The sequence below is a fragment of the Salvia splendens genome, chromosome 21 (genome assembly GCF_004379255.2).
Source record: "Salvia splendens isolate huo1 chromosome 21, SspV2, whole genome shotgun sequence".
Lineage (NCBI taxonomy): Eukaryota > Viridiplantae > Streptophyta > Magnoliopsida > Lamiales > Lamiaceae > Salvia > Salvia splendens.
This window is the reverse complement of record NC_056052.1, coordinates 2,061,145-2,203,873: the sequence shown is the minus strand read 5'-3', so window position 1 is coordinate 2,203,873 and position 142,729 is coordinate 2,061,145. Positions and strand designations below refer to the sequence as shown.

Sequence of the window (142,729 nt, the reverse complement as noted above, 5' to 3'; positions counted from 1 at the left end):
CGCCACGATGGCAGACACTTCCCGGATGACGCCCGCCCAATATCAAGCCCATCATGCCGACATTGTGTATCTGGCGGGAAAACTTGGTATTCCGCCTCCATTCGGTGCACCGCCACCGCCTTCGGGGGATGATTCGCCGGCGGAGTAGTTTTTATAATTTCTATAAATTTGTATTTTAAATTATGTTTTTTTATTTATTTTGCCACGAATTTAATTACGAATTAAATTATGTATTTTTTGTAGGATTTTAAGTTGTAATTTTATTTTATTTAATGAAGTGTGTTTTTATTAATTGAATTTGTTGGAAATAAAAATAAAAAATAAAATTGAATGAATAGTTAATGGATGAGATGGTTAAGAGACGGATAAGAGATGGAGGGTTGCAGGTGTTGTCTCTTAGTTAAGAGATGAAGTGAAAAGTACAGTAGGACCCATAAATAGTCAAGAGATGAGACGGTTAAGAGACGGATAAGAGACAGCGTTGCGGATTACCTAATGAAATTATAAATCATACAAATGTTATTAAATTTGAATAGGAACTATAGATTCACAGTGAATTTCATGCATGATTTGTACAATTGTACTATTTGAAACTAAACTATAGATTTACAGTGTATTAAGGCTGACAATGACATATAATATCTGTACATGAAAAATAATAACATGATGGGTGTCATTATCATGTGTCCTTTGGAAAATTATTTATGCTTAGATTTATATTCTGAATAGGTCAGTACTATATTTGTTATTTGCCTTTAAAATATTGTTAAATACCTTCATTCTAATAGCTAGCATATTATTAAGTAGCAAGTTGATTTTTGTAAAGGACAACAAACGTATTACTATTAACTTGGCAGAGTGAAATGTAACGTATTATCCTAGAAATTAATTGTTTTAGATTGGTCCATGCTAAAGTGGTCCATCCTCAAATCTAAAATCACAACTTATATCTTCAGATGACAGAGAGGCCCACTTATATTTTTCAATAAAAATTATATTTCGAAATAATTCTAGGAAAATACTATATAATTATAATTATTCTGCAATTTGAGGTTTACATCTTCTAACTTATAAGTAGTTATGTCTCAGATTAGTTTGTATATTAGACAAAATAACATTGTTTAAGTCAAATAATTTATTGTACTTTTAAATTTACTATATAAATACAACAATAAGATAAAAGGTGCTAATGTAAACCGAAATAAAACCAAGAGCATTTTTTAAAATAGTACAAAGAACTCATAAATCAATAAAATCGATAATCAGCTTAAAGGGCTAATTTAACAAGCCCATAAATAATTCTATATAACAAAATGTTCAATCACAATTTTCTGTAAATGGGCTTATAGTCTAAAAAATCAAGGGCCCAAGCCCATAGCGTGTGGATTAGGACCTAATTCTCATCTTTTAATCCATCCTCCCACTCGAGTCTTGCGAACCTTCGATTTAACCGTCATCTTCTTCACTCACAATACATTCATACCGAAACCGATTGAAACTTTTATAAGGGTCAAAGGAACCATCTCCATGTCACAAAATCAATAAACCAAGTCCTAATATATTACACACCTCTCACAACAATAATTTAATTATCACACATATAAACACAAAAATAAATTTACTTAAATTAACTAACTCAACTCAAATTAATATTTCCAACCAAGCTCCAACATTGCAGTCTTACCCTCAATTTTCGATTCATGGCTATAATTTTGGGAACCTGATCGAAGACTTTGTGTCCAATCGAACTTGACTCTACGAGGTTGTTTAGGATTAGTGCAATAATTATGATTAATCCCACAATCTTCTTTCTTGCTTTCCTTAATCTCAATTGTGATTCCTCCCTCCATTTTTATGTTAATGTTCACCTCAGTCACTAATCCTTTTCTTAATTTCTTTGTTAATTTTTTATTTTGTTGATTGGATGATTGTTTCATTGTTTTGGTATGACTTCGGTGTAGGTGCAAATTGTGCAATTTCATGGCTAAGTCATGTATCCCCTCTTTAATTTCTCTCTCCAAATTATTTTCCACTTCTCTCTCTAGCTCAGCTCGAATCTTCCTCTCCTCCAACGACATTTTTGGCACGATTGAGAATTTCGTCACCCTAAAATAGAGAAAAAGTGATTATGATTAATGGACATGTTTTTAGCATTACAAGAATGAAATTCTAATGTTAGTTTGATGATTAATATGACCATAGATTTCCTCGTTAAGGTAGTTAAATTTATAATTATTATTTTGCATTTAGATGATTATGCTACCCCTTCATCCGTCAACACTTGAAATGCTGACATTTAAAGACATATTTAATTTTTTTTTTCATTTTTAGTAAATGAGCTTCATATTCCACTAACTCATAATACATCTTTTATAAAACTAATATATAAAAATGAGACTTACATTATACAAACATTTTTTACTGTTTTTTTATAAGTCAAGCAATTTCTTAAAATATGTGTCGAATCAAAATGTGTCTTTAAATAACGGAAGGAGTGAGTACTAAACTCGAGAGTTTGTTAAAGACTAGCATATGGCTTACTATACAATTATAGAGTTTATCATTTAGAATTTCTACAAGGAGAATATATACTAAACCCACATAATAATCCTATTAATAATTACCATATCCTACTTATGAAGTGTTTAACTAGAACTTAAGTATGGATTAACCAATCATAACTAAAAACTCATTAATTGGTACTCCCACCGTCCTTCATTAGGAGTTCATATTTTGACACGAACTTTAATAGAAAAGCGGGTTAAAAAGTTGGGTCTTACTTTTGTATAATTTAAAATTGAAATTGGAATGCATTTAAGTTACAAACACCCACAGAAACAAACAAGCGAACTAAAGAACATACAACAGATAAAAAATGGAGTAAACTCACAAGTGGTTGAGTCGAATCGAGTCGAATAGCTTTGGTAGAGACAACACAAGAGAATCACTCTCACTTTTGCTAGAAAGACACTAGAGTTTCACGTACAACTCTTTCAAGGTATGCCTTTTTCTTTCATGCGATCAACAAAGTTTTTATATAGATTCGAGCACGACGATGACAAGGATTGAAGGGATTATCGACCAATCACTTGTCTCCCTAGCTAGTTGTAATGACGCCGACGTTCAACATTATAAACTAACGACGGTTAATGTCGTTAATACAGTTAATTGATTGAGATTTAGTTGTCAAATGTCTCACCCCACAAATGACTATTATGTTCACAAATTATAGCCCTCTTTTTTTTAGGAAGAAAATAATTAATGTGCATTGTGTTTCATGTTTTGTCAGTGTGCTTTACTTCTAAGGAATTGATAATTGTTGGGGTTGTCTTAAAGCACAATCATAGCATTACAAGGGAATTCTTCATATGTTTGACGTTAAAAGGTGGAAATGGAGTTTTAAGCAATCAGATTTGATATCATGTTATTTATATGCTCCTTATCTGTTCTTTTTTACTTATATTGTAACAATAAGGTTATTAGCACATGTAATATCACAAATACTGGAGACGAAATATAAGGAATTGTTTACTCAGTTCAATACAATGTGTATTTGTGATTGTAGGTGTGTTGAGCAAGAGATTTTCACTAAGAAAAGTTACATATGTATTGGCAACAAATAATAAATCTAATCTTAGTCAAGATAGGAATCAAATTGGGCTTCAAATATGATTGTATGATAGCCAAAGATTTCACTGTTGTCGGAGATTAATCAACTTCCTTACAGGCTCCATACTCAAAGTTAAAAAATGTTACAGAGTGTTTGATTAAGCTTGCTCCCTAGACATGATTCTGTAAAGATGTATACTAGTAATATTTTGATAGATTTTGGATTGTCAAAGTATTTGGATAGTTGAGCTTATTAGTTAGAAAGAGAATTCCGAGGTAGAGAGACAAATCCTCATTAGGGAGAAATAAATAAGAGAAGATCAATTGACTCAATTGAGAATGCTTGAGATCAAAGGCCTCGAATTCAAATTTATTGTGGCGTGGTCTTTAAATTTATATTTATTTGTTCATAAAAAAATATTTTTGACTATAAACCTTTTTTAAATTATAAACTATCATGACTTCGACATAAAATAGTACACTAGTACTTACTATGTTACTTGGGTTGAATATTTTTATTTTCTAAAATTTAATATATGCATATTGAATCATGCAAATTGAATCAGCACAAGACTAGACAAAATAAGGAAACAACGGTAGGAATACAAAGAAAAGATGGAATATTTGTTAGTGTTATTTACATATTAGTTTTTATTTTTTTATAAAATTACTTACTATTTATTTGTCCTTATTATACAATGACATCCAGTGAGTCATGTCAATGGAGTCAAAAAATAGATAGTAAAAATTTTGATACAAAGTTGATAGTTTGAGATTTTATTAAATATGAAAATTTTTGGTTAAAGTAATTAAGATATGTAAATCGCTATTAACACTAGTTAATTTTTTATGACTTTCTTTGTCAACATATGTGCCACTTTGCTCTTCTTGTAGCATTAGATCTATATATATATTTTGTTAAAATATAAGACAAAACAATACAACTAAAAAAACTTATCGAAATGGGATCCGAGAGCTATAGAGCAACAAGAGGAGGACCATGAATATCTTATATTTTCAACATGAAAATCCAATAAAAAATATTGGAACTGCGACAAGTAGTCAAATAAATGCTGGCATATTTATTCAATTCAAGAATGACACCCCAATTTAATACCCATCTTCATGCTCAAAACTGCCATCCTCTTCACACACACACACACACTTGTGCACAATATATTACAGTGATTCCAAATATTAATATCATGGTCGCATGCGCAACAATAAAATTTAAAATTCAATTCCTTTTTTAGATTTTAATTTTGTAAAATAGAATTAAAGATTTTATGTTATTGATAAATTATTAAAATATAGCAAGAAAATAGGAGTTTAATTTTTGCCAAATATTTTGGTGGGAAGAATAAGGATTAAATAAATTAATTGTATAAGCTCTACACAGAATTGGTGTCAGATGGAAAGTACGTAAGTTATTTGAATGTAAAAATTAATTATTTATTTTGATTTATTTTAGTTTTATGAATATTTAAGAAAATAATTGTGTGTGGCAAACCATAACGTAGTTGCATAATTTTATTGAGTATGTATACTCCTATTATTTTCGTTCAAATCTACTGCAATAATAGAGACAGGGTTATTCAGAAATATTTTTTAACTTTTCCTTTTGAAACCATCTAATTAATCCACCTTGGTTTATACAATAATTCTAAATGGACTTAAGTTTTAATCCAAATATATCAGAAATCAACTAAACTAGTTATTTCCATAATAAAAGCAAGATATTTGAATTTGTTACTTTTTTATTCTTTCAATTTCTGACGTTGAATAGTGTTTTGTTCCATCAGAAATAAATGATGAAACAGATTGGCACTCTGAAAATTAATTGAATGGAGAGAGTTAGTTCTATTATTGGAAGACATTTTTTTCAGAATAGTTGTTAAAATGTATGCATGGATCCCATTATTTGGTCACTTATTAAATACTACCTCCGTCCCCCAAAATTCGTCCCGGTTTGACCGGGCACGGGTTTTAAGGAATGTAATGGAAAGTGGATTGAAAAAGTTAGTGGAATGTGGGCTTGATTTTTATATATTAGTTTTATAATAAAATGTGAGTAGGAATGAGTTAGTGGAATGTGGGGTCCACTACCAAAAATGGTAAAAGTGAAATGGGACAAATTTTGGGGGACGGACGAAAAAGGAAAGTTGGGACAAATTTTCAGGGACGGAGGGAGTATCAAATTTTTTCTGGAAAAGAAGAAAAAAATAATGAGAAAGATAAAAACAAAAGAACCTGAGAGACAGATTTATTTCTTCACCAACCAAACCAAACATTGCAGAGACAGTAAGTGATGTTGTGAGAGAGACAAATGAAGATTTCATGCACATATTAGCTGGTTTTCACTATGCATTTCAAAGTTCTTCAATCATTTATTTGAATTTTTACTGTTATTCTTGTGACCAATTTATTAAAGTTTGATTTAATCTATATTGTGTGGATCAAGATTATAACAAATTATATAGTAGTACATTCTATAACTGCTTTGCATCCACTATAATTCTCAACTAGGATTATTATTCCTAATTAGGGTATATTAATTGAGGGTTTAAATTTATTAATTGTAATTATGATTTAACAAAATGAATTCACCAAAATTTATGGACATCATATTTGAATTGTCTTAAATGTAACACCCCTTAATATACTTTTTTTTCTTTTAAAGAAAATCAATAAATCGCAACATACTCTATGTGCGCAAATAATTACATCTCTAAATTAGGAGGTATCACAATAATTTTAGCTAGATGTAACATTTATAATATCACAATATTATTAGAAAGATATATGGACCAAATTATGATATTGGGCTTTAATTAATTACTCCCTCCGTCCGCGAATAGGAGTCCCGTTTCTCCATTTTAGTCCGTCCGTGAATAGAAGTCCCGGTTAACTTTTACCATAAATGGTAATAGGGTTCCACCTTCCACTAACTCGTTACACTCACATTTCATTTAAAACTAATATATACAAGTGTACTCATATTCTACTAACTTTTTTACATCCACCTTTCTTAGTATTTCTTAAAACTCGTGTCGTAAAAAAATGAGACTTCCTAATAGCGGGCGGGGGGAGTAATAATTATTGCAGACAAAAGAATACAAGTTCATGGACTTATAGTGTATGGTGAAGTTAATGTATACTTATCTATTAAAAGGAGATCTTTTCAGTTTTCTTTCATTCAACTTTGTATCGAGAATCATTCCTACGTCAGATTGGCATACACGTGGATACATAAAGTAGTTGATTCACTTGGATTCGATCAACTGTGGAAACAAATACTAGCACAAAAGAAGTCAGTTTTCTATCGATTATTTTTAAATAATGTTCAATTCGTAATATCTTTTATGAATTCAGATTTATATTCATGTCTGTATTTTTCATTCCATATTATCAGATGGTGGTAGTAATTCCTTTTTGTTCCATATCATTAGATGGTGGCAGTAATTCCTAACATATTATATATACAAAGATTAAAGGATTAGTTGCCAATTGTCTAGTAGTATATCAATTTTGGAAAGGTTTTGAATCAGTGCAACAAGAATGTACAAGAACATTATAATTCTAGGCTTAATTGCTATGAAAAAATTATGAACTTATCCAGAGTCTATGTTCATTTAGGATATATAATAAAAATTGGTCTGTTAAATATATTTCTAAAACGTGGTTTTATCTTGGTAGTAATGTATATAATATAAATCAAAATTAAGTTATTGATGGAAGCAAATTATTATATCATGTTACATATAGGTAACTAGAATCATGTGATGACCATCAACCAAATTATAAATATGAGGAGACCTCATAGTTCATGCCTTCATGGGGTCATTTAATTCTATGGTGAAAGTAAATTATTTGTTTACAGTTTTCAAGAATCTTGTTTCTGATCCTCATTCTGTGTGTGTTGAGAGAGAGAGAAAAGCATGTTATTGGGATCCTTTTTATAGGCAGTTGGCTACAATGGCCAAAGTTTTTACTTAGTATATTTGTTTTGACCATATGCTTAGTTGTTACTGAGTTATTTCTATTCTATCAAGGCAAAAAAAGTAACACATTTTTTACTATTTACAAGTAAGTTTCTGTTGGTATTCAAACCGTGGAACTTTGCAGAGATGGTTAAGGACTTGGCCTTTAAAAATAGAGTGATGCTAAATGGTCATATTATGGCCGGTCATAAAGAGTTAATTTAGTTCATTTACATATATAAAAAAATTAGAATTACCGATATAACCTTATATGCGTGTGAATAAACTTGTGAGTTGGTACTCATCTTTGAATTCCATTATGTAAAACACATTAATATCACGAATTACTGTATACGTTGAGCAACAATCAAGAAATGACAGTAGTAATAAGTTGAGCAAAAACTACGATAGAGCAGCAGTAACATGTTGAGCAACAAATAATGAAAATGATATAAAAGTAAAATCAAGTACTATTAAACCGAAAATTTGAAAAATTCAATTTTTTTTTACTATTTAATCAATTTATGGGTGGCCATAATATGGCCACATAGCTTTATTCTTAAAAATATTATCACCATCCCTTCATCAATGTTTTTACATTAAAATTAGGAGTGAGCATTCAGTTTTTTTTTTAACTTTATTGTTTTTTTGTTTGGACCAAATTGAAAAAAAATTAAATTAAAATTGAATTAAACTGAATTATCTTAAAAGGTGACTCGAAAATCAAAATCCAAAAAACAAAAAATCGAAGCAAACTGAAAGTTCGAAATTGCACAAATATATTCAATACAACCGAAAAAAACAAAAAACCTAAAAGAATAATCTAGCAAATATATAGAACAACAAATATATAAATGCACCATACATTTTGATGGATTAATTAATTTTGAACTTGTTTTTATCATTTCTTTCAAGTTAAGACAAACAAAGCCAGAGAATCTAGCAATCAAAAAGTGTGTCGGAGAATAATCCAAGCCAATTTTTTATAAATCGAAAAAGGCTCGAGCGGGCAAACTGCGAGCAAAGGGTTAAGACAAGTGGCAAAAAGCCAAGCCGCAAAAAAGAATAATCCAAGCCATAAAATCCGTTATAAAGTTGTCTTCACAATGAATGTGGCTCACTTCAACAACATCAAAATTAACCAAAGTTCGGCGACGGGCATTAACCATCGACTTTTTCCGCATTCCGATTATTGTCTAATTATAGCGCAACCAGCAAAGATGAGACATCGCAAAACTCTCTTCTTTGCAAGCCCCCACATTGAGTTTTAATAATCTTATCAAATATTAAATCTGAGTTGGTTATATCTAGAAATATTAAATAAATCAGTCCCCACATTGCACTCTCTAGGCTTCTTGTGCTACAGAAAATAATTAATATATTTATTTCAGAAAGAAAATTAAAAAAGGACAAAATTAAGTGGTCATACCTGATTTTACACGAAACAGTCAAAACAAAAAGGCCTTGTGGGCCGGCCTGTGGCCCAGCCTCTACTACCCTACACCGTTTTCTCCTATTTCTAAACTAACTAAAATTGATTTTCTTCGATGGAAGTAAAAAATAAAACTATGAGTTTATGATTCCACTAATCGAATTAATAATATTGTAACATATATATGTATACATTATAGTAGTTGATTCACATGTGAACGAGTCGTTTTTTCTCCTTTTCTAGTGTCAAACCCTAGCAACGAATGCCTTGAGCATATATATGTATCCCGAAAAGAGATATGCGACATAAAATGCACTTATGACGAGACAACATAAAATTTCTACGTGCGTAAAATAACAAACAGCTCGATTCAAGGTGCGATACGGACAAGAATGACATCGGAATGAACGGCAACACACATACACCAATAATAGAGCAAAGAGCTCGATTCACGAATATCATGAAAGTACTAGGTGCGTTGGATATGACCTAAAGACATGAAGAGCCATTTGAATAGACCTTTGAGGGTTTCGAGAACTGTTTTCCGCTCGTCACTTGGTCGTATCCTGATTTCGTGATAGTTGCTATGAAGACCTAATTTATTGAAGAAACACGGGGTCAAGGACATTTGCTCGTTGAGCGAGGGTGCATGAAATTCATACATTTGTCGCCAAAGTCACGTCGGAGTTAAAACATCGGTCGAAAGAGTAGAGAACTACACACCGGAGCGAAATGATTCAAGAGAACCACCAATATAACAAGACAAGTTCCAATAAACTAAAAGAACATAAAATAAAGAGTAAACCTTTGGTTGAAAAAGAGGTTCATATTTTGTCCATGAAAGCTAAAGCATCCCCAAAGCCATCATCTTCACTCTCCCCCTCTCTCTTTTTATTGCTTTATATATAAAAATGTAGCTAAAACTTTACACTTCCACTCCAAAAATCCCATTCACCAGAAACCTAGTGTGGGTGTGTGTGGTTGTGAGAAAGTAAAAGAATTTCCCATTTGTTGGAGGATCAAGAAGAAGCACCATCTTAATCCAACTTCCTCCTTTTGCTAATTGGAGAAGACCTCTCATCATTTTTATAGCTCAAGCACGCAGCATCCAGCACCCCGTTCGGGCTATAGGGCAGTGATGGTGTTGAAGACGATGATGGTGAACATGAGGCCACGCTCATCGTAGCAAAACCAGTAAGGGCAGCAGCCCCGCTTATTGGCATCAAATCTTGAATCAGCTCGAGGCATTTCGCCACTCTCCCCTGCTACACCAAATCTCGATATCATCAAATCTTGAAAACGCGAAAAATCATCAAAGCAAGGAAGGTAGACAAGCACTTACTTCCTTCTCTTGTGTAGCATCCGCTTCCCCTGAGACGTACGATGCCACAGCTGCAGCTATCTCAGACGGCTTGAACTCCAAGAAGTCGATACCTGCATTCAGTTCTCAACCAAAAGATATCATTTTTATGATTCACAAATAAAATTTAACTACACAATGCTGCAAGATCAGTACCTTTGATCATGCTCAGGATGATCTGTGTTGACTTAGTTAGCAACGGCCCTTGTGGGGTCTGAGGTTTGCACGATTTCCCGAGGTAGAACTCTATGAAGTTGAATGGAGTGTAAGGCTTGACATTCCACTTCAAGTAGCTCAGCACCAACATCTCCATTCTCTGGATAGTTTTCGCCTCAAACAAGTACTTCGGGTCCCCTGCCTGCTCGATTAGCCCACATTGTCATCAAAATGAGATCACAACACATAACCAAAACAACGCAGAAATGTTGCATAAACTTAACCTGCAAGTCGACTAGAGAGGGCACGTTAACCTCTTCCAATTTGGCAGCCAACGACAAGCAAGACACGGCGATCAGCTGAATCACCCAATGCTTGCCCTTCTGTTGATGCCAATAGAAAAGAATCAATCACCATTACAAAACAAAAAGGCCAATCAGATCAATGAAAGTATGAATTTCTGTGTTACTCGTTTCGATCACATACAGGGAGGTTATACACTGACAGAAACCGATCCAAGTAACTCATAGCCAAATACAAGCAAAATTCTCCAAAGTTGTGATGACCACAAGCCTGCAAAGTAGTACAGAATAAGAAAGATTCAACTTATATAAGTTCATCAATCCAAAACATTGACTGAACAATGAAGAATGCCATAGATTGCTATTAAATTGCTCAACAAGCCATTAATGAATGAACATAAATGCAGAAATTCACTTAAAAATCCAATCTTTAACCATTTCCACATAAAGATTAGTCATTTAAAAGGGAAGGGGATGAACATCCCATTAAAAGTAAAATCTACAAACACAGAATTAGCAAATCAAGATTATCCAAAAGCAAGACATAACTCAATTCGATCCAGAAACATAAAAATCAATCAGATTAATCCCCAAAAAAGCAAAGAATTAACCTTAATCATCCAATCAAGAGCCTCCCTTCTCAAGCTCAAATCCAGCTCCCCACTCCTCAGCCTCATGAGATAATCATTTCTAGGCAAATGCTGTGTTTCCCTCTCCACCATCCAATCCACACACTCCTCAGTGAGCAACGGCAAAGGAGTGAATGGGTCTGAATCTGATCCGGTTTGATCATTGAGAGTTTCAACGAAATCTCCATCATCAAAGCAAAGGCTTTTGGTTCCCTCATCGCAGAGCAGAAGGTCTGATGCTGCCCCACAGTCAAAGCCTCTGTTTTCAGCCATTGGAAATAGAAATGTGAGTGCAAAGATATCAAAACCTCATAAAGATTGGATTTTTATGGGGTTTATTGGCTTCTATGTGCATGTAAAGATTGGCATTATGCCTCTGCCATTTGTGTGGGGAGAGAAGGGAGAGGGGATTGTGAGAGAGAGGGAGGTTTGTAGAGAGAGAGGGGTGTTGAATAGACTGTGGTGTGGAGGAGGAGCTTTGTGTAGAAATTAACATCTGTCTTTAGGGTAAAGGGAAGAGAAGACAGAGAATTCTTTTTGGACAGAAGAGGACAAAAATTAAATTGTGGAAATTTTGTAAAAATATTTTTTTTTTGTTTTTGCTTGATAATATATACTCTTATTACCAGTGGGATTATTACAATAAATTAGATTCAAATGGTTTTGGACAGTGAAAATCTATATAAACAAAAATCAGATACTGTAATTGTGAAATGAACAAGATTTCCTTTGAGATAATGGTGATTAATTGGAAAATAATTGATGGATTAGAACAATGAATCGTGGTGATTGGATTGCGAATATTGGAAGTAATTTTGCTTGTTTACTTGTAAATGGTAATTGTTTCATAACTATATTATTATTCTCTCATTTTTTTATATGAGTTTTAAAAAATGTGAGTTAGAAAATAATAAAGAACTGTGAGTTTTTCATTTTTATAGACATCATTAGTTTTAAAAAATATGAATAAAATGAGTTTGGTGATCTTAGATTATTATTATTACTAGACGACAAATGTATTTATTAGCGTGTATTAGAGCATCCGCAGCCGCGGACGTCCCGGCGGACGTTGGACCGGCGTGCCGGACGTCCGCCATTAGGCGAGCAACCTGCGCACCCAGACGTCGCTTGCGGACACCGGAGTTCCACGGATTTCCGACGACGTCCGTCGGGACGTCCCGATTTTTAATTTTTTTAAAATAATTATGTATGTTTTTTGTTTCAAATAAAGTGGTTGTATTTTCTCCGTATTCGTGTCGAAATTTAATTCCGTAAATTGTTTAATTTGTTGAATTTGTGAATTTTTATTATTGTAGATGTCTGTCGGAATGTCCGCCGAGATGTCTGTCATTGTGCAGTGAGATGTCCTTATGACGTGGCAGTGCAGTGAGATATCCTTATGCCGTGACAGGATGTGTTTTTGAGAAGTCCGTCGAGATATCCGCCGTGATATCCGTCCTACTGTGAATGCTCTTATTAAGAAACGTCACGGGCGTGTTTATAACAAACGCGTCCGTACAAGTTATGTATTATTCAATTAAATAGGATGCTCGAAGCGAAAGAGTACAAAGATTTGATGTGCTTTTATCAATTGAATTGATTAACATAAATGATGTTGGTAACATATAAGATTTTAATGTTTTGTAAGTTGAATTGCTGATACTTTTTCCGCGCTTTCGTAAATAGACGTCATCTTTTAAGAAGTTCGAGTTTTAATAAATGCGGATGGAAAAAGTTATAAGTGATATTATTTATAGTAAATATAGGTAAGATAAGTGAATGCGTGAAATGATACGAATAACAACGAACGACCCAAAATGATAAAAATAAGATAATTGGAACTTCTTAATTTATTTATTATTTAATTTCAGAGACAATTCAACATATATTAGGCGACTCGGAATTTTCAAACTAATTAATAATTTAATTAACTTGAAATTCAATTTTTTGTAAGCGATAAGAAATATTGCTAATAATGTGATTTTATTTTCAATTCATGCACCGATTATGGTTTATTATCTATAGAGAATCGCAAAATATGATTGAATTATTTAGAAATTTCAACATTACCTTATTTTTCCCAATTTTACTTTTCTAGCTTTGTTATGGCCCTTTACATATTGTTTAATATAGAGCCAAGAACAAATACCAGTCTTGGAATTTTAAAATTAGACAATTGTGATTAATGTTATGTGACAACTAATTATATTTTGTTATTCTTTCTCTTATCTTTTCCTCTTTCGCTTTGGGGCCGTCTGTATCAAATGGGGAGTAAAAGAATGGAAAATATCAATTTATTACTTGACCATTATAAATTTATAGCAATCCCATTTTCAATTTATTTCTGAAATTGGAGATCGATAACGAATTAGGGAAAGAATATAGATAGACAATTAGTCGGATTACTGACTAAAAAGCTGTCATTAAACATAAAAATGGTTTATAGAAAATAATATTACCGTTAAAGAATATATAGATAAGAGAGTATTCAAATAATAATAATAATAAAAGAAGGATATAGATAAGTGTTTATTTAATAAAGATAACAAACTTTAATGACTTTCGATATGACTTTTCTTTTTGTTAGCAAGAGTAGCTTTAAATCTCAATACAACTTAACCACGGATACTATTTGGTCATATGATTATCTTTAAACTCTGATATGCATCTTTTCTAATTATATTTTTTAATAAATTCTAATTAAAAATTAACACGTTCTAATCCAAATTTATTGAGTTCTAATTAGGATGTCTTAACTTCTTTCTATCACTGATGCCAAAATATTGCTTGTTCATAGCCACAGGTCAATTTATGGATGGAATCAACCCAATTTCTTTATAAAAAAAACTATTAATACTATTTCCGTTATAACTCCTTGTAGTAGCAAAGGATTGAATAGGATGAATATTAAATTTTGCATAATTAATTCTAAAACTTCATTGTTCATACTAGACCAAGTAGATTAAGGTCAAGGGTAGCTTGAATAAGTTCGTTTTCCTATATTCAATAAATGTGCATATAGTTGGGATGTGCATAAGTGATATGAGCACCACTATCATTAGTCAAATGGAATTTAAGTAATCGATCCCCTTTTAGATATAGAGATATCTACAAATCAATGGGTCAACCAGTGGATTCTCTTCACAAAAGGATTATTTAGTACTTGATACTATGTAAAATTGGATGTTTAGATTTCAAAATGAAGTATTCAATTTCAAATTCACTATTTGGTATTCTCTCTGTCCCATTACATGTGAGACATTTCTTTTGGACATAAGTTTTTAGGAGTGAAAAAACGTAAGGAGACAGAATAAAGTAAGAGAGATAGAGTGTTGTTTTTTGACATAAAAGGAAATGTCTCACTTATAGTGAGACAACCTATAAAGGAATACGCCTCACTTATAATGGGGCGGAGAGAGTACTATATATTTTTATAATTATATGGAATTGAAATTGATATAATTTATAAAAAAAATTAATTCTATGATTTGAATTATATAGCTACAATAACATATTTGGAATTCCAAATAGCTGTAAAAAAATACACTAATACTTTGCACTTGCACACACAACTTACAATATAAACAAAATGATACGGAGATTTTTTAAAAATAGTTAATTTTTTGACCTGCCAAATAATAATAGCTTTAAAATTACAAGTAAAACTACAATTACGACACAATTGCAAATTTGTTTTACCAAATGCACCCTAAATTAATTTCATCAAACCAAACTCAAATTTTATTATTAGGAACGAGGCTACCAAAACATATGAAAAATAACATGTTGGGGTGTGAATGTGTGACATAGATAAGGTGAAAAGAGCTTAGGATACTGATTGTGGAATCTTGCTTGGGTTTAGACAAAGGTTGCATATATGTAAAGAAACATGCATGCTTCATCTACTTTCACATACCTTCTTTAAAGGGAGAGGGGCTTACCCCCAAAAATTCTAGTTAGACCACACCAAATTTATATATATAGAAAATGGAAGGGAGCCATGTCATGTCACGTGTTTCTACAAAGTTTTAGAGCAGCCTTCTTTGAGCTAATTTAATCAAGAATTATTGGGTTTACACTCCCACATGTATTACATAAATAATAGTAGTATAAATAATGGTATCTATTGCTGTATTTGTATGTTAGAAATGGGCATATTTGAGGTGGTCCTCCTCCATCCTCACCCACTCTTTTATATTGTCGCTACTATTGTAATGTTTGAGATTCGAGCTTTCAAAGAATCCATCCTTCACACACTCCCACCTTAGACCCCGAAGTGGGGGGATGCATACTTAAACTAGAATCATCGGTTCAGTAGAGAATCGGTCTAACGATTCAAATTTTGGAATGTAATCGTCTCTTATAGGTTGAACCGAAACCAAAATGTTGGTTTTGGATCCAATTTCGGTTCTAGAATTTCGAAATCATTGATTTTGGCCCAAGACCTCGCAAAAATGGAAAAATGAGGAAACTTGGGAAAAACCAGAGAAAACAATTGGAACCTAGCGAAAACGACCAAGACTAATAAAAAAATCGATTAAAAATATCATCAAATATCTCCATTAGTTATGATTTGTAGTAATTTAAACTTAATAGAGAGTTTGAAGATGAAGCATAGCTTAGTTAGTAAGACGTTTCTCGTCCATCCAGTAGGTCGGGGTTCGAGTCAGCACGTGGACAGATGGAGAAACCATTTGTCTCCCACTAATTAGCATCTGTATTAACGGACACTCTACATAATTACACTAATAAAAAATGATAGTATTGAATTTCATACTCGAAAATATTCAATTAAGCGTGTACAAAAATATGCTAAAAACAGCTAATTTACATATATATAACAAACGTTTTGGGGGGAGACAATTTCTTGGGTAAATTCACGTGTTTTACGTTCAATATTTGCAAAAAGACAAACAAGTAATTAATATAAATAAGAAAATTTATTCAAACTAAGTAGGGATATAGAAGACAAGGATAGTACAAACATGTTCTTGTATCAATTTTAGTATAAATAGTTGACACAAGAATTGTTTTATATAATTCCAAAAGGTCGCAGCTGATATTAACCAAAAACAAAATTTAAAAAATCATGGTTTTTTGACAGCCTTTGGATCATGTCCTGTTATGTTTTCTGCAATTCATAATGCCTTTTTTTAATGTATATATTTCTCCTGTCAAAATGCTATTTTAAGTAAAGCTGGATTTATAGTCACAGATACTTTAGTACTATAGATTTAAAATAGAAATAATTTAATATGCTTCACGAAACTAAGACTATATAAACATATACAAAAATAAAAACATATATGGTTTTATCTTATCATTCAAAATTAATCAAATGCCAATTGAATCTGGCTAGTTAATGTTCTAAGACTTCAATGTCAACATATATGGTTCACTGTTTCGTATTCATTTTTCGATAAATTACAAGGTAATTGACTCAATTACATCTTTCACAAAAATTAACTATTTCTCTTTCCTACTTTCTATTATATATTTCTCAATTTAACTCAATTATTTTCTTTTACATAATTCATATGTGCTTTAAAAAAATTCCTCTAAATAACACAAGACTAAAGGAGTACTTATCATTTTATATTAATAGAATACATTTTGGTATATTCCCAGAGTCACAAGTTTCTAGTGACATTTCCATGACTCTTGGAATGAATGCTCAGTGAGCCACATTTTACAAATTGAAATTGAGAAGATGTCATGGGAAATTGATCATGTTCATTTCAACGACGAATCACAACTTAGTTAATAAGACATCCCCTCCAACCAATAGATTAGTGCAATTTTTCATTCACTTAGTTAATAAGACATCCCCTCCAACCAATAGATTAGTGCAATTTTTCATTCCAAAGATCTCGACATACGACAAAAATCGATTGATTTCTTTCAAAGAAGAATTATATGCCATTGTAATAGAAAAGGTACTTGGAAATATTTTTGGTTCAATTTAAGCATCCTTACACTAGATGGAATGCCTGTCGTTATGTAAGAAAAACACCATCTCCTATTTGTATGTAAAATAGTGCATTAACTTGAGACATCAATTATCAAAATATAGAAAGTTAGTACTATCATTCAGCTGGGCTAGTCCAAAACCCAAACATAATCCGAAAAACTACAACCCGATTACCCCGCATCCGATTAACTTACCGCTCGAGTAGGGTTGACTCAAAACCTGATGGGCTGACCCAATTGAGTTTCCTATGTACATATGTATCAATGCACTATCATCATTCTATAAAAAGGCATGCATGGAGATTCAGACTTTGAACAATGCAAATCTTGGGTATTAGCAATATTGTTTCGTTGTTTGAATTTTTTGTCCATCGTTCAACTTTTAATTTTCTATTCTGCAGTTTCTTCCCATTTTTGCTTCTCAATATTGTTTTATTGCTTTCATTAGTATTTCTTTTTAGTGTTATTTGTGTCTGAGCTGAGCAAGCTATTAAGATCACACAATGAAAGAAAAGCTACTACTCTCACATGGGCACCAAACAATGGTGTTTGACCACAAAATATGCCCTTTTTCCTTTGAGATCCTACCCATCAAACATGCCCTGGAGATAAAAACTTAAATTCATCTTCATGTCCGGGCTCATGAGTAGCATAGGTTTCGCGTTAAAAGGTTTCTAGACACGAGGGAAAATAACACCACGTAAAGGTGTGACGACCTTGTATAGGACTAGATCGTATCACATTTTACTAAAAAGTACCCGAAAAGCAGAAATGAATAATCTGAGGCTCGACATACATTATAAACTTCAAACCCCTTTTCCAGTGCTATATATGCAAATTACAGATGGATTATGACATTCAAGCCCACCTCCTTGAGGAGTAGATAAAGCCATTCGTTTAAGGCTCATCGATCTGGTCCTGCGAATCCCATCAAAACAAAGATAGAACCGAGTTAATTGATTTGCATTAGGTGCCAGATATTGAATACACAAAGGATAAATTCCACTTGTTTAGAGATTGTGAATGCATAAAGTGTGTTAATAAGACCAGGTATGAATCTATCAGCAAGAAAGCAAGCTAGTGACAAAAAATGAGGTTCCATGTGTATTCTGAATAAACAAGCAAAAAAATCAAAATTTATACTGCCTAGTGGAGAAGCTAGCAAATTGCAACTGCCTTTAAGAGTAGTAATACAACTGTAGAAGCAAACATGACAAAGAAACTCAAGTATTAAATGAGCATGAAAGATGTATATGCAAAATGCCATTTTTTTCTTAAACTTCTTTTATGTATTAATAGGTAGGCAGGCGTAGTATGCATTAACAAAATGTGTAATAAGAAAGTGTATTTGTTTACAAGGAAAAACATTGCTAATTTCCTAGGCGAATAACATATCATCGACGGCCAAATCTTTTCATACAACTTTTATTGCCATAATACCAGTACAGAAGAAGATTTAGATGTCATAAAAAGGAGAAAATATTCAGTGGTCAAGGCATACCACGTGGCATGTCCTCCCAATAATATTTTGACATATAGACATATACATTAGCCCCACCTCCAACTATTAGCAAACATGGCATTGCAAAATAAGGATATTTTGCACATTACATATATAAATAACACATATATACATGTATACAAACACATATATACATGTATACGCCATTCACGGATCTATTTTTTTATGAACTTAAATTTTTCACATCAATTAAAAGTCATCACTGCTATTGTGGATAATGTTTTTAATATCATTAGTAAGAATTGTATTTTAAATACAAATTGTTATGTAGAGATTTAGAAAAACAGGTTGCTAGTATTACGTGTCTTTAAGTTTTATTTTCTTCGTTTTATAATTGCTCTTTCTTGATTAAGTTATTATAAATTCTACATATTTAGTTTTACAAAGTTATTTCTAATTGGTTTTGATAGAAATCCATGAGTTCCATCCTAAAACCAATTGGTGATAAGAGGAGAGGCACATGAGACTTATATAGTGGATTAAGCTGTTTGTGTACCAATTGGTGATAAGAGGAGCGGCACATGAGACTTATATAGTGGATTAAGTTGTTTGTGTACCAATTGGTGATAAGAGGAGAGGCACATGAGACTTATATAGTGGATTAAGCTGTTTGTGTACCAATTGGTGATAAGAGGAGAGACACATGATACTTATATAGTGGATTAAGCTGTTTGTGTAAACCGATGTGGGATATTATTATATTCATTTTTATGTTTCAATTGCCAACACCCCTCAAACCCTTCAAGGTCAATCTTGGAGGGGTTGGACTTTTTTATGATCGATTGGACAATCGGCCCAATATTTTTTTCGATCGGTTGGACCACTGGCCCAAATTTTCAGCCCAGTTATATGCTGGGTCAGTCATTTTTTTCGGTTTCAGCCCCTCATACCCTTCAAGGTAAATCTTGGAGGGGTTGGACTTTTTTATGATCGATTGGACAATCGACCCAATATTTTTTTTGATCGGTTGGACCACTGGCCCAAATTTTCAGCCCAGTTATACTGCTGGGTCAGTCATTTTTTTCGGTTTCAGCCCCAGATATAGTGCTGGGTCAGTTAAATACGACCCACAGTCGGCGACCCACTCTGATACCATGATAGAAATCCATGAGTTCCATCCTAAAACCAATCGGTGATAAGAGGAGAGGCACATGAGACTTATATAGTGGATTAAGCTCTTTGTGTACACCGACGTGGGATATTATTATATTCATTTTTATGTTCCAATTGCCAACAGGTTTTATAGTTGATATCTTTTAACCAATATAATTTCATTTTAATTGCATAAAAATAAGCTTTTGAATATTTTAAACATTAACATTATTATATTAACTATCTTTATAGTATTTTATTGTGTGAAATACACTAAAACTGAAAAACAATACCATCAAATATTATGTGCAATGGTAACAATAAAAAAAATAAAAGCAAATCCTATCATATAAATTGGTGACTAATTTTTTAAAAAAAAAACATTCTCCACAACAGCAGCAATGATGACTTTTAATTGAGTGAAAATTTAAGTTCATAGAAAAATAGATCCGTGAATGGCGTATTCATGCATATATGTGTGTGTATTTATGACTATATGTGCTATATATGTAATATGCAAAATTTCCATATTTTGCAATGCCATGTTTGCTGCTAGTTGGAGGTGGGGCTAATGTATATGTCTATTTGTTAAAATATTATTGGGAGGACATACCACCTCATATTTCCACGTGGTATGCCTTGACCCCTGAATATTTTCTCCATAAAAAGCTGGTTGAAGAGCAAAAAAGCATGCTTCATGGTCGACCCTTATAAGCTACTCTAAAAATAGGGTGCAAATAGAGATGGATATAATATAGTTAGACTAAAACCTCAAGTTATCCATTTATACAAAATTGCCAATCATGATAATACATGGGACGGGCAGGAAAATATAGAATCACATTTGCCACATCAGACACGGATAAATTAATTATACTACTCGTATTTTCAGCTTCTGCCTACTTTAAAAATGGCACTCTCACATTTAATCATAGTTGTTTCCTACCTGCATATCTGACGTCCAAAGAGTGAGATTATCCCGCAGAAGTTGCATGATAAGAGTGCTATCCTTGTATGACTCTTCACCCAAAGTGTCCAGCTCAGCAATAGCTTCCTCAAAAGCCTACATAGCATCAATGAGTAACATAATTTCCGAGCAAAGACTATTTTCGAACAAGACCAAGAACTAGATAACAGGCAGAGCCAAATAGTTACAATCGACACTCTATTCCATGACATATCAATGCTTAAATTGAGGATTAGAAAGGCAGTATCAGTTGATAGAAATAATTAATGAAAGGAGTAATGATTCGTATCTTGCAAATCAAATATAGAATGAAATTAACTGAAACACCAATCTAAGTCATGTAGTTGTAAATGCACAGTGAGAACTAAATGATTGATCTCTCTTCAAACTGGTAGCTCGGGAAATGGAATCAGTTTTACAGCCGACAGTGAAATACATGGATCGCGGATCATGAAAATGCACAAGGGAAGGAAATAACAATCTCTCCTTGCAAAATAAGCAAGATTGCATCAAATTTTCAGTCAAATCAATCCGATACTCGACTCTGTCTCAACTTAAGAAGCTTATAGGCATTAATGTAAAGAAAGCATTGAACAATTCAACAAACCTGTTTAGCCATGCTGCAAGCTTTCTCTGATGAATTCAGAATTTCATAGTAAAAAACGGAGAAATTGAGCGCCAATCCCAGCCTTATAGGATGCGTGGGAGCAAGATCAGCTAGTGCAATTTCCTATTCACATCGATCATCATCAACATTTAGAAATATTAACACTTCAAAATTGACCTAAACCCCCAAATTTCCCTTTGAGAAATTGATCAAATCTAAAATCAATTAAACCTGAGCGGCTTTGTAAGCGAGCATAGTATTCTCAGCCGCCTCTTTCCGCTCATTATCGACCTTAAACTCGGCGAGATAGCGATGGTAATCGCCCTTCATCTTCAAGTAGAAGATCCTGGAGTCGCTGGAGGCGGCGGAGGGGATGAGATTGTCGGAGAGGAGCTTGAGGATGCCGGCGCAGACTTGCGAGAGCTCGGATTCGACTTTAGATCTGTAGTCCTTGACGAGGGAGACGTGGTCGTCGTTCTTGCGGCTCTCCTCCTTCTGCTCGATGGAGCTGACGATGCGCCAGGCGGCGCGGACGGAGCCGATGACGTTCTTGTAGGCGACGGAGAGGAGGTTGCGCTCCTCGACCGAGAGCTCGGTGCCGGCGGCGCTGACGACGAGGCTGTCCATGAATTGGACCATCTCCTCGTAGCGCTCGGCTTGCTCGGCCAGCTTCGCCATGTAGAGGTACTGCTCTCTGGTCAAAGCCATCGGAAAATGAGAGAGAGAGAGAGTGGGGCTTTTGACTCTTGAGATTTGTGTGATTTTGGGAGAAGAAAAAAAGGGGAAAAGAGGATGTTGATTGTTGAAGATTTGAAGAGAGGAGATTCTCTTTTTTAAAATGAAAAATCTATCTTCAAATCTCTTTTTCATTAAACTTTCTATATATACTGTATACAGAAATGAATTAGTAGTACCCTTTAATCTATTTTAAGTAATTTATTTCTTCGGTTATTCACTATATTATTTTATACTCATATATTTATTTACTTAATATATTATCGGGCCTAAAAATGTCTCATTTATAGCTTGACAAAACAAGTACACTATTTTTTAGTATATTCACTTATAAAACTACTTTTTTTTAGTCGGATAGAGTATCATAAATAATTTTCATTTTATTACTCATTTTATAAATTTTTTTCCCACATAGCTGATAGAGTAATTTATTTTATCAGATTTGATTTGATAGTAGTAAGTATATGAGTATCTTTTTCTTCCACATAAAATATTTTCAAATTCCTCTATCTAATTTTTACTTGCTTTGTAGTACAATCACTGTCTCAAATTTTGAAATTTGATACCGTGACGTGAGCCCATTTTTTTTTCTTAATTACATTATTGGATTCAAATCGAAAAACTAATGCTTCAAAACCGATAGATTTTGATTAACTATTGTGTACTGAGCCGAAGGTTTTATCATCAGTTATAAATTCATAATTCTGGTTTAAACCCTCCGAACGACGTCGTAACAGGATGACCAGCACATGGAGTCGACTCCAACTACTGCACGCGCCGCCGTCTCTGCTCTTCCGTCGTCGCGATTTCCCCAAATGTACACTCCGTTACATGTTTATTCTGTTCATATGTATTTAAGCAATTGTTTCTACCGATTCACATGCTCCGGCTGGTTTTGCAGTTGCGAAATTTGTTCCTGCAAAATTTTTGCTTCCGACGATGTGCTTCTGTCAGCAATTGCAGACGCAAACCTATGAAATTGTGAAAGGAAGCTATGTTCCCGCTGGCGACACCAAGCAAGCAACCAAAGTTGAGGTACTGCATATTTTTGAGATAGGTGTACACGAAATTTGGTATCTCAACGTTTAATTGGAATGAATATATGATTTTGTGGAAATAATCAGATAGCTGAATTGGATTAATTGAGAATTTGGGGGTTTGTCATCTGTTTTTTTAGGATAAAGTAGTGAAGGCTCTTGAAGCAGTTGGAGCATTTCAAAAGCTTCCCATGGTGATGCAATCGATTGATATTTTGTATTCGGCATTGAAGAAGGCAAGGAGAGTGTCACCTACAAAGGGTAATTCGATCAAGGTGTTTTTTTTACAGCAAACGGCATTGAAAGAGCTAGTTTAACTTAGAGTTTAGCGTAATGTTTCCGTAGGCATTGCCAATATTGCAAAACGTGAAAGAAATAAAGGTGCGAAGCAACTTGATGCATTGATGAAGGTAATTTCTTTATTCAATAATAAAATGTTTATCTTCTCATGAAGAAAAAAAAAGAACTTTTATTGATCTGCCTGTTGTATTAACCTTCAGGAGATTGCAGTTCCATTGAGAAAGTACACGGAGAACTTCCCCGGAAAAATAAGTTTGCACCCATATGAGAGATCTCTAGTTGAGTTGACTCTTGGAGATGGGAACTATGAAGAGGTAAGCATTAGGGCTTCTCTATATTTCTTTTAACCTATTGCAACACGGGCAACATTTTCCTGCTGAAATATGGTACATCTCCTAGTTTCGTCTATGCTGGATCTTAATGCTGCCTTCATGTTTTACTTTGAGTTATTCCAGCTTAATATATCATCTTCTTCAACCCTATCTTCTATCTTCTCCCCATTCACCACTCATTCACCTCACTATGGTTTAAAAGGACTATTGTCCTGTCCTGGCTTACTGTATGCATGTCGTTTGCTAATTTGCTATTAATCTAAAGATGTTATATGACGATAAGTTCTTCAGTTTATAACCTACTCTTGATTGATAGGTGTTGAGAAAGGTTGATTATTTACGGAAGCGAGTGGTGGCAGTTGGAAAAGAGCATGCCTCTCTCTGTGCCAAGGTTGTAAGTTAATTTAAGTTTGTGCATGCATCTGCCTCTATTATTAGTTTTGAGTGAGTTAGATTTGATACCTTTGCTAATCTAGCTGATGGCTGAATTATTAACTTAGCTTCTTACTCCTTGTCTAGTTGTTATCACACTTTATAGAATCAATTCGCAGTTTTCTTAGTTAGCATGAAGACATAACTTTGAGTAATATCTTTTCGGTTGTTCTCAGAATAATTTTAACAAGTTGATAGGGGATGTAATATTAAAATTTATCTTTCTGCATCTGGATTTATCTTTTGCTATCTTATAGTATTAGGATTTATATATTGCTACCTGGTTCGTTATACCATAAGTTTATTAACGTTGAATACATTTCATAATCTTCTGGCAGTCAGTCACAAAGCGTGAAGCTGAGGAACGACTGAGTGAGGCTAGTACTACTCTGTACATCTGCATATTACTTTTATGTGTGTCCCTAGCTCATCATTTCTTGGTTTCCTGCAGGGAATAAAAAAAATTGAAGAAATTTTCAGTCATGAAGGAAAAGCTGTAGATGAATTATTAAACATTGCCAAGGTAAAGTGCCATGTTTAAAACAAATTATTTATTGGAAGTGCGTTCTGTAAACCTTAAATTGTGCATAGTAGTGTAAAAAAGTTGAAAACAAATCGATATTTGAATTCTTTGACTCATGCTGCTCAGCAAAAGGATAATACTTTTGGGTTTTGGTGAGATAGAATGAAGATATGTCATCTTATGATTGTATGGTTCTATTGTTTTGTTATTTTGTCATCATTTTAATTGTTATCAACCAGAAGGCGTGATTGAGTTGATGACTACTTAAGTCAGTTTGTTTAACTCCTTTCTTCTTAAGCTATCTACCATGTTAATCTTCTGAAGTAGGGTTAAGTATTTTCCATCAGTTTCCATGATGGCAGAAAGTTCTAATATCTTGGCGATGGGGGGTGTGTGTAAGTATGTTTTTGACAAATTGCATGCAGACATTGCGGGCAATGCCAGTCGTCGATCTGGAAACACCCACTTTGTGCCTTGTTGGGGCGCCGAACGTAGGAAAATCATCTTTGGTTCGTCTACTATCTACGGGAAAGCCTGAGGTATGAACTAAGCACAATCATATTCCACATTGTGTTCAAAATAGTTAAAACACTTTTTTTCTCCAGTATTTATGTGAGATTGATCTTGAACTTGGCATTAGCGACAATTGGGACTAAATAATGAGTATTCTAATGTAATCCTTTAAAAATCTATGTATAGCAGTCTTGTGTAATGTGTACAATATTGTGAGTTGCTAGGTTTCGTATCTCTTACTTTCTATACATAGATCTATTGCACCATAATAATAGGATGCAGTATTCTTAATTTCATTGCAATAATATGATAGCCATAAGTTTATGTTGAATGTAAAATTTTATCTTGTTTGATGCTGTACTGACCTCCAGAAGCTTAGTTGTTCAACTGCTTATACCCCTAATAATACTGACCTGGCAAGACTAAAGAACAACAGTTCGAAAATTACTAAAGTTCTCTTCACAAGAAACCCACTTGACTGGAACTGCAAGAAATATAGAGCAACTTTTGTGCATTGCCTATACCATTTGATACTGATATTCTTGCTCTAAATGGTTCAGATATGCAATTATCCATTCACTACGAGAGGAATTTTGATGGGTCATATTAACTTGAGTTATCAGAATTTTCAGGTTCAAATCTACCAAATTTATATAATGCAAAGTATGTTTGCTGTTTTGAATCTTTAATGCTATAATGCTATATGTTTCAGGTTACAGATACCCCAGGTCTACTAAGGAGACATGATGGTGAGAGACTTTCTTTCATCTTGTCTTACCGAACTAAATTGCTCGTGTACATGCAAATAGTTCTTCTTCATAGTGCATGCACTGGTTTCGAGTTTTCAGTAATACTCTTTACTGCATTACATTAGTGCAAGTATCTTGGTATATTGCACTGACTGATGATGTATAATGATATTATTAGAACTTCACTTGAGATAGGTTTAACTGGAAAGTCGATAAAAGCTAGCTTGAAATCCCATGTGAAGGCATCATTCACTGACTAAAATAGGTTTCATTGATGAGTGACTAAAATAGGTTTCATTGATGAGTGACTAAATCTACCATCATATATGAAATGATGTGTGGAAAATATACAGTGTTATAAACTTTAACGATTTGTCAATTAGAGTAAAATAAAATGCCTACTTTCGTAGTACACATGCAATTGCATTTTAAAAAATGTTCAACATGCTTCCCTTGTTGGATTTGCAGAGGATAGAAATAATTTGGAAAAGTTGACACTTGCCGTTCTTTCTCATCTGCCCACTGCTGTACTCTTTGTTCATGATCTCTCTGGAGAATGTGGGACCTCACCTTCAGATCAGGTATTTCCGTAGGTTTACAATTAAAAACTCTCACACTTGGTAAATAACAAATATATTAGACAGATGACCTGTCCAGTTGTCTTAGCTTTTACATCTGGTCCAAACCAGTAATCTTGCTCTTAAATTTGAGTTTGTGAGGCTTTCCTTAATCTCTACATGCATCAAATTGAAGTGAAAAGTACATGGAAAATGCAGTGTTTCTTCCTGGAGACAGATCAGCTTTAGCCTTTAGGTAGGCCGTAGACACAAGATTGCTGATAGGTCGATTCACTATGAGTAGCAAACTTTCCATCAACCAACATGTAACTAGTGCTACATTATGATCTCAAAATTCTTTAATTTCATTATCGCCAACTTTCTGTTGAGCAATTGAAATTAACAAAAAAGAATGTAAGGCCTAGTTATGCAGTGAAGTTGCCTTCTGAAAACTTTCATTCGGAGACCCTTATACGTCCGAGTCAACCCATGCTTCTATATATTATGATCTGGTACTATCTTCTTTCCCTTGGTTTGAAGAGTATTTTTCTTGTGTTAAACAGTTCACCATCTACAACGAAATTAAAGAGAGGTTCGCGAACCATCTTTGGCTTGATGTCGTGTCTAAGTCTGATCTGCTAACTGATTCTCCGGTAGTCTTCATCACTGAAGATAGTAACACCGATAGTTTGGATCTAGCAAAGTATCGGAGAATGGGACCTGATGGATCACTACATGTATCTGTCAAGACTGAAGTAGGCATCAGTGAGGTATGCACTTAATAATCTTCTCCATGAATTTATCATTCATCTAGTGGACATCACCGATATTTACTGGAAGTACGCATTCTCGTTTGACGTTTCCCATACAGTTTGGATTTACACATTCTTGCACCTCAGTTTGTTAGACCAGAGGGATATATGGATATAATGACTTTTGGTATATATCTGAAGCAATATATGTCCCGCGCAGTTGAAGGTTCGAGTGCATGAACTACTCGTTACCCAGTCGGAGAGGATAAAAAGCTGCAAAAGCAGTGAAGAAGGTCATAAAGTTGTAACATAATGTATTCTGCTATTTACAGAATGTAAGTTGATATTTATGATTTGCAATCAGTTTCCATAAACCTGTTCTTCCCGGTCATCACGTCGTCCTTGTCTTTTACAGACATTGAACTACTGAGCCGGAGGCTGGCTGTATACGAGATCAGGACTGGCCGGAAACTGTAAGAAAATGAGAGGACTGTTCCTCCAACCCGGCTAGTCAGCCCAACCTCCTTTGAAGGATCATCGAGTGGAGTCTTGCACGACACAAAGTTCGCTCATTTCACATGATTGAAATTCATAATTTTGATTTTATTTGTATTGTAACATACTCATATATTTTGTAAAAAATCCTCTACAATAACATACTTATATATTTCGAAGGTTCACTTTCGCTATTGTCAATTACAACGGCTCTACTATCCGACGATCTAACTTCAAAGGTTTAAGATTCACTTCCGTACCATACGATGTCCACCATCCATTATGAGTTATAGTTGTGGTTATGCCTCTGATAACAACATTCTTCACTGTGTCTGACCCTATACAGTCGTTTTATAATTAGTAAATATTTTTTTTGTCACATTCAAAGTGACATGCTTTTTTCTGAAGAATGTTCCATTCATATCGTTACATATTAAAAATGAAAATATTATTTCCTTCGTCATAAATGTCAATGTGTAAAGAAAAAATGGTTGATTTTGAATGAAACAGATGAAACAGGAAGAAGGTGCTGGTTTAGGCGTGCTTAACCTAACTAGAGACAAAAGCCTCCCCCAAATCTCAGTCTTCTCTTTAACTTTCACACTTTCCAACTTCAATGGAGCTTTGCACACCTCCACCTATCTCCAATTCTCCTCCGCCGCTGCGTCTCAACCGCTTTTCCCCCACCACCGTTCAATTTCAACCTCTCCTCCGTTCCAACACACATTCTCCCTTACTCTACAATCACCCAGTCTTCACCTTTGGTAATTTAATTTTAGGTTTCGCATTTGCTACTGTTTGATTATTCATTCAGTAAATTTCTCCTCTCATTTTCAAATTTAGGCCTTGAATTTCAGTTATTTGCTACAAGTCCTGATTTTTTGGGTATAGAATTTTAGAGCTAAATGTTTGTGGTAACGATTTTCAGGATTGAAGCACCAACGAGGTTCATCTCTGAGGTCGACGACATCGGAGGAGATCCATGTGAAAGACGATTCTAACTCTAAGACAGTGGATGAAGCTCAGCCCGTTGAAAATACTGATGATTATGAGTCTCGGCTTGATCAAGAGCTGCAAGAAGGTTCATTGTTTGATAATCCGCTGAAACTGTTTAAGTTCTTGGAGGGTCTCAATATAAAGGTTTCTTTCTCCTCAGTCCATCTGTTTTTTATCAATTGCAGAATGGCTTGATTTGATAGAATTTAACTTGAATTGGCTTGTTATTCTAACAGATGAATGGCCCGATTAGCTACTAGGTTGATTCGGTTTAGTTTAAGCGCATATTCGCTTGTGCAATTAGCATAATCTCTTTATTTTAGGTTTGATGTCGTGCTTATTCTACCATATGGGGATTGTATTCTTATTCAAGGCTTTATTGTGTCAAATCTGTGAATATGGATTTAACAAGGTGCTGAATTTTTGCTAGCTTTTGTTGACTCGGTTGCTATGATGAGTACATTCAGTTCAGAGAGCTCTAAAATGCTTGGTGAAGCATCGACTGGAATGTCGATCCTGAGCGGTTACCTGAGCAACCTAATGGCATTTTTGTTTGTAGGACTGTAATTTTTTTTATACTGTTGGGGATGCATGTCTTTTCTAGCTAATCATGGCAAAATGCATTACTTAACAATATGTTGTGCTTCTAAAAGTGTTGAAGAAGATTAATTTTGACAAATGAAATATGCAAAGAAAGGATAGACATAAAAGGATGCATGTTTATCACTAGGATTTATAACTGCAACCCATAATTCCCACTTCCTTTTTTAAAAGACTTGTATGTATATCGAAGTTTTGTATTGTTATTTGGATCTACATGCTTAGTAGCAAGAGGTTGCTTCTGCACTCATGGACATGGTTATTTTTTTTAGTCCATAATCATAGTCTGTGTTCACAATCTAAGATGATAGCTTGGCTGCTAGGATATTATGCAAATGTGAACCCAATGATTTTGTCATCCATTTGTTCATACTTTATAATGTGAATACTCTACATTAATAATGCATGGGAAATGATTATGTATAAAAAGGCATGTAGAATGCAATTAATTGATATAACTATAAAACAGTTATATGGTAGTATTAGAATAGAAATCAAGATATGCTTCCTTGTGACCTGTAAATGCAAACGAAACGACTCATAGTGGGCATGTAAAGTCAGTTATACGTACAGTAGTACTGTTGCCTTTTATATATTAGTGGAACTTCTCAGGTTTGCATGCTTAGTGAATGATGGATTGTGTGGGACAGTTTTCAGCTTTGAAGTTGGGCAAATGAAATATCGATCTAGGAATATGATTATTGAGCGGATACTTATGTTACCTGTTCGCCTCACTAGTGGTTTAGATCTTGCATTATCCGATGTAACGGTTTCTCTATATTGGCGACTACGAAAACTTCACCTTTATATAACTGCTTGACATGGACTGAAAATAAGCTTCTGTGACACACATTTGTTTTGATTTAAAAAGTATCAAGCTTTTTGGTATTGGTCAAGGTCAGGACTCCAATTCTGTGTGAACAGAAGAATTTTGACTGCTCAATGTGGTCACATACATATAGTACACCAGTCTCTGTCACTGGTGTGCCAAGAAACAAGAGAGGGCATAAGAAAAGTAACTGCCTCAACATTTTTACTTTCCTTGAGAAATCAGATGATGACCGTATGTATCAAAAGAGAATGAGCGCATGTAATTTGACACCCTATCCTTTCTTCTAGTAGAAAGCATGACATCCTGGTTTACAAATTACAATCATGATCTGATCAAATCATCAACCCTGATCAAGGAGAATAAGTCCCTTCAGTTGCAGTTGATTAAAAGTTGTTTTTAATATTTTATCGCATATAGTTAACTTGTTGTTTTCGCTAATTATGATATTTGCACTCTGATTTCAGTTGGATTACGAGGAAACATATTCATTTCTCGCCTTTGGCAGTGGTGGCGCTGTCGCACTTTGGTTAGTAGCTGCTATTGTTAGTGCTATTGATTCAATCCCGGTGGTGAGCACTCATTCCCCATCCATATTTTCCTTTTCGCGTCATACTTTTACTGAGCCTAACATTGTAACAGCTACCAAAAGCCTTGGAACTTGTCGGCCTTGGCTACACTCTGTGGTTCACCTCCCGATATCTAGTTTTAAAGGTATGCAACTACGTTATCCGATTTTAAATCATTTTCTCTTTTGTTCCGCGTCACTGCTGCAAGTTAAAGCCGTTCTTCATCTTTGATATGCAGAAAAATAGGGATGAATTGTTTGCCAGAGTCGAAGAGCTTAAGCAGCAGGTCCTTGGCTCGGACGACTAATACTGAAGGTGGATAAAAGGCTCTAAACATTTCTCCGCAGTTTAGTTTGTAGTGTTTGGTGAAATGAGTGACATTAGTTCTACATGTATATATGGATTCACAATTTCCTCAATATAAAGGCAGGTTTCTTCTTTATTCTGCCTTTTCCCTTTTTTCTGTATGCTAAAGAAGATTGTGTTATTTTGTCGGATCATGATGTTCTTTATTGTGCCAAAAAGCAGTTTCAAAATTGTTTTGTGCCAAATGTCCTTTTTGTGTGTTTTTTTTAATCGAGATACTACTTTCGTTATTGGTGTTCTTTCCGATCTATGTGCTTCACCGCTCCCCCCGAAATTCCCTTGGCCCGGCTGTCCATTAAGCCCTAGGGTTTGACGACGGCCTTAAAAAGCCACCTAAAGAGTAGAGACGCTTTTATGTCTAATTTTATTGCTCCCCAATTTTATGGGTGAAATACTATTTTAGTTCAAATAAAGGTTTATAAAATCAAATGTTTCAAATAAATATAAGACTCGCTTGGAAAGGTATCAATTGCAATAACTTTTTTTGAATTAATCAGTTGCAATTAACTTAAACATGAGAAATTTTACAATTTAGTATCAATTACAATTAACTTTGTTTATTTGAATTAATCAGTTGCAACTAACTTAAACATGAGAAAGTTTTACAAATAAATTAAGGCTCTTTGAGCAGTATATGGTCTGGAATAAAGGAACATGATGCAACAATTTACACAACAAATTGATAACAATGACGTAATTATGATTGTATATTAATCTTAATAATATATAAAATGAGGCACATGTTTTTATAAATATAAGACAATGACGATCATTATTATTATTCAAATAAAATCAGTCGGCGTGGATAGAAATTTCTTTTAAAATTCGAATTTAAAACGAATTTAGGTAAACCCTATTTGCTAATGTAGCTGGTTAACACTTTAAAGCCATTCAAAATGAATATTGGAGCTAGATTTGTTATTTAATTACATTTTCGCTAATCCATTTCTGATTTTAAAAACTTTTTTAGTCTCGTTTTCAATAGTTATTTCAAATATACTAAGCATAATAGCATTTGAATACGTTTTCAATAATAGATATACTATTACATTTCATTCATCCAAATTAAATGATACTTTTAATACATCCATGTGACATCTAACTAACTATAATTATGCAATAGCATTTGAAGAGAGATGGTCAAATTAACACTCATTTCCTTAATTAACTAGGTTTGAATTTCAATTATTGATTTTATATGATGAAAAATGTTTTAGAGACATAATGGCAATGCCATAATAGGGGTTAAATAGTAATATTACAATACATTTAATTTCCTATTAACTTTACAATTTGTATATGTACATTCTTGTCCTTATATGAAAAAACGTTCAATTCTTCTAATTTAGGTGAATGAGATTAGCTAAGATCCCTATAATTATGGCATACTCCTAACATTTCTTTATTTACATTTAGTTACAACAAATCTCTATTTGACAATTCTATTATTTGAAACTTGATTGTGATTGTAATTCGCAAATAATGATAACTTAATTAATTAATTATTTGGTTTAATATTATTAATAAAACCTATACTTGTAATATCCGAAAAAAAAAAAATAATAAGAATTTTTACTCTTTTAATTAAGGTTTGAATTTTGTGAATATCTTGTTTAAGATATGGTTTGGTAGTCTTAATTGATTTATATTTTTTTATGTATGTGAATATTTAGATTTTTATGGTTAATTGAAAAACAAAATAAAATCCTAATTAACAAATTATATATCTCTCTCTCTCCCCCTCTCTCTCGGTTTCTCTCCCTCTCTCCACTACTTTCTCAACCTCTCCCCACTCCCACATAACCGATGCACTCCCTTTCTTTCCAATCTCTCCCTCACATCGGTTCCTCTCTTTCTCTCTCGCAATCGTTCTCAACATCACGGTAAGGTCTCCCTCTTTCTCCCCCTCGGTTCTCACTTTTCCCCGTTCACTCCCTCTCATCGATTTCTTGGATTCATCAAGGTGTTACTCTCTCTCGTACTGAATCGGAGTCGGAGAAGGGAAAGCTTTCGACCTCTATTTGAACTCTCCGGGAAAGGTAACCCAAGACCCTAACTCATGCTAATTTCGAAAACACATGCATATAGGACGTTTTGAGTTGTTTAGATGCTGTATAGGACTTGTGGTTATGTGTTGGTGTGAGTTTGATTTTGGTTGTGACCGACAGTAGTTCCGAACCCTTTTTGACGAAGCAAACGATCTCCTTTTGGTATGAAATTTTAACTGTGTAAACTTGGGTGTGTCTTCTGTGTGGTGTGTAAATTTCAGCTTCATTGGACGTCGGATGATTATATAATGATTTTTGTAAGTAAACTGCGCAGTTCTGCGAGATGTATGTTTCTGGGTGATGTGTTTTTGTGCAATGGGTGTGAATCTGGGTGTTTTGATATTATGATGTATGTGGGTGTGTTTGTCCAAGGGATGGCTCGGAGGAATCAGCGTTTGGTTCGAGTGTTTTGTGTGTGTTGGCCGAGAGTTTTAGGGTTTGGCCTAGGGTGGTGTTGTGGAGAGTTTTGGAGGGTTGATCTCATGTTTTCGGGTGTGTTTTGGGATGTAGAATGTGTGTTGTGAATGTCGTATAAGGTTTGAGAATCGTTGGTTGGGGGAAAACTGGTGTGCACTTGATCGAGCCATTGCCGAGAGAGGTGCCGAGACGGGCGCCGAGCCAGATGCCGAGACAGGTGCCGAGCCAGTGCCGAGAGAGGTGCCGAGACGGGTGCCGAGCCAGTCGGCTGAGGTGCCGAGCCAGGCGGCCGAGACGGTCGGCCGAGGTGCCGAGCCAGGCGGCCGAGACGGTCGGCCGAGGTGCCGAGCCAGGCCGAGACACCGAGCCTTTTCCGAACCTTTTCCGAGCCAAGTGAGCCGTTTGCACAAGGAGGGTATACCGGGAGTACGAGTGTTTCGGGTGTGTGTCGTGTGCGCGTCGTGGGTGCGTGGTATGCGTGTCGGGTGCGTGCGTGGTGTGTTTCGGACGTGTGTTTTTGTGTGGTTGACTTATAAGATGTTGTTAAGTGTGTGTACGTGTAACGTGCTAGATGTTGAAGTCATCCACGTAGGAATCATGCATTGTCGTTTAAACCTCGTCTTTCCTGACTCTAATTATGATATTTATTTATCTTTCAAAAGGGTGAACTTTTGCGAGGCAATTGTGGTTGAAGAAGAAAACTGTTTAAAAGCTAAGCAATTGAGGTGGGCTTTTCTACCCTACTATTTTGTGGGTTATCTTTAATACGGACGCTGTTCCGGAAATGTTTATGGAGATGAACTGTTTGTCTTGCCAACTGTTTTGTTTTGAAACCTATCTGAAGTGGTTTACCACATATGTTTAATCGAATTCGGGTCTGTTGGGCTGCGAACCCTCAGGCTAGTGTACACGAGATCGGGAGCCATCTGAGAGCAAGTTGGCCGGTCTAGTTGACCTGGGGTGTGGCCACGCCCCTTGTCACCCGTTGGATCAGATAGTGTATGATGGTGGGAATAAGGGTGGCAATATCTGAAAATGACTGCGCAGTCGAATTTATGAAATATGTTTTAGTGTACTTGGGTTATTTTCTTTACACTTAAAACCCCAAGGTTACACTGTTATGGCATGACAAACTATGATTTTGGCGTGTGTCCACTGAGTGCAATAAGTACTCAGCCCTGCATGTTGTTTTCTTAATGTGCAGGTTGAGCGACGATGGGGGATGACGGATGTTGAGCAATTAAAGTCAAAATTGTGTTTTTACTTTGCCTTTTGGATGGTGTCGTGTCGTCATACCCGGCATTGTCTATCTCTTGGTCTTTTCCGCTACTTTGTAATCCGATACAATGTTTTTATTTAAACTCTGATTACTTTAACTTTAGTAATGTCGTCACAGTACAATGTTTGAAGTGAACTTTCTTTTATTAAATGATTTCGGGTCAAGTATTCTTGTTCCCCCCCTTTCTTCCCCGCTTCTTTATTCCTCCCCTAGTCGCGGTCCACCGTACTTCCTATCCTTAGGAAATGCGGGCGTGACAGAGTGGTATCAGAGCCCGGGTTTTCTTTCTGCTCTGGATCCAAGAGTCTTTTTCTGTTTTGAGTAAGTTTTCAAAAGTGTCATTGGCTCAAGATCCGACTCATCGCACTCAACCTGAAATGAGGTAATGAAAATTTTGAATTTTTGGAAAGTATATGGAAGTGGAGGAAATTGTGATTTTGGGTTTTGAAAATGATTTTTGTAAAGTTTAAGTAAATGTTGATGCATGTAGAAGGGTACAAAATGATGTGAAAAGTTGGAAATTATTTGAGTTACAAACTGTTATGGTATGTCATGAACTGTTAGTGTGTGTCGAGTGTACATGAAAGCATGTGGCTGATGTGTGATGCTATGATGACGTGAATGTTGATGTGAGCTTTTACGTGTGAATGTGTTGGCCTTTTGAATGATTGAACTTAGACGTGAGAGGTTTCACTAGTGCTTCTTGGACCTATAGTAGATAAGGCTTATGGCCTTTGAACACCAGCGGGCTTGGAATTAGAACAGTGATACGTCTGCATACACATATCTCTCTCTTCTTCGGTTATGCACCCTGTTTTTATATGCGAGGCGATTGTTTCTGTTTTTCTATAGATGGCGCGTATGTTCCGAACCCCGCGACGGAGTGATCGTGATAGACTTAGGGCACAGAGGGTGCTCAGGGAGTATAGAGTGTACCGGAAGAAGGATCACATACTGTTGATTGAGTTCGTAGCGCACTTCGATACCCTCTGGAGGGCAGCTCAGGAGTTCGGAGTGACAGAGCATGACGGCATTGAGAAGCTAATAGAATTGCTCCCTGACAGTTGGAAGGAGTGGGCTGAAAGAACGGCGAGGAGGTACACGTGGCATGAGCCCGTTACCGATGACATGGTGGGCGACATGGCTGGCTTTCGGAAGGCCGTGTATTGTGCACTGGTAGACTCTCGAGAGGAGCAGCCCCCACAGGATGTGCAAGAGGGGATCGTGTATCAGGACAAGTACGTGAGTATGTACGAGGGTGAGCAAGGGTTTGAAGATAACTATGAGGAGGAAACCGAAGAGGATCCCGAGGAGGAACCCGAGGTGGCTTCGCAAGGGAATTCCGAGGAGGGCGATGACGAAGATCCGGAGGAAGGGCCTATGGATGAAGATGATCGAGTCGTAGTCTAGAATTAAAATAGTTCGATGTCTTTTTAGTTTTTGCTTTTAGTGTGAACTGCTCTTGGGAAACAACGTTTGACCTCCTTTCTTTTAATGAGAATTTGATTTTGATATATATCCTACGTGTTGCATCTTATACTACATGAAGATTTTATAAGAAAATTTTGAGAAAGTGGTAATTTTGGATGAGAATTGTAGTAACACTTTTTGGATATTGAATCAGAATGCCGCCAAGACGTGTACGCCACCCACGACAAGGACCCAACGCTGAGGCACCACCTCCACCACCACCTCCACCACCACCTCCACCCCCGCCTCAGCAAGAAAGATTCATAGTTACGTTCTCCAGGCAGAATCCCCCTAAATTCGATGGACAGGGAGATCCCTCAAAAGCCGAAGAGTGGATACGCGGCCTCGAGCGTATTTTCAGGGTCATGGAGTGCACAGACAGGGAGCGCATTGCTTGCGCCACCTTTCAACTATCAGGTGATGCCGATTACTGGTGGGAGACTCGGCAAAGAACTATGAATCCTGCACGCTTGGAAGCGTTAACATGGGAGGAGTTTAAAATGGAGATTGATAACAAGTATGTCCCAAAGACGTACAGACGGGCCAAGGTGGTAGAATTCCACACGCTGAGCCAAGGCCGAATGACTGTAACTGAGTACGACCGAGCCCTCGCACAGATGGCACGATATGCGCCCGAGTTGATGGACACCGACGAGAAATGGGCGGTGAAGTTCCGGGCCGGGCTCAAGGATGAGATAAAGGCCGCATTGGCTTGTCGAGGAGAACTCTCCTACTCGGAGATCTTGACTTGTGCACTGGACGTGGAAGATGCACTCCCTAAACCAAAAGTGGTGGCGACAACAAACGCGACACCCCTACAAGCTCAGTCAGGTCATCAAGAGAAGAGGAGGTGGGATGGTGATCACACTCAGTATGGTGGCAAGAGGCCACAACACATGAAGAACCCACCCTACAATGGCGGGAGACAGAATACCTATCACCCGAGGGCAAGCTTTCCGCCGAGGAACCCTCAATGTGGAAGATGCTTCAAGTACCACACCGGAGAGTGTCGAGACCCTAGATGCTTCAGCTGTGGTGGAAGTGGCCATTACTTCCGAAGTTGCCCAAATAAGAACATGGGAACGGGGACGAGACAGAACCAGTTAGGCTTCCGTCCACCATCCCAGGCACTACCTGCACCTCAACCGCAACAACGCCGCCAAGGACTGCCGTCGCAAGCAAGAGCCTACACCTTGAAGGGGAAGCAGCCGGCAAACGGGAAAGAAACCTTTGGGCAAGGAAACTTGGCAGGTATGGGCACACTTCTCAACACGCCTATAGTTGTCTTGTTTGATACGGGTGCATCGCATTCCTTTATATCAACTTCTTGTGTGGATACATTAGGATTACCTACTGTTAAGACCGAACCCACTATGAGTGTGACCTCACCTGTAGGCGGGACTATAGATATATCCCGATCTTGTGCGTGTGTGAACTTTGGAATAGGTGAACTCAGTTTGTTGGCTCATAATTTACAAGTAATGACGATGGGTAGCGTAGACATAATCTTGGGTATGGATTGGTTAGCGGAGAACCACGTTACCCTTCATTGTAGAGAAAGGGAAATTTCGTTTGAAACCCCAGGAAAAGAGCCGACGAGGTTTTACGGAATCTCAATGAACCGACGCAAGTCCATTGTCTCCGCGCTGCAAGCCACTACAATGATGAGGAAGGGATGTCCAGCGTACCTTGTTTATTTGAATGGGGAGGAGAAGAAAGATAGGAAGATAGAAGATGTGGCGATAGTGAGTGAATATCCCGATGTCTTCCCCGATGCATTGCCGGGACCCCCACCCGACAGGCAAGTAGAATTCACGATCGATCTGGAGCCCGGATCGGCACCAATATCCAAGGCACCTTATAGGATGGCGCCAAAAGAGTTGGAGGAGCTTAAGGTGCAACTACAAGAGCTACTGGAATTGGGATTCATTAGACCTAGCGTGTCGCCATGGGGAGCACCAGTGTTGTTTGTGAAGAAGAAGGATGGAACGATGAGGATGTGCATCGACTATCGAGAGCTAAACAAACTGATGCTGAAGAACAAGTATCCACTACCAAGGATAGACGACTTGTTTGACCAACTTCGAGGGGCAGGAGTCTTCTCTAAGATGGATTTGAGGTCTGGGTACCATCAGCTGAGGGTTCGGCGAGAAGATGTACCCAAGACAGCTTTTCGAACAAGGTATGGTCATTATGAGTTCGTTGTGATGCCTTTTGGACTGACGAACGCCCCGGCAGTGTTCATGGATCTTATGAACCGCGTGTTCCATCCATATTTGGACCAGTTTGTCCTAGTTTTCATCGATGATGTGCTCGTTTACTCAAAGAACGTGGAGGAGCACAAAGCGCACTTGAGAACCGTCCTAGCAACTCTAAGGGACGAGAAACTATATGCCAAGTTCAGTAAATGCGAGTTTTGGCTCAAGGAAGTGAATTTTCTTGGACATGTAGTAACTTCAGATGGAATTCGTGTAGATCCGGCCAAGGTGGAAGCGGTGCAGGAATGGAAGTCGCCTTCTATACAAAATGAAATTCGAAGCTTCTTAGGACTGGCGGGCTATTATCGAAGATTCATTGAGGGATTCTCGAAGATAGCCAGGCCAATGACACAGCAACTGAAAAAGGGAGTCAAGATGATTTGGACACCAGAATGTGAGGCGAGCTTTCAGTTGTTGAAGGAGAAATTGACCACCGCACCAATTCTAGCTGTACCGGAGTCAGGGACTGACTATGCGGTGTACACGGATGCGTCGAAGGTGGGACTTGGATGTGTACTTATGCAGAAGGGGAAAGTGATTGCATATGCATCGAGGCAATTGAAGCCCCACGAGCTGAATTATCCGATACATGACTTAGAACTGGCAGCCGTGGTACATGCACTGAAGATCTGGAGACATCATCTCTATGGAGTCCGTTGTGAGATATATACGGACCATAAGAGTCTAAAGTACTTCTTTGAGCAAAAGGAGTTGAACATGCGCCAACGTAGGTGGCTCGAGTTGGTGAAGGACTACGATTGTGGTATAAATTACCATCCGGGAAAAGCAAACGTAGTGGCCGATGCTCTTAGTAGGAAGTCTCAATCACAGCTGGCCACCTTTCTTACTATCGAGGAGAGTCTAATCCAAGAGTTCAGTAAGATGCGGTTGGAAGTAGTGAGAATGCCCGAGACTGTGGAAGGAATAGTAGCCACGTTGGTGATGGAACCCGACTTAAGAGCCAGAATTGTGGAAGCTCAACGGCGAGATACGTTACTAGAGAAGATTCGCTCAGAAGTGAGGACGGGTGAACCCGGAAACTTTCGTGAGGCAGCGGATAATGGTCTCACATACAAGGAAAGGTTGTGTGTGCCTAAGGATGAAGGCCTGAGGATCGAAATCATGAGAGAAGCACATGAAACCCCATACGCTGCTCACCCAGGAAGTACCAAGATGTATCAAGACATGAAGAGGCAATTTTTGGTGGAATGGTATGAAAAAGCATGTTGCAGCATTTGTGGAGAGACTCTGTAGAAGAGATGATAGAGATTGTCCGACAAATCCGTGGGAGGATCAAGGAGGCACAGGATCGACAGAAATCATATGCGGATGTTCGAAGGACCGATTTACAATTCGAGGTCGGAGAAAAGGTCTTTCTGAAAGTTTCCCCTTCTAAGGGAATAACTCGTTTTGGAGTGAAAGGAAAGCTGAGACCCCGATTTATCGGTCCGTACGAGATTTTGGATAGAGTCGGCGCGGTAGCATACAGATTGGCCCTACCACCAAACTTTGGAAATGTGCACAACGTCTTCCATGTGTCACAATTGAGGAAGTACGTGTTTGACCCCACACACATAGTTCACCAAGAAGAGATGATGGTCCTAAATCCCGATCTAAGTTATGAGGAGAAGCCCGAGGCCATTTTGGATCGAAGGGTGCAAGAATTGAGGAATAAGTCAATTGTTTCGGTGAAAGTACGATGGAGGAATCATGGAGTCGAAGAAGCAACATGGGAATTAGAAGATAAGATGAGAGAGAAGTTTCCAGAGCTGTTTGAGTGATCTAGGCAAATTTCGGGACGAAATTTCCTTTAAGGTGGGAGGAATGTAATATCCGAAAAAAAAAATAAATAAATAAGAATTTTTACTCTTTTAATTAAGGTTTGAATTTTGTGAATATATTGTTTAAGATATGGTTTGGTAGTCTTAATTGATTTATATTTTTTTATGTATGTGAATATTTAGATTTTTATGGTTAATTGAAAAACAAAATAAAATCCTAATTAACAAATTATATCTCTCTCTCTCCCTCTCTCTCTCGGTTTCTCTCCCTCTCCCCACTACTTTCTCAACCTCTCCCCACTCCCACATAACCGATGCACTCCCTTTCTTTCCAATCTCTCCCTCACATCGGTTCCTCTCTTTCTCTCTCGCAATCGTTCTCAACATCACGGTAAGGTCTCCCTCTTTCTCCCCCTCGGTTCTCACTTTTCCCCGTTCACTCCCTCTCATCGATTTCTTGGATTCATCAAGGTGTTACTCTCTCTCGTACTGAATCGGAGTCGGAGAAGGGAAAGCTTTCGACCTCTATTTGAACTCTCCGGGAAAGGTAACCCAAGACCCTAACTCATGCTAATTTCGAAAACACATGCATATAGGACGTTTTGAGTTGTTTAGATGCTGTATAGGACTTGTGGTTATGTGTTGGTGTGAGTTTGATTTTGGTTGTGACCGACAGTGGGTTCCGAACCTTTTTTGACGAAGCAAACGATCTCCTTTTGGTATGAAATTTTAACTGTGTAAACTTGGGTGTGTCTTCTGTGTGGTGTGTAAATTTCAGCTTCATTGGACGTCGGATGATTATATAATGATTTTTGTAAGTAAACTGCGCAGTTCTGCGAGATGTATGTTTCTGGGTGATGTGTTTTTGTGCAATGGGTGTGAATCTGGGTGTTTTGATATTATGATGTATGTGGGTGTGTTTGGCCAAGGGATGGCTCGGAGGAATCATCGTTTGGTTCGAGTGTTTTGTGTGTGTTGGCCGAGAGTTTTAGGGTTTGGCCTAGGGTGGTGTTGTGGAGAGTTTTGGAGGGTTGATCTCATGTTTTCGGGTGTGTTTTGGGATGTAGAATGTGTGTTGTGAATGTCGTATAAGGTTTGAGAATCGTTGGTTGGGGGAAAACTGGTGTGCACTTGATCGAGCCAGTGCCGAGAGAGGTGCCGAGACGGGCGCCGAGCCAGATGCCGAGCCAGATGCCGAGACAGGTGCCGAGCCAGTGCCGAGAGAGGTGCCGAGACGGGTGCCGAGCCAGGGCCGAGCCAGACGCCGAGACATGTGCCGAGCCAGGCGGCCGAGACGGTCGGCCGAGGTGCCGAGCCAGGCCGAGACACCGAGCCTTTTCCGAACCTTTTCCGAGCCAAGTGAGCCGTTTGCACAAGGAGGGTATACCGGGAGTACGAGTGTTTCGGGTGTGTGTCGTGTGCGCGTCGTGGGTGCGTGGTATGCGTGTCGGGTGCGTGCGTGGTGTGTTTCGGACGTGTGTTTTTGTGTGGTTGACTTATAAGATGTTGTTAAGTGTGTGTACGTGTAACGTGCTAGATGTTGAAGTCATCCACGTAGGAATCATGCATTGTCGTTTAAACCTCGTCTTTCCTGACTCTAATTATGATATTTATTTATCTTTCAAAAGGGTGAACTTTTGCGAGGCAATTGTGGTTGAAGAAGAAAACTGTTTAAAAGCTAAGCAATTGAGGTGGGCTTTTCTACCCTACTATTTTGTGGGTTATCTTTAATACGGACGCTGTTCTGGAAATGTTTATGGAGATGAACTGTTTGTCTTGCCAACTGTTTTGTTTTGAAACCTATCTGAAGTGGTTTACCACATATGTTTAATCGAATTCGGGTCTGTTGGGCTGCGAACCCTCAGGCTAGTGTACACGAGATCGGGAGCCATCTGAGAGCAAGTTGGCCGGTCTAGTTGACCTGGGGTGTGGCCACGCCCCTTGTCACCCGTTGGATCAGATAGTGTATGATGGTGGGAATAAGGGTGGCAATATCTAAAAATGACTGCGCAGTCGAATTTATGAAATATGTTTTAGTGTACTTGGGTTATTTTCTTTACACTTAAAACCCCAAGGTTACACTGTTATGGCATGACAAACTATGATTTTGGCGTGTGTCCACTGAGTGCAATAAGTACTCAGCCCTGCATGTTGTTTTCTTAATGTGCAGGTTGAGCGACGATGGGGGATGACGGATGTTGAGCAATTAAAGTCAAAATTGTGTTTTTACTTTGCCTTTTGGATGGTGTCGTGTCGTCATACCCGGCATTGTCTATCTCTTGGTCTTTTCCGCTACTTTGTAATCCGATACAATGTTTTTATTTAAACTCTGATTACTTTAACTTTAGTAATGTCGTCACAGTACAATGTTTGAAGTGAACTTTCTTTTATTAAATGATTTCGGATCAAGTATTCTTGTTCCCCCCCTTTCTTCCCCGCTTCTTTATTCCTCCCCTAGTCGCGGTCCACCGTACTTCCTATCCTTAGGAAATGCGGGCGTGACAATACTAATGTTAAAAGATATAAAATACAAACTAATAAAACATTTAATAATATAAGTTAATTGAAGATATACCATGCAAATAATTAATAAAGACATGCATGAACTTTTTTTTCATCAAATAATTAATTTATCGAAATATATCTTTCAAAATTAATCTTATCATATTTACATTTACAATGTGTTACACTATATACGTTATATAAATTGACTTTAGAGTTTTCATAATTTAATTAGAAAATTCATCACATCTCATCCTCTATATTTCATATTGCTTGGTAATAAAATAAGTATGAAACTAATTAAAAATAAATAAATGTACTATTTAAATTTTAGAGATATAATACTTTAAATAATTTTCATAATTATAATATCTTAGTGGTTTTAACTATAAAATAAATTATACTCCCTATTTGATTTTTTTATCACTGACCCGAAAAATGGCATATTTTTTTGTCTCGTACGAATTACAATGCACATTTGATCAAATTCCCATTGTATTGTTTTTTCCCAAACTAAAATTCCCTATGTAAATTAAAATACATATCTTATCAATCCCCTTATGCAGTTTATAAAACAGTTTTTAATAAATAATATTTTTCATACTAACTTTTATTTATAAAAATAGTAATAAATTATATTTGTAAGAACAATCATTTTTTAATTTTATATTTAAAAAATATATGATTATTTCTGTAAAATTACGAAATATACTTTTAATAGTACTCTAATTAAAAGTATGAATACTCTAATTAAGTCTTTAAATACTCAATTTAAAATTATGAATACATTGAATGCAAGCATGATAAGCATGTGCCGATTAATTAAACTTCATAATCTAGTATTTATGTTTCTAAAATAACAAGAGGGTAAATTAGTCACAATATAAAATATAATTATGTCAAGATAACATAAGGTTATTATGGCATAGATACATTATGTCTCTAAATCACTACTCTTATATGATATACAATTGACATGAAATGAATAGAGCATTATTATGAATACATAAAAACCAATATCATAAAAGAAACATTAATATTGTTTAGACAAAAAGCCATTATCATAAAAAAAAGCATAATGTAATTTTTCTGCAAAACATTTTTTTACAGTATAACTAATTCATAGACTTAAAATTATACATATATTCCATTTGTGCCCAATTTCTCCACTTTCTCAGTAAGTGAAATTTTTTAACACTATCTCGTTCAAGTTGAAAAATGGATGTGACAAAAACAGAAAGTAATGGAATTTAATTTAGTGCAAATTTGAAATATTTGAAAGAAACCAAAATTATATTACTAATAATCAGAATTAATGTGAGATTACGTGTAGAATAAAATGAAGCTAATTTAGAAACACAGCAAATTAATGTGAGATTACGTGTAGAATAAAATGAAGCTATTTTAGAAAACTCAGCAAATTAACGTGGTGAGATTACGTATAGAATAAAATGAATCTATTTTAGAAAACACACCACAACATTTGACGTATTTTTTGATGATAAAGTGGTAACGTATTCATTCTAACTTTCCACATTTATTCCTCTATTTAAATGCTAGTCATTATTGAAAACATGATAAAGTTGTAATTTACTTATTCATTATATCATCGAGCACGAAAACATATATTCGTAAAAGGTTTATATTCGAGTCCATCGTATTTTAAATTTTAGATGTGATATTGCAACATATTCCTATAACTTGAAAATGAAAGAATATATACACGATGGATCTAGAAAATGATACTTGTGGAGTTGAAAATTTCGTCTACTTTTATTCAATCAAGATGTTATGTTTTTTTACCAACTCCACGTCCTCTGTTGATACATAACTTGACGACAACTTATAAATCATGTGTTCATTTCATTCTGGCACCGACCTCCAATATCTGAAGTCAATACTTTTTTAACTAATTCAAAAAATAATCTCTCTAAAACCTCCATCATCTTTATACAATATGGAGTACAAATCAAATTTGAGCAAAAAAAAATGAAAAAACTATGAAAAGGGAAAAACACATATACAAAAATTTCAGTTATGATATACGCAAAGAAACAATTCATTCTATTACGAATAAAATGCAAAGAATACAAAGAAAAAGACTTTGAATTTGTTGTTGAATCTAATTAAAAAATGATTAATTAATAAAAACGATGCCTCAGGGCCACACGACTGAAACACAACAATCGTGAGTCGTGTTGCAGGTTAGTGTTGTGGCGAGCTAGTCCACAAGGGTGAGCCATTTCATCCCATGTCCTATGCGTCCTTCTTCACCATTCGCCAATCGTGCACCTAGCAGGGACACATGAGTTTTTTTTTAAAATTTTCATCTAGTTTTTAACCATATCAAAAAATTTGATATGTAATTTATTTATTCGCGTTTCCATTTATATCAATTTTAATCATTATTGTGTCTATTAGTTAATTCACTTATTATTTTAATTACTGGATTACAATTGATTAATATAAATTCAAATTTCTAACAATTTTCTTTAATATTTTTCAAACGCACAAGGATAAATAATTTAACATGAATCATACTAGTACTTTTTTTGTGACAAACAAACACATTATTAGTTGAGTATAATACTCATTTATATAAAATAAAAATCAGTCAACAAAATGAGTTAGTAGGAGTAGTATTTTATCACACAATTTGTGCTTTTCTTAATGATTAAGCTAAAAATCACAAAAATAAAAGAAGCTTTGTGACAGTGGGCGACAGACTGACAGTAAAGCAGTGGCAGTAGCCTCCCTATTTCCACATTAGCTCCAACACAACACTCATTATGCTTTTAACTACTACATTAATACGCTCCAAATTAATAAATTATTAATATTAATTACGCTCCAAATTCACAAATTAATAACCTTAATTTTGACACTAACTAAAACCAGACAATCTTGGCAGGACGGTGCCGTTACAGTAGTCGGCGAAAGAGTCAAACTCCACCTCATTTTCACGTTACTACCCACGATTACTTACCCTTTTTTCAATTTAGCCAGATTTCTAAGGAGAAGGTTATAATCTTGACTATACTGTAATCTTAATTTCTATTACCTTTTCTTCACAATGTTTTAAATCTATTAAAAATAAAGTATATATAAGTCAGGAACAGCCAGAAAAGGGCTGGATTCTTGAAAATAAAACAAAAGGCAATATTTTTAATATTTTGGTACATGATTGTGGGCTAGTTTCATTGATTTGTAAGCTTCCCTTGTCAATTGATACGGTAATTGTGGAAATAAGCAGAGGATTTTCTTTTTAATTATCAGTCTCTTTTACTAGATTTGTACAATGTAAGTGAGCTTAATCGTGCTGCTCCATATTTGATTACTTATGGCAACTTTTAATAAAGAGGGATCTTGAAATCTTTTATATTTATTGTGATATCGTTGCTGCATTGTCTCCAATTTAGTTAAATTTTTTGTGGGAATTTTGGTTTCTGATTTTCTTGGAAAAAAGGTTTAGCTTTTAGAGCTAGAGTGTAAAATAGCTGCTGAAAACACTCTGCCTTCAAGGCCAAGTTTTCTCCAGAATTTGGTATGTTTAGGCTCACGATTGTGTTTGATTGGGAAAGCTAAGGTTTTTCTTTTGTGGGTTTTTGTGTGTTTGCTAATGTATTTACATTTGTTAGGTTTACTTTATGAGTAATTTTTTCCCCAAATTCTGTTTTTTTCTTGCACTTTTCACTATGGATGCAATGCTGTATGCGTTTAGGAATCGTTTCTCTTGCACCTATGCTTCTGAAAGCTGTGTTTTCTGTGTGAATTTTTGATGTGAAGAACTGATGTAGGGATTTTAATGTTGTATTTAAGGGGGAAGCATGTCTATGATGTCGAATCAGAGAAAGCAGTCTGATCCAGTTGTGGGATTGAGGTACCGAGCCGGGCTCAGCTCTGGTATGCCGTCTGTTTCTAGATTTCGGAGTGGGTACATGCATACGGGGGTGACTTCTAACGTATCGGAGTCTGATATGGATACTTGGTCTGATTCTGAAGGGGAGTGCTATGGAGCTCATTATTCCCCTGAAGCGTCTCCACAGGATGGTAAACTCCCCAATGGCGGACGCGGTGGTTATGCTAGTGGGATTGGGAACTTTTTAGATCGACAGGGAGGGCGAGGTGGTGGATATTCAACTACACATCGTGGTTTTGGTGAGGATGATGAATCATCAGTTTGCTCGGAAACGAGTTCTATTCCACCACCTAGGCATAAAAGGGGAACTGTGCTTAAGAAAAAATTTAAGGTGGCCACCAATTTCTCTGGCATCAATTCGCGGACATATGTGGAGACTTCGAGAGAGGTTAGGACTTTGAGCTTGCATTCATGTGTGCTTAAGTATAATTGCAGTCTACGTTCCATATTCTGAGATCCTATTCTGATGGCGTTGTGAAGGCGCTAGCCACTAGGCACCCCTTCACCATAGCTGAACCCGAATTATTTATAGCTGCTTGCTAATAGCCTATTTCATTTTATTGACTTCAATTTTTACTGTTGATCTGCTCTTGTTATTGTCGAGTTTCTCATATTAGTAGTGGTTCTGCAATGTCCTTAATGCAGAATAAGACTGATGGCGGTATCCCCAGTGCTCCTCCGTTCAATGGCTCTTCGCATATCAATCAAGTTCGGGATTCTCGGGCTGATGCTAAACCTTCCTTAAGAACATCAGGTGCTACTGAAGCTAATACTGCTGAAGCATCAGTAAGGTATTAAGTTTTGCAATTTATAGACCATTTTTCTGTCCCGGTTCAACTCACAACTTACTGACTTATAGATTATACTTGTGTCAATTACTCAATTTTATTTTTGGTATTTTGCAGGGCTTCTGCAGTTCCCTCTCATCCTTTACCTTCTAAATATCCTACATTTCATGCAAGGTAAACTAACTACTATTCTCGCTATTAATTCAATGTCTCTTTGATATAATTGTGGTCGTGTAGCTTAGCCTTGTGATCCTTGTTTGAATTTCTTACGAGTTACAAAGCACCTGGGAGGCTGGTATTGATCCTATGAAATACTGTTGATCTACTGCAGTGGGCTAGGTTACTGGTACGGTGTTCTCTCCTATGATGCATGTGTAAGGCTCTGTCTTAACTCCTGGTCCAAGGGCTGCATGGAAGCTCCTGCATTTTTGGAAAATGAATGTGCATTGCTGAGGGATGCATTCGGGTAATTTCTCTTATCGCCCTTCTCTTTTATTTTCGTCGTTGGTTGTAATTTACGTTTGGAAGATGTTTCTATGCAGTAGTTTTTTATCTCCTTCAGATATATTATGTATTTGTCATTAAATTCGTACAAATATAATTACATGTGGAATCAGATCACCAAAGAGAGCCCCGAGTTACACATATTTGTTTCGAACTCATATTTCTGGTCATTTTGTAATATAAGAATAGCTAAGGAAAGAACATCTTCGATGACGGAAGCTACTGGTCTAATCCTGTTTATAAAAAGCCTAAGCTCATAAAATTCTCCAATTTTCGGGGGAAAATATGATATGCTTTCTTGAATTGTTATACTTGCTCTTGTGGCATGTCATTTACTTCTCTTCCATTCATAGGTTGAGAAACATATTGTTGCAGTCAGAGGACGAACTTATGAAAAAACAGAACACAGAGCTTGTTAGTGAAGGAGCTTCTGTGAAGGCCAAAAAAACCATTGGCAAGATTAAAATTCAAGGTCCGTATCTACATGTTCTCATAGGAAAATTCCTTTGAGCAATTGAGCTTTAGAATACATATAGGTGGGAGGTGCATCATATCTTTGTAAAACTGGTCATTTTGCAGTGCGTAGAGTGAGAATGGGGCTGGATGCACCTACTGGCTGTGCGTTTGCATCATCTCTGAAGTCGTCATCTATGGTGAAGTTGGATTCCCTTCAACTTCGATTGTCGAACATGAAGACTGTCCTCTCTGCTGAGAGAAAAGCCTTACAAAGAGAACGTGTAACCCCGGTGATGCGCATTAGCGGTTCTAAGTTGCAGCAAAGTATGACGTATATTGTTGTTGGAACTCGTCAGTGTCTAAAAGAAGTGCCTGTGCTAATCAAAGTTGGATATGGTGCGTGGAGGAGCAGTTCGACATCTCACGAAGTGGTGGAAGGTATGTTTCTCCTGGTAGAACTCTTCGTCTTACTGAGTTTCTTCTTTTTGACGAGATGCTATACATTCAAATTTTGTAGTTTTAGTTGGATTTGCATTCGCTATACGTTTATTTATACACATATTTATTCATTACAGAATCGTACACCTGTTTGTTGAAATTGAAAAGTTCTCCTGAAGAGGATGCAGTGCGAATGCAGCCGGGATCTGGTGAAACTCGTGTATTGTACGTGCATTCTTGTTTTTACTTTATCCGTTATTATTCTTTAACATTCGATGCATGGTTAAGAGAATTGTCCTGGTACTGCGTACAGCTTGCCAGATGGACTTGGGGATGATCTGATAATCGAAGTCCACGATAAAAAGGGAAAATATTGCGGTAATGCTGTACTTCAGGTGGCTGATATTGTTGATGAATCGGTATGGAGAATGACTTCTGGGTCATCACTTTGATTTTTAATATTATAAAGGCATGTTTTTGTTGCAATGATTGAACTAATTGAGTTTTCTGAATGAACTTAAAATAGGGGGAGAAGCTTCGGTCATGTTATATATATAGTGAGCCAGAGCACGAGCAAGTAGGGAAAATACAGTTTAGCATTAATTACTCAACTACACTAGATGAAAACAGTCACAAGGTACGTCTCTTGTTGTATCGTAGATGATAGTCAATAGCAAACCTAAAGATTTTTGTTTTTTGTAACTTCATTAAGTTTGATTTTTTTATGTTAAAGTGTACATCTGTTGCGGAGACCATTGCGTATGACTGTGTGTTGGAGACTGCAATGAAAGTCCAACAGTTTCAGCAAAGGAACTTACTGCTGAACGGATCGTGGAAGTGGCTGGTCAATGAGTTTGCCGCTTATTTTGGAGTTTCCGATGCATACACAAAACTTAGGTACCACAATTTGAGTTCTATGGTGTATCAAATGGAATGACTTGTTTCCATTACTTCCGTTAATTTATGTGATTCACTTAATTATGGTCCACCAGATATCTTTCATACGTTATGGATGTCGCCACACCAACTGCCGACTGTCTAAATTTGGTGCATGAGTTGCTGCTACCTGTGGTAATCGAAGGCAAAAGTAAGAAAACGCTGAGTCACCAAGAGGTAGTTTGATCGTGCGTAAGCTTCCTTAAGGTTGATCGTGTAAATTTATCTAGCTAGCTTCTAATTTTGTGTACTTGTATGTATTCACTTCAATTACTAGGGTCGTATTTTGGGAGAAGTCTCTGAGGAAGTTGAGGAGATGCTTACATTGCTTTTCGAGAGTTATAAGTCACTTGATGAGTCGTCACCCTCGGGCATAGCAGAAGTGTTTGGACCTTCTACTGGAGTTGCGGCACCTGCTCTGACACCTGCTTTGAAACTTTACAAGCTTTTGCACGATATACTTTCTCCTGAGGCACAGTCGAAGTTATGTCGATATTTTCAGGTAGGAACGTTTCTCAAGCTTGACACTTTTTCTCTCAGCGAACTTCTTCCCCTAATTTAGTTGAGAAATTCATTACGCAGAATGCTGCCAAGAAGAGGTCTAGAAGGCATTTGTCAGAAACAGATGAGTTCGTTTCGAGCAGTACAGATAATATATTGATGGATCCGTTGGCTTTATCTACTGCTTATAGGAAAATGAAATCACTTTGTTGGAATGTCAGAAACGAGATTCTGACTGATATTCAAATCCACGAGCAGGATCTTCTTCCCAGGTAAATTATCCATTTGTTTTGTAGAAGGGATTCGTTTAAGGTTTTATTCTACAAAAAAGACGCTGGTTCAAATTCATCTCTCGATATTCATCTCATATCTTGCTCAAGTGTTGAAAGATATCTGTGACTACCAATTCTTACACAATCAGTTTCTTGTGGTTTTCTTGTGGTTTATGCAGTTTTGTTGATCTTCCGAACCTTTCGTCATCCATATACAGCACAGAGCTCTTCAGTAGGTTAAAGGCATTCCTCGTTGCATGTCCGCCTGCAGGACCAACACCACCCGTTGTCGAACTTGTCATGGCTACTTCCGATTTTCAAAGGGATCTTGCCTTATGGAATATCAGGTACTGGATAAACACTAGTCTTTACTAGCCTTGAGCTATCAATTTACGTTTATTGTGTATCCTCTTTCTTGCAGTCCTGTTAGAGGTGGGTTTGACGCTAAAGATTTGTTTCACTTGCATATAACCCGTTGGATCCAAGAGAAGCGTCTCGCTTTGCTTGAATTTTGCAAATTTGACAAGGTATATTACTGTTAAATCTTGATGCACCATTAATTTGGCGCTCCAATTAGCCGGACATGGGCATTGAACGTTTATTGCTTGACAGGTAAAATTTTCGAGCCTACCAACACAGCACTCTACAACTTCTTTCGTTGATGACATCTATGAGAGGATAAAAGGGACGCTTTCCGAGTATGATGTCATAATCAGTCGATGGCCGGAGTACACTTTTACATTGGAAAATGTACGTTCGAGTTTAACAATCTGAACTAGCACACACGCTCTTACCTATATTCTGATGATTAGTTCTTCCAAGTGACTTTGTTCTTTCATCTTACGCACTGCTTTGTGTATGAAAAGGCCATAGCAGAGGTTGAGAAGGCCGTTGTTGAGAGCTTGGAGAAGCAGTATGTCGAAGTTTTATCTCCACTGAGGGAGAACACAATGCTGCCGATTAAATTGGGTCTCAAATATGTCCAGAAATTCGCAAAGGGACATGGCGGTCCTTACAATGTCACCAGTGACGTACGACGCGATTCTACTTCAATTTGTAGTAATTTGAAGTCTTCCCATGTCGTTATCGAAGCTAATTCTGATTTTCTGTATTTTCAGTTAGGAGTGGTGCTGAATTCGATGAAAAGGTTGCTCGATGTGCTACGTCCCCAGATAGAAGCGCAGGTGAAGTCTTGGGGTTCTTGCATTCCCGAAAGCGGAAATATGGCACCGGGAGATTGTCTCAGCGAGGTGACAGTGATGATTAGATCGAAATTTAGAGCTTATGTGCAAGCAGTCGTCGATAAACTCGTTGAAAATGTGAGTATGTCAATGCATTTCAGAACATATGCTTCTTTTGATTGGAAATATTCCAGTTCGAATCGTATTTCCTAGTTTTTGCTTACGCCCTACTGAGATTGAATTCCTTGTCGCGCAGATGAATCTACATAATGCAACAAAGCTCAAGAAGATAATCCAAGAAGCGAAAGATCACGTGATTGAATCTGATCTACGGCAGAGAATGCAACCTTTGAAGGAATTGGTTGCCAGTACCATTGATCAGTTGCACTCCGTATTTGACACTCCAGTTTTCATCAATATCTGTCGAGGTTTCTGGGACCACACCGGCCAGGTTGGAAGCGCATCAAAGCAGATAGATTCATCAGGCATTGTATTACTGGCTACTGATCTCAATCTTGTTTGTATGCACAGGATATCCTAAAGTTGTTGGCAGACAGAAAAGAGAACAAATCTTGGTATAAAGCTTCACGAGTCGCAGTTTCTGTAAGTCTAACCAATCGTTATATATGCTACCGAGTCGTTATCTTTTCACCCAATTCGATACATTTCAAGAACCGTGCTTTTTTTTGTTTGTAATGTTGCTCGGTGGTTGTGTTTTCAGGTTTTGGACGACACGTTTGCTTCCCAGATGCAGCAGTTGCTTGGCAACGCGCTGCAGGAGAAAGACCTCGAGCCCCCACAGCGTATCATGGAAGTGCGATCCATGCTATGTAAAGATGCCCAAAATCACAAGGACAACTACTTGTTCTAGAGGAAGGTGCTGCAAAGAGCCGTGGTGCTCGATTGGAGAACACAGGTGCGCCTAGTTTTTTCGGGACGGGATATGGGATGTAAGGGGAACGATCTCGGGGAAGGGGATGGTATGAGCTAGTAGTAATTTTGAATGGAAGAGTAAATATAGTAAAGGCCAATTTGTATGGCTTCATAGTTTTTTGTATCTAATATGGATTTTGGCCACAATTCTATTTTTGAGGTTCTTTTTTGTATGATAATTTTGTTCAATGTAAAGAAATGGGTAGTAATATTCTAATTCATTTTGAAATATCAACAGAGATAGATGTGTTATTTGTTGTTGAAATTTATGTTTTAGATCATTCAAATACAAATTCTGTTGATTCCAAGACTTTGACTGGCGTGAAAGTATGAAACTATAACATTTAAGGGGTTTCTGAATAGTCCATTCGAATAATAATAGTGGTAACATTATAAACATGAATAAATAATCCAATTAAAATCAAGTATTTTTAGTGAATAATAAGGGGATACAAACTAGTTTTATCATAATGATAAAATATATATCAAATTAAGAAATGGAAGACAATGCAGCAACGATATCACAATAAATATAAAAGATTTCAGAAAATCAGCAGCTATTTTACACTCTAGCTCTAAAAGCTAAACCTTTTTTCCAAGAAAATCAGAAACCAAAATTCCCACAAAAAATTTAACTAAATTGGAGACAATGCAGCAACGATATCACAATAAATATAAAAGATTTCAAGATCCCTCTTTATTAAAAGTTGCCATAAGTAATCAAATATGGAGCAGCACGATTAAGCTCACTTACATTGTACAAATCTAGTAAAAGAGACTGATGATTAAAAAGAAAATCATCTGCTTATTTCCACAATTACCGTATCAATTGACAAGGGAAGCTTACAAATCAATGAAACTAGCCCACAATCATGTACTACCAAAATATAAAAAAATTGCCTTTTGTTTTATTTTCAAGAATCCAGTCCTTTTCTGGCTGTTCCTGACTTATATATACTTTATTTTTAATAGATTTAAACTTTGTGAAGAAAAGGTAATTGAAATCGTGGGTAGTAACGTGAAAATGAGGTGGAGTTTGACTCTTTTGCCGACTACTGTAACGGCACCGTCCTGCCATGATTGTCTGGTTTTGGTTAGTGTCAAAATTAAGGTTATTAATTTGTGAATTTGGAGCGTAATTAATATTAATAATGTATTAATTTGGAGCGTATTAATGTAGTAGTTAAAAGCATAAGGCCATCCGCAATGGCGCCTAGCGCACCGCCTAGCCGAGCGCCGGCGCTAGGCGGTCCATTGCAACCGCCCAGCGGATTTCGGAAGTCAAAACCGCTGAGCGCTCGGCGGTTCCGCGGCGCTAGGGGGTGCGCTGGGCAATCCGCTCGGCGCTATTGTAGCGCCCGGATCGCCTAGCGCACAGCCGAGCGGATTTTTTGATTTTTTTTTAAATTTTGTAACACTATATATACGCGGTTTGCACGTCATTTTCATTCGCACCACTTGTTTTAACGAGTACTCTCTCTATCTTACTTTCTGTACAAGATCAATACCGAGAAATGGAGAACACCAACGAAGGCACTCCAGTGACGAGCGGGGCTCAAACTCCCTTGGTCCCCGTGGGAGGTGGATGGGGTCCGATGCCAAGGTACTACAACATGTACCCGTGGTAGAGGATGATGCCCGGGATGGCAGCCGGGGGGAATATGCCCGGGATGGCAGTTGGGGGGAGTATGCCGGCGTGGCAAGGGGTACCGGGGATGCAACCCGGTATGCAGATGATGTCGGGGGGGGGTGCCCGGGATGCAGATGATGCCGCGGGGGGGGGGGGGGGGGGGGGGAGGGGGGACGGCGATGCAGCCCCCGACAGGGGGGGTACCGGCGACGCAGGGGACGCCGGGGGGAGGGGGACGTCTATCGCCCCAGTTTTGATTTTTCGACTGTTTCTTCGCACACATCGACCCCAACGGGGGGAGCAGTGCAGGGTCGTGGCGCCCTAAAGAAGAAGGGCAAGGGGAAGAAGGTCAGGGAGTCGTCGCAGTCGGGTGAGGACAACGGCTCGGTACGGAGAAGGTGGACGGATGCGGAGAACGTCGCGCTGTCCAAGGCGTGGGTGAGTGTTTGAGACGATCCTCTCGTTTCTAACAACCAGAGGATCGTCAACTTGTGGGGCAAGATAGCAGCAGCTTACCAGAGATTTTGCCCGGAGGGGAGGCGATGCAACGGGGACCGAATCAGGGCTGCCGTCTCCCGATTTTCTGGCTTGTACGCCAACACCCTCCGCATGCAGAGCAGTGGTCAAACGGAGGAAGACTGCAGGAGGATAGCGGAGAAAGTCTTCCCCCAGCCCGGGTTGTATAAGGACTTCACCTACTGGAACTGCTATCTTGTGTTGAACGACTCCTAAAAGTTCCGAGTAGGTGTCGACGCTGGCTGGCCGAAGAAGCAACGACTGAACTATACCGGTGATTACAGCGGCAGCAGCGGTGGTTCCCACGACCTCCCCGAGACGGCCCAGGAGGTCCCGCCCCTCGTTCGTTCGCTCGCCGAACTCGCCCGGTTGGGCACAAGCAGGCTCAACGGGAGGTGGGGGGGCAGCCGGGGGTTCACAGGAGGTCCAGTCGGCATCCCCCTTGGCCAATCCACAGCGGATCTCAAATTCTTCGCGCGTCAACAAACGCGCAATCAGATGGTCAAGACGATGGCCGAATGGCGGGCGGCGGTGGACCACATGAAGAAGAGTTTGCTTCAAACATTGCTCTTGAGCATGCAGGAGGATTTGGAGGCGGCGGCGACGGTGGTGACGGAGGCGGAGGCGATGGTGGCGACGGAGGCGGAGGCGATGGTGGCGACAGCGACGGAGGAGACGACGACGGAGACGAGGAGTGAATTATTGTACTTTTTTTTAATTATTGTAATTTTTTAAAATTATTGTACTTTTTTAAATTATTGTACTTTTTAAAATTTTAATAGTATTATTAATGTTTCCCGTATATGTCTCGTAAATTAAATTCCATATATTGTGTGATTGTTAATTATTTCATTTTTATATAATTGTTATTAGTGATGTGGCTAGTGATGTGGCTAGGCTATGGCTGGACTATGGCTGAGCTATTTGTTTGTTTTGATGATGTGGTAGGAGGATTTTTAGTGTTTATGACGTGGTAGGAGGAGTTTGTGGTTAGGTTATGGCTGGGTTGCTAGACTATTCCTATTATGGATGGCGGAATGAGTATTGAAGCTAATAATGTGCAAATAGGGAGTCTACTGCTACTGCTTTACTGTCAGTCTGTCGCCCACTGTCACAAAGCTTCTTTTATTTTTGTGATTTTTAGCTACATCATTAAGAAAAGCACAAATTGTGGGGGATGGATCCTCTGTGGAGGGAGCACAGCAATGGATGCTGTGCACCAAAACGACGTCGTCCCCCTTAATTCCCTAACTCCTTTTTCCTTTAGTCTGTTACCCTCATTTCCGTTTCATTTATTTTTTCATTGCTTATACATGATTGCCAAACCATTTTAATACTATTATATTTGTACTCTATATTTGGAAAAGGATTCATTAAAAGTTCAAATTTTTTTACTGGATTACATTGTCATCGTGTGTTTAAACTATTTTATTTTTAGTATTCTTCACATTTAAAAAGGTTAATTAAAAGTTTAAAATTTTCATGATGCTTTTCTTTACTTCTAAAACAAAAACGTAAAGAAATATTTTTAATGATATGCATTTAAAGGGATTATTTATAATTTTTATTTTTCTCACGGAATTTTCATAATATTTTATACAAGTTCTCCCTCCGTCCATGAATAAATGTCTCATATATGACCGTCACAAGTTTTAAGAAATTGTTTAGCTTTATAAATCGAGGTGGGTAGAAAAATAAAGTGGAATGTGGAGCCTACTTTTATATTGGTTTTATAATAGAATGTGAGTGGAATGAGCTAGTGGAATATATCACTTACCAAAAAACGTAAAAGTGAAATGAGACATTTATTGGCGGACGGACGAAAATGAAAAAATGGAACATTTAATGACGGACGGAGAGAGTAGTATTGTAGAAGTACATAAAGGCAAAACAATAAGATGGACTTTAGTAAAGCTTTCTACACAATGAGTATGAAAAATACTATATCCGTCCAATAAGAATATGCACTCTTTTATTTTTAGTTCGTCCTACAATAATATGCACCTTTTTAATTTTGAAAACCCGTTTCTCTCTAATGAGATGAAACTCATTCTCCACTAATAATATTTTATTTATTTTTTCTCTCTTACTTTACCAATTTTGCATTAAAATTTGTGTCGAAGCCAAAGTGCATATTCTTTGGGGACGGAGGGAAGAAGTATAGAATATTATCAAAATGAAAATTCTTATATTTGCGCATGGAAGCTTTTATAAATTATAAAGCTTATTTAAATAAAAAAAATTTGTCATGTATCCTTCTACATTATATCTAATTAAATTCGAAAAAATTATGTGGAAGTGTTACACAAGACATAGATAAATAAAATAAAAAAGAAGTCTTCCGTGCTAAGAACCGACATGTTTGGCTAAGGAAATTAAAAGGAATTTGACGCAAGAATAACCTTTTTATTTAAATAATAACTAAAGTTGGAATAAATTATATGGAAGTGCATCACTAAAGGGAATAGAAAATTAAGTCAAAGGAAAAAAGGAAACGGAAAAAAAAGATAATGTTTTGACGACAAAAAAAAATAAACAAATGAAGGGATTAAAGGGGTTAGGGAGAATTAAGGAGATGGACGACATCGTTTTTAATGCACTCTGCTGTACCTCCTCCACAGCAGAGGATCCATCCCCGTCGCCCACTGTCACGAAGCTTCTTTTATTTTTGTGATTTTTAGCTTAATCATTAAGAAAAGCACAAAACTATACATATTTCAGACTAGGTCTTCCTTTCAAGGTAGGCGTTTCGTTTTCCTCTTGCTAAAACACACTTCTTTAGGTGCAGTAGACTAGTAGTGCATTTTCAGTTCCTTGGTGAAATCTTCATGATTTTGAGAATCATTTTGTTCTGATATTTTTGTTTTCTAATTAATAGTTGCAGAGCTGCTTGTTGCTAGCACATTAATGGAGGGAAAGGGGAAAGGACGGGCAATTGGGATCGATTTAGGGACGACGTATTCGTGTGTGGCGGCATGGCAGCACGACCGCATTGAGATTATACCCAACGATCAGGGCAACCGCACCACGCCGTCTTATGTGGCTTTTACCGACTCCCATCGACTTATCGGCGATGCTGCTAAGAATCAAGTTGCTAATAATCCCATCAACACTGTTTACGGTAGTTTGTAATTTTCATTCTTTTATTTTTCCTGTTTTCCTGCCATGTTGTATTTGTTGTTCTATGTGTGACAAAGATAAATAATTGTCTCAGTTAGAATTTTTACTATCAAAGTTTATTTGTAGTAAATTGATTCTGCATAATTTTATTTTGTAGGTTTTGTGTATCGTCTAGTGTGTAGTTTCTATAGGGCTACTAATTGAAGTTATTTCTTACATAGATGCAAAGAGGTTGATAGGTCGCAAATTCAGTGATCCAACGGTTCAGAGTGACCTGAATTATTGGCCGTTTAAGGTCGTTCCTGGCGCTGATGACGACAAGCCTATGATCTCGGTAACCTACAGAGGGGAGGAGAAACAGTTTTCTGCTGAGGAGATCTCCTCAATGGTGCTTACCAAGATGAAGGACATCGCTGAGGCATATCTTGGATCATCTGTCTCGGATGCTGTTGTCACCGTGCCTGCTTATTTCAACGACTCTCAGCGTCAGGCCACCAAGGCTGCTGGAGCCATTGCCGGTCTCAATGTTATGAGGATCATCAATGAACCTACCGCTGCAGCCATTGCTTACGGGCTGGATAAAGGAGCTAATAGCTCTGTTGCAAAGAATGTGCTCTTTTTCGACCTTGGTGGTGGCACATTTGATGTTACAGTCGCCACAATTGAGTCAAATGTCATTGAAGTGAAGGCTATTACCGGCGATACTCATCTTGGAGGCCAGGACATGGACAACAGGATGGTGAATTATTTCATGAAAGAGTTCAAAATCAGGAAGGGTAAGGATATTAGCGGGAATCCAAAAGCTGTTAGGAGATTGAGGACCGCTTGTGAAAGGGCAAAGAGGGTACTTTCCTCCACATTTGAAACCCCAATCGAGATTGAGTCGTTGTGTGAGGGGATTGATCTGTTTTTCACTGCTAGTCGTGCTAAATTCGAAGACCTTAACATGGATTTATTCGACAAGTGCATGGAGCTGGTTGAGAAATGTCTGAGCGATGCGAAGATGGAGAAGAGCAGCGTGAGTGAGGTGGTGCTTGTGGGCGGGTCGAGCAGGATTCCCAAGGTGCAGCAGCTGTTGCAGGAGTTGTTAGGTGGGAAGGAGGTGCGTAAAACGATTAATCCAGACGAAGCTGTGGCGTATGGTGCTGCAGTGCTAGCTGCCAAGTTGAGTAATGAGGGGAATGTGAAAGTGCAGAATGTGGTTCTTTTGGATGTTACTCCTCTGTCTCTTGGTGTTCTAACTATTGGAGATGTGATGGATGTAGTTATTCCGAGAAATACATGTATCCCGATAAGGCGGGAAAAGGGTTTTACCACGGCACGTGACAATCAGACGATAGTGAGGTTTGAGGTCTATGAGGGCGAAAGAAGCAAGGCAACAGACAACAATCTGCTAGGCGAATTCATACTGCAAGGCATTCCCAAGGCACCCAAATGTGTTCCTAATATCAAAGTGTGGTTCGACATCGATGAGAATGGTATCATGAATGTGTCAGCGGAGGACACAGGGAGTGGAGTGAAGAACGGCATCACTATCACCAACCACAAGGGCAGGCTGTGTAGGGAAGAAATCGAGAGGATGGTTGGGGATGCGGAGAAGTATAGGTTGGAGGATGAGAAACACAAGAAGAAGGTTGAGGCGCGGTATGCTGTGGAGCACTACGCGTACAACATGAGGAACGCTATTAGAAGTGCAGCGAACCTCACAGCAGCAGACAAGGAGAGTATGGAGGATGCGTTCAAGTCTTTTGTACAGTGGTTGATCTTCAACGAACATGCGGAGGTTGATGACTTTAAAGGCAAGATGAAGGAGCTCCAGACTGTTTTCGATCCCATCATCCTCAACATGAATCAAGATGTGTGATTTGTTGTTGAAATTTATGTTTTAGATCCTTCAAATACAAGTCGTGTTGATTCCAAGACTAGACTGGTGTGGAAGTATGAAATTAAAGCATTTTTAAGGGACTTGAGTGCATCACATAATTTTCCTTACAATTGTGGACGAAACAGCGAAAAGCACACGTTTTTTTGTGGAATTTTAGTCCTATAATAATTTCGGCTATTTGCGTTGCTTGAAAAACACTACTCCACTATTCAAACACTATATAATAACGTTGGCATTACACGTATTAAACTCTACAAGTGTAATAACTAACTACTATATATGTAGGTATTTTATGTAGTTGTCTAATTAAAAACACACGCTTTCATTGCCATTAAAATGATCATTAAGGAGCGTGTGATATGTAATGGTTTTTTATTTGAATATACTAATATTCCTATTTAATTAGATGTCTTTGTAATTATGTTCGTGGGTCTTAGTAGCTCACTCAGGTAAACATTATATAGATGTCTAGTAATGCATCCACTATACACATATATGTATATTTCAAAAAAGAAATTATAATCAAACAAGGTCATATTTATTGACAAGAAAAGACAAAAAAACGTATATAATTAAAATTCTACAAAATCAAGGATATGAATCTTAGGTAACACTGTTTTTATACATAATTTAGAATTATGACGTTATGTAACAATTGGCAATTCTCACTATAAACAAAACTAACGTTTTCACCATTTTTGAAAACCAAAATTTCAAATTGAAGTCATACTTACCACAGGCCTTAAAGCATCTCCGGAAAAGGTAAATGAAGAGCTAAACTAATATAACTTTTATATTTACCTTTTTTTATGAAAATTATTCTCTAAAGGCAGAGGTATTTGAGAAGATATTATACATTTTCCCATATTGAAGAGGTATATTTACCTCTCCATCATTGAAGAGGTAAAATTTTATAACTACCATATTTACCTTCTTTTCACGAAAAACCATTCTCCAAGGGGAAAACTATTTGAGAAGGTATTACATTTTATGTATTTTATATTATTATTTTATTTAAAAGAAATAATTTACCTTTCTATATACTTTTTTGCTTTGGAATATGTTACTTCTTAGAAGTGTATATTTCACTTTTTTTAGAAGGTAAATATATGATATATCTTTTATATATACCTTTTCTCCTTTGAGATACTCTTACCGCGCCACTAGAATTGTAAGCTAATCAAACAATTCGTATTTAAATAAAATTGTTATACGTTTTTCACAAATATACAATTCGAATTCATTAGATTAATTGTCAAGTACAATCACAAGAAAATTGATCGATTACAAACCTAATTTGGTGTCGCTACATTTTGAAGGTTATTTAAGTTCAGACGTTGAAGCTATTTTTCCATTTTCAAACGTAACATATAAATTCATCATGTCCGTGCCCAGCATACTCTCTAATTAACCTAACGTTAAATACATTTATTTCTGGGATTTGAAACGTTTTTGACATATATTCTATATGAAAATTTTAAAATAATAGCGAAAAGGGTGTAAAAGAAATTTAGGACATGAATTTTAAGTCTTTAAAGGTACCAGAATTTTTAATTTTTTGAAAATATAGCTGGTGCAAATCCTTTTGTTTAAGGAAATACACTAATCGACACTAAAATATAATGATATTATACTTATATATTTGAATGATTAAATTCACCCTTTGCGATTTATTGTACTCCACAAGAATGAATGAAGGTTTATTAAAAGGTAAAATGGCTTGTTCATGAAAAAATAGTGATAGCATATAACTAATCCTATTTTTGTTGGCATTAACTTTTGACAGTCCATTATTATCTTTTTCATTCATTGTGACACTCACTATTTTAGTTATGACTGATTTGGAAAATTTTAATTTAATTTGGGACTAATACAATTTAAAATGGGTGTAGTTAAATATACCTCTAAATTTTGTACTAAGTAATCACTTGCTGGGATAATAATAATAATAATAATAATAATAATAATAATAATAATAATAATAATAATAATAATAACACATTTGAACCAATATACTCCGTGTGTTACTAGTTCAAAGACCTAACTTCACTAGAGAAAACTTTGAGCCCAATTATTCAAGAAATTATTAAAATAGCATTCCTTGTATAATCTTAAAATAGCATATAAATAAAAATAATAACATTAAAGTAATAAATGTATATTGTCCTCTAAAAGTGAGAAAATATTCCATGGTCATGGCATACCAAGTTGGCAATATGACTTGGTGTGACCAACTAATAGTTTTTTGGCGAGTGTAATAAATAATTATGTATAATATGGAAACTAAATACACCTAATATATGGAACTTTTCATCAATTTGTTGGCATTCACTTCTTTTATTGAAATTTTTGATGCACATAAATTTTATTTTCTTATTTTTAATTTTTTTATAGTATAGTACTATTTAAGTATTAAATATTGGAATGAATTTATAAATATGCTAACAAGTGTAATATATATGATATTGAAACTAAATGCATCTAAAGTATTTTTCGCATTTTTATGCTTTTATTTCTTCGACTAAATGCAATTATATATAATATTGAAACTAAATATGCTAACAAGTATAATTATATATAATATTGAAACTAAATGCATCCAAAAAATAAAGTATCGTTTTACTATATTAATTTATTATGATTACAATTTAATTTTCTTGGCATATTAATTAATTAATATTCATAAAAAAATAAGTTTTCTTCCATCTTTAACATTTTACTGTATATGTTATTGAATTTTGATGCATATAAATTAATTTGTACCGTTGCATAACAAATGTAAGTGTTGTCTCACTATTAATATTTTATTTTCTTTCTTAAAATTTTTTAATTATTTTTACATGTTATAAAATATATTAAGAGTTGTAATTAATTAATTAATATGCTAATAAAGTTCAAATTAATTAATTTCAATTTTTAATAGTATAATATAAAATTTTTTAAAATAAGATATAAATTTATATGCATAAAAAATTCAAATAAAAGAAATAAAGGCCAATAAATTGATTAAATCTTCCATATATTAGGTTTATTTAGTTTCCATAATACACATGGTTATTGATAACACTTGTCAAAAAATTATTAGTTGGTCACACCAAATCATATTGTCAATTTGGTATGTCAAGACCATGAAATATTATCTGAAGTGGAATATTTTCTCCTCTAAAAGTAGCGCAGATGGGCATATATTTACGCATCAAGAATATTTTCTCCTCAAAAGATTCAAATTTACTGGATTTTAGAAATCAATTTTCCATTATTTTTAGGTTAAGGCCAAAATATGTTAATAGCGATAGTTTCCATTTATCTCCTATTATGTAACACGATTATGATATAAATAGATCTTTGTTCGACTTATTTGAAGAGTGGTGGTTTGAATCGAGCATGCTCAATGCACCGAAAAAACAATTCGTTTAAATCTCGTATTGTGGGTTCGGAGCATTCTTAATATTTGCTTTTAAATATAAATATTGATATATGTTGGTTTTATAAACAAATTAATGGTATAACAAGAAAGAAAAAGATTGCAATCAGCCTAACCAACTTCATATTAATAGAATTGCAAATTGACAAATAGAAAAAAAAAGGAAATCCTTAAAATATTAATAATTCTTTGTCAATTAAAATAGTCGATGTTTTTTAAAGCGCAATTTTTTAAATGAGAGACAAAACATATCATTAGTATTTATTTACCTAAGCAGAAAATTTTTAGTAAACGAGTAAAAAAAACCTATATTCATCCTTTTTCGTGGAAAAGAAGAATTGTCAATTTCAGAAAAGGAAAAAAACATTTGAACGAGTAAAAAACACTATTTTCACCCTCTTTCGTGGAAAAAAGTAAAATGAGTTGTCAATTTCCCAAAAGGAAAAAAATAATTACTATGCCCTTGCCATTTACCAATGTGAATATGTATCTAATTAAAATTCTTGTTACCATATCTATTTTATAAGGAATAAACAAAACAAAAAAGGAAGAAACATCATCACGTTACCCAATACGTAAAATCGAATCCAAGAATCGACAAAATTTAAAAGAAAATTACTTGGATTTCAAGCATCATAAATCAAAACACGTAACTAAACCATTTCTTCCCATTAAAATACAAAATTACACAAAATCGAAATTAAACCAAATTACCATAACCATATTAATTACTAATATTCTAAAAAAGACTAAACTAGCCTTCTTCATCATCATCATCACATCTTCCTCAGAAATCCTTGAGCAACTTCCTCACCTGCTCAAGCGTCACAAACAGCACCACCGTAAACGGCCCCTGCCTCGAAATCGTCGGAATAAAACCCTTGTAAAGCGCGAACGGCCCCTCAGCTTTAATCGTCTTCATCGCGCAATCCATCGCGCCGTTGTAGGGCGCCGCCACCCCAGGCTCCACCTTCATGTTCATCACCCTCGTCTTGATCACGTCCACGGGATTCGACACCACCGCGGCCACGAACCCAGCCGCGAAGCTGGCCGTCACGTGCGTCCCGAGCCCGTCCCCCATTACATTTTTCTTTATTATAATCTCTTTGAACTGGTCGTACGACGCCAATTGCGAGGCCGTCACCAGCATGGCGCGGTTCACGGTAAGAGCAGACCCGCGCCAGAGGCTGGTGACGCCCTCGTTTTTCGTCATTTGGGAAATGGCGTCGACCACGCTCTTGTAGTTGCGGCGGTCGGGCGCTGGGAGGCGCCCGTCCGCCTGCATCCGGACCATCGCCACGTCGGCGGGGTTGCCTACGGCGGCGCCGACGCCGCCGGCGATTAATCCGGCGACGATTTTGTGTGTTAGTGGGAAGACGTTGGTGTTTGGATCCGTCCATTTGGTTTTGAGGATGTCGTAGAGTCCCATCCTGGTGGTGGAGTATAAGGTCTGGCGGAGGACGGTGGCGGAGACGCCGGAGAATAGGGCGGCGGCGCCGTCTTGCTGGACGATGCGGAGGCCGACGGAGATTGGCCCGGCGCGGGGCGGAGGAATGGTGGGGACGTGGAGGTTCTGAGCCGCGGCGGCGGAATTAGGGAAAGCCATGGCGGGGCGGAGATTGGGAGGAGGAGCGGCGGAGGATTCTCCCTGCAGCTGCATACGGACTTTGATGAGATCTAAGGGGTGAGTGCTGCAGCCGGCGATGATGGAGGCGATGCCGCCTTCGACGAAGCCTTTAACGCCCATGACGTGTTCGGTGAAAATACTCGAGAAAAAAAAATTGAATTGGGGTTAAAATGGCAAAAACGATTGGGATTAGATTGGTTTCGTTTCTGCAAAGAATTGAGGGAATTGATCAAGAGGAAGACCAATTGGAATTGGAGTTCATCTCACTGGAAACCAGGAGATGGGAATGGTGGCCGAAAGCGATGGAGGAGAAGTGGGGGATGGTGGCACGCTGAGACATATGACGATCGAAGGGATGAAGAGAGAAGGAGAAGAGCAGAGGCTATTTATAGTGAGGGGATGGCTGCTAGGTTTACACACGCAACTCTCTCTCGCCTCCATTGTTTTCCCCCAATATTTACGCGGCTTTGGGTGGAGTGTGGCCCAGCTGGAGCTGTGCTGTAATATTTTCCTTTTAATCAAAACATTTCTCTTTTTAAGAAATATTACGATATACTAAGACCAATTTTTTTTGTAACTTGCCAACTATATATTCTAGCCTTTTTAATTTATATAAATTTAAATGTAATTGTAAATTGTTTGCTCTTCAAAGGTAATTGCCTTCTAATATATAAACCACAGCTTTTAAATTTTTAACCATTGTTTTATGATGGTAAAAGTCGAAACTGATGTAATATGATATGGCAATAAAAGTGTATTGTTTTATATTAGTCGGTTAATACTCAAAATTAATGACATTGTGATCTACTGTTATTCTTTTTTATTATAATGATTGCAATTAATCATTATAGACCAATTTTAAAGTTCATGGAAAATACCAAATTTCAGGCAAAATTTATAGTTTTAGGGACCGGGACCAATATCCTTAAAATTAATTAACACATTTAAAAAATTATAGATAAAATTTCAATGGTCATGATAACACGGAGAAAAAATTAATAACTGTGTGTATAAATGGAGCTCATGTGTTGTTGTATAAATTTATAATCATATACCAGCACCATTGAATTTTAACTCCATTTCTGGCCTTTTCAATAATTTCAGCCTTAATTTCGATGCGTAGGGTACACGGTAGAATTAATAATACTATAAGTTACATTTACCGTTGGATTTGACGAGTCACAAGAATAAAAATGATGAACTTTTATTACATTGTTTCATAATTTTCCCTGTACGATTTAGAAAAAAAAAAAACAAATCCATGATAAAATTAAGCAAGATTTCATAACAAATAAAAAACACGTGACACAAGCTTTGCATAAAATATTGCTAATTATGTTCTCCGCTATTATATTTGGGAAATGAATCATTTTTTATTTTATTTTATTCTGGAGGAGATAATAGTAAAATTTGAACCATATTATACTTCCTCACCAATTATAAATTTGGATGTTACTTATTCTCTAAAATTGACAATTTCCACAATAATATGAATGGTTACATTTTGACCATATTAAAGTAACACGACGACTTTATAATCTTCAACAAAAAAACACTAAATTCTCGGTGAAATTAGAAAATACTTTTCTATAACGAAGTCAGAGTATCTTGAGCGAAGTTAGTGGAATAGTGATTTCTATATTACAAATTAGAGATTCTATAACACTAGACATAAAAATAAATGAAATACTGTATATCAATAGAATATTTAACCACTAGACGAAAAAAAAATGAAATAAATCATTAGAATATTTAACCATTAAATAAGGCAAGTTTAGTTAGGTCAAAGTTCTTTAGAAGCTTGAGTGGTTGTTTTAACGTGAAAACGAACAAAAAGGTAAAATTCCAAAATGGCTTTAGGAACTAAGAGTGCCCGACTTTAGATGTTTTCACAATCGGAGGTTTAAACATTGTTCGATCATTTAGAAGTAGAACTGTAGAATTGAAGACTCATAAGCTTTGTTCTTATCGATGCATGTCAAATTTGATGTTTTAATGATTTTTAGCAGCGTGACGTTGTATTGATTTTCTAGTGCCTTTAGTTTAGTTACGAACTAGAATTATTTAGATAGTTTTTGGGACGTATTCTCCAACCTCTTATTCGGTGACAGTGGATTTGTAGACGTTCGGGTGTTGTCGTTTTTAATTTTTCAAAACAAAGACTTTATGAACAAGAAGAACAATCTATTCCTAATATTTATTTTTTCAAAACATAACCTGGCTCCCAAAAGGTGGGTTAACTAGCATATTTGGTCAATTTAAGTTTATAAATTATATTTTAAAGCTAGCAGCTTAAATTATTTCCACTATCCTAATGATTAACAGAGATAGAAAATCTTTAAATTCCATCAATATACAATTTATTATTAGACATATTTGTGTATTTATGATCCATTGATCTTGAGAAGAATTAGTACCAAGAAAAGAATAATCCTAGGTTCATTCAAGCACAAATGGAACACTTGCATGTGCACATATTCTTAGTCATGGGATAGCAAATTAGTAGCTTAGCCAAAAAATAATTGAAAGAATGATTATGATCATGAAGCATAGAATTGGATTCCTAGAGGATCCAACAAATATATGTGTATATTTATAGAAACAAATGATTTTATGCCCTTAAATATTCTTTAATTTTTTGGTTTCTTGAGACATATTCACTGAATATATGCCATCAGAAGTGGCTGCAGTTCATGCACTAGCTTGAGTCCACAAATTTGAAGAAAGTGGGGGTTAATTAATATTATGGTGTTATTTTATTATTTATGCACCTATTTTATACAATGATAAATTGGTATTTAAAATCACCCAAAAATATTAATTATACGCATGTAAAAATTAATACAAAGTTGAGATCCGTTAAATCTCAATTGTTGTCACGAAATTTACGTAGTATCCTTTTCTTTTTGAGAAGAAATCTACTTTATATGAATACAAATCTCATTTTTGTCACCAAATCCACAAGTATATTTTTTTCCTTTTGAGTTGAAAACTACTTTTTTTATGAAAGAAAAAATGAACAAAACGAGAGACCATTAAGAATGGTGACGAATAACAATAAAATCTAGTACTAGTTTAATTCTTTAAGTTTGTTAAAAATCATTAGATTTTAACGTTCGTAGTTAATAAAGGGTCTATTTATAGTTAATTTGGCCACAATTTTAGCATTATTTTATTGTTTGAATTAACTCAACTTTTATGAAGTTAGTTTAATTAGATCTCGAATTCATAATTTCGGCGTTGGAAAATGACTAGAATTTTATAAATATTCCAATACAAAACTTGCAAGGAAAATCATATTACGAATTCCTACTAATATTCTATTGAAAACTTACTAATTTTTAATAGTAACACGTTAGGCTATACTTTTTTATACTACAGCCATGTACGAGTACACTAAGAAACAAGGAAGAACGTAAGCCTCTACCAAACAAATACACTTCTTTTTCATCCGCGTCTAATTTTTTATGATTGCCATTTTACGTGAAATATTATCCAAAATCCCCCCATCATATGAAAATTATCATTTCGAAACAAATTTCTGCGTCCGTTTCTGCTTACAACTATTCCATTTGCTACCTTACTCCATCACTACGCCACCCAATTATGCTTTGAAAGCTTCTTTATGAAACTTTGAAATATTTTTGGTCCAGTGATACAAAGTCAACAGCTAACTCAACTTGAATTGGCTAAAAAGCCAGTAAATAGGCCAATTCTTTGTTGACTTGACCCATAATGCTACAAATTAATGCAATTAAGGGCCACATTACGCATAGTATAATGTGAAATGGAAAAGGGTAAAATTGAATCAATTTGACAATAGGAAAAGGCCATTGAGGTGTATATGGGGACAAACTATCTAAGTTTGATTTATTCCTATATGTGTGGAGATATATTAATGCAGAAAGTATGATTTTTCTACCTTTTGCCATCTACTTTTGATAGCAAGGCGCCACGTGTCATTCCACTAATGGGCGTGACCGGTTTGCCGCGTCGAGTCTAAAGGCTGTATCTGGTGAGGGTGTCTTAATTTGTCAGGCCCATCTAGAACTTTTCAAGAAAATATAAATTATTTTCAAAGAAAGAGAAAACAAAATTACTTTGACTATATGTAACATTGGAAATAAAAGTACAATGGAAACGAATTTGATTTCAAAATATTGGCCGGTAAAAAAGGATGTGATAAAAATGATTTGAAGCAAACAAAACTTTTTTTATTTAAATATTAAAAAAAGAAAAGGATCTAATATTGAAAATAGAAAATGTTAATGTTGCCTGACAGCGTACAACAAGGGGTACAGATGTATCCTACAAATGTACCGTTAAAAGTATAGTATACTCCTTTCGTCCATAAAAATTAGTCTAATTTGTGGACGATACAGATTTTAATGACAAATTTGGTAAATAAGAAAAAGAGAAAAAGTAAGTAACGTATGAGAGAGAGGAGAAAAAGCGGGTAAAGTATGAAAGTGAGACTTTCCACTTATAGAAATGAGACTATTTTTTGTGGACATCTCAAAATGGCAAAATGAGACTATTTTTCGTGGACGGATAGAGTGTACCATTATTATTATTATAAATTAAAATGTTCATTCTCATTATTTTAATTCAAAAGCTTATTATTCAGTACTCATGGTCTAGTTATCAAGTCTATTGTCCAATATAAAACAAAGAAAGGATGAAGAGAGAGATTATTTTATATAATAATATATAATAATGATTATTATATTTCAGTACACTGACAATTTTGGGTTTTGCATTGAAAAGAAGAGATCAAAATACTACTCCCTCCGTCCCCCAATTTGAGTCACTCTTTTCCATTTTGGGCCGTCCCCCAATAAGAGTCACTCTTCCCACTTACCATTTTTGGACATCAAAATTACCCTTCATTACATCAAAAGTCAAAGGGGCCCCACATTTCACTACCTAACTCCATTTATTACACCACACATTCAAATTTTTCCTTAAAACTCGTGCCGAGTCAAAGAGTGACTCAAATTGGGGGACGGAGGGAGTATTATTGATGGGGCTTTACATGTTAACAACAATTCAATTATAGAAAATGAGGGATGATAGATTGAGATACTAACTTGAATAAGGTTATCTCAATTTGCAAGAATAATGACATTGTTTATTCAGATATGGAAACTTATTATATCACTCAAAGAAGATTAAATGTTTTGCTCAACAGATTTCATGTCTTTTCATAATTTTTGGATTGATGTGAATAAAATACTTGATTTATTACTTTGTGAATAAAATACTTGATTTATTACTTTGATTTATTATTTTAAGAAGTTGATAAATGTTTTATTATTATCTTCCAATTTTGTTTCTCTCTCTTAATTTATCTACTTTCTTATTTACTTGACACATTAAACATTCATTTCTTAAACTCTTGTGAAAAAAAAAGAGTTTCAACTATGAAGGTACAGTGGGAATTATCAATTGAAATTTTGTAAAGGCTCACCTCACTAATGGACTGGGCCGTCCTACGCAGTCAGACCACCTTAAATTAGTTACGGAAAAACAAAGCCCAAGACTCAATCGAAAGCCCACTAGAATTCCCATCGCCACTAAAAATAAATTTGGTACTCTTATTTTAAGTTTGGGTAATTTTTACAAAAGTTGATAGTTGGGTGAACTTTTTTTGTACTTTTAAAGTACAGATCATGCTGATTACTACAAATCATAAAACTTTAGGTTATGTATTTGCATTATTTAAAGTCTCTAGGATAACTTTTATAAAAATATCTAAAGTTTGGACTATAAAGTACATAATTTTGTATGAAATCTCCCTTGTTCTGTTCGAATAGACTCCGTTTATTTTAACATGATGATTTGATGTAATGCACATGTTGACCTAGCGATTAAGATCATAAAATGGTAAGTATTTGAGGCGTATATATATCGTGAAATTTGATATGTTATGTACAAATTCTATTTATCGAAATGCACTTCACGCACGTGAAGGGAATATGAACCAAATCGCAAAGAGGTTCCACCCATAACCAATCGACGATACGAAGATTGACCTATCTGACATTTAAATTGATTTTACGAGAAAAAATACGAATATCTCAATCAGCCTTACCTTTTAAATCCAATGTATTGTTTTAAATTATCAGTGCCACAAATCAATATCTAGTCTCATTAGTTAAATCAAAATTCAAGATTACCACAATCCAAAAAATGATTTCATCAAATCATTTTATTTGACCACATAAAATCAAAAGCAAGAATACAAAAATGATACAATCAAAGGCCAAGAGAGTGAGGAAAGCCGGTCTCCGGCAGCCAATTCCCACCGCCGATAAAATTCCCCACCGTAAACTCCTCCGCCTCCTCCGCGCTCGTCAGCACCCTAAACCCCTCCCAATCCACCCTCCCCTCCGTCCCTGCCCCGGCGCCAGTATTCCCATACTCCGCATAGAACAGAGTAGCAAGCGCAAAGTCGCCGCTCCACTCATGCCATCCCGCCGGAGCAATCACATCGCTGATCTCACTCTGCATCACGATGGTTCTCGAATGTTCCTTCCACGGCCGGCCGAGGTACGTCGGAAAGTCGCCCTGGACCGGCCGGAGATCCGACGTGGCGCCGACGCGGCAGCCGTGGATGACGATGCCGGTGTTCTGGTTGGGGTCTTTCCGGCTCTGGGCGGTGACCATGTTGCGCTGGCCGGGGTTGGGGCGGCGCGCGTGGATGTCGCAGTCCTGGAAGACGACCTCGGCGTTCCCGAAGATGAAGTCGACAGTGCCGGAGATGAGGCAGCCGGTGTAGAACTGGCGGAGGGAGTGGACGTAGAGGGTGTCCTGGTAGGCCAGTATGTCGCACCGGTAGAAGGCGCATAGGTCGGCGTTCACGCGGAGGGCGACCGCCTGGTGCTTCGAGGGGCCCGCCGTGTTCTCGAACGTGATGTCCCGGGCGAGGAAGCCACCGCCGACCACCGCTGCATTCGAGTCAGAAACTGTGAAAAAAGTCGTTGTCGACCTTCGCTGATAATGAATAACCAACTAGAAATTAACCTAAGCCCCAAAAAATTGAAACGGAGCTGTTGTTGTACTGTGATATCCATAAAAAGTCAAATTTAATGGAATTTTCTGACTTTAAGGATCGACCGCAAGATTGGTCTACCTCGATCACAACTGGATTTGAAATTGAAGTCTATTTTTTCTTGAAAGAGTCTTAGCACATGGAATTTTGTTGGGTCAGAATCATTGAAAAAAGTAGTTGTAGACGGTAGTAGACAAGGGTGGTGTGGCGGTTGTGCTAACAATGAATGATGAATGGAAAACAAAAATGAACCTAAATTCACTAGAGATGTGGAGTAGTAGATTTGTAACTAAACCATGCAAGATCGAAGTCCATCGGAAAAATATTACTACTACTATTCTATTCGGATTGAAAAAATAACACAATTAATTCTTAGAATGTGTGACTTTTAATAGGAGTATCATTTAATATCAATAAAAAATAGCATAACAGTTCAAATGTTTTCGAAGATTAATATCCCTACATCATATACGGTGGAAAAACTCAGTAGATAAGTTATTAAAGTATTTTTGATTGGAGAAATGTCAGAAACAGTACACCCCATGTTCAAATAATTTGAAACAGAATATGGTCCCATAGATTTGAAAGTCACAAAATAGGGTTTGGATCCCCTGCTGTGGCTGTTAGCACAGCAGGGGATGCTGTTCCATACATAGAATTTTTAATTGTTAAATTATAATATTAAAATATTAAGTTTGTTTATTATAAAACAAATAAATGTGTGTGTATGTGTGGCACAGCCCCTGCTGTGCACAGCAGGGGATCTTGGCCCCACAAAATAACCAATAATAGTCCAAAAATTACTAGTTTCCAGCACATGAACGTTTTGTCCCATCTCCTCAAAAAGTGAAATTTTTGTAAATCTACTTTCCCAATAATTCATCACCTGTTAATATATCTTGAGTTAGGATAATCACATAATTACTTTAGTTAAACGACTTATTTGGGTACATTTTAATTTAACCCAGTAATTAGATAATTCATTACTCGCACTTTTCATTTTAGGCTACGCTGTAAATTTGAGATTGATTTTATAGTGTAATTAAATTTGAATTTTAAGTGAATGAGACCAATTAATAAATGAACTCTTAACTTAAACTAACATATTAATTAAATGTATTAATTCTAACTTAAACTATAAATAGTGCAAGGAGTTTGTGACGAGCCGAAAAACAACAGTGCAAGTAACATGAGACGGAGGGAGTATTATTTTATCTAAAAAATCGAACACTATTTAATTGAAAGCGGAAAGACTAACCAACTGTGGCGGAATTGAAGGTAGTGCTGCCGTCGACGACGTTCTTGCTTGCGGTGATAATGGTGGTCGTACGGCCATCTCCGACGAACATCAAGTTCGTCTTCTTCTTCGGTATCACCACATTCTCCCTATAAACCCCGGCCTTTATCCGAATCACATACCTCCGGCTACTCTTCAGCGGTGCGTCTGCCACCGCCTCCGAAACCGTCAGGTAGTCCCCACTCCCGTCTGCCGCCACCGTCACATTCGCCTCCACCGCTGACTCCTGCAGCAGCCGCCGGTCTCCCGCCGGCAGCCACTCCGGCCACTTCTCCGGCAGCCTCCTCCCCTCCGCTGCTGCCGCCGCCGATTCCTTAAAGGACAAGTTCTTGATGATGGCCATCACATTGCTGACGAGGCGGAAGACGTGCGTCTGGCCGGCGACGAGCGCGGCGCGGACCTTTTGGTCCGCGCTGTCGTGGGAGAAGCCGTCCAGACACGAGTCCTGGTTGGTCTGGGCGGCGGAAAGGAGGGTGAGGAGATTCTCCTTGTGGGCGGCGAGGGAGGAGTTCCCGAGCCGCCCCAGGTCGACGAGCTCCGCCTCGCTGAGGCGTAGCTCGTCCAGAGTGTCGTCGATCGTCTCGAGGCAGTCGTGGAGGGCGCCCTTCTCGCGCGCCGTCAGCGACTGCCGCCGAGCGCGGCCGACTTTCTGCACGGTGAAGAAGTTGCGCTCAACCGTGGAGATGGTGTAGCGCAGGGCCGTGATCAGCACGTCCCTGCTGCTCTTGACCGCGGCAGTCTTTGGGGCCGCCGCAGCCAAGGTGGAGAGGCAGAGCTCTGGGTACAATGTGGCGTCGCAGGTGGACTTTATTACGGCGGCTGCGGCGGCGGTGTGGTGGATGCGGCGGGCAAGGGGGATGGAAACGGCGGCGACGAGGAGGATAGAGAGGAATGCGGAGAGGATCAGGATTTTTCGGTTGTTTTTGTGGAGCTTTTCTGATGGCATAGTTTCCATGGTTACTGAGAATGTTTAGCAGTAAGCTGTGTGTGTGAAACAAACAAGGTTATCTTGTTGCATATGTGAAACAGTATTAGTACATAATTTCACTGTCTTTTTGTCGGTATATTTTTATTTTATTTTTTATTTTAAACCACTTAAAAAATCAAATGATTATAAACAATACTCCACTGTCTAATATTCCTTCCATCACAAAAAAAAAAAATTCATCAGTCCCATGTAATTTACACTTTTCTGTTTCGTCTCGTCCCAAACTACTTATCCTTTGTTATTTTAAGTAAGAATTAATGTATTTAAGTAACATGTTAGTTAATTTAACTGTTCCCTTATTAAATTATTACTCATTACATTTAAAATACGGAGTAATTTAATTACACTAAAAAATCAATCCTAAATTTAAAACTTAAAAGTGAAAAGTGTAAGTAACATGAGACGTAAGGAGTATGCTAGTAGTATTTCTTTATTAGTATGTCCTTGAAAAGTAAGAACTTTCTAATTTTGAAATAGTTAAATAACACGTTGCCCTTACATATCATTTTATTTACAATTTATACCATTACACTATACTACACTAGTAATGATGTAGAGCTCGCTTTTCTGTAACACTACTTACACTACCATTTATCTCATTCTCTATTTCTTTACCACTTATATGTTAAACACTCATGCTGAACCAAATGTTCATACTTTTCGGGGACAGATATAGTATATAAAATACATTTTGACTTGATGAGAGTTTTTAGAAATATTAAAGAAATTTGATTAAAAAAAGTTGTAAAATACTATAATTCTCATTTCAATATAACTAATTCCATAATAATTAAATAGTAATTACAATTATTTCTTAGAGTATGGCAAAATAAAAAATTAAATGAAAATATAAATCATGGACATTAAAAAAAATAGTGTACATTACTTATTTATCCACGGAAGGAGTACTTAATTTTTTTACTTAGGTTTGAATCCTAACTTACACCTTTACAACCTAAAGCTATATTCAAACGGCTATTTTTAGTTTTCAATTAATTAAAATTATTTTTTGTTTATGAATTTGTTTAGAGTTAGTCGAGAGTTTCATGGCAATATAAGACTTTCATTGAATGTAATCAATATTGAAAAATAGAATTGTACTCCAAATATATACGTATGTAAAATTAGAGTTTTGGAGAAAATAATAAGACTTGTCATATTATGAATATTTTAATAAAATTAAAGAAATGGAAATATTTTATTTATTCTTGAAATAATTAGGTGAAGTGGAAGTGATTTTTTAAAATAATAAGAGGGTCATTAACTTTTTAATAAACTAGAGAAATACTATATACACTAAATTACATAAGCACGTAATTTGAATAAACACTAATCAATAAATTATGATCACTAATTAAATAAATATATGCAACGCATGATCACTATTATTATTATTATTATTATTATTATTATTATTATTATTATTATTATTATTATTATTATAGTTTAAGAGTTTGTAAAATATGTTGGCTTTCCATTTTCTTGTAACCTCTAATAACTTAATGATAGTTTAATTCTATGATTCTTTACATTTTCAATTTGTGACTATAAAAGGAGGCAAGGAGTTGTAGGTGGATACACATGACAAAACTCATAACATTACTATGTTCTCTTTCATTTGTTGTCCAGCATTTTTAACTTGTATTTTAGAAGCATTGAAGCCCACGAGTTTGAGGTGCGATCGGAAGAAAGTAATTTCATCGCCTAAAAGCTTTCAGATGAAAAATGTTTAGTCACCCACCGCCACTCTCTAGCTTCACCACTCCTCCTCCATGACGCCTCCACAACCGTCGAGGCAGGTAGAAAACCTAGAAGAGATCATTGTTGACGATTAAAAGGAGGGCTGAGGTGGAAGGAGACGAGAATGTAACAAGAAGGTTCGCCTAAGAAGATGATGGAGGTTTTTGCTTTATTGGATGCGTATCATGCGTTGTAGAATTGTATAGATTTTTTAAAACTGTAATTCTGACTTTTTGTAATGTAATATATTAAATAAGAATTCAGATCGATCCTAACAATATTAAAATTTGGATGATTGAAACCTATTCAGACATTGTTTTAATTAATACTATTAATGTTCGTATTATTTTATTTTAAAACTTATTTAATTTTATTTGATTAAAAATTTACAAAATTGCAAATGATATCAATCGTCCAACATTCTTCCAATTTTAATATACTGTTCTCAATAATATTATAATAATTAAAATATGTAATCAACTGAGTTTTAAATTTGTACTCCTTAGTCTAACTATCAAGACGGGTATGAAAAATTAAATGATCCACATTATAATTAACTTCTCATGAATGCGCGTTTTAAAATTTAGTTTTTTTTTTATATTATCACGGTTTGGTAATAGACATTAACTTTTCATGAAAACAATCTATTCATTTTTAAAAAAAAGAAACACTTTTTTATAGATGCATAGATATAAATTTGTAGGCTTTAAACTTTGGGAAGTTTAAAAGTTTTTTTAATTCATGTAAACTTTTATCATAATTAAGAGGTGAAGGTGAAAGTGAAAGTGAAAGGTTTTTGAAGAGAATTATATATATTTTGGTTACCTTTGAGAATTTTTGGTTACCTATAATTTATATAATCACTCATTCACTCATTATTTTTTTTCAAATTATATTATTCACTGAATTTACTGCAAAATTTTGTCTCGGTTAACATAGAGTCAGTTTTTTGAATGATGATATTTTTCCTTTTGCCTCTTAGTAATGCTTGTTTTGGGCCACTAATTCATTCTCTCAACTATTTTGTGGTTAATGTTTTTTTATCTATTAGTAGTTTGGCACCCTACTTTAATTATTGCTTTTACCGTTGTATTGCAATAATATATTATTATAATTATATTACTACTTAGTTTTTTAAAATTTTGTAATGATTTACAATATCTATTTTAAAGTATTCCAAATTAAATTATGTATAGCATAATAGTCCTATCAAAAGGTTTTGGCCATTTTGTAGGGTTAAATTACATTTATTAATATCCTTTCCCAACCAGATTCAAATATAATAAATGATTAAAAATTTTATTTTCTATTTTGATGCATAATAATATAATACTCCCTCCGTCCCGCGTTACTTGAACGTTTCCTTTTCGGCACGGAGATTAAGGAATGAGTGATAGACAAAGTCAAATATTACGGTTGTAGGTGATAATTTTTACTAAAAATGGAAAGAGTGCAAATAACTTGGGACGCCCAGAAAGGAAATACGTGCAAGTAACACGGGACGGAGGGAGTAATATATATGTATATAATTTAAATAAAATATCATGTTTCGTGCATAACACTGTTGAGATATTAGTATATGTAAAACGGCATACTTTCAAATTAATGCTCCATGTATTAGTGAGAGTATAATTTATGTGGTGTTTGAAAACATCAGATTATTACTAGAAATAACTTTTTTAACACTATAATTATATTACTTAATTATACTTATGAATCCGCATATAATCAAATTTAGCATGATTTTTTTACTAGCATTTGATATTTGCAGCATGATTTTTTTACTAATTTAATATTTAATCAGCGAATTTTTGGTTTTGGCATGATACGATCACTGCGATTTCGATGATTTTAGGATTTGATATTAGCAATATCAGCAGAGGCAGCCAATGTGGAGAGGCAGAGGTCAGGGTACAACGTGACGGCACAAGTGGACCTCACCTCAGTAGAGGCGGATCTGCATCCGCCTCTGCTGCGGCGTGGGCCAGGGGGATGGATACGGCGGCGACTACTAGTAAAGATAGGAATGCGGAGATGATTAGGATTTTTCGTTTGTTTTTGTGGTGTTTTTCCGGTTGCATATTCTCCATGGATGGTGGTGGGATTTTTGGAGAAGAGAGTCACAGTTTTAGAGTGTTATATAGAAATATAAATGATAATCCGTTGCATATATATATAGATATGTGTGGTTTTGGTATGATGTAATATAATTACAAAATGGTAACACTTTGTATTGAAGAAAAACGTGGAATGGCCAGCGAACTAACAATCGTCGTTATTGAAACGGGACCATATACTCTTTCTACTAAAATCTAGAGCCAAAATTTGATATAAATAGAGTCCGAAATAGTATCAAATATATATATTGTCACTACTCACTAGTTTAATATTTAATCTTGAATCTAAACTTAATTCAACTATGCGTAATATTTGGCTTTGTTATTATAATGATCATGCTTTGTATGAATGCATGATTATATTTAATACCAATTGTTGCGTGCATAGTTCCGATACCAAGTGTTTGTGATTATTTATTGTATATTTTTCTGAAATGATTTTCCCGTTATGAACCTAATGATTCAAAAAAATAACTAGGAGTAAATCATAAAGATAACTGTCATAAAATATACTGTATTCCAGAAAACAAATTTCTTTCAACCTCTTGAGGGCCCTATTTTGATCACCCCCCCCCTCTATCATGCATGTTTTTTTCATTTATATCATTATTTTAAACTTCGACATGGTAATCTATATGTGGAGCTGTTTTTATTTATTTTGCATTAATTTAGCTTACACTGTCTTCAAATGTTGTTAAAGTGTGTTTTAGTGTCCATAAATATGTTAAACATAAATACTAGACCTTGTCATAAAAGGACGAATTGATTCATTATTTTAGCACAACAACAATGGAAACAAAACAAAGAAACAACGTAATACAAGTGGAGATTGTATATGTAAAACACACAAATATGAGGATCAGAGCCCAAGAGAGAAGGGGAAACCCATCCTCTTCAGCTAACTCTTACCACCGATGAAATTCCTGAGCGTAAACGGTTCCACCTCCTTCTCTGTCAGCACACGAAACCCTTTCCACTTCACCCTACTCTCCGTCTTCGCCCCGTCGCCGGTGTTCATATACTCAGCATAGTCAAGAGTATTAAGAGCAAACTCCCCTCTCGATTCTAACCAACCATTAGGATGTATCACATTACTGATATCAGTCTCCATCACGACGGTCCTCGAGTACTCCTTCCACGGCCTGCCGAGGTACGTCCAAACTTCCTCCTTGAAGTCCTTGAGTTCTTGCGCGGCCCTGATGCGGCTTTTGCGAATGACGATGCCGGTGGTCTGGTTGATGTTGTCGCGGCCTTGGGCGGTGATCGTGTTTTTCTGGCCGGGTTTGGGGACCCGGGCCTCGATATTGCAGTTGTAGAGGAAGGCGGCCGCATTCCCGAAGATGAAGTCGACGGTGCCTCTGATGGTGCAGGATTTGTAGAACTGGCGGAAGGAATGGACGTAGAGGGTGTTCTGGTGGCCGATCATATTGCAACCGTAGAAGGCGGCACGGTCTGCGTTCACGCGGAGGGCCACGGCTTGGTTCTTCGATGGCCCCGCCGCGTTTTCAAATGTGATACCGCTGGCAAGAAAACCGTCTCCGGCAACCCCTGTGTGACCAATAGTCATTTTATACGGAACGGATGGAAGTATTTAATATGGAGAGTTTGTATTATTACTCAATAATTTTGAGTTGCATTCACTAATACAAGGCTAATTTTGATTGAGCATGAATTTTAAGAAATATAGTAAAAAGTGAATAAAAAATGTTGGTAGAGGGTGGATCCTACTTTTATGTTAGATTTAATTGAAATGTAAGTGAAATAAAGTTACTAGAATCTGTGGTCCATTACTAAAAATAGTAAAAAAGCATATGAAATAGTTATTGTTGGGCGGACGAAAATGACAAAATGAGACATTTATGGGTGAATAGTGGGAGTACTAAATTAAAATTTACACAACAAAATATAGTCGAGTATTATTATTTTAATTCACTACCATGTTTTAATAGTGAATTATCGTATTTTTCTTGCAATTAATAGTTACCAAAATTTTTGTTCATTAGTTGCGTTCGTACGTGAAATATTGTCCATGTTTAACTCGGCATGAATTTTAAGAACTGTGAAAAAAGTGAGTGGAATATAAATGTCACATTTATATATTAGTTTTATAATAAAATGTGAATCTAATGAATTAGTGAAAAGTGGGGTCCATTAACCGAAAATGTAAAAAAAGCAAAATGGATAACATTTTGCGGACGGACTGAAATGACAAAACTGGACATTTCACGGATGAAGAGAGTACAATTTAGTACCACAAAACTATATAATCAATTCTATTAAAAATATATAGAAATAAATCATTTTTCTTTTATAAATTTTCTAAAATGAAAGAAAATATTATCTCTGATTTTAAAAAATTGACAAAATACTAATAGTATTATATAAAATCTTGTGCAGGATGGGGAATACTAGTTTATAGCGAGGCTCAGACAAGACAACTGACCTACGGTGGCGGAATTGAAGGTGGTGCTGCCGTCGACGACGTTCTGGCTGGCGATGATAAAAGTTTTGTCGGAGCCATCTCCGATGAACGTCAAGTTCTTCATGTCCTTGGGTATCACCACATTCTCCATATATTTCCCCGCCTTTATCCTAATCACATACCTCTTACCCAGGGACGGATGCACCATCATCTTCACCCTCACGGCGTTCACCGCGTCCGACACCGTCTTGTAGTCCCCGCTCTTGTCCAATGCCACCGTCGCGTGCACCACCTCCGGATTCCGATGCAGCAGCATAGTCCTCTCCTCGGCCGACAGCCACTCCGGCCAGTCGTCTCCCGGAGGAACAATCTCCGTCTCCGCCTCCTTTACCTTCAGACTATTCGTTATCGACAGCATGAAGCCGGCTCCACGGTGCAATACCATGAGGTCGGCCTTGAGGATGTCCGCCTGGTCCTTCTTGTCAGCGCGGGTGTGGGTGAAGCCGTCAAGGCAGGTGAGCACGTTGGTCTGGGCGGCGCTGAGGAGGTTATTGAGTTGCACCTTCTGTGTCGCGTTCAGGGATAAGATGCCGTCCTTGGACCATTCGACGCCCTCGAATATCTCCACGCTGGACTTGATCTGGTCTATCGAGTCGGCAGTCATCACGATGCAGTCGTCGAAGGCGCTCACCCTCCCGGCCTTCCGCCACCGCTGCTGCAGGCGAAACCAAGCTTGCAGTGCGTGGATCTTTTTTGTTATCCCGGGGAATTGGGATTTGGCCTTGTCTAAGGCCCTTTTGAATTCCAATTGGTTCTTGAAGTTGGGCAGCTTGCTTCCGAAATTGGGGAGTTGGGATTTGGCCTTGTCTACGGCCCTTTTGAATTTCTCTGGGTTCCTCGCCGCAGGGGGGAGTGAGATGGATACGGCGGCGTCGACTAGTAAAGATAGGAATGCGAAGGTGATTAGGATTTTCAGAATATTCTCCATGGTTGGTGGTAGGATTTGTGAAGAGTCTCACAATTTTAGAGTGTTTATATAGAAAAAAAATACCCTCGCCTCGCCGTCTATGACAAATGATTGATTTTCCTGGTTGTTTCTCAAGTATTTGATTTCCATTCTTAGGAAAAAAACAATATACTATTTACTTTCACCGCTTTATTCTTATTTTACTCCTAGAAGAATGAGAAAGTATGATTATATATGTATTGGATGTGACTAAACCTAAATTTTAAATACTGTATAAATTCTAAATTATGATCTGAATAGTTAGAAAATGTAGATGACAAAATAATAGCAACAAAAATGTCAACACAATGTTAACGTTTGATGTTGTGTTGACATTGTGCTGATATTGTATTGACATCAAAATATTAAAATTTTACGCTATGTTGATATTGTAATGAAACTGTGTCAATACTGTGCTGAGGAGTTTGGAGTGTGGAGTTTGTACTATATATAGATTATCCGTTGCATATATTTGGATGATATGGTCTTGGTATGTTTTCATCATTTCGTCCGCTATTAAATGTCCCACTTTGATGCGATACATGATATTAATCTTATTTTTATATATTAATTTTATAAAAAATGAATTTATGGAATATGAGTCCATTATTAAAAATAGGTGTGACAATGATCGACGGATGGATAATAAAAAAAGCTAGTGTGCCGAAGGAGAAACCATGGGTAGCGAGCGAAGCAATGATGACATTATAATCGTCGTTATTGACCGCGACCATATACTGCGCTTCTTTTTCTGATTGTCACGATATTTTTAGAAGAAAAAAAACACTGTGTTTACTATATCTTTTAGAGCATCTCTAATGATCGGTTAGCGGACCGGCTAGCGATTCCTGGCGCTGGCCGGTCGCTAGCCGAACCATTGTAGGCGGCAAGCGGCAAAACGGCTAGCCGATCGGCGAGCTCTAGCCTATTCGCGGGCTCTAGCCGATCCGCTAGCTGCCATTGTAGGCCCGGAATCGGATAGCCGATTTTTTTTAATTATGTAATTTTTTTATAATTTACTTTTTTTAATTTAAATAAAATTATTGCATTTTCCCGTATCTATGTTGTAAATTTAATTCCGTATTTGTGTGATTGTAATTTTTAATTTTGCAATTCCGTAATTCATGTGTGGAAGAGGGGTTTTTTTTAATTATTTAATTTTTTTATAATTAATTTTTTTAATTTAAATAAAATTATTGCATTTTCCCGTATTTGTGTCTTAAATTTAATTTCGTTGCGTGATTGTAATTTTTAATTTTGTAATTCTGTAATTAGTGCGTGGAAGAGGAGTTTTTTTAATTATGTAATTTTTTTAATGAACTTTTTTTAATTTAAATGAAATTATTGAATTTTCCCGTATCTGTGTCGTAAATTTAATTCCGTATTTTGTGTGATTGTTATTTTTATAATTTTGTTTATTATGGCTGGGCTATTGCTTGTCCTGATGATGTGGCAGAATGAGTTTTAGTGTTAATGATGTGGCAGGATGAGTTTGTGGCTGGGCTATGGCTGAGCTATGGCTGGGCTATTGCTATTGGAGATGGTCTTATGTATTTTCTTTACTACTTTACTCATTCCCATACTTTTTTTATTCTCTTTCTTAATATATTGTCTCTTACTTCCTCCGTCCTACAAGAATCATGCACTTTGAATTGGACACAAGTTTTAATGCACAATTGATAAAGTAAGAGAGATATAAAAATAAAAAATAACTAAAGTATTGTTAGTGGAGAATGAGACCCACCTCAATAGTGATAAATAGTTTCTAAAATTAGAAAGTGCATATTCTTGTGGTACGGACTAAAAAGGGAAGACTGCATATTATTGTGGGAAGGAGGGAGTATTTTATTACTTTTTTTGGTTAACTCAAAAAATACTTTTTTTTTCCTAAATTTTGTGCTAAAAAAAATTAATTACTTGTAACATGATGAAGAGTATATATGATTATCGGTTGAATATATATATATATATATATATATATATATAGGGATGTATTCATTTCCTTTTTCTATATTTCCTCCTTTTTCCTTTTTAGTATCAGCCATTAGATTAGAGAAATGGACGGTCAAGATCAACATTGGGTAATTAATCCCGTGTTGCATTATTTGTCCTATTTTGTGCATTATGAGGGTACAATAGTAATATAATAATGGGTGGAAACCGCTACGAATAATGTACCACATGGTCACGAGTAATGCATATAATTGCCTATATAATGCACAATATGTGAACTGCAATGCATACGAACAAGATGTGTTGTGTTATGATGTTTGACACACGTTTCTTGTTTCCCCTAAGGGTTTAATAAGCTTAGGGGCTAGGGTATAGTACGTAGACTTGTATGTAATCTTCACATGGTAACGAGTAATGGATATAATTGACTATATAATGCACAATTTGTGAACTGCAATGCATACGAACAAGATGTGCTGTGTTATGATGTTTGACACACGTTTCTTGTTTCCCCTAAGGGTTTAATAAGCTTAGGGGCTAGGGTATAGTACGTACACATTACTAAATGCACGTATGTAATCTTCAATCAATACCTCTAATAATGCATAATATACTGAGATAATGACAATTAACAGCTACATAATGCACTACCTAAACCAAATAATGCACATACGTATATTCCAATAACAACAATTTGTTAGTAATGTCTACGTACTATACCCTAGCCCCTAAGCTTATTAAACCCTTAGGGGAAACAAGAAACGTGTGTCAAACATCATAACATGGTACATCTTATTCGTATGCATTGCAGTTCACATATTGTGCATTATATAGTTAATAACATCCATTACTCGTGACAATTTGGTGAATTATTCGTATCGTTTTATAATTTGTTATTAATGCGTACGTACTATACCCTAGCCCCTAAGCTTATTAAACCCTTAGGGGAAACAAGAAACGTGTGTCAAACATCATAACACAGCACATCTTGTTCGTATGCATTGCAGTTCACAAATTGTGCATTATATAGTCAATTATATACATTACTTGTTACCATGTGAAGATTACATACGTGTCTACGTATTATACCCTAGCCCCTAAGCTTATTAAACCCTTAGGGGAAACAAGAAACGTGTGTTCAAACATCATAACATGGTACATCTTATTCGTATGCATTGCAGTTCACATATTGTGCATTATATAGTCAATTATATGCATTACTCGTGACCATGTGGTGCATTATTCGCAGATACCAAAATGTGGCAGTTACTTTTCCGTCAAATGTCAATAATAACCCTGTAATGCATACAACCACCTTCTATAATGAACACGGAACCAGTTTTATAGAATCAATCTGATTCGTTGATGCCTTAGATCTAACGCGTAATATTAAGAAGGAAAAATGATCTAAGATGTGAAAAGGAGAATAACGCTCCCCTATATATATATATATATATATATAGATGTGGTTTTGGTATGTTTTCTTTTAATATACAGTAATTACAAATGTCCAGCGAAGCAATAAAATCATAATAATCGTCGTTATTGAACTGGGACCAGTGGCGGATCTAGGGGGGGCAGGAGGGGGCGGTCGCCCCCTCCGTGCGACTATTTTTCCCTTATCGGGATGTAAATTTACCATGTCCGCCCCCTCCGTTTGCCTCCGGCGTCGCCCCGAACAATAAAAAAAATAGCCATGTCCGCACTAAACCAAGCTAATACTATATATTCCGCCCCCTCCATTTCCGGATCCTGGATCCGCCACTGACTGGGACCATATAAATAATCTCTCGAATAACATCTAGAGCCAAAATTTAATATAAACATATACGATAATTTGTAGTATGAAATTCCATCAAATTTTGAAGATCATCTGATCTTGAATCTAAGAGCATCTGCAACGGTGGACGGAAACCGTCGTCCGTCCGTGCCGCTGGCAAGGATGAGCTCCGCCGCCGCTGTGCTCGCGCCGCTGGCACGGCGCTGCTCGATGCATCGAGCACGTCCGTGCCAGCGAGCAGCTGATTAAAAATCACTTTTTAATTAAAAAAACTGATTAAAAATAAAAAAATATTTTTCCACTTCCCAAAAAAAATATTTCCTTTTTTTTACCGTTTTTACTACTACTTTTTATTTTTTTTCCCCCAAAAATACACATTTTCATCTATAAATACCCCCACTTTCACACCCAAAAATTCACACCACACTACACAATTCTCATATCCATTCTCACATATCCATTCTCATCCTCATTCTCCCATATCCATTCTCAATCTTTCTTCCACTCCCACAACATAACAATGTCCGGCCAAGGCAATAACCCCCCGGGATCCCACGGTTTGAACCCCGAATGGTTCTCTTCACAACCGTTTCCTAGTCCGGAAACGAAATATTCGGACCCTCCTCAAATCCAAAGTTCGGGCGTTCCGGGTGGCTACCGGCCATACACAATCGACGACCAAGATGCCCCCGAAGGGCAATACGGGTGGACATCCGAGTCTAGGTCGACCGCCCCCTCCCAAACTCCGACTCCTCCTACTCGCGGTGTCCGCACACCGCACACTTCGACGGAGATGGATAAATTGTTTGCGGCGTACTTGGAAATCTCCGAAGATCCGGTGGTTAGCACGAACCAATCCGGCGATCACTTTTGGTGGCGCATCGCTCGCCGGTACAATGAAAACCGGCCGCCAGGAACAATCGAGCGCAACGAGAGTAGGGTGCGCAACGCCATCTACCGAGCCAACGAAGAAATTGGCAAGTTCAATGGCTATTTCCTCCAGGAAGAGCGGTCGGTGGGGAGCGGCCGGAGCGAGGTCGACATCATCACTGCCGCGATGAGCACCTACCAATCCATGAACTACAAGCCATTCAAATACCTCAACATTTGGCAGGAGACGCGGACGCACCCGAAGTATAGGGGAGACATAACATCCTCCTCTAGCGGCTCCTCCAAACGGTCAAGGTCGGTATCCCTATCCGACGCCGGCTCCGAAGAAGTGCCTAGCCAACTCGCTGGAGCTAACTTGGGTAGCCCCGACGCCGGTCCGAGCGGTTCCTTACGCCGACCGCAAGGAAGGAAGAAGGCGGCGGCCAACCGCCGTCGCGCTGCTGCTGCAACCGCCAATGCTCCTGAACCCGTTCCCGTTCCCGTTCCCGTTCCCTTTCCTGTTCCATATGCGCCACCTCCACCCCCCACCAACTCCTTGTGGACCCTCTTGGCCCAACTCAATATGGCCGATAGGTCAACTAAGACTCCCTCGCAACTTCGACCCATGAGGCCATGATATTGGGCCTCCAAAGACAATTGGGGGTAGTGCCGTTGGATGAGTAGTCTTCCACGGGGGTATTTTTAGCTTTTAATTATGTAATTTTTAATTATTAGGAGTTTAATTATTTAATTTTTAATTTTTAGGATTTTAATTATGTACTTTTTAATTTTTGGATTTTAATTATGTAATATTATTTAGGTTTTTTTAATGAATTTTAATATTATGAAAATGTTTTTGTTTAATTGAATTTTAAGTTGAATTGTGCTCGTCCTTGCGGAAGAGCACAGCTGCTGTTGCCAGAGAGCATGCAGAAAAAGTGGGGTCGGGCCCACAACCGTGCTCGCTGGCAAGAGCACGGTTGTGGGTGCTCTAAACCTACCATTCAACTATACGTAAAATATGACTTTACTTTGATCATATGCTTGATTATTAGCAAATCATATATAGAGGTCATACATTTTATTTCAATTGGTTCTTCTAGGGTTGGTATGGGTTTTAACGTGTAATTGGTAAAGTAAAAGAGAAAAAATAGTTGAAATTACGTCGAGGATGATGGACTCATAAATAATAAAGAAAAAAAGAGAAAAAATGTTGCCATAAATAGATATGGACTATTCGTATGTGACAGGCGAAAAAAGAAATACTCCATCCGTCCCATAAAAAGATGGACAATGGATATGACACGAGAATTAAGAAAAATTAGTAAAGTAAGAGAGAGTATGAGAATGGTATGATAAAGTAAGAGAGGGGAGTGGATTGTTAGTTAAAGTAATATTAGTTGATAGTGAAACATACATTATTAAATTGATATAACTTTCTAAAAATGGAATGCACATATTTTTGTGGAACGGATGAAAATGGAAAGTGCACATATTTTTATGGAAGGACATGAACACTATGATCTATTTTCATGGGAGGAAAGAATATTAATTTTATAATAAAATAAGTACGTGGAATATATGTTATTATCAAAATTAGATGTGACAAATACTGACGGGGCCGAAAAAAAAAGCTAGTGTGGCGAACGGAGAAAGTATGGGTAGCGACATTACAATCGTCGTTATTGACCGGGACCACATACTGTGCTTTTTCAATAATAGGGCCCAAATTTGATATAAATATATACGAAATACTATTAAATATTGCCACTAGTAATAGTGTGAAATTCCATGAAGTTTCAATGATCAACTTAGCTACGTAATACTAATATCTAGGGCCAATTTGATATAAATATGTACGAAATGCTATTAAATATTGCCACTAGTGATAATTGTATGAAATTCCATGAAATTTCGAAGATGAACTGAACTTGGATCTAAACCTACCATTCAACTCTGCGTAAAATTTGTCCTTGTTATTGTGTTGGTCATATTCTTGTAAGAACGAATTATTATTGGCAAAAATATATATATAAAGGTCATCAAATTTTGTATTTCAATTGGTTCTTCTACACTTTATTAGGTTTCTGTATTAATATATTTTGTTTTAATTAGAGGGATTATTTTTTTGGTACGCGAACTTTTGTTAAAGTATCAATTTTAGTACGTATTCCCTCCGTCCCCTAAATTTTATCACAGTTTGACAGGACACGGGTTTTAAGAAATATAATGGAAAGTGAGTTAAAAAAGTTGATAGGATGTGAGCCCTACTTTTAAAGTATTAGTTTTATAATAAAATGTGAGTGAGAATAAGTTAGTGAAATGTAGGATCCATTACCAAAAATAGTAAAAAGTGAAATTTGACAAATTTTGTGGGACGGACGGAAATGAAAAAATGTGACAAAATTTCAGGGACGGAGGGAGTAACATTTAAAAATATCTTCTGAGGTCCATGAACTTCGATATCATTTAAGCTACCTTTTCTCGTTTAGATCCGATTAAGATCGAAAGAGTTCGATTGCATGTAAGACCTTACTTTTCTACGAACTCCACTAATGCCAATAGCTGCTTGTAAAACTTCATTTTATAAAGAGATAATTGATATTCAAAATCATTTACTTTTAGATATTTTGATATATACCACAAACTTAAAGAGTAGGGAGGTAGTACTTGAGACCAAGGTCTCGGGTTCGAGTCATCCGTCGTATGACTTTAAAAATATAATATATTCATTTACCAATTATAAAAAAACTTAGAAATCAAAAAATTTGAACGTGTGAAATTTTTTCCAACCTAACCAAATATAAAATTTTTGGCTACTTTTGATCATACATAGTTAGCCGTATAACCTATATGATATAGTCTGAATTATACATAGAAATGATATCATTTAAACTTCTTAATTTTAAATTTGATGTTGAATAATATTGTGCCTAATAGAATAAGATATCCCCCGATGGATCTTTTGAGTTTGAAGGCTTGACCTTCAGGAACCTGACATTAATCATAAAGTTTGTGATTTTCCACTTTTAGATAAAATAAGAATTCACCAAAAGTTTACCCAACAGGAACTCAACGTAGCAGCCGCAGGTTCCTATGAACAAAAATAACACTCAAATGAAAATCTCTTTTTCTCACAAAATGATACTCTCCCTCCGTCCCTGAAAATTTGTCACATTTCATTTTCTGCACTCGTTTTAGAAAAATGATAACAAATAGTTAAAGTTGAGAGAATGTAAAGTAAGAGAAAGAATAATGTAGATGATGATCTTCTCTACATTATTCTCTCTCTTACTTTACCATTTCTCCACTTTAACTATTTATTATATTTTTCTAAAACGAGTGTAGAAAATGAAATGTGACAAATTTTCAGGGACAGAGGGAGTACATAACTTGAACTAGGTATGCTGATGATTCCATAAATGCATCTCACAAGAATTCGTACGCATTTTATGAATATAGAGAGGGAAGAATTTCAAATATGTATGGTTTTACCAATCAGAAAAATACAAATTCGTGTAGGAAATGGCAAAGAATTATCTACGGAAGTGGATATTAACAACTGCTGGCTGCAAAAATAGAGTCTGTTGCACAGATATTGCTAGGGGCAAAATCGGATGAAATAGAAATGATGATATCTTCTTCGTCCGGGTGTCCGAATTCCCAGCTTCAGGACCTTCAAAGTTAAAAATAACCATTGTCAGTTGAGATGTACTCCTCTATTAAGAGCCATAGTTTAGATTTAGAGTGCCTTAACTACCTGGTTTGATCTTAAATTTAAGAGTATTCGGTTGCCTCCTCAAAATGAATTTGATCGGATGGTCAGTGGACTGTCTGTGTCGGTCAGTTGCTGAAATCAACTGCAGAAGTTGCTTCAAACATTAATCAAGAAACTCAAAGATTATAGATTGATAATAAACCTTAATCAAGACACTCGGATTCCATGAAAGAGAATCTGGTTCGGTCACAAGATTGGGAGTATGAAATACCTCCCTTTATGTTTAGATGCTTGTGATGACTCTTTCACCAACAAAAAGAATATAATGACTAAATTGAATGTAATAAGCAATAAACGAAGACTCACCCCACCATCAACACTGCCACTGGAATTTGTGCAGTTGACGTTGCAAATATTCCATATTGATTCTTCTCTGAGTACAAGAAGAAATCTTTGCATATAAGCTCACCACTGGCAGCAAGAGTGACGCAATACAATTGGGTAAAAAAACTTTCAAATTTGTTGGCTTTCGAAGGAAGATCACGATTAAGACAATCGTCTTCTCTGCAAGAAAATGACAGCCAAGTGGGTCTGTAAACAACAATATCCTGATGATTCCTGCTGAAGGCTGAACTTACGAAATAGAATGTCAGGGCATTCAATGTCGTATATAGTATGACTTGGAACTATGTTTTCATAAAATCACCTGGCACAATGGACCCGAGACAATCAATAGTTAGATATCATTCAAAAGAATGGATACTAAACAATTACATAGAACACAAAATCAATCACTTGAGATGAGACGACCCAATTTTATCCAAAAGCAACAATATCTTACGTATTCTCTACGCTCCATTATAGTTGAGTCGTATTCATATTCTGATCATTTCATTTTAATTGAGCCACTCCTCTTTTGGACAAAAATAAACAGATTTAGTCACTCTTACATTCTTTCTTTTTAATACTTTTCAGATATTTGGTTAATTTTTGGTCATACTCAATTCTATATTCAGTTAATGCACTAAACATTCAATTTTAAATTTGTGTTGGAAAGAAACATTTCTATTATTGATTCATTATTTTAGCACAACAAGAAGGGAAATATAACAACAAAGAAACAACGTAATACAAGTGGATTGCATATGAAAAACACACAAATATGAGATCCCCTTCAGCTAACTCTCACCACCGATGAATTTCCCGAGCGTAAACGGTTTCACCTCCTCCTCCTTCAGTGCCCGAATCCCATCCCACTGCACCCTACCCTCCGTCCCCGCCCCAGCGCCGGTGTTCTTATACTCAGCATAGAAAAGAGTATCAAGAGCAAATTTCCCCTTCCACTCAGACCAACCAGCAGGATCTATCACATCACTGATTTCAGTGTGCATCACGACGGTCCTCGAGTACTTCCCCCACGGCCGGCCGAGGTACGTCGTAAATTTTTCCTTGGCGTCTGTCTCTGCTGTGATGCGGCTTCTGTAAATGACGATGCCGGTGTTCTGTTTGCTGTTGTCGCTGCCCTGGGCGGTGATCGTGTTTATCTGGCCGGGCTTGGGGACCCGGGCCTCGATATAGCAGTTGTAGAGGAAGGCTGCCGCATTCCCGAAGATGAAGTCGACGGTGCCTCTGATAGTGCAGGTTTTGTAGAACTGGCGGAAGGAATGAACGTAGAGGGTGTTCTGGTAGCCGATCATTCTGCAACGGTAGAAGGCGGCGCGGTCTGCGTTCACGCGGAGGGCCACGGCTTGGTTCTTCAATGGCCCCGCCGTGTTTTCAAATGTGATGCCGCTGGCAAGAAAGCCGTCTCCGGCAACCCCTGTGTGATCCACCAGTAGTCATTTTATATGGAACGGATGGAAGTAGTATTAATTAATGTTAATGTGGAGAGTTTGCATTATTACTCAATAATTTTGATTGACTAATGAGAATCGATTTGGTAAAAAATTGTACCCGATTGTCAAAATCTTTACGACAAAATTCAAATACTCTTTTCGTCCACCAGTTTTTTTATTTGTTACTGATTTTAAAAAATTGTTTAACTTTGTGAAGAAAAGTAAATAGAGAAAATGAATGGAATATGAGACTCATTTAAAGTATAAGGGCCAGTTCAGTATTTTAGAGGTGGGTTCTCAAGATATGGATATGGATTAGAAATGAGATGGTTGGACTCACTTGCAGCCACTAAATGACACACCACTCCCACCGTTCACTGTTTTAGAAATTGGTGTGCATTAATTTAGAGTAGTATGATGAAAGACGGAAATGCCCCTCAAACCAAGAGAGACAAGGGGGAAATGAAAATGTGAGGGGCAAATCCGAAAAAGTGCTCCCATTTCTAGGTGGGACACCCAATGATGTCTCAATTCTGGTCTCCCTAGCCAGAATTGATTTCTCTAAAAAACTGTAAGGAATAGTGCGGGCCTTCTATTTCAGATCGGGCTGTCCATATATATTACTTAAACACTGAACGACCATATTTGTATGGAAAAGAGCTCATTTCTCACTATATCCGAAACACTGAACAGGCCCTTAGTGTTATATTCCCTCCGTCTCATAATAGGAATCACTTTTAGTGTGAGCACGAGGTTTTAAGAAAATGTAAAGAATAATGGGTTTGAAAAGTTGGTGGAAAGTAAGAATTCAACTTTTTTATATTGATTTTAGAATTGAATTTGAGTGAAGTGAGTTAGTAGAATGTGAGACTTATTAATCATTTATGGTAAAAGTAAAATGTGGTTCTTATTTTTTATGTACTCTCTTCATCTGTGAAATATTGTCCATATTTATCTCGTCATGAATTTTAAGAAATGTGAAAAAAGTGAGTGAAATACGAATGCCACATTTATATATTAGTTTTATAATAGTATGTGAGTAACAAATTAGTGAAAAGGGAGGTCCATTAACCAAAAATGCAAAAAAAAAAAAAAGAAAAGTGGACAACATTTTGTGGACGGACTGAAATGACAAAACTGGACAACATTTCACGGATGAAGAGAGTAAAATTTACGACCATAAAACTTTATAATCAATTCTATTAAAAATAAATAGAAATAAAACATTTTTCTTGTATAAATTTTCTAAAATGAAAGAAAATATTATCTCTGTTTTTTAAAAATTGACAAAATACTAATATTATATAGTAAAATCTTGTGCAGGATGGGGAATACTAGTTTATAGCGAGGCTCAGACAAGACAACTGACCTACGGTGGCGGAATTGAAGGTGGTGTTGCCGTCGACGACGTTCTGGCTGGCGATGATAAAAGTTTTGTCGGAGCCATCTCCGATGAACGTCAAGTTCTTCATGTCCTTGGGTATCACCACATTCTCCATATATTTCCCCGCCTTTATCCTAATCACATACCTCTTACCCAGGGACGGAGTCCCACTTATCTTCTCCCTCAATGCGTTCACCGCGTCCGACACCGTCTTGTAGTCCCCGTTCTTGTCCACCGTCGCGAAAACCACCTTCGGATTCCGAAACACCAGCATTTTCCACTCCTCGTCCGACAGCCACGCCGGCCACTGCTCTCCCGGGGGAACAATCTCCGTCTCCGCCTCCTTAACCTTCAGAGCATCCACTACCGACAGCCAGAAGCCAGCGGCATGATGCAATACCATGAGGTCGGACTTGAGGATGTCCGCCTGGGACTTCTTGTCGGCGTGGCTATGGGAGAAGCCGTCGATGCAGGTGGCCACGTTGGTCTGGGCGGCGCTGAAGAGGTTAAAGAGCTGCAACTTCTGGGTGGCGTTCAGGCTTGAGAATCCGCTCTTTAAAATTTTGACGCCCTTCAATATCTCCGCGCTGGACTTCATCTGGTCTATCGTGTCGGTAGTCATCACGAAGCAGTCGCCGAAGGCGCGCAGCCCGCGCTGCGACAGCGACTGCTTCCGCTCGCTATGCAAATCCTGCAGTACTTTCATGAATTTTGATATTTTTGTTTTTCCGGAGGATTTGAAATTGGCCAGCTTTTCTAAGACACCATCAACATCCTTTGTGGGTTTCTTGTTCAATTTATTCAAGAACTTCGCGAAGGTGTTCCCTTGCAGAGAAAAGGTGGACCTCATCCTCACCGTAGCAGAGGGGGATGCATTTTCACCTCTGATGTGGTAGTTGTGGCGGTCGGCGGGTGGGATGGATACGGCGGCGTCGACTAGTAAAGATAGGAATGCGAAGATGATTAGGATTCTGAGAATATTCTCCATGTTTGGTGTGTGAAGAGATATTCACAATTTTTGAGTCTTCGCTCCTCACTACAATTGATTTTCTTTTTTTTTGGTTGTATCATAGCAACTGGACTAGTAGTAGTATTTGATTTTCATTTTTTTAATACTTTTTATATCTCTATCTATTTTCTCCTACTTTATTTTTATTCACTTATCTCAATAAATATTAGTAATTCTTAACTTTCATGCTAAAAATAATCTGTCAATTATTGCAAGACTGGGTTTTAGTATGTTTTAATATACGTCCATAAGAATATGGACTCTTAGTTTTTAGTATTTTTTTAATAGACTTCCTCCCTCCTATTATAAGAATATGCATTCTTGCTTAAACATAAATTTTAATGCATAATTGATAAAGTAACATAGATAAAAAAAAATAACATAAGTAGTTTTAGTTAAAAATGGAGTCCACGCTATTAAAAATGTTAAATATTCTCAAAATTAGAGAATAGAATAAAAAAAATAAGAGTTCAAATTCTTATGGAGTCATTACAAATGGTGAGCTAAGCAAGAATGACATAATATATAATCGTCACAATGATATAATAGTCGTCGTTTTTGAACAGGGGCCATATACTTTTTTGAATAATATCTAGAGCCAAAATTTGATATAAATATACACGAAATATTAAATTCTATCACTAGTAATAAATTGTACTCCATAAAATTCCATCAAATTTCGAAAAATCTTATCCTACTATTCAACAATGCATAAAATTTGACTTGTTATTGTGTTGATCATATGCCTATATGAATGAATATATATTCGCAAAACATACATAGAGGTCATACATTTTATTTAATTGGTTCTATATATTATTAGGTCCTTCTATTGACGTATTTTGTTTTATTTTGCTATTTTATAATTTTTGTTACATTAGGTCATTATATATTATACTAAAACATTTTGATTTTAAAATCCTTTAGTTGGATCTTTATTTACTGGACATCATAATTTAACTAATGTTTTAAATTTTATTTATTTTAAAATTAATTTAGTTGTATATTAACTTAAGAACTAATGGAAAATTAAAAATTTACTCCCTTCGCCCCTTATAATTTGTCACAATTTGACTTGATACGGATTTTAAGAAATGTAATAGAAAGTTGATTGAAAAAGTTAGGGTCCTACATTTATATTTAGTTTTATACTAATAAAATGTGAGTGAGAATGAGTAAGTAGAATGTGAGGTCCACTATAGTAAAAAATTTGACAAATTTTTAGGGACAAACAAAAATAAAAATAAGTTACAAATTTTTAGAGACAAAAAGAGTATAAGAGCATCTGCAACGGTGGTTTTCCACCGTCCGTCCGTCCGTGCCGCTGGAACGGACGAGCTCCGCCGCCGCTGCGCTCGCGCCGCTGGCACGGCACTGCTCGATGCATCGAGCACGTTCGTGCCAGCGAGCAGCTGACGTGTTGAGCAGCGATTGGGCAACGACATAGCCGTTGCCTTTGAATTATTTTTTTTATTTATTAAAAATCAGTTTTTAATTTAAAAAACTGATTAAAAAAATTCCACTTCCCAAAAAAAATATATCAATTTTTACCGTTCTCCATCATTTTTAAAATTTTTATTTTTATTTTTTCCCCCAAAAATACACATTTTCATCTATAAATACCCCACTTTCACACCCAAAAATTCACCCCACACTACACAATTCTCATCTACACTCTCTAATTTCCATTCTCATTCTCATTCTCATCTTCATTTTCTCATATCCATTCTCAATCTTTCTTCCACTCCTACAACATAACAATGTCCGTTCAAGGCGATGACCCCCGCCCTCCCACGGTTGGAACCCCGAATGGTTCGGTTCACAACCGTTTCCTAGTCCGGAAATGGAATATTCGGCCCTCCTCAAACCCAAAGTTCGGGCGTTCCGGGTGGCTACCGGCCATACCCAATCGATGACCAAGGTGCCCCCGAAGAGCGATACGGGTGGACACCGGAGCCTTGGCCGACCGCCCCCTCCCAAACTCCGACTCCCCCTACTCGCGGTATCCGCACACCGTACACTCCGACGGAGATGGATAAATTGTTCACGGCGTACTTGGAAATCTCCGAAGATCCGGTGGTTGGCATGAACCAATCCGACGATCACTTTTCGTGGCGCATCGCTCGCCGGTACAATGAAAACCGGCCACCGGGATCAATCGAGCGCAACGAGAGTATGGTGCGCAACGCCGTCTACCGAGCCAACGATGAAATTGGCAAGTTCAATGGCTATTTCCTCCAGGAAGAGCGGAATGCGGGGAGCGGCCGGAGCGTGGTCGACATCATCACTGCCGCGATGAGCACCTACCAATCCATGAACTACAAGCCGTTCAAGTACCTCAACGTTTGGCAGGAGACGCGGACGCACCCGAAGTATATGAGAGGCGTAACATCCCCCTCTAGCGGCTCCTCCAAACGGTCAAGGTCAGTATCCCTATCCGACGCCGGCTCCAAAGAAGTGGCTAGCGAACTCGCCGGAGCTAACTTGGGTAGCCCGACCTCGGCCCGAGCGGTTCCCAACGTCGACCGCAAGGAAGGAAGAAGGCGGCGGCCAACCGCCGTCGAGCTGCGGCTGCAACCGCCTATGCTCTAGTTCTCGCTCCCGTTCCCGTTCCATATGCGCCACCTCCACCCCCCACCAACTCGTTGTGGCAGCTTTTGGCCCAACTCAATATGGCCGATAGGTCCACTATGACCCCCTCGCAACTTCGATCGCACGAGGCCATGTATTGGGCCTCCAAAGACAATTGAGGGTAGTGCCGCCGGATGAGTAGTCATCCACGGGGTATTTTTAGCTTTTAATTATGTAATTTTTAATTTTTAGGAGTTTAATTATGTAATTTTTAATTTTTAGTATTTTAATTATGTAATTTTTAATTTTTGGAATTTTAGTTATGTCTTTTTTATTTTATTTGTAATTTGTAATATTTATTGTGGTTTTTTAATGAATTTTAATATTATGTAAATGTTTTTGTTTAATTGAATTTTAAATTGAATTGTGCTCGTCCTTGCGGAAGAGCATAGCTGTGGGTGTTGTGCTCTTGCCAGAGAACAGACAGAAAAAGTGGGGTCGGGCCCACAACCGTGCTCGCTGGCAAGAGCACGGTTGTGGGTGCTTTAAACTAATAACGAGCAATATCAATAAATTATTTAATTTTTTGATATTCTTGAGTCGATATTCTCCATAGATATTTGTAGGATCTGCGAAGAGAGTCACAATACAAAAGTGTTATACGACATTTGATTTCCATTTTTTGTAAAAAAAAACAATACATTTACTTTCACCGACTTTATTATCTCTTCTATTTTATTATTCCCTTCGTCCGTGAAATGTTGTCCAGTTTTGCAATTTTGGTCCGTCCGTAAAAAGTTGTTCACTTTGCTTTTTTTTTTTCCTTCTAATTTTGGTACATGGACCCCACGTTCCACTAACTCTTTACACTCACATTCTAGTATAAAACTATTAATACATGGACGTGGGATCCTCATTCCACTAATATTTTCAACTAATTTTTCTTCATATTTCTTAAAACTTGTACTAAGACAAACTTGAACTATATTTCATGGACAAGAGTATAATACTTTATTCTTTCTTTATTTCTCTATTTTATTCTCTGATCTTTATTTTATAATAAATTTTAACATGGAGTATAATTTTTTTAAATTTAGTTCTGAAAAGAAAGCAATAGCAAAATGAAAAAGTATAATTATCCGGTTTTGGTATGTTTTAAAATAATTACAAATGGCCAGCGAAGCAATAATGACATAATAATCGTCGTTATTGAACAGGGACCATACCTTTTCGAATATTATCTACAACCAAAATTTGATATAATCGTCGTTATTGAACAGTGACCAAAATTTGATTGGAGAAATGTCAGAAATAGTACTCCCTCCGTCCCGGACTACTTGCACTTATTTCCTTTCTGGGCGTCCCAAGTTATTTGCACTATTTCTATTTTTAGTAAAAATTTTCACCTACAGTCGTAATATTTGACTTTACTATACACTCATTCCTTAATATCCGTGCTGAAAATGAAACGTGCGAGTAGTGCAGGACGAAGGGAGTACATAACATAACGTTTTGTCCCATCTCCTAAAAAAATAGTACATATTCTGTTTCAAAAAATTTGAAAGAATATGGTCCCATAGATATAAAGTCACAAAATAACCAATAATGGTCCAAAAATTACTAGTTTCCAGCACATAACGTTTTGTCCCATCTCCTAAAAAGTGAAATTTTTTGTAAATCTACTTTCCCAATAAATTATCATACACAATTACAACCTCTTAATTTATTTTGAGTTAGGATAATCACATAATTACATTAATTAAACAACTTATTTGGGTACATTTTAATTTACCGCAGTAATTAGGTAAGTAATTATTATTTTATCTAACAAACCGAATAGCTATTCAATTGAATGCGTAATTGAAAACTAACCAACGGTGGCGGAATCGAAGGTGGTGATGCCGTCGACGACGTTCTTGCTTGCGGTGATAATGGTGGTCGTCCGGCCATCCCCGACGAACATCAAGTTCGTCTTCTTCTTCGGTATCACCACATTCTCCATATAAACCCTTGCTTTTATCCGAATCACATACCTTCGGCTACTCTTTTTGCGGCGCGTCTGCCACCGCCTCCGACACCGTCAGGTAGTTTGTCACGCCCGCATTTTCTAAGGATAGAAAACACGGTTGATCGCGACTAGGGGATGGTTAAAGAAGCGGGGAAGAAAGGGGAAAACAACGCAACTCGACCATAGCTCGAAACAAATGGGAATAGCTCGAATAAAATCAGAGTATCTCAACAATCAACAACTTAAAGATGAATATTATCTCAGCGATACAATAACTCAACAGAAGGACAACTACTCAGCGGAAGCATTCGAAAGAAGGAATGTGCCACGTGTGAAGACATGACACATTATAAATACTTAAATTTCTTCAACGGTCTTGCTCAACACCCACCGCACCTGTCACGCTCAACCTGCATATTTTTAAAAAGAAATGCAGAGCTGAGTACTTGATGCACCCAGTGAACACATGCCAAAATAATTTTCATAAAATATTGTGTCAGCATTTAAAAGTGAACTCGGGGTTTTATAAAAGGCCAAGTCACCAAAACATTCTCTCGCCCAAAAGTATGGCTGCAACCCATTTTTCTCTCTCCTCATACCATATCTGAGCCTCATACATGAAACGAGAACGTGGCCACATTCTCGATCATTGGACCGACCAACTCGAAAGATAGCGCACGATCCTCTCTGTGTACACTAGCTTGAATAGAGACTCACTCCCTAGACAAACCCGAATTCGATTAGACTCATAACTTCTAGTAGGGACTCACTCCCCACTAGGAGATCAGATAGACACATCCTCAAAAACAAAATACGGCATGACACAGAAACTCCAATCTTCTTCCTCCCTCTCTCACGCACCGACGATTCTCCATGGCGCCCCCGTCGTTGTCCCCTTCGCCGAATACACTACAGTTTCAGCGCCGACTCAACCGCCTCAACCTGCTGTGGTCGCCGTGGAAGCTCCAGGCGCCGCGCCGTCGCGACTCACCTCGAGTCGCCGACACTCCTCCCTTTGCGACTGGTACGCCCTACCCAAATCATTCTAATTCTAATTCTCTTAATCGATTTCGATTTGTTTCTCGGAGGATTAAATTTTCAAAAGAGACAAAGGCTAAACTTAAAGATTGAAACTTTGTACAGAGCACGATAATTCAAAATTTTCCTAAATGAATGCAAGGAATTAGATGCTAAGGATTGATCGGATGATTACCTTCTTAGGCGGCAGAAAACTCTCTTCTCTAACTCGGTTCTTTCTCTATATTTTTTTCAAGGTTTCTGAAAGATGGGAGACGTGTAGGGGTGTATATATATATATATATATATATATATATATATATATATATATATGGATGTATTCATTTCCTTTTTGTATCTTTTGTTCTTTGTTCTTTTTAATCTCAGCCCCACGATTTTGTCATCCGACGGTTAGATTGGTGCCACGTGTCATTTAATAATACAGATTTTCAGTTGAATAATGCACACCGACTAATAATGCACCATTATAGTGTAATAATACAGATCATCTGGACCGTTGATGAATGGGATCTAATGGTCCATATTAAGAAGAATAAAGGATCTAAGGGATGGATAGGAGAATAACGCTCCCCTATATAGGGATGTATATATATATATATGTGTGTGTGTGTGTGTGTGTGAAATTGTTACTGAATGCCTCCTAATTCTCAAGGAAGAGATTTGAATGGAAGATTTGAGTAGATTTGAGCATATCTACGGTTGGTCTCATGTTGGATTCTCCAAAAGTAGTTTCATAGAATGAAAATTGGGCTGGGTGGAAAAAAATACATTATAGGCTCTAAAATTTTATTCTTTGGCTAAACATAAATTTAAATTCTATTTTCTCCTCAAAAATCGTGTAACATTCCTCGATTTCTTATGCAACACGAATCTCCAATAATTTTTGAGCATTCACAAAATTCCACTTCCATTGCTACTTAAAATTTTATACTCTTTAATCAAGTAAGGCTTAAGGAAAACACGAGCTCTAAAAAAACAATTCCATAAACTCTTAAAATAAATAAACGATATTCGACTAAAAGTTTGACGGTCATCCAAAAACTAACTTAAAAAAATAGGAAAAGTCGGGGCGTCACACCCCACTCCCGTCCGCCGCCACCGTCACATTCGCCTCCACCGCCGACTCCTGCAGCAGCAGCTGGTCTCCAGCCGGCAGCCACTCCGGCCACTTTTCCGGCTGCCTCCTCCTCTCCGCCACCGCCACCGCAGATTCCTTAAACGACAAGTTCTTGATGATGGCCATCACATTGCTGATGAGGCGGAACACGTGCGTCTGGCCGGCGACAAGCACGGCGTGGACTTTCTGGTCTGCGCCCGTCGTGGGAGAAGCCGTCCAGACACGAGTCTTGGTTGGTCTGGGCGGCTGAAAGGAGGGTGAGGAGATTCTCCTTGTGGGCGGCGAGGGAGGAGTCGTTGAGGCGGAGCTAGCCCAAGGTGTCATCGATCGTCTCGAGGCAGTCACGGAGGGCGCCCCTCTCACGCGCCGTCAGTGACTGCCGCCGAGCGCGGCCGACTTTCCTCACTGTGAAGTAGTTGCGCTCCACCGTGGAGATGGTGTAGGCAGGGCCGTGATCAGCACGTCCATGCTGCTCTTGATTGCGGCGGACGGGCTCTTTGGGGCCGCCGCAGCCAAGGTGGAGAGACAGAGCTCTGGGTACAATGTGGCGGCGCAGGTGGACCTTATTAGGGCGGCTGCGGCGGTGGTGTGGTGGATATCCGGCCAATTACATGCAAGAGGCGATATATAGAAGCCTACAATTGAGTTGGTGGACAACGGAAATCGAATACTAGTGGTCAATTTAATTTCGACAAATGCGACTATGTGAGCTCTTTTTATTACAATGAGACTTAACTGCTTTCGCCTTCACTGCAGTCGTTTTTTCCCATTTTTGTTTACTCAAATTACTTTTGAGTAAACTTGAATATAAATTTTTGTAACGTCTATATTACTATGCTCGAAGCGCAAGCCCAACAAATAGTTTACCTATACTTGGATGATGCAAGTTTTCGACTCTTTCCATGTAGTAGTGGAATGTCGATTTTCCGGGAACCACAGTAGAAGGAAATTTCGTTCAATGGGTTTTAGAAATCGCCGATAGAGAGAGAAATAGAGATTGATCGTGAATGAAGATTGAAGGTGTATATCGTGTTTTATTTATTGCAAGAATTTAAAGACGCGATTACTTTCCCTGTTTAATTCCTGGCGAATTTTGTGTTTCACCGAGATCACCCCTACGATGCAACTGTAAAAATGTTAGTATGATGCAACACCTCAATCTTCTCCCTTATGAAGTGTAGCCGCACATCAATGTGCTTGCTTCTTTCATGATACACTTGATGCTTTGCCAAATATAATGCACTGTTGTTGTCACAACCAATGCTTATAGTTTTCTGATTTATGCCGAAATCCTTGAGAATTCCCATGAGCCAACATCCCTCATTTACAGCAGCTGTCAAGGACATGAATTCAGCTTCTGTGGTTGACAAGGAAACCATTCCTTGAAGGCTGCTTTTCCAGCTTATCACAGAGTCGAATAGAGTGAACAAGTATCCTGATTGAGATCTCCTAGTATCCAGGTTCCCTGCAAAATCAGAGTCACTCCAGCCTACTAGAGCATCATTCTCAGTCACCCTTTCTCCATCAAACAAAATTCCAACATCAGCAGCCCTTTTCAGATATCTGATCAGCCATTTCAGAGCAGACCAATGCTCCTTCCCATAATGGGACATGTATCTGCTAGTTAAGGATATTGCTTGTGCTATATCTGGCCGAGTACTGATCATTTCATACATGACACTACCAATAATATTGGCATAAGGGATATTCTGCATTTCTCTCTTCTCTACTTCAGATTTTGGCACTTGCTCCACTGTCAACTTATAATGTTGTCCCATTGGCACTGAAACTTCCTTCACATTATTCATCTTGAACTTGCTGATCAATTTTGATACATAGTCAGCTTGTGTCAGCCAGATCTTCTTGCTCTCTCTCTTTCTTATTATGAACATGCCAAGAATTCTTCTTGCTGGTCCTAAGTCCTTCATTTCAAATGCAGATTGAAGATCTTCTTTCACTTTCTGAATCTCTTGTAAGTCAGCCCCAACCAACAACATATCATCTACATATAAAAGTAGATAAACCACCATAGCTCCACCTGCTTCCTTTATGTAGACACACTCATCATAAGATGATCTTAAGAAACCTCTCTTGACCATGTGACCATTGAACCTCATGTGCCACTGACTGCTAGCTTGCTTCAAACCATAAATGTTTCTTCTTAATAAGCAAACCTTTTTCTCATCTCTACATTTCACAAAACCCTTAGGTTGTGCCATGTATATGATTTCCTTTAAATCACCATGTAGAAAGACTGTCTTGACATCAAGTTGTTCAAGCTCCCAATCCTTCTTAGCTACAATGGCCAACAATATCCTTATTGATGTATGTTTCACCACCGGAGAAAACACTTCATCATAGTCAATACCATGCTCTTGTGTGAAGCCTCTAGCAACAAGCCTGGCCTTGTATCTGACCTTATCACCATCAGCAGCCTCTATTTTATTCTTGAAGACCCATTTACAGCTTATTACTCTCCTTCCATCTGGTCTCTCCACCAGCACCCAAGTGCCATTTTAAAGTAGTGAATCTATCTCATCCACCATTGCTTGCATCCAATTCTCCCAGTCCTTGCTCTGTACAGCCTCTTCATATGTGCTAGGCTCAGAATACTCTATGTCTTCTGTCACCATCAGACAAAAGGAACATATACTCAGCATCAGAGTATCTGGTTGAAGGCTTGCAATTTCTCTTGATTCTATCCCTGGCTAGTCTCCAACTATCTGGTGCAACTGGACTGGAAGTTTGTGCTTGCTGTGGAGATTGTACAGCATCAGCAATCTCAGACTCTTTTCCCTGATGAACTTCCCCATGCTCCACTTCAATCTCAGAAACTCCTTCATGCTCAATCTTTGAAACAACAGTCTTTTTCTTGAAAGACAACTCATGCTCCCAGAAAATGACATCTCTGCCATTTCTAGGTTCCACACACCATAGCCGATACCCCTTCACTCCTGGCTGGTATCCAACCATAATGCACTTGAGAGCCCAAGCCTCTAGCTTGCCTTGTTTAATATGTGCAAAAGCCAAGCAACCAAAAGTTTTCAGATTTTCATAGCTCCCAAGTCTCCCAAACCACCTATTATATGGAATATCTCTACCTATGCTAGATGAGGGACACATATTGATGAGTTTCACTGCTGTAGAAGCTGCCTTAGCCCAGAACCTCTTCTCCAATTCGGCCGCAAGCAACATACACCTAACCCTTTCAAGAATGGTTCGGTTGAATCTCTCAGCCACCCCATTTTGTTGGGGGTTCATGGGGACTGTCCTGTGCCTCTTGATGCCCCTGGCTTTACAGAAACCATCAAATTCTCTTGACAGGTATTCCAAGCCATTATCAGTCCTCAGACATCCAAGCTTCAGCCTCTTCTCAGCCTCTACTTCAATACACCACTCTTTGAATCTGGAGAATGCCTCTGATTTCTCCTTCAATATGTAGATCCAGGCTTTCTTGGAGAAATCATCAATGATACTCATATTATACATACCTCCACCAATGGATTTCTCTTGAGCTGGCCCCCACAAGTTACTGTGGGCATAATTCAAGATTCTTGATGAAGTATGCACTGCCTTTGGATAAGGCAATTTCTTAGCCTTTCCTAATACACATTCCTCACACTCTGCTGAATCAATATCAGAATCCTTGCACTGCACCACACCCTTCTTGATCAACTCCTTCACTGTACCCATGGCAGGATGGCCAAGTCTTGTATGCCAGAGACTCAAGCTATTCGATATTTCCACATGAGATCCATCCAGGCTATTCATCAAAATTGTGGCTGACATGTAGTATAGGCTTCCTTTTCTCCTAGCCTTCATGAGAATCTTCCCATCCTTGCTCGCAATCATAGTTCCATTCTCAGACACTACTCTGCATCCTCTACTCTCAAGGGATCCCAGAGACACCAGATTCCTTTTAACCTCAGGAATGTTTCTGACAGAATTTAGAATGATCAAGCGGTCACTGTCAGCCCTTAGCCTTATTGTTCCTATCCCCTTCACTTCACAAATCTGATTGTTTCTAAGAGCTACAGATCCAGAAATCTCCTTCAAATTATCAAACCAATGCAGATTGGGGCTCATATGGAAGCTGCACCCGGAATCCATGATCCAAGAACCATTCTCCACATGCTCCATAACATTTAGAGCCACTGGAGCTTCATCATCTTCCACTGCCTGAGTAGTATTCACAGCTTTTCCACCCAATTCTGCCTGTTTCTTCTTCCAACCGTAGCAATCTTTCTTCAAATGACCCGGTTTCTTGCACCAATGGCTAGAACGAGTCTCTCTCTGATCAGTTGGTGGTGTTTGCTTGTAGGCCTCATTGAAATTCTTGAACGGCTTCTTTCCTATGAACCTTTTGATATTTAAGCTCTCAGAGATAGGATCGGTGGATCTCCCTTCTCCTTTCTGTAATTCTTTAGACCTCAAGGCCGATTGCACCTCAAGAAGTGTGATGGTCTTCTCTCGGCCATAAAGAATTGCATCGCGTAGCTGATCATAACTTTGAGGAAGCGCATTCAATAATAATATGGCCTTATCCTCATCACCAATAGAAACATCAATATTTTAAAGATCATCTACAGTCTTATTGAAATCCTCTAACTGCTCTAGAATCGATTTTCCATCCACAAATTTGTATGAATATAAGCGCTGCTTCATAAGCAACCTATTGGCTAAAGATTTCGTAAGGTATAAATCTTCAAGTTTAGCCATGATACCTGCCGCTTTAGTTTCTCAGGATATTTCCCTCAGAACTTTACCTCCGAGACATAAAACAATCGTGCTGAATGCTTTCGCTTCAATCTCCTCATCTTTCAAATCAGATTTCCGATCCGAGGCCTCTGCCTCCTTTCCATCCGTAGTCTCCTTCGCTCCTTTCGTCAGAGCTGAAGATAGTCCCTGCTGCGTAAGCATAGCACGCACCTTCATCCTCCACAAGGCAAAATCGTTCTTGTCTGTGAACTTTTCGGCTTCAAATATTGATGCCATCTCTGCATCGCGGATTCGATTCCAACCCGAAAAAAAAAGTATCGGAGAAAATTTCAGCTTCCTTTCTTCCCACCGGACGGCGCCAATTGTTAGGATCTTTGTGAATGTTGAAGAACAATTGAGAAACCAAGAAAACTCTTATTGAATTTGAAGGATACAATTTTAGCTAAAAGTAACGAACTCAATCAGCTAAACTAACTACTTGTACAAGAATTTGAACATAACGGCTAGTTAAGATCAATGGCTCAGATTTGATCTCATTTAACTAAATCTAATCCTACGGCTACTGAACATCCTTACGTTTATGAGCTTGATTAAGCTTCTGGGCCGTAGCTAAGCTTCCCATAGTCTTTCCCACAGCTGATCCATCAAAACCTCACATTCCGGGAACCACGGTAGAAGGAAATTTCGTTCAAAGGGTTTTAGAAATCGCCGATAGAGAGAGAAATATGTTAGAAATAATGGGAAGAAATTCTCAAGCCGTGTACAGGCGGTACTCTAACTATTACAATCAAAAGGAAACTTGCAACAAAAAGAGGAATGAAAATTACAACGGAAATAAAGCAAACCAAATTTATAAGTCGAGTCGAGGAAAGCCCTCTTTCCGCAAGACAAATTACGCCCCGGCTAGTGCTCACGGAATGGCGTATTGCCCCCAAAGATAAAACGACTTCCTCCTAGCGTGTAGAAGCACCTCAAACCCGCTAGGCACCGGCGAACTTGATGGAGTTCCGAGAATCGAGCTAGACAATGCTCCTAAGATGCACACTATGATGTAGAGACCTTAGAGAGAAAAGATGATGATGTTTGTTGTTGGTGTTCGTCTCTCTACAACTCCGTGCCTTTTATAGGCATCAAATGTGGACATGGAAGGTCATGGAATTAACCACCATAAACCACAAAATTAACACAAGAACATGAAACACCAAAGGACATGAAAGTGAAAGGTTTGAAACCTTTCAAATGTCACACGTTTCCAACAATCCCCCACATTGGTTAGAGCATTGCAAGCTCAAACCAACACAAGACGTGTATGCATGCATGCAGACTCTTTGCTCAATTCTCGAGAAACAATATTGCATTTGGAATAGTAGCTTGGGGCTTTGAACTTTCCATAGTCAACACTATCGGGCATACCGGCGGCCTGGTGGACGTGATGCCTTGAACCATTCCTCCTTGGTGTATACCGAGACAATAATATTGACACAATATTATTTACAAACTCATCAGTTCTCACGTTTGTGTCCTTTACTGGCCATGGAACACCACTTTGGATTCATAAGTGATTCACATGTTGAAGCGACCCACACTTCTTCATTTACATAGGTGATTCTTTTCTAGGTATCCTGCAATACCCACCTCCTCGAGGTTTCTCAGAATCATTAAAAGTCAAAACTTAGCCTCTTACCACATGCAGGTAACAACACTCAATGCTTTCTAAAGAATGGGCGAAGATTAAAAATCTTCCGAGTGTTACAACTAGATTCATATAGCTTCGTTTTCCCATTGAACCAAGCCCATGGGATCTCCAATCGTATGGTTGGGTTACCACTATATTCATCTTTTAAGATGTGATTTTCAGTCCCATTCCTTTTAGCAATTTATGCATTTGATCACGGTTTAAACCTTTTGTTAACGGATCCGCTAAGTTATCCACTGACCTTACATAGTCAACTGTGATAACACCACTTGTGATCAATTGCCTGACGGTATTATGTCGCCGACGAATATGTCGAGACTTACCATTGTATAAGCCACTATGTGCTCTCCCTATAGCTGCTTGGCTATCACAGTATATCACTACTGTCGGCACTGGCTTCTTCCAACATGGAATACATTCTAGGAAATTTCTGAGCCACTCGGCTTCTTCCCCTGCTTTATCCAATGCGATAAACTCAGATTCCATGGTGGAACGAGCAATACACGTCTGTTTCGTTGATTTCCACGAAACGGCACCACCCCCCACAGTGAACACATAACCACTCGTCGAGAACGAGTCTTTTGAATCAGAGATCCAATTTGCATCACAGTACCCTTCAAGTACTTGAGGATATCTTGTGTACTGCAGCTCAAAGTTAAGAGTATACTTCAAGTATCACAAAACCCTACGCAGAGCTTTCCAATGTTCCTTGCTTGGGTTGCTCGTAAATCGGCTCAGCTTATTCACCGTACACGCAAGATCTGGTCGGGTGCAGTTTGTGATAAACATCAAACTCCCTATGATCCTTGCATATTCTTCTTGAGCTACAGGTTCACCCGTGTGCTTACTCAAATGCACGTTGGGTTCCAATGGAGTCTTAGCTGGCTCACAATCGAATGAGTGAAATTTCTTTAGCACTTTCTCAATATAATGAGATTGTGTCAGAGCAATTCCCTCATGATTCCTTTTAATTTTGATTCCGAGAATCACATCAGCTAAACCCATATCTTTCATGTCGAAATTTCTCTTCAACATGTTTTTGGTTTCGTTGATAATGGCACTATTGCTGCCCGTAATCAACATATCATCTACATAAAGACACACAATAATAAAACCGTTATCTGTGTTCTTAATGTAAACACACTTATCGCACTCATTGATAGTGAAACCATTTGCCAACATCACGTTGTCAAATTTTAAATGCCATTGTAATGGTGCTTGCTTCAACCCATATAATGACTTTACCAGTTTGCATACTTTACGCTCTTGCCCCTTACAAGGGTAAACATTCTCAAAGAATATAGCATTCCTTGACTCAATCGTTATTCCTTCAGCCACGCCAGGCACAGCTGACCTATGGACTAGGAAACGATAGGCACTACTATTAAGTGCATGGCCAATAAAGATGCAATCGACTGTTTTAGGGCCTATTGCAACTTGTTTCGGAGGTGGCACTTCTACCTTCGCTAAACACCCCCACACTTTGAGGTATGAATACGAAGGTTTCTTCCCTTTCCACAACTCATAAGGAGTTACATCCCTATTTTTTAGTGGAATTTTGTTCAGGATATGATTCGCTGTTAACACAGCTTCCCCCCACATGTTTTGGGGTAATCCTGAATTAATCAACAAAGCATTCATCATCTCTTTTAGTGTTCGATTTTTGCGTTCAGCAACACCATTTGATTGAGGAGAATATGGAGCTGTGGTTTGGTGAATTATACCACTTGCATGGCATAATTCTGCAAACGGCGCTACATACTCACCACCTCTATCACTTCGAACACACTTAATTCGACAATTAAGTTGATTTTCGGCTTCATTTTTGAAGTCTTTAAACGCTTCAATTGCCTCATCTTTACTTCTTAATAAGTAAAGGTAACAATACCTTGTGCAATCATCTATAAATGTGATGAAATACTTTTTACCACCTCTAGTTTGCACAAATTTTAAATCACATACGTCTGTATGGATTAACTCTAGAGGTTTTGTGCTTCGCTCTACCGAATGGAACGGCAGTTTAGCCATTTTGGCTTCAACACACACTTCACATCTTTCTTGTGAGTTAAACTTATCTACTTTTAGTAAATTAAGATTTACTAATCTTTTTATAGCATTTAGATTTACATGTCCCAATCTATTGTGCCATAAGTCAGAGCTTTCAAGCAAATAAGAGGATGTGTCATTTTCCTTATTGCTTATTCCTTTTCCACGGTGAATGACCGTAACATTCAGCTCAAAAAGCCCATTCACTAGGTGACCTTCACCTATGAACTTTTCATACTTGGTCAATATAACCTTTTCACACTCAAATTCTAGTGAAAATCCATGATTTACTAGAAGTGAGCCTGACACCAAATTATTTCGGATGTCTGGGACATGCAGTACATCCCTAAGGGTAAGAACTTTTCCAGATCCTAATTTTAGGAACACATTACCCACACCAACCACCTTAGAAGAGGCTTGGTTTCCCATACGTACTTTTCTACCTCCAACAGATTTGTAGGTAGAAAAAACGCTTCTTTCGGAGCACACATGACATGTGGCACCTGTATCAACAAACCATTCATTTGGATTGTTACCATGGTTCACATCGGAGACCATTGCGATCACCTCGTGATCTTTGTTGTTTATAACAACACGTTCAAATAATTTGCACAATATTGTCTCCAACAATAAGTACACAATTATATTGAACCATATGTGCATTGGTATATTCAACAACCCATGCATCCCAATTATTACTACCAAGTCAAAATTGGTCTTGCTTGTCAACTGACAAACGATAAACACAATTCTCAAGAGAATAGATCTCAAGGAATTAACCATTTCGTAGCTCATGAATATTGGTATTGTTCGTTTCTTCATTCCAGCTTTGGTGCTCATGTTTCCTCCAACTTCAATTGGTATAATCCTGTCTTAGAAGAGTACACTAATTTGTCTTGCGATTGTTAGAAATAATGGGAAGAAATTCCCAAGCCGTGTACAGGCGGTACTCTAACTATTACAATCAAAAGGAAACTTGCAACAAAAAGAGGAATGAAAATTACAACGGAAATAAAGCAAACCAAATTTATAAGTCGAGTCGAGGAAAGCCCTCTTTCCGCAAGACAAATTACGCCCCGGCTAGTGCTCACGGAATGGCGTATTGCCCCCAAAGATAAAACGACTTTCTCCTAGCGTGTAGAAGCACCTCAAACCCGCTAGGCACCGGCGAACTTGATGGAGTTCCGAGAATCGAGCTAGACAATGCTCCTAAGATGCACACTATGATGTAGAGACCTTAGAGAGAAAAGATGATGATGTTTGTTGTTGGTGTTCGTCTCTCTACAACTCCGTGCCTTTTATAGGCATCAAATGTGGACATGGAAGGTCATGGAATTAACCACCATAAACCACAAAATTAACACAAGAACATGAAACACCAAAGGACATGAAAGTGAAAGGTTTGAAACCTTTCAAATGTCACACGTTTCCAACAATCCCCCACATTGGTTAGAGCATTGCAAGCTCAAACCAACACAAGACGTGTATGCATGCATGCAGACTCTTTGCTCAATTCTCGAGAAACAATATTGCATTTGGAATAGTAGCTTGGGGCTTTGAACTTTCCATAGTCAACACTATCGGGCATACCGGCGGCCTGGTGGACGTGATGCCTTGAACCATTCCTCCTTGGTGTATACCGAGACAATAATATTGACACAATATTATTTACAAACTCATCAGTTCTCACGTTTGTGTCCTTTACTGGCCATGGAACACCACTTTGGATTCATAAGTGATTCACATGTTGAAGCGGCCCACACTTCTTCACTTACATAGGTGATTCTTTTCTAGGTATCCTGCAATATCCACCTCCTCGAGGTTTCTCAGAATCATTAAAGGTCAAAACTTAGCCTCTTACCACATGCAGGTAACAACACTCAATGCTTTCTAAAGAATGGGCGAAGATTAAAAATCTTCCGAGTGTTACAACTAGATTCATATAGCTTCGTTTTCCCATTGAACCAAGCCCATGGGATCTCCAATCGTATGGTTGGGTTACCACTATATTCATCTTTTAAGATGTGATTTTCAGTCCCATTCCTTTTAGCAATTTATGCATTTGATCACGGTTTAAACCTTTTGTTAACGGATCCGCTAAGTTATCCACTGACCTTACATAGTCAACTGTGATAACACCACTTGTGATCAATTGCCTGACGGTATTATGTCGCCGACGAATATGTCGAGACTTACCATTGTATAAGCCACTATGTGCTCTCCCTATAGCTGCTTGGCTATCACAGTATATCACTACTGTCGGCACTGGCTTCTTCCAACATGGAATACATTCTAGGAAATTTCTGAGCCACTCGGCTTCTTCCCCTGCTTTATCCAATGCGATAAACTCAGATTCCATGGTGGAACGAGCAATACACGTCTGTTTCGTTGATTTCCACGAAACGGCACCACCCCCCACAGTGAACACATAACCACTCGTCGAGAACGAGTCTTTTGAATCAGAGATCCAATTTGCATCACAGTACCCTTCAAGTACTTGAGGATATCTTGTGTACTGCAGCTCAAAGTTAAGAGTATACTTCAAGTATCACAAAACCCTACGCAGAGCTTTCCAATGTTCCTTGCTTGGGTTGCTCGTAAATCGGCTCAGCTTATTCACCGTACACGCAAGATCTGGTCGGGTGCAGTTTGTGATAAACATCAAACTCCCTATGATCCTTGCATATTCTTCTTGAGCTACAGGTTCACCCGTGTGCTTACTCAAATGCACGTTGGGTTCCAATGGAGTCTTAGCTGGCTCACAATCGAATGAGTGAAATTTCTTTAGCACTTTCTCAATATAATGAGATTGTGTCAGAGCAATTCCCTCATGATTCCTTTTAATTTTGATTCCGAGAATCACATCAGCTAAACCCATATCTTTCATGTCGAAATTTCTCTTCAACATGTTTTTGGTTTCGTTGATAATGGCACTATTGCTGCCCGTAATCAACATATCATCTACATAAAGACACACAATAATAAAACCGTTATCTGTGTTCTTAATGTAAACACACTTATCGCACTCATTGATAGTGAAACCATTTGCCAACATCACGTTGTCAAATTTTAAATGCCATTGTAATGGTGCTTGCTTCAACCCATATAATGACTTTACCAGTTTGCATACTTTACGCTCTTGCCCCTTACAAGGGTAAACATTCTCAAAGAATATAGCATTCCTTGACTCAATCGTTATTCCTTCAGCCACGCCAGGCACAGCTGACCTATGGACTAGGAAACGATAGGCACTACTATTAAGTGCATGGCCAATAAAGATGCAATCGACTGTTTTAGGGCCTATTGCAACTTGTTTCGGAGGTGGCACTTCTACCTTCGCTAAACACCCCCACACTTTGAGGTATGAATACGAAGGTTTCTTCCCTTTCCACAACTCATAAGGAGTTACATCCCTATTTTTTAGTGGAATTTTGTTCAGGATATGATTCGCTGTTAACACAGCTTCCCCCCACATGTTTTGGGGTAATCCTGAATTAATCAACAAAGCATTCATCATCTCTTTTAGTGTTCGATTTTTGCGTTCAGCAACACCATTTGATTGAGGAGAATATGGAGCTGTGGTTTGGTGAATTATACCACTTGCATGGCATAATTCTGCAAACGGCGCTACATACTCACCACCTCTATCACTTCGAACACACTTAATTCGACAATTAAGTTGATTTTCGGCTTCATTTTTGAAGTCTTTAAACGCTTCAATTGCCTCATCTTTACTTCTTAATAAGTAAAGGTAACAATACCTTGTGCAATCATCTATAAATGTGATGAAATACTTTTTACCACCTCTAGTTTGCACAAATTTTAAATCACATACGTCTGTATGGATTAACTCTAGAGGTTTTGTGCTTCGCTCTACCGAATGGAACGGCAGTTTAGCCATTTTGGCTTCAACACACACTTCACATCTTTCTTGTGAGTTAAACTTATCTACTTTTAGTAAATTAAGATTTACTAATCTTTTTATAGCATTTAGATTTACATGTCCCAATCTATTGTGCCATAAGTCAGAGCTTTCAAGCAAATAAGAGGATGTGTCATTTTCCTTATTGCTTATTCCTTTTCCACGGTGAATGACCGTAACATTCAGCTCAAAAAGCCCATTCACTAGGTGACCTTCACCTATGAACTTTTCATACTTGGTCAATATAACCTTTTCACACTCAAATTCTAGTGAAAATCCATGATTTACTAGAAGTGAGCCTGACACCAAATTATTTCGGATGTCTGGGACATGCAGTACATCCCTAAGGGTAAGAACTTTTCCAGATCCTAATTTTAGGAACACATTACCCACACCAACCACCTTAGAAGAGGCTTGGTTTCCCATACGTACTTTTCTACCTCCAACAGATTTGTAGGTAGAAAAAACGCTTCTTTCGGAGCACACATGACATGTGGCACCTGTATCAACAAACCATTCATTTGGATTGTTACCATGGTTCACATCGGAGACCATTGCGATCACCTCGTGATCTTTGTTGTTTATAACAACACGTTCAAATAATTTGCACAATATTGTCTCCAACAATAAGTACACAATTATATTGAACCATATGTGCATTGGTATATTCAACAACCCATGCATCCCAATTATTACTACCAAGTCAAAATTGGTCTTGCTTGTCAACTGACAAACGATAAACACAATTCTCAAGAGAATAGATCTCAAGGAATTAACCATTTCGTAGCTCATGAATATTGGTATTGTTCGTTTCTTCATTCCAGCTTTGGTGCTCATGTTTCCTCCAACTTCAATTGGTATAATCCTGTCTTAGAAGAGTACACTAATTTGTCTTGCGATTGTTAGAAATAATGGGAAGAAATTCCCAAGCCGTGTACAGGCGGTACTCTAACTATTACAATCAAAAGGAAACTTGCAACAAAAAGAGGAATGAAAATTACAACGGAAATAAAGCAAACCAAATTTATAAGTCGAGTCGAGGAAAGCCCTCTTTCCGCAAGACAAATTACGCCCCGGCTAGTGCTCACGGAATGGCGTATTGCCCCCAAAGATAAAACGACTTTCTCCTAGCGTGTAGAAGCACCTCAAACCCGCTAGGCACCGGCGAACTTGATGGAGTTCCGAGAATCGAGCTAGACAATGCTCCTAAGATGCACACTATGATGTAGAGACCTTAGAGAGAAAAGATGATGATGTTTGTTGTTGGTGTTCGTCTCTCTACAACTCCGTGCCTTTTATAGGCATCAAATGTGGACATGGAAGGTCATGGAATTAACCACCATAAACCACAAAATTAACACAAGAACATGAAACACCAAAGGACATGAAAGTGAAAGGTTTGAAACCTTTCAAATGTCACACGTTTCCAACAATCCCCCACATTGGTTAGAGCATTGCAAGCTCAAACCAACACAAGACGTGTATGCATGCATGCAGACTCTTTGCTCAATTCTCGAGAAACAATATTGCATTTGGAATAGTAGCTTGGGGCTTTGAACTTTCCATAGTCAACACTATCGGGCATACCGGCGGCCTGGTGGACGTGATGCCTTGAACCATTCCTCCTTGGTGTATACCGAGACAATAATATTGACACAATATTATTTACAAACTCATCAGTTCTCACGTTTGTGTCCTTTACTGGCCATGGAACACCACTTTGGATTCATAAGTGATTCACATGTTGAAGCGGCCCACACTTCTTCACTTACATAGGTGATTCTTTTCTAGGTATCCTGCAATATCCACCTCCTCGAGGTTTCTCAGAATCATTAAAGGTCAAAACTTAGCCTCTTACCACATGCAGGTAACAACACTCAATGCTTTCTAAAGAATGGGCGAAGATTAAAAATCTTCCGAGTGTTACAACTAGATTCATATAGCTTCGTTTTCCCATTGAACCAAGCCCATGGGATCTCCAATCGTATGGTTGGGTTACCACTATATTCATCTTTTAAGATGTGATTTTCAGTCCCATTCCTTTTAGCAATTTATGCATTTGATCACGGTTTAAACCTTTTGTTAACGGATCCGCTAAGTTATCCACTGACCTTACATAGTCAACTGTGATAACACCACTTGTGATCAATTGCCTGACGGTATTATGTCGCCGACGAATATGTCGAGACTTACCATTGTATAAGCCACTATGTGCTCTCCCTATAGCTGCTTGGCTATCACAGTATATCACTACTGTCGGCACTGGCTTCTTCCAACATGGAATACATTCTAGGAAATTTCTGAGCCACTCGGCTTCTTCCCCTGCTTTATCCAATGCGATAAACTCAGATTCCATGGTGGAACGAGCAATACACGTCTGTTTCGTTGATTTCCACGAAACGGCACCACCCCCCACAGTGAACACATAACCACTCGTCGAGAACGAGTCTTTTGAATCAGAGATCCAATTTGCATCACAGTACCCTTCAAGTACTTGAGGATATCTTGTGTACTGCAGCTCAAAGTTAAGAGTATACTTCAAGTATCACAAAACCCTACGCAGAGCTTTCCAATGTTCCTTGCTTGGGTTGCTCGTAAATCGGCTCAGCTTATTCACCGTACACGCAAGATCTGGTCGGGTGCAGTTTGTGATAAACATCAAACTCCCTATGATCCTTGCATATTCTTCTTGAGCTACAGGTTCACCCGTGTGCTTACTCAAATGCACGTTGGGTTCCAATGGAGTCTTAGCTGGCTCACAATCGAATGAGTGAAATTTCTTTAGCACTTTCTCAATATAATGAGATTGTGTCAGAGCAATTCCCTCATGATTCCTTTTAATTTTGATTCCGAGAATCACATCAGCTAAACCCATATCTTTCATGTCGAAATTTCTCTTCAACATGTTTTTGGTTTCGTTGATAATGGCACTATTGCTGCCCGTAATCAACATATCATCTACATAAAGACACACAATAATAAAACCGTTATCTGTGTTCTTAATGTAAACACACTTATCGCACTCATTGATAGTGAAACCATTTGCCAACATCACGTTGTCAAATTTTAAATGCCATTGTAATGGTGCTTGCTTCAACCCATATAATGACTTTACCAGTTTGCATACTTTACGCTCTTGCCCCTTACAAGGGTAAACATTCTCAAAGAATATAGCATTCCTTGACTCAATCGTTATTCCTTCAGCCACGCCAGGCACAGCTGACCTATGGACTAGGAAACGATAGGCACTACTATTAAGTGCATGGCCAATAAAGATGCAATCGACTGTTTTAGGGCCTATTGCAACTTGTTTCGGAGGTGGCACTTCTACCTTCGCTAAACACCCCCACACTTTGAGGTATGAATACGAAGGTTTCTTCCCTTTCCACAACTCATAAGGAGTTACATCCCTATTTTTTAGTGGAATTTTGTTCAGGATATGATTCGCTGTTAACACAGCTTCCCCCCACATGTTTTGGGGTAATCCTGAATTAATCAACAAAGCATTCATCATCTCTTTTAGTGTTCGATTTTTGCGTTCAGCAACACCATTTGATTGAGGAGAATATGGAGCTGTGGTTTGGTGAATTATACCACTTGCATGGCATAATTCTGCAAACGGCGCTACATACTCACCACCTCTATCACTTCGAACACACTTAATTCGACAATTAAGTTGATTTTCGGCTTCATTTTTGAAGTCTTTAAACGCTTCAATTGCCTCATCTTTACTTCTTAATAAGTAAAGGTAACAATACCTTGTGCAATCATCTATAAATGTGATGAAATACTTTTTACCACCTCTAGTTTGCACAAATTTTAAATCACATACGTCTGTATGGATTAACTCTAGAGGTTTGTGCTTCGCTCTACCGAATGGAACGGCAGTTTAGCCATTTTGGCTTCAACACACACTTCACATCTTTCTTGTGAGTTAAACTTATCTACTTTTAGTAAATTAAGATTTACTAATCTTTTTATAGCATTTAGATTTACATGTCCCAATCTATTGTGCCATAAGTCAGAGCTTTCAAGCAAATAAGAGGATGTGTCATTTTCCTTATTGCTTATTCCTTTTCCACGGTGAATGACCGTAACATTCAGCTCAAAAAGCCCATTCACTAGGTGACCTTCACCTATGAACTTTTCATACTTGGTCAATATAACCTTTTCACACTCAAATTCTAGTGAAAATCCATGATTTACTAGAAGTGAGCCTGACACCAAATTATTTCGGATGTCTGGGACATGCAGTACATCCCTAAGGGTAAGAACTTTTCCAGATCCTAATTTTAGGAACACATTACCCACACCAACCACCTTAGAAGAGGCTTGGTTTCCCATACGTACTTTTCTACCTCCAACAGATTTGTAGGTAGAAAAAACGCTTCTTTCGGAGCACACATGACATGTGGCACCTGTATCAACAAACCATTCATTTGGATTGTTACCATGGTTCACATCGGAGACCATTGCGATCACCTCGTGATCTTTGTTGTTTATAACAACACGTTCAAATAATTTGCACAATATTGTCTCCAACAATAAGTACACAATTATATTGAACCATATGTGCATTGGTATATTCAACAACCCATGCATCCCAATTATTACTACCAAGTCAAAATTGGTCTTGCTTGTCAACTGACAAACGATAAACACAATTCTCAAGAGAATAGATCTCAAGGAATTAACCATTTCGTAGCTCATGAATATTGGTATTGTTCGTTTCTTCATTCCAGCTTTGGTGCTCATGTTTCCTCCAACTTCAATTGGTATAATCCTGTCTTAGAAGAGTACACTAATTTGTCTTGCGATTGTTAGAAATAATGGGAAGAAATTCCCAAGCCGTGTACAGGCGGTACTCTAACTATTACAATCAAAAGGAAACTTGCAACAAAAAGAGGAATGAAAATTACAACGGAAATAAAGCAAACCAAATTTATAAGTCGAGTCGAGGAAAGCCCTCTTTCCGCAAGACAAATTACGCCCCGGCTAGTGCTCACGGAATGGCGTATTGCCCCCAAAGATAAAACGACTTTCTCCTAGCGTGTAGAAGCACCTCAAACCCGCTAGGCACCGGCGAACTTGATGGAGTTCCGAGAATCGAGCTAGACAATGCTCCTAAGATGCACACTATGATGTAGAGACCTTAGAGAGAAAAGATGATGATGTTTGTTGTTGGTGTTCGTCTCTCTACAACTCCGTGCCTTTTATAGGCATCAAATGTGGACATGGAAGGTCATGGAATTAACCACCATAAACCACAAAATTAACACAAGAACATGAAACACCAAAGGACATGAAAGTGAAAGGTTTGAAACCTTTCAAATGTCACACGTTTCCAACAATCCCCCACATTGGTTAGAGCATTGCAAGCTCAAACCAACACAAGACGTGTATGCATGCATGCAGACTCTTTGCTCAATTCTCGAGAAACAATATTGCATTTGGAATAGTAGCTTGGGGCTTTGAACTTTCCATAGTCAACACTATCGGGCATACCGGCGGCCTGGTGGACGTGATGCCTTGAACCATTCCTCCTTGGTGTATACCGAGACAATAATATTGACACAATATTATTTACAAACTCATCAGTTCTCACGTTTGTGTCCTTTACTGGCCATGGAACACCACTTTGGATTCATAAGTGATTCACATGTTGAAGCGGCCCACACTTCTTCACTTACATAGGTGATTCTTTTCTAGGTATCCTGCAATATCCACCTCCTCGAGGTTTCTCAGAATCATTAAAGGTCAAAACTTAGCCTCTTACCACATGCAGGTAACAACACTCAATGCTTTCTAAAGAATGGGCGAAGATTAAAAATCTTCCGAGTGTTACAACTAGATTCATATAGCTTCGTTTTCCCATTGAACCAAGCCCATGGGATCTCCAATCGTATGGTTGGGTTACCACTATATTCATCTTTTAAGATGTGATTTTCAGTCCCATTCCTTTTAGCAATTTATGCATTTGATCACGGTTTAAACCTTTTGTTAACGGATCCGCTAAGTTATCCACTGACCTTACATAGTCAACTGTGATAACACCACTTGTGATCAATTGCCTGACGGTATTATGTCGCCGACGAATATGTCGAGACTTACCATTGTATAAGCCACTATGTGCTCTCCCTATAGCTGCTTGGCTATCACAGTATATCACTACTGTCGGCACTGGCTTCTTCCAACATGGAATACATTCTAGGAAATTTCTGAGCCACTCGGCTTCTTCCCCTGCTTTATCCAATGCGATAAACTCAGATTCCATGGTGGAACGAGCAATACACGTCTGTTTCGTTGATTTCCACGAAACGGCACCACCCCCCACAGTGAACACATAACCACTCGTCGAGAACGAGTCTTTTGAATCAGAGATCCAATTTGCATCACAGTACCCTTCAAGTACTTGAGGATATCTTGTGTACTGCAGCTCAAAGTTAAGAGTATACTTCAAGTATCACAAAACCCTACGCAGAGCTTTCCAATGTTCCTTGCTTGGGTTGCTCGTAAATCGGCTCAGCTTATTCACCGTACACGCAAGATCTGGTCGGGTGCAGTTTGTGATAAACATCAAACTCCCTATGATCCTTGCATATTCTTCTTGAGCTACAGGTTCACCCGTGTGCTTACTCAAATGCACGTTGGGTTCCAATGGAGTCTTAGCTGGCTCACAATCGAATGAGTGAAATTTCTTTAGCACTTTCTCAATATAATGAGATTGTGTCAGAGCAATTCCCTCATGATTCCTTTTAATTTTGATTCCGAGAATCACATCAGCTAAACCCATATCTTTCATGTCGAAATTTCTCTTCAACATGTTTTTGGTTTCGTTGATAATGGCACTATTGCTGCCCGTAATCAACATATCATCTACATAAAGACACACAATAATAAAACCGTTATCTGTGTTCTTAATGTAAACACACTTATCGCACTCATTGATAGTGAAACCATTTGCCAACATCACGTTGTCAAATTTTAAATGCCATTGTAATGGTGCTTGCTTCAACCCATATAATGACTTTACCAGTTTGCATACTTTACGCTCTTGCCCCTTACAAGGGTAAACATTCTCAAAGAATATAGCATTCCTTGACTCAATCGTTATTCCTTCAGCCACGCCAGGCACAGCTGACCTATGGACTAGGAAACGATAGGCACTACTATTAAGTGCATGGCCAATAAAGATGCAATCGACTGTTTTAGGGCCTATTGCAACTTGTTTCGGAGGTGGCACTTCTACCTTCGCTAAACACCCCCACACTTTGAGGTATGAATACGAAGGTTTCTTCCCTTTCCACAACTCATAAGGAGTTACATCCCTATTTTTTAGTGGAATTTTGTTCAGGATATGATTCGCTGTTAACACAGCTTCCCCCCACATGTTTTGGGGTAATCCTGAATTAATCAACAAAGCATTCATCATCTCTTTTAGTGTTCGATTTTTGCGTTCAGCAACACCATTTGATTGAGGAGAATATGGAGCTGTGGTTTGGTGAATTATACCACTTGCATGGCATAATTCTGCAAACGGCGCTACATACTCACCACCTCTATCACTTCGAACACACTTAATTCGACAATTAAGTTGATTTTCGGCTTCATTTTTGAAGTCTTTAAACGCTTCAATTGCCTCATCTTTACTTCTTAATAAGTAAAGGTAACAATACCTTGTGCAATCATCTATAAATGTGATGAAATACTTTTTACCACCTCTAGTTTGCACAAATTTTAAATCACATACGTCTGTATGGATTAACTCTAGAGGTTTTGTGCTTCGCTCTACCGAATGGAACGGCAGTTTAGCCATTTTGGCTTCAACACACACTTCACATCTTTCTTGTGAGTTAAACTTATCTACTTTTAGTAAATTAAGATTTACTAATCTTTTTATAGCATTTAGATTTACATGTCCCAATCTATTGTGCCATAAGTCAGAGCTTTCAAGCAAATAAGAGGATGTGTCATTTTCCTTATTGCTTATTCCTTTTCCACGGTGAATGACCGTAACATTCAGCTCAAAAAGCCCATTCACTAGGTGACCTTCACCTATGAACTTTTCATACTTGGTCAATATAACCTTTTCACACTCAAATTCTAGTGAAAATCCATGATTTACTAGAAGTGAGCCTGACACCAAATTATTTCGGATGTCTGGGACATGCAGTACATCCCTAAGGGTAAGAACTTTTCCAGATCCTAATTTTAGGAACACATTACCCACACCAACCACCTTAGAAGAGGCTTGGTTTCCCATACGTACTTTTCTACCTCCAACAGATTTGTAGGTAGAAAAAACGCTTCTTTCGGAGCACACATGACATGTGGCACCTGTATCAACAAACCATTCATTTGGATTGTTACCATGGTTCACATCGGAGACCATTGCGATCACCTCGTGATCTTTGTTGTTGTTAATTTTTTCATGTTTTTGTCTCCATCATAAAAAAGTTAAGAGATGTAGACCAATTGTAATATGTAATCTCCACTTACCATAGAGTAATCTTTCAATTAAATTCAATACTACTACTATAGTTATCCAAAAAAGTGATTTCGATAAACTATACAAATCGAGAAAATTACAACACAAAACTAAATGAAGAATATTGGAACTCCCCATCGTAAACTCCTCCGACTCCATCCGTCACGGCGCCGGCGCCAATATTCTCATAGTCAGCGACTCAGTGTAGAACAGAGTATCCGACGATGAGGCAGCCGGTGTAGAACTGGCGGAGGGAGTGGACGTAGAGTGTGTCCCGGCGGATCCAGACTTTTGGATAGGGGTTCGAATTTTATAACAAAATAAAACATACCATATTAAAAATTAAATAATATTATAATAATATATTTAAAAAATAATGTTCAAGTTTAAAGTCACATAATCATAAAAAAATTTAAACTATCTAGTATCTAAAAATGGTCGGAAAATTGAATATTTTGAATTCATTCCAAGTATTAAAACGTTAACTAAAATAAATTGCAACTACCTAATATCTAAAAATATAAAATATTATCATAAAAAATAAATAGTAACATTTAAAAGCTATCTAAAATCTGCATAATATAGAATAATAACAACAAAAAACTACCCTAATATCTAAATTATAAACTAGAATAATAAAAAAGAAATAGTGATATTTAAAAGATACCTAAAATCTGCATAATAACATTAAAAAACTACCTAAGATCTAGAAAGAAAAGTGACAAAGAGAGGAGCAACCAATCTAATGCCAACACTGTGAGAAGTGGCTCATTTACCACTAGACTACCTATGCCATTTGTTAAATTCTTCTCAATAATATAGTAAGAATGGAATTATTTGGGGATACAGTCGTACCCCCTTGCTCTCAGTTGGATCCGCCAGTGCCTGGTAGGCCAGCATGTCGCATCTATAGAAGGCACACGGAGGGCAATAACTTGGTGCTTTCACGGGCACTCCATGCTCTAGAATGTGATGTCCCAGGCGAGAAAGCCACCGTCAACCACCGTTGCGTGCATACAAATACAACCATTACATGTAAGCGAAGTGATGCCGAATAGAAGAATGGAACTTGTCAAAGTTATAAACAGTGAAAAATGTTATTGTCGACCTTCGCTGACAATGAACAACGCGCAAAGCAAGAAAGTTAACCTAATCCCAAAAAACTGAAGCGGAGCCGTTGCACTATGATATCTATGAAAAGTCAAAACTAATAGATTTTTTTGAATTTTTTGACTTTGACTAATAGGAGTCGTAGGCGAGCTCCTAGAGCAAGTGGTGTATGTTCCGGGTGAGCCAGGCTATTGTTAAATGACGTTACTATTGACTGACATTATGTAATTTTTTTTTCATATTTTTTGGACATGGTGTGTACTGTTTCTAACATTTCTCTAATCAGAACTATACTTTTATAACTATCTACTGAGTTTTTCTATCGTATAGTTATGCAAGATTTTTTACTGGCATTAAGTGGTACAATTCAAAATCACAAATTTTATGAATTGGATTAATTTTCTAATCCGATATGAATAATATTTTCTTCGACTTTAATCTTGTATAAGTTAATAGAGAGCAATATCTCACTAAATTTTCACTGTTTCATAGGAGTATTTTATAAGAGCATCTCCAATGCCGGCGTCGCGACGCCGATTTTTTGCCGACGCCGGTTCTGACGCCGAACCATTGGAACCGGCGTCGGCGAAATCGGCGTCAAAATCGGCGTGGCCATGCCGATTCGCGCGATGACGCCGGTTCCGACGCCGATCCTCACGGCGCCATTGTGGGTCCCGGATCGGCGTCAAACCGGCGTCAGATTTTATTTTTTATTTTTTTTTCTTTTGAAAACACTACATATACGCGCTTTGAACGTCATTTTCATTCGCACCACTTGTTTTAACGAGTACTCTCTCTACCTTACTTTCTGTTCAAGATCAATAACGAGCAATGGAGAACAACTACGACGGTACTCCAGTGACTCCCGGGGGATGGTCTCAGACTCCCCCGCCTCCCGGTGTAGGGTCTCAGACGCCCCCGACTCCCGGGGTAGGGTCCCATACTTCCCAGGCTCCTGGGGGAGGTGGTTGGCCTCCGATGACCGGGTACTACAACATGTACCCGTGGCAGCAGATGATGCCGGGGTGGGCACCTGGCATGCAGCCCCCTATGCAGATGATGCCGGGGTGGGCACCCGGGATGCAGCCACCGGCGCAGCAGATGATTCCACCGGCGCAGCAGATGATTCCCCCGGCGCAGGGGACGCACGGGGGGGACAACGCCTATCGGCCGACTTTTGATTTTTCCACCGGTTCTTCACACACATCGACCCCAACGGATGCACAGTATACGGAGACCTTCTCCTTAGCGGACTTGGGTTTTGATATGAACGAGGTTCCGGAAACTCTCATTCAAAGCCAGGGAGTAGGGCGTGGTAAGAAGAAGGGCAAGGCCAAGAAGGTCGGCGAGTCGTCGCAGCCGGAGGCCGAAATCCGGGGCCGGAGGAAGTGGACGGACGCGGAGAACGTTGCGGTTGCCAAGGCGTGGGTGAGTGTCTGCGACGATCCTCTCGTTTCGAACAACCAGAGGATCGTCAACTTGTGGCCCAAGATAGCCGCAGCCTACAGGGCATTTTGCCCTGAAGGGAGACCGTGCACCGGGGAGGAGGTCCGGAAGTGCTGGGACAGAATCAGGTCTGGCGTCTCTCGATTTTCGGGTTTGTACTCCAACGCCCTCCGCATGCAGACCAGTGGCCAAACAGAGGAAGACTGCAGGAGGATTGCGGAGAGAGCCTACCCCGATCCGCAGAAGAAGTACTATGAGTTCACCTACTGGAACTGCTACGTTGTGCTCAACGAGTCAGAGAAATTCCGGGCAGGCGTCGACGCTGGCTGGCCGAAGAGGCAGAAACTGAACTATACCGGAGATTATAGCGGCGGCAGCAGTGGTTCGACAGACCTCTCCGAGACGGTCCAGGAGGTCCCGACTCCTCGTTCATTCGGTCGCCGACCTCGCCTGGTTGGCCAAAAGCGGGCGCAACAGGTTGTGAGGGGGGGCATCCCGAGTTCTCAGGGGGTCCATTCGACATCCCCCCTCGGCAGGTCTACCGAGGAGCTCAAATTCTTCGCGCGCCAACAAACGCGCGCTCAAATGGTGAAGACCTTAGCCGACGTCCAAGCTGCGGTGGACCCCGAGGTGAAGGATTTTCTTCGTGTATTGCTCCAGAGCCAGCGTGAAGAATTGGAGGCGATGAGGAGGGACACCGGCGGGAATAGCCGCGGCGTAGGTGGCGACGGAGGCGGCGGCGACGACGGTGAAGAAGCGCTGGGCGACGATGGAGATGAGGACGACGGCGAGGAGTGATTTTGTTTTACTTTTTAAAATTAATGTACTTTTTAATTTTTGTACTTTTTTTAAAATTATTGTACTTTTTTTTTAAAATTAATGTACTTTTTAAGTTTTAATATTATTATTCGAATTTTCCGTATTTGTCTCGTAAATTAAATTCCGTATGTTGATACGAGTGTAAATTAAATTATATAATTGTTATTAGTGATGTGGATAGGTAGTGTGAAGGCTATGTGAGGGTTATTTGATGTCCAGTTGATGTGGCAAGCTGATGTGGCAGGAGAATTGTAGTGCTGATGATGTGGCAGTGTGAAGGCTATGTGAGGGCTATTTGACGTCCAGTCTTACTGGAGATGCTCTAAGTCAATATTCTACATGGATGGTGGAAGGATTTTTGAAGAGTCAATTTTAGAGGGTTATACAGAAATAAATACTCCTTTCATCCATCCACTCTAAACGATTGATTTTCTTTTTGGTTATTTCACAATGAGTTACTGATTTCTATTTTTAACAAACTAAAAAAAAAATTAAAATTTTTTGACATTATACATGACAAATGACAATGTCGTTTCAATGCCGTAATCTTGATTTCAATGTTGAATAACATGTGCCTAATAGGATAATATATTGCCCCACAGATCTTTTGAGCTTGAAGACTTGACCTGCCATGCCAAATTGACATCAATCTTAAAATTGGTAATTTTTAGACCAATTTCCATGTGCGTGGGAAATACAAAAATTCACCAAAAGTTTACCCAATACAAGAATTTCCTGTGAACAAAAATAACACTCAAATGAAAATCTCTTTCTCTCACAAAATGATACATACGTGCACCTCACACGATAATACCGCACTTGAACTAGGTATGAGGATGATTCCATAAATGCACCTCACAAGAATTGGTACACATTTTATGTATAATAGAGAGGAAAGAAATTCAAATATGTATGGTTTAACCAATCAGAAAAATACAAATTCGTGTAGGAAATGGCAAAGAATTATCTACGGAAGTGGATATTAACAACTGCAGGCTGCAAAAATAGAGTCTGTTGTACAGAAATTGCTAGGGGTAAAATCGGATGAAATAGAAACGACGATATCTTCTTCGTCCGAGTATCCGAATTCCCAGCTTCAGGACCTTCAAAGTTACAAATAGCCATTGTCAGTTGAGCAAGATATCTGTTACAAATCAAGATGTATCTATTAAGAGCCATAGTTTAGATTTAGAGTGCCTTAACTACCTGGTTTGATCTTAAATTTAAGAGTATTCGGTTGCCTCCTCAAAATGAATTTGATCGGATGGTCAGTGGACTGTCTGTGTCGGTCAGTTGCTGAAATCAACTGCAGAAGTTGCTTCAAACATTAATCAAGAAACTCAAAGATTATAGATTGATAATAAACCTTAATCAAGACACTCGGATTCCATGAAAGAGAATCTGGTTCGGTCACAAGATTGGGGAAGCTGACTAGAACACTCTTCCTATCTATTTTCCTAGTATTTGTTATGACAGAAAAGCAGAGCCAAGAGCTTGCAATTATCATCTTATCAGAAATGACAATTGCATATCAATTTCTAACAAGACAACTTTAGAAAGTGAAAAAAGAAATAGATCCTAACCTTTTCATCATATCGAAATAGTGAGTGATCGAAGTAGGGTGAAGGGCTCTGGGACTGACAATTGAAAGGCAAAGTAGCTAACATCTTCTTAACAAACTGCATTATTAGTAGTCATGTGCATACGCGTCAAAGTAAAAAAATTGATGGACGGTATAGAATAGATACCAATATAAACCTCAAAATTTACCTGCTGGCAGCTGCTAGCTTTGGTTTTATTGCATTTCAACTGCTCCAGGGCATAAATGTTGTTTGAATGTGTTGATAAAAAATTCATGTAAAAGGAATTCTTTGACGAGGAATGGAAATGATCGCAAAACAGCTCAAACAATGTGTAGAGATCCTCAGCAGAGTTCTAAGAAGAGAAAAAAAAAAAAGAGAATAGTTCAAGAGGGAAAATAAGCCTTCAAATTCAAACTAAAATCATTTCTACTGAAGAAAGCATAATACTTAAGCTGCCAAACATTAACTAATTTGAAAGCAATTGGTTTGTGAATATGAATGGGAACCAAAATTATTACAAGCTCTGCTGAGCAAGGCTTCAAGAGTAGCCAAATGGTTACAGACCTGATAGAATGAAATTATTTCCGTCGTCTCCATATTATATACAGCAAAGAATGCGGGATGGTTATCTGTATTTCGTGCCACCTGCAGCACAGAGAATCAAATTAGGAAGAACTAACCAAGCCTAAGTCTAAAGCTACTTAACAATGATTATCAGAGGCCTTTAATAAGATTATGAGCAATGGAGCAGCAACCAGCTAGTGGTTATTTCTGCAACTTATCATCTAAAATTACCATAACTAGAAAAGTTGGTGGGCCATGTGGAGGTTTTTGTGTAAATGAGGATTATTGTGAAGGTAAATTGTAAGGAGTGGTGTTCAAAAGAGAAAAGCTTAACACTCTCTATGGACGCCTAATCAGGTAATTGCTGCGCACTTTTGGTTATGGAATTATCTCAAATTACAGAAGCCCTTCTCAACAGATACAAAATCTGCTCTATTGTCCGCATTTGGTTACATATGCAGTAGAAAAAGTATGAGAACATTTTATTTCTTCAATCAATCATATTCATTAGGCATAAGAGCATAAGCTACATCCTGTTTCACTGAGATAAACCATGAAATACCTCCCTTTATCTTTAGATGCTTGTGATGACTCTTTCACCAACAAAAAGAATATAATGACTAAATTGAATGTAATAAGCAATAAACGAAGACTCACCCCACCATCAACACTGCCAAACTTTATTAAAAGGTGATGGCGGTCTAAGAATTGCACCTGAGCGAGATAATCAACTGCTGGTCAAAAAGCTCTAGTAGTACGGAAATACTAACTTGTATAAAAATAAAGAAAATAAATTAATTGAAAAATATACATTCAGGGGTATAGAATAATGTAAGGACTTGAATATGAAAAATAGATCCTTACCTTCCATATAACCAAATCAGCATAATCTTGGAAATGGAAATAAAACTTCTTCTTAAGGCACTGCATTCTCTGTTAAGAAGTCAAGAATCATAACACATAAGAATTCATAGATATAGTCTGAGAAGCTATTCAAAATAACTTCCAAAATTGAGTACCGCAGCCTAAAGCGCTGAAATTTCAGTTTATATTTTATACATGACACTGCTACTACTGGTATTACAGCATATGTTCTCAAAACATTTTAGGTGATGGCAAGAATACCACCTAGTTCCAACAGAACAAAGTTCACTTAATGAATCATCTCATTTAAGTCTAGCATCTCAAATAAAATTTCCCAATTCAGGGATATTTAAGTTTAAAAACACCAAAGTTAACCTAAAAGCCAACGTTTCCCATTTCCCTTCCTTTTGTCTAGCAACTATCACAAGGCCATACTATATTTCTAAAATGAGTACTCTTTATGGCCTATATTTAAGGGGGTGAAACATGTCAGAAACTTCGTTACTTTTATCAATATCCATATACTTACTGAAGTCGGATCATGCTCTTCATTCCATATCCCGCGTAATATAAAGGAAAGCAAGCGCTGCTTTAAACCACTTAAAAAAGAAGTCTCTGGCATATGATGGATACTTTCCAGACCATTGCCAATATTTTGTGCTGTATTTCTGTCCGGGATGGCCATACCCTACAATTAGTAAACAAATTACCTGTCGGGTCTACACTTATACCAAATTCACCAAGGGACATATAAAATTGAAACACAAACCACCTAGATAAAATGAGAACATTCAAACATGAGCAAATGGATCAATTTATTAGAATGAAAGAGAGAGTTTTGTTGTCAATACCATTTTATAAACTTAAACTTATCATGCAAGCTGTACAACATATTTAGTGAAGATTGTAATTGTATTTTGATTTCAGTTAAGAACATCATGATTGACAGGAGTGTAGGACAGCAATATCACCAATAAACCCTTTGGATAATTTTTGATGAGCTTGAAGCAGTACCACTTGCCTGAGAACTTGAATTGAGGAAAAGCTCATCATCTTCTCGGCAATATTCCCCAATAGATCTAACATCAACAAGGTTTCCAGAGTCTCTGATTTGGAGAATGTGGATTCTCTGATAACGCAGAGACACTATAGCCACCAAATCATCGTACAAGAAAACACCCATGCTATGAGCCAAGTTAATATAATCATTGCGGAAAACCCTCTCATCAAGTATCACTCCATCTTCCAATCTATACGATTTAGAGTAAGCAACACTTAAAATGTTTGATTCTATAAGCTTTACAGGGTTGGAAATTCAAACTGGAGCAATATAATACTATACAAACCTTACAAGGTGAAAGGTTATTTTTTCGATTGATGGAATTCCTTGAATTGCACCTCCAACAGCAGGTGCATCGTGAATTTGTGCAGTTGACGTTGCAAATATTCCATATTGATTCTTCTCTGAGTACAGGAAGAAATCTTTGCATATAAGCTCACCACTGGCAGCAAGAGTGACGCAATACAATTGGGTAAAAAAACTTTCAAATTTGTTGGCTTTAGAAGGAAGATCACGATTAAGACAATCGTCTTCTCTGCATGAAAATGATAGCCAAGTGGGTCTGTAAACAACAAGATCCTGATGATTCCTGCTGAAAGTTACAAGGTAGTTTCCATCGTCGCTGAACTTACGAAATAAAATGTCAGGGCATTCAATGTCGTATATAGTATGACTTGGAACTATGTTCTCATAAAATCGTCTGGCACAATGGACCTGAGACAATCAATAGCTAGATATCATTCAGAAGAATGGATACTAAACAATTACATAGAACACAAAATCCCTAACGTATAGCTGGTGAGTGCATATAAGAAAAATCCTCATAAAATCGAACTCTCATGTCTTACAGAGCAGGCGAAAGACCGTTTAATTCATCAAAAAAGTCACACGGCAGCCCAAATCAAAAAATTGACCAACTCATCATGTGAGAGCAAAATCAAGCACAACATTCAGGCTACACTGGATCTCAAGCAGTGGCATCACCAAAAAAAAAGTACACCCTCCATCTCATCTCATGTGATGGATTTCTTTTTGGCACGGGAATTAAGAAAATGATATGTATTGAGTTAAGGCGGAGAGAGTAAAGTATGAGAGAGGAAAAAGTAAGAGAGATAAAGAGATTATAAAATAAGAAAGAAAGAATAAAGTAAAAGAGAGGGAATAAAGTAAGATATGGTTGAAGTTTGTTTTTAGCTAAAAAAGGAAATCATGGGACAACCCAAAATAAAAAGTTCTCACTTGAGGTGAGACGGAGGGAGTAGTCTTTCACTAGTTCTCTCAAATAATGACAATCAAATTTATATCCAGCACTAAGTCCGAAGAAACTTAAGTCATTCACTTCACTTTCCTCATTATAATCCCCATTATTTACACTGTCCAAAATGACATATTGATGATACAAATTTCATGCACCAATGTAGAAGATCACATTATCAAACTCTTCCGGAAACAATCCCACTCATCGCTCTGAACATAGAGACCTATCTCGCCCAGCTAATTAAACCAAACATAACGGCCAAATTGAAATCCTGAAGCTAAACTAGTGCAAAATCATCCATAAAAACAGCTCAAACAAAACAAAAAACAATAAAAACAGCTGCAAATAGAGGAAAAGCAAAGGGAATAAAGCTTACAGAGGTGCCGGGAGCCGGAGAAGAAATCTGGCGCTCGAAAATTCGGGCCGCCACATTGTTGCTTCTAAACATTAAGTAGGAAAACGATCCCAATTCCTTCCTAATAATTTGTTTTTTCCCCTGAATTCAAACCATGTGGAGACAATATTTCACCTGAGGTTGAGAGTGGGGGGTTTTTGGGGTGGGGAATTTGAATGGAGTGAACACAAGAAGACGAGAAGGGGTAAGTTAGAGAGATGAAATGTGTTTTTCTGTGTGTGTGTGTGTGTGTGTGAGAGAGAGAGCAATTATAATTGAAGAAAGTCTGCCTGCATGTTAGTTTTGTAACCACAAATGTAGAGTCAGCTACATTCGATTCATATGGAATTGATAGTTTTTATTTATATTGCAATATTTCTAAAATTAAAATTAATAATTACAAGTATATGATAAAGAAATTCTCAAATTCCTATTTTGTTTTTGGTAATTGCAATTTCTAATTATTTTTAAACAAAGTTAAATTCATAAAGTAGCAATGTATACACGGTCCACGGTCCGGTTCGCAAACCGGCCCAAAACAATCCATGCCCAACCACAAGTCTTTACGTCGTCGTTTTATTCTTTTCGTTTTTCCTTTTTCCCGAAATCGGAATAATGGGGGTTTAGGGTTTTACGACCTCCATTGACGAAGCACAACGCTGAATAGCGGAGACTGTGAGAAGTTGCAGTGTTGATCGAATTGAGAGGATGGGAGAGAAATTGAGGCTTCACCTGGGAGGATTGGGATCAAACGTGCAGGCATCCGATCTCCACAAGACCTTTACCTCGCCGCAATTGGGAGAAGTTCAATCCGTCGAGATTATTCGCACCAAAGGTCGCAGCTTTGCCTACATAGAGTTCGTTCCCGCTTCTGACAAAGGCCTCGCCAAGCTCTTCAGCACGGTCTCCCCCTCTCTCTCTCTCTCTCTCCCCCCTTCTCCTTCACTGTCTCTGTACATATTCCTGTTTCATCTTGAATTATTACATTTGTATGGGAAATGTTATGTATTTCATGCCTATGCCCGTCTCTATAATATTGCACATTTGATTACAATTAACGCATTAAGATGGATTGGAACTTTGCCATATACCAAAAAACTTGATGGTTGGTATCATTGAGCTGATTTTGTTTGATTTATATCCCGTTAAAAGAGTAGGATTGGAGAAATCTTAGCATTGAGGATAATAAAAAACTCAATCATGTATCTTATGTATAATCAAGAGTAAACGTTCCCCTTAAGAGCGTTTATTGGCAATTGAGGGAAAAGCAGCCTGTAGCTAGTTTCTTACTGATTATGTACGAGTCTGATAAGTATTTATATGCCTGCAGTTGTCTGACTTAGTTAATCATAGTGAATAACTGGCTTCGTATTGGGTAGGCTAAATCTACCTGATTTTGTGCTGGGTCTCAACTTTTTCTATGTTGGAATAAAAGAAGTTGTTACATGTTTTTGTATAGGTGTCAATGTTGACTCAGTTACATACTAATCCCGAGGATTTGTGGTTAAGTTAAATTCAGACTTTTGTAGGTAGGCTGTGCCGCTGTGTGGATTTCTAAAGGTGAATTAGCCTTATGCATATCAAATGTTAAATGTAACTGATGTTAGATGTAATAAAATAGTACTCCCTCCGTCCCGTGCTACTCGCACGTTTGCTTTTCGGCTCGTCACAAAGTCCTTACACTATTTATAATTCAAGTTAGAATTAATGCATTTAATTAATGTGTTAGTTTAAGTTAAGAGCTCTTTTATTAAGTGAAGTCTCATTACACCTAAAATTCTTTTTTAATTACACAAAAAAATCAATCCCAAATTTACGGCCTAAAATGAAAAGTGCGAGTAGCATGGGACGGAGGGAGTATGATTTAAGGTGAATATTTTATCTTGTTAGTGTAGCATCATTTATATGTTTTGATGAAATTCAATTAGTCAGACATGATTGTAAGAGCAACAACATGCTTGCATTGTGGGGCAGAGAGTAACTGCAGCTATTTTTGTGGAAAATGATCACGACTGTTGACCTGGGTCATACATTTTTCTAGATTGAGCTAACATCATACCCCAAAACTTGTTATTTTCATGCTTTAGTTGTTTTTATTATTGCAATAATCAGTTTTACATTTGATGAGTTTGTTGCATTATAATGATTTCTCACAGTTGGCTATCTGATGTATGAATGCTGCAGTATAATGGGTGCATGTGGAAGGGGGGGAGACTTAAACTTGAGAAGGCCAAAGAAGACTATCAATGTCGCCTAAGACGTGAGTGGATGGAAGCTGCTCAACATGAGACTAAATTGCCCAACCAGAGCATTGATGCTGATGAAAGTGTATGTGAAATGCCGAAACCCAAGAAAGAAGATATTGAAAAAATGCAGCTCAAGCTATTTTTCCCCAAGTTGAGGAAGGTAAATCTGGTCAAGTATTGAAGTTCATTCTTTTTCCTTGCCCGGATTCTTAGATTTCTTATGATTCATTCATATTATTTTTCCTATGAGTCTAATAACATCCTTCCACTATATGACATACGTTTTCCATCAGTTCTTGCTGATTTTAGTCAAGTGCATCTTTTCATTATCTCAGTATCTGTTGTATTCTCTTGTAGCTAAAAGTGATACCTCTCAAAGGGACGGGAAAACACAAGTACAGCTTTCAGCGCATTGAAGTTCCGCCCCTCCCCACCCACTTTTGTGATTGTGAGGAGCATTTTGTACCTCCAGAGCCAGCCAAAAGAAATCATTCTGGGCTTCCTATGCCAGCAAAAAGAAATAAAACTAATGATCACGAGGTAGACAATAATGGGGTGAATGAGGAGGAACTTAACATGATGAAGTCAATATTGGACAAGCTGTTAGAGAAGGAAATCCGCTCAGAGATTGTGTCCAATGAAGCTGAACCTTCTGAAGAAATACAACATGATGCATCTTTAGCAGATCAATGTCAAGTTGATGACAACGAGGAAGATAAAGAAAGCGAGGAAGACGAGGAAGATCAAGAAAGTGATGAAGATAACCTTGTTATTAACATTGTGGGTCGGTCAAGTAAGAGGGGTAAATTGTTTGAGGATTGGGGACAGAAAACAAGTATTACAAATCAGGTAAAATACATGACACAGTTAGTAGTTCTTTGCTTATCACTTCCTATTCTTTTTGTGCCCTTAATGACAACTCTGTTTTTCTCTGCCATGAATTCCAGGATTCGTTGGTAAATGAGCCCGAGGCCTTGAATAATACCAATGACAAGAAGCAGGAAATGCAAAGAGCTAACCAAATTTTTGACAATAAGAGAAAGCAGTCTGTTCGTGAAGGCAAACCAAATGATACAGTACCTTCTAAGAAGAAACGAGTGATGGAGATTTATCATGACGGCACTGGTGATCAAGTTGTTAAAAACACAAAACCAGTAGATAAAGATCCAGGCTCTATACGGTTAGGTTCTGATGTAGCTATTACTGAAAAGAAAAGTTCTGATGTGGCTAGCTCAACTAAATCAGCATGGAAAGCCCTGGTCAGCGAAAAGGGGAACACTGCTTTCAACATCTCAGATATCTTGACGAACCGTAATTCTGCTACTGAAACCGAATCTGGTTCTGGTACTGAAACCGAATCTGGTTCTGATACTGAAGCTGAAAATGGTTCTGATACTGAAGCCGAACCTGGTTCTGATTCTGAAGCTGAAAATTGTTCTGATACTGAGGCAGAATCTGGTTCAGATACTGAAGCCGAACCTAGTTCTGATACTGAAGCTGGACCTGGTTCTGATACTGAAACCGAACCAGGTTCTGATGCTGAAGCCGAACCTGGTTCTGATGCTGGAGCCAAACCTGGTTCTGATGCTGAAGCTGAACCTGGTTCTGATGCTGAAAACGAACCTGGTTCTGATACTAAAGCTGAACCTGGTTTTAATATTTCTATAGAATGCTGCTCCAATGGAAACAATGGCCAGCAAGATCAATCAAGCAAAGATGAAGAGCTGAAAAAACATTCTGATGCCCTATCTACTGAGCAAACTGCGTCTGAAGATTTATTAGCTAGAGGGGCATCATGGAAACGAAAGTCTTCATGGCTGCAAATGGTTGCAGATGCAAATGCCAGTGCCTTCAGCCTTTCACAAGTGTTGCCTGATGTAACTTTTCAAAAACAAGAGCCACAACAGTTCAAGGTGATTGACTTTTCCAGTTCAAGTCGGGTAAAACAAGACAAGTTTTTGGATAAAAAATCTTTTGCTGAAGACATTGGTGAACCTCAACGTCCTGCTAATACAAGAAACCTGAATGAGGATGTTTTGACCAAGGAGCAGAATACCGGTGGTCCAGTTGGAGAGCAGCTGAATTCCCATTTAACCGCTCCGGTGCTTGGCGTGAACCTGGTACCAAGTAATAGGCCTATGGGAGAGATCATTATCAGTGAAACTTGCCCATTTATGAAGAGTGCCGATTCAATGAAGGAGTGGGCTAAGTCTAAGGCAGCTTTAAGTGGTTCACATAAAAGAAAAGGCAAGGAAATGGACTCCCTCCAGAAACATCGCGGCAAGTGAGGTATTCGGACTCACAGGAGGGCACTCGTACCGTTTCCTAGCCATTTCCAGTGAATCTAGATGATCGTTCTCCAACAGTTTAGTTCGATTAATTTCCTTGGCAGGTTAATTTATATGATCTCTTTATGTTATGCACATTCACAAAGTAAGGCCTCTTTGGATAATTCATATGATCTGATCGCGTTTGTGCCAATTTATATCTAATTGTAAATATAGGATGCTTGCAGTTTGTATGGTATCTTTAGGTAGGGGAGTGTTATATTGTTAACTCAACACTTAATTGCTAACTATAATTAAATAATAGCCTTGAGATATTTAAATTAAGGGATTAGATCATCAGCTTCGAAATGTCAATATGATAAAAAAAAAACGATAAAAAAACGTCAATAAGGATATTAAGGTGAATTTACAACAAATTAGGTGTAACTAGCTTTTGAAAAATATTACATAATTTTAAAATGCATATAACTTTCTCGATTTAAATTATTTTTTCGCACAACATATATCAGATTAAAGATAATTTCATAAGGATTCTAACGAGATCTCACTTGCATATGTTCCAATGTCAAAATTTCAAAAAAAAAAATTCGAATATTTTTTATTTTTTCGTACAGAAACATGTCAACATAGTATATAAAATATGTATATAATACATGTAGAATGTCAATCTTAAAGCAATGTGTTGACACTCTCAAAGCATTGTGTTGATATTTTCAAAACACTATATTGGCATTTTCATCCAAAACCCTAATTTGATAGTTTTTTTATCTTTTTAATTTAATTAATAAAAATAAAAATTACACGTGACAAATTTTAGACTACTAAATTTTTTAAATCATATGGTCTTAAATTAGTTACAGTTAGCAACTAGAGAATGAGTTAACAATGGATTACTCTTCTCTTTAGGCAGTAGTAATGTTTTTTACTTTGAGTATGCCGTGATTATTTTTTGGGGGGCCTTGATCGTGTTTTTGACTTGATATAAGTTGAGTCGAAGCAGGCCGTACTTGCGGCCCAATCAATCACGTAGGCCAGTAGTGGGCCAATTAATTAATTAGTCTTAGGGCCCAGTTTTGGAATAATTTATCAACTGAATTAAAAACTGATTATTTTACCATGAAAACAAATTATATAATGGTTAGAGAAAAGTTACTAGCGAGATAGGAAAATGAATATGAATTTAAAGGTTGAGCCATGATAGATTTAAGACTTTGGATCTTAGGCAACACAACTTTACCACTAAGTCAACTATAGACACAACGAGCCATATTTTTTTTGTTTGGGGGCTTAGAGGACTTTAGGCACTTACATTTTTGGAAAATTAATTTCACTTTTATCTTGTTTAGAAGACTATTGAGATTTGATAGATAAAATCATGGAATCCATAAATTGATGAAGATAAAACCTAAATACTTGGAGACTGATTTTTTAAAAATGACCCGTTTAGCTAAAAATAAAAAGGACTAATAGCATTAAAAAATTGACCAGTTTTTGGTTAATTTAGATTTTTTCCACAAACTTGTGAAAAAGTACAACTTTTAACTTGTAATTTCCCACAATTAAAATTTTCAATGAATTTAATCTAGGTGGCCCCGAGATGTACTTTTAATTTGTAATTGTTTTTAACGTTACAATTTCGGACTCTAAACTATATCGTTAAAGTTTTGTACTAACATATAGAGAAAGGGGAAAACCAAAAAAAATACTTTTACTTTTAAGAAAACAGGTAGTAATTCAAATGTGTGGATTGATTGTGTAGAAAGTTTGCAAAAAAGTGAGGCATATGAGAAGAGCGGCGGCGACGAGAGCTATAACAGTCCATGGACTCCGAAAATTGGTTTTCATGAGGTCGGCCATCCACGTCCTCGCTTTGCTGTTGCAGTGCTCCTCAATCCTCATCTTCACGTCACGAAAAAGGCCTTGGGCTCGGTTTGAGCATCCATAAGTCTCGATGCTTTTAAACATTTCGACCACTTCGTCATCGCTAGCCAAAGAGCCGTACAGTATGCCTTTCTCCCGCAACACCTTTACATCATTCGCATTGTGGATCAGCGCTTTCATGAAGTTCAAGTAAGTCGTCACTGCGAAGTCTGTGTGCCTCTTATTAGGAGACATCTCGAAGGCGATAATATTGGAGAAGTATACTCTGGTTTTTTTGGTGAGGTAGAAGGAAGGAAGATGGAGTTCAGCGTAGAAGGCAAAGGAGGAGAACTTGATGTCGGTCAAGCAATGAGAACTCCGCCGGAAACGAATGCCTTTTGCTTTAAGATCCGTCACCGACCGAAACTGACTGTTCACAATTTGCCACACAGTTACTGAGCTTTCCTTCACTACCCAGTTTTCTTGGTTGTCAGCGAGGCTGAGGAGGGTTTGGCGTGAAGCTTCGAGTAGATGAAGAGGCTCTTCTCCCCTTCCGTTTTCCCATGGAAGTTGTGTGATCCTTTTGTAACCAGCAATAGGCTCTTCTCCTCCTCCGCTTGCTTGTGTCGGCATCCTGTTATCCCCAAAAACAATGAGGTTCATGTAGTTGCACAGCAATGATTTCGGATGAGGGTGTATTAAGGAGATGAGCCAAAACGGAATCTGATTCTCCAGCATTCTCATATCTCCATTCATGATCAAATTCCTGATCATTCCCAGGCGTCGGCTAATTAGGGGGAAGGAATCACCTCCATGCATGTAGCCTATGAGGAAGCAGGCATCGCGAAGCATCATTTCAGCCAATTCCTTGTCGGTGAAGCCATCTGCTCCGCCATAGAAATGGCGGATTTCGCCTATCCGCTCATGGATCTGCTTCAGAAGGGAGCTCTCTCGGTCAGCGCCTCCGCAAAGTTTAACACGTAGCTCGTTCTTGAGTGGCTCCACTAGCTCTCGTTCTGGATGCTCGCGGTGGTGGTATGGGCCAAGGGGAACTACTTGTGGCTCATAAATGTGATTCTTATTCTTCTCCCGCCGCACAAGCTCTGGCACTCTGTGCAGCATGAGCCCCGGAGCTTGGTTGCGAACACCCTCGCCACCCACAGGTTCCACAACTATCTCTGCACTCTTCTCCAAAGCCATCCGTGTAACGCGTGTGTGTCTATTTGCACAACTAGGTTTTATTAACATTATCATGGTCGAGGTTTTCAACTAATCAATTTTATTTTCAATACCCAATTGTCATTAACTTAATTGACCAAATAATGCACTTCTACCTAATGCTGCAACAACCCAGTGTCCACTAACCTCAATCCACAATTTTCAACAAACTTCATGGGTGATTTTGACTAAACATATAATTTGACTGATAAAAGGAAAGGCTAAATATTCTACGTACGTGTATTACTTCCTTCGTGCTAAAGTAAGATGACCCCTTCTTTAGACGATATAAAATTTTATATAATTTTATTTTATGTATTGAGTGAAAAAAATAACATAAAAGAGATGAAATAAAATATAGATAAAAATATTTTTATTTTAAATAATAAATTATTTTAATTGAAATAAAAAAAATCATCTTTAATAGACCGAAGAGAGTAATTAATTAATTACCATATCCATATTCCACCTGAAAAGCTCCAATTTCTAGCCACGCCCTGATATAATCGATCCATTTGAATCGGTCAATTCAATCAAATGGAGTACTTCAATAAAAAAAAAACTAATTTATACTGCTTCACGTATATTCTACTACAATATTTTAGATTATCCATAATGAGGTGCTCTATAGCTTGCTTTATATTCGGCATATCAGCATTTTATCCTCCGCCTCATTTATTTGAAGTGTGGGCGTCCTATAACCCGCCTTATAATTTTAACTAATATTTTGTATTTATTTTTTATATTTACAAATATGTCAATTATTAGCAAAATAAATTTAAAAACACCACAAATTAAAAGTAAACCCTATATTTACTTAATTAAAAAAAGTTACAATGATACAAAGATAGGAAGATAGGCAGAGTGAAAATTGAGATGAGGAAGAGAGTGGAGTGAAAGTTGTGAAATGAAGTAAAAATGTGGTGATATATATAGAAGAAATAAAAAAAAATGTGTTGCATCGTCCGGACCTGTCCTCCGCCCCACAATGGGGCGAAGAATAGGCCGGAGGATGCAAAAAATGGTTCATCGTCCACTAAGGATGCATAGGGCGCGGAGGATGGGGGGAGCATCCTCCGCCCACCTACCGGAGGATAGGGCGGAGGATGCATCGGGCGGGCTATCCTCCGCCCCGTTTTGGATGCTCTCAATCAGGTTTTCATCGCACAATTTTTTATTCAATATTTTTGTCTTGGTGTATACTTTATTTATGATACTACTATTTGTTGGTCTATTTATTATAATCGTCTTTTTTAAAAATCTTTATGTACTTTTTAATATATACTCCTATTATATAAGTATATGTATATTATGGGATAATTACTTCCTTTCCACTAAAAGTTATGGACGTCCTCTCTCATGAATATTAGAAGAGCATATAGAAAATTGTCAAAGTCAAGTGGAGTACTACAATTATTAGTGAGAGATAATTTTTTAAAATAACAGATAATGAGATTATTCTTTGATGATTTTAAAGACATGGTGATCCGTCCAAAACAATTATCATCTACCCTCTAATATTTGAAAATAAAATTAAATATTTATATATTTTTAAAAAATCAGCGCCAACTTCTTTTAAATTATGGTGATGATGTGTATTGGCGTTGAGGAAAATGAGAAGGCGGTGGTTGCTCCGGCTGATGTTATTGGCGGAGTGGGAAGTGGTGAACTCAGACCCGCAGACATTTAATCTGGGTGGTTGGTGCAGCAATGAAGTGCCGAAAGATGCATCTAAGTTCAATGCTACGTTGCTTCAACTCCGAGCTAATCTCTCCGATGGTGGTAAGTTCGCCAGGGCTTCATCGGATGCCGTTTACGCAATACTCTTTGATGGCTGTGAGAAGATTTCATCCTCGGTGGCCGGTTTCTCCGAGGAGAAAATGGATTACTGAATGATCATCAAGAGGCAACTCCGAGGATAAAAGGGTATTTTGCAGCAGCCACCAGAACACCCTGGTTTATGCGGTGGCGCAGTGTATGCGGTGGAGTCTCTCTTGAGATTAAGAGCTGTCTGCAAATTCTGGTGCTACGTCATCGATTCTCCATCTTTTCAAGAACTGCACCTTCACAATAACAACAACGTATCAGATGACATGGTACGTTTAGAGTTTTATTTTGAAAAAGGCCAACTTCGAGTGCTACACAACACGAAGCCGTTATTGTCTTATAAATCCGACCAATTGATGGGCTACGAGTTTAGTTCCTACCTTGATCATCATCAAGGTCAAGTTAGGTTATAGGGCCGGTCATGGACCACCCTGCATCTACGACACGCCCATAGCCATATGCAACCCTTGTCTAGGCCAACTCAAGCTTCTCCCACCGATTACAACCTCTTCCTGTTCCATCCCCTACCCGTGCGAAATAAGCAAGAATGTGGTTGCAATTGGTTTCGACGAAGATTTCAAAGTGACACAGCTCCTTTTGTGCAGGAAACACTCCTGTCTCCATGTTACAGACGTTCTCCGCAACTTGTCCGATTAACTAACTTCTCGAGAATGATTGCAAAGAAACCCTCGACGTATTCGAAGGGAGAGCTCACGAAATTGCTGTTCCTCGAACGTTTTCCGAAGGCAGCAATGAAGAACGAAAAGATGCTTGTTGCACAAGTCAAAATTAGGGAAAATATTTCATTAATTAAATTGTGTTCAATAAAATATCCTTTTTATATGACTAAGGATCCTAGGGTGGTTCGACCTAACCTAGACATTCGGGAAAGAACCACAAAGAAAACCTGAACGGGCTTATAGTTTTGGCCCAACACAATCAAATTAAAATAACAACTCAAAGCAAAATATTCTAAATAATTAAACAAAAAGGAAAGAAATAAACGATCTGCTCTTGCGCCTTTAGTTCTTGTATTTATTTGGTGGCTTCAAAGTATCCCTTGGCCTCAATGATCGCGTCGCAGTTGCGGTGCTCGTCTTTGGTTCTTCCCCTGCCTCGCTCGTATCTGGTATATCTTCCGAGCTGCTGTCCATCTCCGTGTCGTCTGCAGCGCTGACGGCTGGTTCAGTGGGGCTCGTATCACTCCATGGCATAATGTACTCAAGAAAGACGGATTCTTGGAAGGACTTGGCCGGCGTCAATGGTTATCTACAAATTTGCTCTATTAGTCCCATGAAACAGGTGTGTGAAAATGGCCGCTTCGCACACTGGCATGTGGTGTCGGCTACTGGATATTCGCGTGCTGATGCATACATACTAAGCTTGGACATGAAGAATGAAGTGTTTCGGACAATTAGGTCACAAGGACATTGTAATGGTACTGACGTTGTTGTTGTTACTTATGTTGCCGAAGATGAGCACTCATTTTGGAGCCTTCATTTACCTCGTGATCCATCACGTGATTGGGTGAGGATCTATCGTTCATCGTTCTGTGAGACGAGATATGAAGGAAGGATTATATCTTGGGCTCCTTTGACGAATGTGCAATCTCCTTTCTATGGGGGGTTAGGGTTATGGAAGAGGACTAGTTGTGTGGTTTTTTTAAGTATTGGAAGTACATGTTTGTGTTTGATTATCGTGCTAGCAAGTATAGTTATTGGTCATGTTATAATCACTTGCCAGTTTTATTTAAGCATAGATGTAGTTTTGTTTCGCTTGAGAAGTGTCTTAGTTTTAATTTGATTCGAGATTGAGCATCTAGTATTTGAGTCTTCAATGGATTTCAAAGAGGAATCAACTTGTATTGAGCACCACATTGACATTAATTTTTTCTACTATATCTTTTAGTATCCTTTTCAATTGGAAAGGGAGTATTATATTGTCTACCATAAAAATAAAAAAAAAACCTTACCTTAATATATTGTCTACCATAAAAATAGGGAAAAAAGAAAACTTACCAAATCTTTGACAAATTAATAACGTGAAACTAGGATTTCTATAATAATCGATCCGAAACAGTTACAACTATATGTACCCCCTCCACACACAAAATTACAA

General features: G+C 37.7%; 14 protein-coding genes and 1 non-coding gene across 17 annotated transcripts; 6 read left to right on the top strand and 9 right to left on the bottom strand.

Moving 5' to 3' along the window:
- Positions 1-9,809: 9,809 nt before the first annotated feature.
- Positions 9,810-11,960, bottom strand: LOC121783245 (cyclin-D4-1-like). 2 transcript variants are annotated; one of them, XM_042181260.1, is made up of 6 exons: positions 11,451-11,960; positions 11,024-11,110; positions 10,822-10,920; positions 10,538-10,739; positions 10,364-10,455; positions 9,810-10,286 (listed from the first exon to the last, which is right to left on the bottom strand). In XM_042181260.1, the coding sequence occupies exons 1-6, from the start codon at positions 11,739-11,741 to the stop codon at positions 10,059-10,061; spliced, it is 999 nt and encodes a 332-aa protein (XP_042037194.1). In that variant the 5' UTR covers positions 11,742-11,960; the 3' UTR covers positions 9,810-10,058. The 2 variants fall into 2 exon arrangements, with proteins under 2 accessions (XP_042037194.1, XP_042037195.1); XM_042181261.1 differs by having other exon boundaries at positions 9,810-10,283.
- Positions 11,961-18,041: 6,081 nt separating this feature from the next.
- On the bottom strand, positions 18,042-22,466 carry LOC121783648 (14-3-3 protein 1-like). Its single transcript, XM_042181788.1, has 4 exons — positions 21,858-22,466; positions 21,627-21,749; positions 20,999-21,115; positions 18,042-18,356 (listed from the first exon to the last, which is right to left on the bottom strand). The coding sequence occupies exons 1-4, from the start codon at positions 22,332-22,334 to the stop codon at positions 18,336-18,338; spliced, it is 738 nt and encodes a 245-aa protein (XP_042037722.1). The 5' UTR covers positions 22,335-22,466; the 3' UTR covers positions 18,042-18,335.
- A 443-nt stretch (positions 22,467-22,909) lies between these two features.
- Positions 22,910-28,252, top strand: LOC121785440 (nucleolar GTP-binding protein 1-like). Its single transcript, XM_042183865.1, has 15 exons — positions 22,910-23,178; positions 23,263-23,396; positions 23,539-23,659; positions 23,744-23,808; positions 23,899-24,012; positions 24,347-24,421; positions 24,801-24,839; positions 24,914-24,985; positions 25,411-25,524; positions 26,059-26,130; positions 26,211-26,247; positions 26,716-26,828; positions 27,368-27,574; positions 27,777-27,891; positions 27,972-28,252. The coding sequence occupies exons 1-14, from the start codon at positions 23,100-23,102 to the stop codon at positions 27,867-27,869; spliced, it is 1,335 nt and encodes a 444-aa protein (XP_042039799.1). The 5' UTR covers positions 22,910-23,099; the 3' UTR covers positions 27,870-27,891; positions 27,972-28,252.
- A 274-nt stretch (positions 28,253-28,526) lies between these two features.
- Positions 28,527-31,596, top strand: LOC121785525 (glutamate--tRNA ligase-like). The gene is made up of 5 exons (XM_042183980.1): positions 28,527-28,815; positions 28,980-29,191; positions 30,944-31,048; positions 31,119-31,190; positions 31,284-31,596. Exons 1-5 carry the CDS (start codon positions 28,668-28,670, stop codon positions 31,350-31,352), a joined length of 606 nt encoding a protein of 201 aa, XP_042039914.1. The 5' UTR covers positions 28,527-28,667; the 3' UTR covers positions 31,353-31,596.
- LOC121785595 lies at positions 29,493-29,583 on the top strand. Its single transcript, XR_006046983.1, has one exon. It is a non-coding gene; the product is annotated as a small nucleolar RNA snoR128 (small nucleolar RNA).
- A 14,850-nt stretch (positions 31,597-46,446) lies between the features above and the next one.
- Positions 46,447-53,359, top strand: LOC121783228. Its single transcript, XM_042181239.1, has 23 exons — positions 46,447-46,466; positions 46,986-47,069; positions 47,169-47,473; positions 47,731-47,876; positions 47,991-48,047; positions 48,205-48,339; positions 48,731-48,849; positions 48,957-49,271; positions 49,409-49,496; positions 49,585-49,690; positions 49,798-49,908; positions 50,005-50,168; positions 50,264-50,384; positions 50,485-50,709; positions 50,790-50,980; positions 51,160-51,327; positions 51,402-51,507; positions 51,593-51,730; positions 51,847-52,011; positions 52,099-52,299; positions 52,418-52,612; positions 52,693-52,764; positions 52,883-53,359. Exons 2-23 carry the CDS (start codon positions 46,994-46,996, stop codon positions 53,030-53,032), a joined length of 3,354 nt encoding a protein of 1,117 aa, XP_042037173.1. The 5' UTR covers positions 46,447-46,466; positions 46,986-46,993; the 3' UTR covers positions 53,033-53,359.
- Positions 53,360-57,822: 4,463 nt separating this feature from the next.
- Positions 57,823-60,325, top strand: LOC121785154 (heat shock cognate 70 kDa protein-like). 2 transcript variants are annotated; one of them, XM_042183529.1, is made up of 3 exons: positions 57,823-57,980; positions 58,119-58,361; positions 58,582-60,325. In XM_042183529.1, exons 2-3 carry the CDS (start codon positions 58,148-58,150, stop codon positions 60,222-60,224), a joined length of 1,857 nt encoding a protein of 618 aa, XP_042039463.1. In that variant the 5' UTR covers positions 57,823-57,980; positions 58,119-58,147; the 3' UTR covers positions 60,225-60,325. The 2 variants fall into 2 exon arrangements, with proteins under 2 accessions (XP_042039463.1, XP_042039464.1); XM_042183530.1 differs by lacking the exon at positions 57,823-57,980 and adding an exon at positions 57,993-58,022.
- A 3,980-nt stretch (positions 60,326-64,305) lies between these two features.
- Positions 64,306-65,666, bottom strand: LOC121785019 (mitochondrial uncoupling protein 5-like). Its single transcript, XM_042183342.1, has one exon. The coding sequence runs from the start codon at positions 65,414-65,416 to the stop codon at positions 64,457-64,459; it is 960 nt and encodes a 319-aa protein (XP_042039276.1). The 5' UTR covers positions 65,417-65,666; the 3' UTR covers positions 64,306-64,456.
- A 5,758-nt stretch (positions 65,667-71,424) lies between these two features.
- On the bottom strand, positions 71,425-74,674 carry LOC121784494 (pectinesterase-like). The gene is made up of 2 exons (XM_042182637.1): positions 73,609-74,674; positions 71,425-72,246 (listed from the first exon to the last, which is right to left on the bottom strand). Exons 1-2 carry the CDS (start codon positions 74,600-74,602, stop codon positions 71,555-71,557), a joined length of 1,686 nt encoding a protein of 561 aa, XP_042038571.1. The 5' UTR covers positions 74,603-74,674; the 3' UTR covers positions 71,425-71,554.
- Positions 74,675-79,239: 4,565 nt separating this feature from the next.
- LOC121785301 (pectinesterase-like) lies at positions 79,240-81,925 on the bottom strand. Its single transcript, XM_042183687.1, has 2 exons — positions 80,936-81,925; positions 79,240-80,040 (listed from the first exon to the last, which is right to left on the bottom strand). Exons 1-2 carry the CDS (start codon positions 81,900-81,902, stop codon positions 79,391-79,393), a joined length of 1,617 nt encoding a protein of 538 aa, XP_042039621.1. The 5' UTR covers positions 81,903-81,925; the 3' UTR covers positions 79,240-79,390.
- An 8,025-nt stretch (positions 81,926-89,950) lies between these two features.
- On the bottom strand, positions 89,951-90,721 carry LOC121785302 (light-mediated development protein DET1-like). Its single transcript, XM_042183688.1, has 3 exons — positions 90,608-90,721; positions 90,284-90,383; positions 89,951-90,199 (listed from the first exon to the last, which is right to left on the bottom strand). Exons 1-3 carry the CDS (start codon positions 90,698-90,700, stop codon positions 90,060-90,062), a joined length of 333 nt encoding a protein of 110 aa, XP_042039622.1. The 5' UTR covers positions 90,701-90,721; the 3' UTR covers positions 89,951-90,059.
- Positions 90,722-91,284: 563 nt separating this feature from the next.
- On the bottom strand, positions 91,285-94,549 carry LOC121785299 (pectinesterase-like). The gene is made up of 2 exons (XM_042183686.1): positions 93,446-94,549; positions 91,285-92,060 (listed from the first exon to the last, which is right to left on the bottom strand). The coding sequence occupies exons 1-2, from the start codon at positions 94,446-94,448 to the stop codon at positions 91,420-91,422; spliced, it is 1,644 nt and encodes a 547-aa protein (XP_042039620.1). The 5' UTR covers positions 94,449-94,549; the 3' UTR covers positions 91,285-91,419.
- Positions 94,550-126,260: 31,711 nt separating this feature from the next.
- On the bottom strand, positions 126,261-131,426 carry LOC121784591 (light-mediated development protein DET1-like). The gene is made up of 11 exons (XM_042182757.1): positions 131,155-131,426; positions 129,807-130,234; positions 129,482-129,710; positions 128,990-129,148; positions 128,461-128,529; positions 128,254-128,310; positions 127,597-127,677; positions 127,220-127,384; positions 127,033-127,128; positions 126,656-126,755; positions 126,261-126,552 (listed from the first exon to the last, which is right to left on the bottom strand). The coding sequence occupies exons 1-11, from the start codon at positions 131,224-131,226 to the stop codon at positions 126,413-126,415; spliced, it is 1,596 nt and encodes a 531-aa protein (XP_042038691.1). The 5' UTR covers positions 131,227-131,426; the 3' UTR covers positions 126,261-126,412.
- A 321-nt stretch (positions 131,427-131,747) lies between these two features.
- LOC121784590 (protein REPRESSOR OF SILENCING 3-like) lies at positions 131,748-135,935 on the top strand. Its single transcript, XM_042182756.1, has 4 exons — positions 131,748-132,075; positions 133,357-133,578; positions 133,776-134,267; positions 134,366-135,935. Exons 1-4 carry the CDS (start codon positions 131,881-131,883, stop codon positions 135,704-135,706), a joined length of 2,250 nt encoding a protein of 749 aa, XP_042038690.1. The 5' UTR covers positions 131,748-131,880; the 3' UTR covers positions 135,707-135,935.
- A 1,453-nt stretch (positions 135,936-137,388) lies between these two features.
- On the bottom strand, positions 137,389-138,811 carry LOC121783928. The gene has a single exon (XM_042182116.1). The coding sequence runs from the start codon at positions 138,764-138,766 to the stop codon at positions 137,441-137,443; it is 1,326 nt and encodes a 441-aa protein (XP_042038050.1). The 5' UTR covers positions 138,767-138,811; the 3' UTR covers positions 137,389-137,440.
- Positions 138,812-142,729: the final 3,918 nt, after the last annotated feature.

Excerpts from the sequence above, each read along its gene's own strand:
- LOC121783648 (XM_042181788.1), bottom strand. The coding sequence starts at position 22,334 with ATGGCTTTGACCAGAGAGCAGTACCTCTACATGGCGAAGCTGGCCGAG. Across the intron at positions 21,750-21,857 it reads TCGCTTACAAAGCCGCTCAG|GAAATTGCACTAGCTGATCT; the intron begins GTTTAATTGATT and ends CGATGTGAATAG. Across the intron at positions 21,116-21,626 it reads CTTGCAGCATGGCTAAACAG|GCTTTTGAGGAAGCTATTGC; the intron begins GTTTGTTGAATT and ends GATGCTATGTAG.
- LOC121785299 (XM_042183686.1), bottom strand. The coding sequence starts at position 94,448 with ATGGAGAATATTCTCAGAATCCTAATCATCTTCGCATTCCTATCTTTA. Across the intron at positions 92,061-93,445 it reads CTTCAATTCCGCCACCGTAG|GGGTTGCCGGAGACGGCTTT; the intron begins GTCAGTTGTCTT and ends TGGATCACACAG.
- LOC121785019 (XM_042183342.1), bottom strand. The coding sequence starts at position 65,416 with ATGGGCGTTAAAGGCTTCGTCGAAGGCGGCATCGCCTCCATCATCGCC.
- LOC121785301 (XM_042183687.1), bottom strand. The coding sequence starts at position 81,902 with ATGGAGAATATTCTGAAAATCCTAATCACCTTCGCATTCCTATCTTTA. Across the intron at positions 80,041-80,935 it reads CTTCAATTCCGCCACCGTAG|GGGTTGCCGGAGACGGTTTT; the intron begins GTCAGTTGTCTT and ends TTGGTCACACAG.
- LOC121785440 (XM_042183865.1), top strand. The coding sequence starts at position 23,100 with ATGACCAGCACATGGAGTCGACTCCAACTACTGCACGCGCCGCCGTCT. Across the intron at positions 24,422-24,800 it reads ATGCCTCTCTCTGTGCCAAG|TCAGTCACAAAGCGTGAAGC; the intron begins GTTGTAAGTTAA and ends ATCTTCTGGCAG. Across the intron at positions 26,131-26,210 it reads TGAGTTATCAGAATTTTCAG|GTTACAGATACCCCAGGTCT; the intron begins GTTCAAATCTAC and ends TATATGTTTCAG.
- LOC121783928 (XM_042182116.1), bottom strand. The coding sequence starts at position 138,766 with ATGGCTTTGGAGAAGAGTGCAGAGATAGTTGTGGAACCTGTGGGTGGC.
- LOC121784494 (XM_042182637.1), bottom strand. The coding sequence starts at position 74,602 with ATGGAAACTATGCCATCAGAAAAGCTCCACAAAAACAACCGAAAAATC. Across the intron at positions 72,247-73,608 it reads CTTCAATTCCGCCACAGTTG|CGGTGGTCGGCGGTGGCTTC; the intron begins GTTAGTCTTTCC and ends ACTCGAATGCAG.
- LOC121785525 (XM_042183980.1), top strand. The coding sequence starts at position 28,668 with ATGGAGCTTTGCACACCTCCACCTATCTCCAATTCTCCTCCGCCGCTG. Across the intron at positions 28,816-28,979 it reads TCACCCAGTCTTCACCTTTG|GATTGAAGCACCAACGAGGT; the intron begins GTAATTTAATTT and ends AACGATTTTCAG. Across the intron at positions 29,192-30,943 it reads TGGAGGGTCTCAATATAAAG|TTGGATTACGAGGAAACATA; the intron begins GTTTCTTTCTCC and ends CTCTGATTTCAG.
- LOC121784591 (XM_042182757.1), bottom strand. The coding sequence starts at position 131,226 with ATGTTTAGAAGCAACAATGTGGCGGCCCGAATTTTCGAGCGCCAGATT. Across the intron at positions 130,235-131,154 it reads CTCCGGCTCCCGGCACCTCT|GTCCATTGTGCCAGACGATT; the intron begins GTAAGCTTTATT and ends TGATTGTCTCAG. Across the intron at positions 129,711-129,806 it reads ATAACCTTTCACCTTGTAAG|ATTGGAAGATGGAGTGATAC; the intron begins GTTTGTATAGTA and ends TAAATCGTATAG.
- LOC121784590 (XM_042182756.1), top strand. The coding sequence starts at position 131,881 with ATGGGAGAGAAATTGAGGCTTCACCTGGGAGGATTGGGATCAAACGTG. Across the intron at positions 133,579-133,775 it reads TTTTCCCCAAGTTGAGGAAG|CTAAAAGTGATACCTCTCAA; the intron begins GTAAATCTGGTC and ends ATTCTCTTGTAG. Across the intron at positions 134,268-134,365 it reads AAACAAGTATTACAAATCAG|GATTCGTTGGTAAATGAGCC; the intron begins GTAAAATACATG and ends CATGAATTCCAG.
- LOC121785302 (XM_042183688.1), bottom strand. The coding sequence starts at position 90,700 with ATGCAAAGATTTCTTCTTGTACTCAGAGAAGAATCAATATGGAATATT. Across the intron at positions 90,384-90,607 it reads GTGGCAGTGTTGATGGTGGG|TTGATTTCAGCAACTGACCG; the intron begins GTGAGTCTTCGT and ends CAACTTCTGCAG. Across the intron at positions 90,200-90,283 it reads TAAATTTAAGATCAAACCAG|GTCCTGAAGCTGGGAATTCG; the intron begins GTAGTTAAGGCA and ends TTAACTTTGAAG.
- LOC121785154 (XM_042183529.1), top strand. The coding sequence starts at position 58,148 with ATGGAGGGAAAGGGGAAAGGACGGGCAATTGGGATCGATTTAGGGACG. Across the intron at positions 58,362-58,581 it reads TCCCATCAACACTGTTTACG|ATGCAAAGAGGTTGATAGGT; the intron begins GTAGTTTGTAAT and ends TTTCTTACATAG.
- LOC121783228 (XM_042181239.1), top strand. The coding sequence starts at position 46,994 with ATGTCTATGATGTCGAATCAGAGAAAGCAGTCTGATCCAGTTGTGGGA. Across the intron at positions 51,508-51,592 it reads AATTTTGCAAATTTGACAAG|GTAAAATTTTCGAGCCTACC; the intron begins GTATATTACTGT and ends ATTGCTTGACAG. Across the intron at positions 51,731-51,846 it reads ACACTTTTACATTGGAAAAT|GCCATAGCAGAGGTTGAGAA; the intron begins GTACGTTCGAGT and ends GTGTATGAAAAG.
- LOC121783245 (XM_042181260.1), bottom strand. The coding sequence starts at position 11,741 with ATGGCTGAAAACAGAGGCTTTGACTGTGGGGCAGCATCAGACCTTCTG. Across the intron at positions 11,111-11,450 it reads CTCTTGATTGGATGATTAAG|GCTTGTGGTCATCACAACTT; the intron begins GTTAATTCTTTG and ends ACTACTTTGCAG. Across the intron at positions 10,740-10,821 it reads CCTCTCTAGTCGACTTGCAG|GCAGGGGACCCGAAGTACTT; the intron begins GTTAAGTTTATG and ends CTAATCGAGCAG.